Here is a 144,179-nt window from a genome sequence, read left to right on the forward strand (position 1 = left end):
AAGCACAGGTTGAGAATCAGACTGGCAGGAAAATAAAATACCTTAGAACAAATAATGGACTAGAGTATAGAGATAAAGAATTCATAAGATTTTGTGAATTAGAAGGCATTACTCGTCATTTCACAGTTAAAGGAACTCCACAGCAGAATGGGGTTGTAGAGAGAATGAACAAAACCTTAGCAGAAAGAGCCAGATGCATGAGATTGAATGCAGGGTTGCCTAAGGTGTTCTAGGCAGAGACAGTTAATACAGCAAGCTTCATTATTAATAGATCTCCATCTTCATCCATTGATTTCAAGATTCTAGAAGAGGTTTGGTCAGGTAAACCAGTTGATTATTCGAGTCTAAAAATCTTTGATTGTCCAGCTTATGTGCATGTGCAGAATGGAGAGCGTTCTAAATTGGATTCGAAGTCAAGAAAATGCGTATTTCTTGGTTTTAAAAAAGGTGTTAAAGGCTACAGGCTTTGAGATCCAATCTCAAAGAAAACGGTGACCAGCAGAGATGTCATATTTGATGATGCATTTATGTTGAAACAGAATGAAGCAGAGACATGTGATGATAGTCCACAGGAGAAATTAACTGTTGAGGTGGAGCTTGACGAGAATAGTTCACCTAATGATAAGGCTGATGTTGAGATTGATCCACAGCAGCAATAAGAAGAGTCTTATTCAATTGCTAAAGGTAGAGAGAAGCGGGTTCACAAAGCACCACAGAGATATGGCTTTGAAGACATGGTTATTTTTGCTCTCATAACCAGCAGTGGAGATCCATTCACTTTGAAGGAGGCTATAAATAGGAAAGACAATGATAAATGGCTTGTAGCAATATCAGAAGAGATGGAGTCACTACAGAAGAATAAGACTAGGGAATTAGTGAAATTGCCCAAGGGAAAGAAGGCTATTGGTTGCAAGTGGATATTCCGTAAGAAAGAAGCATTGTCAGAAAAGGAAGGTGAAAAATTCAAGGCACGGTTAGTGGCAAAGGGTTACTCACAAAGAGAAGGAATTGATTATAATGAGATTTTTTCACTAGTTGTGAAGCACACCTCAATTCGAGTAATTCTAGGATTTGTGACAATGCATGACATGGAGTTAGAGCAGCTAGATGTGAAGACTGCATTCCTCCATGGAGATTTAGAAGAAGAGATTTACATGCAACAGCCCGAAGGCTTTAAAGAACCTGGCAAGGAAGATTATGTTTGTCTATTGAAGAGATCATTATATGGCTTGAAGTAGTCTCCCAGGCAATGGTATAAACGGTTTGATTCATTCATGGTCACACATGGGTACATGAGTTGTGAGTATGATTGTTGTGTTTATTTTAGAGTACTTGTTGATGGCTCTTATATATTTCTTGCTCTATATGTTGATGACATGTTAGTAGCTGCAAAGAGTAAGCAAGAAATTGTAAAGTTGAAGTCTTGGTTGAGTAGTGAATTTGACATGAAGGATCTTGGAGCAACCAAGAAGATTCTTGGGATAGAAATTCACCGAGATAGAAGGGTTATCTCAGAAGGGATATCTTAAGAAGGTGTTAGAGAGGTTTAGTATGCTTGATGCAAAACCTGTTAGTACACCTCTTTCTGCCCATTTTAAACTGTCCTCACAGTTGTGTCCAAGTTTAGATGAGGAGTCAAAAGTATATGTCTAAAGTGCCATATGCAAATGCAGTTGGGTGTCTTATGTATTTGATGGTGTGCACAAAGCCTGATATTTCTCATGCAGTCAGTGTGGTTAGTAGGTATATGGCAGATCCAGGCAAAGAGCATTGGAATGCAGTAAAGTGGATCTTTCAGTATCCTATTTGATCAGAGAGCTAGTACAGAAGCTGTGGGTTATGTGGATTCCAACTATGCAGGGGACCTTGATTCTAGAAAGTCCACAACAGGCTATGTGTTTAGGTTTGCTGGAGGCCCAATTTGCTGAAAGTCGACACTACAAGATGTAGTTGCTTATCCACTACAGAAGCAGAATATATGGCGATGACAGAGGCAGGAAAAGAAGCCGTTTGGCTTAGTGGACTGGTTAATGAGCTTGGTTTCAAGCAGGATAGCATGGTGCTACATTGTGATAGTCAGAGTGCAATTCATTTGGCGAAGAATTAGGTATATCGTGCAAGAACAAAGTATATTGCTGTGCGGTATCACAAGATCAGAGAATGGGTTTCGTCTGGTGATATTTCTTTGTCAAAGATTCTCACTAGTGAGAATGCCTCTGATATGTTAACAAAGCCAGTTTCCACAAACAAGTTCAAGCACTGCTTGGACTTGATTGGTGTTTGCAGCTTGTGAGCCATAAGGGCTAAGGTGGAGGCGATGGAGGAGTTTGCTAGTGTAGCTTGATCAATTCAAGCCAAGGTGGAGATTTGTTGATGTGGGTGGCTTGAATTGCCATTGAAGCCCAAGCCCATTTGTTGGTAAGTCGGTCAAGGATGACCGAATACAACTAGGAATGTATCTCCTAGTAATAGCCGGCCTATAATATATATATATATATATATATATATATTAGGTTTGTGTTGTAGGAAAATAGAGAATATTCTAATTAACCTAGTGAGCAGCAGCTGCATGAGAGAAAATAGAGAAAAGAGAGGCAGCCAGCTTCTATTCTTATTGTTTCTGTGAGAGAGTGCTAGGGTGTATTGGGAACTGGGTTTCTTGAGAGTGTTCTTTTGCACTATTGTATCTCCCTATTTTTTATAGTGAAATTTCTCCGTCGTTTCCGTGGAGGTAGGCAGTTTGCCGAACCACGTAAATTCTTGTGTTATTTGTGTATGCTTGTTATTTAATTTCCGCTTATTTACTGTTATTGATTTGAGTCCTGGGGTGCTATCTACACTACAGTCTGCAAGAAGTTGTTTCTGAAGGGGACTCCGAGACGATCATTAACTCTTTAAATTCAAATTGTTCTTCCCTTGCCCATTTTGGTCATCTAGTTGAAGATTGTGGAGTCCAGGTGGGCAACCTTAGGTTCTCTACTTTCACTCATGTGCGTAGAATCTGTAATGTGGTGGCAAAAAAAATTAGCTAAGAAAGCAAGATATTTGCTTTCCCCTCAATTTTGGCTTGAGGACATCCCTGTTGATGTCTCTCCATTTGTAATTCAGGACAGAAATTTTATGTCAAACCATTAATAAAATTCCAGTTAGTTTACTCAAAAAAAAAAAAAAAAAAAAAAAAAAAAAAAAAAAAAAAAAAAAAAAAAACTATTACGCATTTGTAATGGTTTTTATTTGTAGATTTCGAAGAAAGGGGACAAATGGTAGGATGGGCTTTAGACCTCTCTTGTAAATTTTGACTGCCATCAATGGCATCATCCCTAAAGTTCTCTTGTAAAAGCTCAATTATTGTTTCTTCATATCTATTTTAGAGGGTTCAAGAATGGAACTGGAGCTACTGTTCTTGTAAAGTGGTTTTTCTAAGTGATGAGTATCTTTGAAGTTGCAATGGTGGATAGGAGTGTTGTCACGAGAGGGGGTAGTATCTGCAGAAATCACAAGCTAGTAAAAAGGCTTAGACACAAATATAAACTATAGTCTCCCTTTTTTTTTTTTAATAAAAAGAGTCTATGCCTTTATGAGATAGAAGTTAAAAAGTAAATACGTATAAGTAAGCGAAATTTTGAAACAAATTGAAAACAACTCTCACCACCACTGACACTGAAGAAATCATCAAAATCAGATTCTAAGTAGACTGTAGATCAATATATACTTTTTTTTTTTTTTACTCCCTCTTTAGAACCTGCATAACGAGCACCATTCTGTTAAAGTTGATATATAGTTCATGACGAAGTCAAGAGGAAATGGGCGTAATGGTTTGAAAATGTAAAACAGTTTACTAAAATGTGTAAGCTACGGAATTCAAAATCTCCCAACTTTTGCCTACAGTCAATGGCAGAGCTAGGGATTTATTTTTGGGGGCCGTATATATATAATTTTTTTTTTTTTTTTTTGTATGAAATCTAAAATAGTAATGTAAAATGCTTCATAACTTAATAATTGCTACTATAAACAACAACTAAATACATGTTAATATAATAGTATATACTGTATATTTTAATTAAACTAATCAAGTACATTTATAAATTATAATCCCATATGGTATATAATATATTGATTATTATAATAACAAATAATATATTATAAGGAAAATAAAAAAGAAAGCAAATGGAAAGTAAAGTGAAGAAATCAAAAGAAAGCAAATGAAAAGTAAAGTAACATAGGAGCATTGTATAGGGGTGAGGGGTTTATGGAAGCTTCAAGCTTGTCTTTCACTTTTTCTTGTCTAGTCTAGTGACACATAACTTTTACTTCTTACTAGCCTCTAAGCACGTGCTCACGCGCGTGCTCAGAGGCTCTTCTATTTTTTGGGTAAGGGTTAATTTAGAGCATTTATTATAATTTGGGATTACTTCATTTTCCAATCACAAAAAAATCTAGGGGTGTGATTGGAAAATTATTTCTCCACACATGACACTCATCACACCCCTAGGTTTTTTTTGTTATTGGAAAATATAGTAATCCCAAATTATAATAAATGCTCTAAATTAACCTTTACCCAAAAAATAGAAGAGCCTCTGAGCACATGCCTGAGCACGTGCTTAGAGGCTAGTTCTATGTAATTTTTGTTCCTCTCCAGTGGATATACTATTGGTTCGTGAAATGGCATTACTATCTTTTGGTAAGCTTTACAATATTGAGAATTTGTTATATTCCATAATTGCCTGAGATCATTTATTTATTGATTTATAAAGCTTAATTGGTTTTTTAGGCAGTGGGGTATTGAATTCTGATGGCAAATTTGTGTTTTTGGTTATGTTGGTACTAAACATAAGCTCATGTGTATCTCACGTTTTCCTCTTTTTTTTAAATCTCTTCCATATTTTCAAAAAAAAAAAAGACGCCTACAATAAAACTACTACTATAATTATTTTACTACACATAATACTCATCACACCCCTAGGTTTTTTTTTTTTTTTTTTTTTTTTTTTTTTTTTGTAATTAGAAAATGCATTAATCCCCAATTATAATAAATGCTCTAAATTAACCCTTACCCAAAAAATAGAAGAGCCTTTGAGTATGCGCATGAGCGCGTGCTCAGAGGCTAGTATAATGTAAATATCCTTAATCCAATACTAAAATATTTGTAATTTTTTTTATTACTTTAAAGCCTACAAAGCATTTACTATTCAAGAAAAAAATAAAAAAGCCTGAATACAATTTATGTTCCTTGTAATTAGAATATAGAATCTATCGATAACAAATCCAGAGAAAGGGGTTTCCGTATAGCCTAACCCATTATGTATGTTGCGGGTTCTTTAGACAGGGGCTTCAAATTTGGGAAGAAATAGACCATTCCATTCCTTATGTGGATAGAATTGATCACTTGACTTAGCATCCACTCCAAGTGTGTTGTATTTGGCAGCTTTAATCCCTTGTTTACGGGCATCAAGGAACTCAAAATTAAGTTTCTTTCTTGTTAAAACTTGAAAATAGTATAACAAAGTAGCACAAAGGAAAATGTGGGTGTGTAAAAGATTTGTTAAATTTCTTTTGAAAATTTGAAATTTACCAAAAAAAAAAAAAAAAAATTGTTCATGGACATCCTGGTTTTTTGGAGCCATAATTTGCTAATAAAATTGTATAAGAAATTCTAAAATCTAAAAAAAAAGAAAAAAAGAAAAAAAAGAAGAAGGAAATAGGAAAAAAAAACTCTAAGGTATAGATATAGACATGAATATCAATCCACCGAATTGTTGATCCTTACTTAGCCGAGTGCAAGACATTGATCCATTACCAGAAGACCTTATCTGTGCAAATCTTCTACAAAATACACAAAACCAACATACAAAATCAACATGCCATAATTTGCTGATAGAATTATATAAGAAAATGTAAAATTAAAAAAAAAATTAAAAAAAAAAGATTTGGCCGCAATAAGGCAGTAAACAAAAAACTAAAAATTTAAAAAGAACATATGAGAGAGAGAGAGAGAGAGAGAGAGAGAGAGAGAGAGAGAGATGCCTAGCATATAAATGAGATACACCAACAACTGTATCAAATTTTTGCCAATAAATTTCCACCTACACACCACCAAATTGAAACAAATAAATAAATCACAACCTATGATAATCACAACACATAAAAACTAAAATGTCAATAATAGAATACATAAGGAAAGATACAAATCTTTTATTTTTCTGGTTTGATACCAGACCTCTAGGGCTCTTAACGTATCAAAGACTTTTTTTTCTTTTCTTTTTTTTTTTTTTCTTTTTTTTGAATTTGAATTTGCTTAAAAGATGGGATGTGAGGATAAGAATGGATAAAGTCAAATAAAATTGTAATTGCTAGACTCCTAACTGTTTGATGATAATGGGGAGTTAATTTTTATTTTATTTATTTATTTTATATGAGGGGAGTTTAAACTTGTACGTGGGTGAAAGAGGGGGTGAATTTTCTTTTTTATTTATTTATTTTTTTTTTAGAAGAGAGTGGATGAATATTCAGTAGAGTGTTTTTTTATTGTTCAAAAGATAATTGTTTTGATAATTGTATGGATTGAGATAAGAATTGTGGTAACATTTACTTTTATTTTTTTGTATAAAAATAATTGAAGTATTTGAATTTTAATAGACAACAAATTAATACACATAAGAATCAATCATTTGAATATAAATGGGTGGTAAGAATAACAGTTTTTTTTTTTTTTTTTTTTCCTTTTATGCGTGAAGGGTTTTCTTTTTTCTTTTGTACTGATTTGATTTTGGAGCGCAACTAATACATTTTGAATGAGAAGTTATTTTATTTTATTTTTTTTAGGATATTGGGAAGTTGTTCCTTCTCAAAAAAGCGTGTAATACCCTCAAAAATAAAAAAAGTAGCGTAAATTCCTATTAAAAATAAATAAATAAAAAAGAGTTTGTGTTAGTTTTAAATTGAGAAACAAATTAAATAGTGTAACGTAAATTCCTAAAAATTAAACAAACACCAAACTCAAGCAACACAATCTTCATTCAAAAAAGAAACAACACAATCCATTAAAGCAATTCTCCACATTTTTAAGTCTAAACATAAACTTTTACGCAGTACATCAACTTTACCAAACACAAAAAGAAGTTTTGAAGAATCACAAACTTACCTATACACCTCTCTTGTGTGCTCCATGTCTTGGGGGAGTCAAGCTCTTCGTACATGGCATAATTAATCCTATAAAACAAAAGGCAAAAGGCAAACAATCAGCAACAAAGTTTAAGCATACGAAATCCAATTAAGCCAATTTCAATCCAAATTCTCAAACAGCAATACCTACAATAAGTAAATATATCACTGCCATTACGATTTCTCTCTCGTAAATCTCTCTAATTCTCTCCTTATCCCCTAAAAAAAGAAGAAGCATAAATTCCTACATCTAAAAGAGGAAGAAGCGTAAAGATAATAGTGGTTTGTTATCAAAGAGTTTGTGTTTAATTTAAATTGGAAAACCAAGTAGCGTAATCCCCTAAAAAAAGAAGAGTAAATTCCTACGCCTAAAAAAAAGCGTAAATTATTATTATTATTATTATTATTATTATTATTATTATTATTATTATTATTATAAAAAATTAAAAAAAAAAAAAACCAAATAGCGTAGTAAATTCCAAAAAAAAAAAAAAAAAAAAAAAAAAAACCAAAAGGGAGTTTGCAAAAAGAAAAAGAAAGAGCCCTAACCAATATCCTTTCTCAAGCCGCCAATTCAAGCACAAACCCTCTTGTTTGAAACATGGGTAATAAGCAACTGCCAAACACCTTTTGAATCCCTAATCACATTCACCCACAGCCCATGGGTAAGTACTTGGCAGCCATGGCAGGTAAGAACTCAAAAAAAGTCAATGATAAACAAAAAAAAAAAAAAAAAAAAAAAAAAAGGAACTTACAAAAGATAGAACTTGAAAAGCTGTTGGAGTCTCAAATCTAAAAGAAAAAGAAGAAAGAAAAGGATGTAAAGTTAAATTGAATGTCTACAACATGAAGGAACCATTTATTTCAAAATTACATTTAAAAAAAGAAGAAGAAGAAAAAAAAAAGAGTAGAACTTAAAGAAAGTCAATCATAAATAAAAGAAAAGAAAACAAAGAGGAACTTGCAAAAAATAGAACCTGAAAATTTGTTAAAGCCTTTGACAGTAAATGTCTTTAATCTGAAGAAAAAGAAAGGAAGATGTAAAGCTAAACTAAATGTTTTCAATCTGAAGAAGAATGAGAGAGAGAAAGTGAGATAGAAACTGCAAAGTGTACGTGAGTTTGTAGTTTTAAAGTGTAGGAGTTTTAATTTATATATCGATTCCCGGTAGTTGAAAACTTGTAAGTGGGTATGATGAGGGTATCTTAGGCATGAAAAATGTGGAATCCAAACAGGGGAAACCCCTTAAATAGTAGTATAGATATTGTAAACACAAAATTGCAGCAATAGTGGAAAAATGAAATAACTAAAAAAAAAGAAAGAAAAGACAAATGCCAACAAAGACAGAAAGAGTGAAAGAGATAGGAAAAAGTATTTTATATCAAATGATATCACGTCATCCGTGTTAACATCCAATAAACAAGAGACATTTGTGCAAAAATAACTATCCACTAACACGTGTTTATCATTTGTTAGTTGATTAGTTATTTTTTGCTGACATGTCTTACAATTATTGGATTTTGATACCATTAACATGGTATCATTTGATACCAAATATTTGAGAGAGAGAGAGAGAGAGAGAGAGAGAGAGAGAGAGAGAGAGAGAGAGAGAGAGAGAGAGAGAGAGAGAGAGAGAGTCACTTGTGAGAGCATTATGAGCAAAATTTTTTGCAATTGTGTGGGGGACTTGGTGGTGCGATAAATCAACAAAGCTGTTGATCTTTCAATTTTTCTACTATGGTGGTACAAGTATGCCCTAGATGTGTGTTGGGATGAAAATTAGAATTTTTTTCTCTTTTATTTGTTGAGGTAATTGTTAAAATACCTATGTTTTCATTTTAAAAATGCTAAATGTTTAATAATTGTAATTTTTTGACATGCATATTTATGGATTGTATCCTATTTAAATGAAAGTTATGTTTATTTTTAGACTTTCTTAAATATATATATATATATATATATGTATGTATATTATCGGGTATGGGGGGCCAAAATGATAAGGTTCTTTTAAAAATTTTCAAATTATTTATACAATTTGATTTTCAAATCATAATGCTCTGCCACTAACCCACTGTTGATTTATACATTCCTTGATAGGACATAAAGGTGTGATGAAAGGAAATATAAAAAAAAGAATCAACAAAAAAAGTAAAGAATATATAGGCATTTTCTCACCTGTTTTTCTAATATTTTGGGAAAATTAAAAATTTTGGGTTGGATAGAAAATTAATTTTCTCTCCTTTTTAACTTCTTTCCACTTTTCTAATCAATCCATCTTCCATTCTTTGTTTACCATTTTCTTTACTCTCACTTTTCCACCCAACCAAATGCACTTTTGAATGTCTAAAAGACACCCAACAGTCCCAACCCAACAACGTTGGTGTACAATGAAGGCCATAGAAATTGCTATTTATAATCATCTCCTTTGGCTTCTACCACACTACTGAAAAGTTACAAAATTTCACAGCCCAATAAACATACAATAAAATTTATTTTATCAGACATTATTACTATATTACAGCTTCCTTCCTCCTCCATCATTGCAATTTTATCTTCTTTCCGTTGGAATGTCAACATTTGCATGTAGACATTCACTCTTCAAAATCAAAAGATGATTTGCCTTCATTTAAAGAGGGTAATTCTATAGTCAATGTGCTAAAACATCAAACTGATTATTGTTTACCCTGCAAGTGCCAAGAGATCTAATGAATGCATAAAATAATACTAGACCACATTGTAGAAAAGGAAAACCAAAAAAAAAAATAATCCAAGAAGCATTTCAGTGGACAAGTGTACAAAACCACTATGATGAAGGACTAAGGAGCCACCAAAACTGTCACATAATTTTTGTAGATTCAAGCTAAAATAATACATCATCCTCATCAATAAATCAAGTTATTTGAACCAAATCAAAATCATTTTCAACAAAAAAATGACAAAATCTACAAAACTTCAAGTCATACTGTTATGGATCATATGATATCAAAGAAAACAAGAACCATCATTATTACAACAATGCGAACATATAAGATTAGAAAAAGACAAGTTGATAATTATGTAGAATATGGTGGGTTTGAAGATCAAAAAAGGCTAGTTTGAAGGACTTGAAGATCCTTCAAGAAGTCTTTCTTCCTGTGTTGGCAAAGATTGCTGCAAGTGGTGGGGAGTGGGCTTTAGCAATCAAATAGGTAACATTATAAAACTTGACCTCAAAAGGCCATATTTCTGTGATCTAATGTCTGATGATACTTCAACAGGTGTTTTATCTCCTTCTTTGCTTGATTTAAAATATCTAAATTACTTGGACCTGAGCAACAATAAATTAATTTCACAGAATTCCCGTCTCAAATTTTATTGGTTCTCTCAATAAGTCGAGTTACCTTAATATCTTTTATGCATCCTATGGGGGGTTTAGGCCTAGAAAATCAGTATCAGCCCACTTAACTAAGGCCCAAGATCGGCCTAAGTAGCCAAAGCTAGTCCATAAGATGGAAGTAGACCCAAATCCAGTTGAAGTGAGCCCAGCTCGACGACACGTATGTTGGGACTTAGAAATTATCGTTCGGGGGAATCCCATAGTGTTCGGCCCACTATCGACTAATGAGGTGGTGGGAAATTGATGAAGAAATGATTAAATTCAAGTCGGTTGCCGAGAGTTGTTAGTGCCTTTGGGGAGCTCACTACCGAATGCTATTTGGCATTTGGAACAAGTTTCAAGAGGATCCTTAGAAGGCATGATGGTTTATTGGGATTCTGGTGAAAGTGCAAATGCATGGAAACTGGTGAAACAATAATGATTGGAACCCCATTAAGGAGATACTATACAAGGAGATGGAAGACAAACAAGAAGGGGGTGGGAAAAACTGGAAAAAAGAGGGAAGGAGAGAAAATAGAGAGAGATGGAGTGCAAGTAAAGAAGGGAGAAGAACAATCAGAGGGGAAGTGGGTGTAGGTCTAAAAACTCACAGAGATAACAAAAATTGGACTATCCAATTTGTGTTTGAAGCCGTTTCCCATAGGATTGTTAGGAAACCCACTAATAGATAAATTGGGGGCCCAAATCCTTTGTCCAGGACATCAGCTCTCACAAGTTTAGGGACCATAATTGGCACCGTCTGTGAAATCCTACTCAACAAGAGGCTTCGAGCTAGCTTGATATCATCCAAATTTGGAGGGTCTGCATGTTGATGAAGGCTCAGTTGAAGGAAATCATTTGAGGGCTTCCTCAAAGGGTCGTAGAAGGGAATAGCAACATATGCAAGAAGGGTATCAGACCAGACTTGATTCTAACGAGGGGTCCTCGTAAGGGAAACGAACTGTGTCTTATATCCCTAAGTGATCTCATTGCAGTGACTGGGAATGAGAGTTGTAGAATTACGAAAGCAAGTTAAGGACCTGGAGATTTAGTTGAGAGGTCAGCGCTGTAGGAAGGACCATGAGGACTCGTCTAATGACCCCAACTACACAGAGGAGAGTCATTTCGTGGTGGCAGTTCCCATTGGTCGAAGGACAAATCTCACAAAACCATAGGGCATCATCATGAATCTCCCTATTGTGATAGGCACGGGCATCATAATGCCATGTTGGATGCAATGAGCCAGACATTGAGGAGAGCTGCCCGTTCACCCTTTTCCGATGAAATAGAACGTATAGAAATGCAAAGGCGTTTCACCCGCCCTCTGTTTACCATTTATGACAGAAAAACCGATCCAGTGGAGCATGTAAGTCACTATATTCAGATGATGTTTCTTTGTTCCCAAAACGATGGTTTAATGTGCAAGGTGTTATTTCCAGCCTCAGGCCAACGATAATGAGGTGCTTTAATGGTTTAAGAAAATGCTCTATTCGCAATTTCAGGGAGTTGATGCAGGCATTCAGAGCGCGATTCATAATGTGCAGTAAGGTCCCCCAAGTGATTGATGCACTGTTGTCCATGAGGATGAAGAGTGGGGAGACCCTCCGATCTTATGCAAATAGGTACTGGGAATTATATAATGAAATAGAAGGGGGAAATGAGCATGTGGCCGCCAGTACCTTCAGGCTTAGGCTCCCCTAGGAGTTGGAATTGAGGGACTCTCTAACTATGTGTCCTTTTGAGAACATGCACTAGCTTATGAGAAGGATTGAGGAGTATAAGAAATTGGAAGACGACAGGCTACAAGGCAAAGGCAAAGCCTCGACCTCTTCTCACAATACAACAAAGATTATCATCCCGGGAGATTTTAGCAGAGAACTAGGAGGGAGCCAAGGGTCCTGAGTATGGACTTGGCGTAGCAGACCAAGGGAGTTAATGTGAGGTTTAAGGAGCCTGTCTATAAGATTCTTGAGTGCATCAAGAATGAATCTTACTTTCGATGGCCGGGGAAGATGGGTGGGGACCCGACTTGAAGGAATCAGAGCTTGTATTATACTTACCATACAAAGAAAGGTTATACTACCGAGCAATGCCGTATGTTGAAGGGCCACTTATAGCAACTTGTAAAGGCAGGGCATTTGAAGGAATTTGTGGTAGCCAAAGAAGGGTAAATGTAGGCCAAGACTTGGGAAGCTGAAGTAGCAATGCACTTCCCTCACCCCTGGAATTGTTGAGGTCATTCATGCAACTTCCATTGGAGTAAGTGTAAGCCATCGAAGGGGCATACAGAGTGTAGTGACCCTACCTGAGGCAGAGGCCATAGACTGACCTGAGAAGAAACTCAAGATGACTTCGATCCCGATCACTTTTGGTGAAGCAAACTTGGAAGGAACGTCCCAGCCACATGATGATGCCTTGCTGGTGGCTTTGCAAATTAGTGGATTCTTAGTGAAGAGAGTCATGATAGATTAAGGGAGTGGAGCTGAGATCATGTACCCCGATCTATATAAGGGGCTAGGGTTGAAACCAGAGGATGTGAGTAAGTATGACACACCACTAGTAGGATTTGATGGGAAAGTAGTAATGCCTGAAGGGCAGATAAAAATCTCGGTAGTAACTGAGAGAAAAGAGGTCGAAGTAAATTTCATAGTGGTTAATGCCTTTTCACCATACACTGCGATTTTGGGATGGCCTGGGATTCATGCTATGGGGGTAGTACCTTCTATGTTGCACCAGAAGATTAAATTCCCTACTGAAGATGGGGTTGCTATGGCCTGAGTCGACCAAAAGGTAGCAAGACAGTGCTAGGTGGAGGCGATAAATCACAAGATTAAGCAGAAGGAGCAAGTTGAAACAGAGCAATTATAGCAATTACAGGGTGTAGAAAGCCTATCAGGGGTAGACAGTACGAAGGAATTAGTTCAAGTATGAATTTTGCCTTACATTGACAGGTACTTTAGGATAGTGAAAAGTTTACAAGTAGAAGATCGAGTAGAAGTTCTTCTGTCATTAATATAGAATTTGGATGTGTTTGCATGGAATCCGTACAAAGTGCCCAGGGTGGACTCGACTTTCATTACACATCAGTTGAATGTAGATCCTCTGGTCACGCCAAAAAAGTAGAAACCGAGGAGATCGGAAAAACCACGCGTGGAAGCAGTGAAGGAGGAAGTGAAGAAATTGAAGCAGACACTGGGCCATAAAGGAGGTGTTTTTCCCTGAGTGGTTATCTAATACGGTGGTAATGAAGAAGAAAAATGGGAAATGGAGAGTTTGTGTTGATTTTACCAATCTCAACCGAGCGTGCCCAAAGGATCCATTCCCTGTATCAAAGATAGATCAATTGGTAAACGCTATAGTTGGACACTAGAGAATGTGCTTTTTAGATGCCTTTCAAGGTTATCATTAGATCGCTTTAGCACCTGAGGATCAGGAGTAAACCTCTTTCATTACACCCGAGGGTAATTAACATTACATAGTGATGCCTTTTGGGTTAAAGAACGCAAAGGTTACATACCAACAAATGGTTACTCGGGTGTTCAAGGAGCAGATTGGGGAAACAATAGAAGTTTATATCGACAACATGGTGGTGAAGAATAGAAGAAACGAAGAGCGCATGCCTAACCTAGTAGAAGTTTTCGAAATATTGAGGCAACATAAGTTACGCTTCAATGCAAACAAATGTGTCTTCCGCATGGGGTCAGGTAAGTTCTTGGGTTACATGATAACTATGCGAGGAATAGAGGTCAACCCCGTTCAGATTACAGCAATTCAACAGCTAAACTGGTCCACTAACCCTAAAGAAGTGCAAAAACTTACTGGGATGATTGTCGCCCTGAATAGGTTCGTTTCAAGGTCAGCAAATAGGTGTAGACCATTCTTTTGATTGTTGAAGAAGTGGAAGGGTTTTCAGTGGATGGAGGAATGTGATACAACATTCGGAGACCTGAAGTCTTACTTGGCTAGCCTGCCTATTTTATCTCGACCCGAGCCTGAAGAAGATTTGTATATGTACTTGGTAGTTTTCGATCATGCAGTAAGCTCAATATTGCTAAGACATCAGAAGGGGATCCAAAGACCTGTATATTATCTTAACAAAACGTTGGTGGATGCAGAAACTCAGTATTTGCCGTTAGAAAAAATGGCATTAGCGTTGGTGCATGCTGCAAGGAAGCTGCCACATTATTTTCAAGCCCACATGGTGTAGGTGCTGACCAAGTACCCCCTACAGTCACTTTTGAGAAGGTTAGATTTCACTGGAAGGATAGCTAAATGGGGAACAAAACTTGGGATGTTTGACATACGGTACAAGCCAAGGAATTCTATTAAGGGTCAGGTGTTAGCAGACTTTGTAGCCTAATTCACCCCCACACCAAGAGTTCTTGTCAGGATATACCAGGTTATGGTTAAGAAATGGCGAGTGTATGTGGACAATGCGTCTAATACAAGAGGATTTGGGATCGGGGTTGTAACGATATCTCCCGAGGGGTTAACATTATAAAAATCATTAAGATTGAGTTTCAATGCTTCAAATAACGAAGCCGAGTGTGAAGCTCTCATTGTCAATCTCAGGGTGGTTCAGAAGCTTGGTGCCATGGAAGTTGAGGTATTCTCGAACTCGAAATTGGTGGTAAGTCAAATTGAAGGGAGCTTTAAGGCAAAGGATACCCATATGTCGCAATACTTGAAGTTGTTCAGGGCCCTACAAGCAACTTTTTAAAAAGTAAGCATCGTTAGAATATCGAGAAGTTAGAATAGTCATGCTAGTTCATTGGCCACTTTGGCTTCGTCTTCAGATGAATGTATTCCTCGAATGATCTCTGTAGAGTTATTGGAGCAGCCGAGTATAGAGCATCGTGCAATTATAGCATCAACTACAGTGTCTGAATCAAGCTGGATGGATCCTTATATTTCTTTCTTATCTGATGGATCTTTGCCAACTGATTCGAAAGAGTTAGAGAAAGTACGGAGAACATCGGCTCGTATTTGGCTATCTGAGGACAAAAGGTTATATCGATGTTCATTTGGAGGTCTTTATTTGTTATGTCTCCATCCGAGCAAAGTCACTGAACTTCTAGTTGAGCTACATGAAGCGATATGTGGTGGACATTTAAGAGGAAGGTTTCTGTCTCACCGAGCTATGACTCAGGGATTTTGGTGGCTGAGTATGCAGCGGGACATGGCCGACTACGTTAAAAAATGTGACCAATGCCAAAGGCATGCCCAATCATTCATCAACTGGGTGGAAACCTAAACCCGGTCACTAGCCCTTAGCCCTTCACACAATGGGGTCTGGATATAATTGGACCGTTCCCTCATATGACGGGAAACAAGAGGTTTGTGTTGGTGCTACTGATTATTTCAAAAAATTGGTCGACGTCGAAGCCGAAGCCTTGGCAAACATTAGGGATGTGGATGTAAAGAAATTTGTGTGGAGGAATATCGTTACAAGGTTCGAGGTACCCTAGGTGCTGATTTTGGATAATAGATTGCAGTTTGACAGTAAAGCCTTTCGAGAGTAGTGTAGTAATCTTGGAATAATTATTAGGTATTCATCACTAGCATATCCCCATAGCAATGGACAGGCAGAAGCAACGAATAAGACAATAGTTAATGGCTTGAAGAAAAGATTGGAAGGGGCAAATGTTTTGTGGGCCTACCGAACCACACCGAAGAAGTCAACGAGTGAGACTCCTTTCTCCATGATGTACGGAGCAGAGGCGGTAATACCAATCGAGATTAACTTGTCAAGCATGAGAGTTGCAAACTTCTCACGAAGCAATAATGACGCTCGAATTGTCAGGAATTTAGACTCCTTGGAGGAAAGACGAGACATGGTATCTATTTAGCTTACGGATTATGAATAGAAGTTGGCCCGAGGGTATAACAGGAATGTAAAGCCCAAGGAGTTTGTAGTAGGAGACCTTGTTTTGGGAAAAATGGTGGGGAATATGAAAGATTAGAGTAGGGGGAAGTTCACCCCGAATTGGGAAATGCCCTACTGAGTGACAGTTGTAGCTAGAACAGGGGCTTATTATTTGAAGGATATGGAAGAAAGACATTTACCCCAGCTATGGAACATTTGTAATTTGAAAAAGTATTACCCATAAGTGTGGAAGGAAAGTTGTAAGATATGCTTGAGGTTGTAAATGAGATTGAATAGAGAATGTGGAGAGAATTCAGTTATTAAATTTTGAGTTGTTAAACAGTTTAATAAAATCTCCTATGGATAGAAACCTAGCCTCGGCCTGACTCCGATCACTGACCAAGTGGAAACCTTAATAAATTCTCCTAATTATAGAAACCTGGCCTTAGCTTAACTCTAGTCGCTGACCATGTGGAAACCTTGATGAATTTTTCTAAAGACTGAAACCTGGCCTCAGCCTAACTCCAATCACCTACCAAGTGGAAACCTTAAAGAAATATTTTGATAATAAGAACACTATCCCAGCCTGAACCTATTCATCGACTACTAAAAAAAAAAACTTTAACAAACATTTCCTCAAAAACTGAGACTATCTTAATAAGAGGGCCTTCAATTATAATAGCTCATTGTTTAAACCTGTAGTCCATGTTAGGACATATGTGATTCATTTGTTAGGAATATATGTCACTATTTTATATAATTGACTTATCCTTTGACAAAATGCACTTTACTTGTATTTTGGTAGATTTAGGATGTGTTTAAATACTTCAAGAAACCATGTTTCAAGATCAAGTATTGAAGCCTTCAAGTCTGTCCAAGAAAAAAAGTTGAAAGTGCACAGTTACTAAAGCTCAACAGCTAGCATGTATCGAGGTTTAAGAAGCTGTTTCAGTCTCGTGGCTCGATAGCTAACTCGACAGATACTTGACAACTTCTATCTGTCGAGGTTTAAAGAAACAGAAATTCTATTCTGTTTTTCTTGGAATCCGTGAATGTGTCTTTGGGCCTTCTTTTCTCCTAACCCTAGACATATAAAAGGATTGTTTTAAGGGCCATCAAACAGTTCACAAGTTGCACAAGCATTGAGCAAACTCTGTTCAAGCAAATTGTAATCGAAGACAAAGTTCTTGCCCTAGCTCATCTCTTTCTCTTGAAGAAGTTGTTGTGTATGTGTGCCGTAGGGTTTTGTGACCAAGCATCTTCTTGATCTTCATTGTGTGGATGAACTGAAGAACTTTTCAGCCAACAACCTTCTTAGTTGGTGATTGAAGTCACGTACTAGGATCCGCGCAATTGGTTAGTCACGTACTTGGGAGCCGTGCATCGAAAGGAGGAACTTTCACTGCAGAACAAGTTCAATTAGGTATTGGGGTAAGGATTCAACTGTAGGTTGGTAAGGTACTTGAGATTCCTTTACTTGTAACCGCTTATTGTGATAATGGTGGAGTTTCGAGAGTAGTGGCCTGAAAATCACCCAGTTGGGTTTTTGCCGTTAGGTTTTCCCCATTCGTAAACAAATCACCGTGTTATTTATTTTCCGCTGCATAATTAGTTTATTGGTGATTTGTTTGTGCTACCACCCATTTGCATGTTAATTTGATTAATTAATAAACTTGGCTAATTAATCAATTAATTCATCACAAGGGGTCAATACGTTTTTGGCCTATCAGTCCAAAAGACTATAATAGATTAACCTCTCAGTGATGGAACAACAATATATTGCATATGTGTAACCGATCGTTTACACTTGGGATTTTTTGAAGTGTGATGGCATGACTCCCCTTAAAAATAATAAATCATGCGTATGAAGGGGGCTCGGCCATGCAATCATGCTCTAATTGGAGCGTTACAACAGTGTGAAAAATAGATTGAACATTATAAAGAAATAAAATGGAGCAATAAGCAAAGTATTTAACTAAAGAAAAAGAAACTCAAACATTCAGTATTAAAGTTTAATACACAAATAAAACATCACTTAGCTAGATACATTAAAGTCTGATTAGCCCTAAAGGAAATAAAAAATAAATAAAAAGTAGAAAATGGTTCAATAAGTCAGGTGGTCGATCCTCGGGGCATGGTAGAGGTTGTTGAGGGAACTTCACGGGCAATTGGAGGGGCTAGACCAAAGGTTGATTGGGAAGCGCCTCGCGTCTTGGTGGGAATGGCAGTTGTTGGGTTCTCCTCATCAATCACCACCACGTGAGAATCAATTTCTTGGGACAACTCCATCATGCCGAGGCTTCCCCCCCCCCCCCTCTTCATCAGCTTCCTTAGATTGATCTTTAGCTTGGACCTCTATGTGCGGGTCATCGGGTAAGGGAATTTGATTAGTATCTCTAAAAGGGGAGGTGCCTAGGAGACCGATCGCGTTCACCACTGCCATTCAACCCTCCGCAAACCTGAATTTTCTAGCTTGAAAGACTACTTCCCCTGCCGAGTTTTCAGCATCCTTAAATCCCATATTATAAAAGACTTGCTCACAATTCTTCATTGTCTCCTTTAAGTCGGCAAGTTCTTTGTTGCGGGCGGAGACAATGCTTGCAACTTCGGCAAGTTTGACTTTGGCCTCGCCTAGCTTCCCTTATAAGTCCTTAGCTTTTTGCTCGGCCAGCTCCTAAGCCCTTTCTACAGTGGTTGCCTACCACTCTACTGCGTTCAATTCTAAGGTTTACTCATTTAAGCTGGCCTCTGCAACTTGCTTCAGAGCCTTCTCCTTGTTGACTTCCTCCATCATGCCCTTTAACTGACCCTCCACAACATGGTTTAGTTGGGTAGCCTGAGACGGTAACAAAGATGATAGGGGAATTAGTGTAATCCGAGTATTAACACTTATAAAATTGGGGGATGTAAAGATATAATAATAAGAAGATAATGACAATAGGTATACTCATGGCTATAGTGTGCCACTTCAGCTTCAGGACAATGTCTTCATCCCAACAGTCTAAGTAATCGCTGAGGTCGGCAGGCAACAGTAGAGCCTTACCAAGGCTGTCGGAGACTTATCCCCTGAGGCCATTCCTCCAAGTCCGAACATAAGAGTCATTAGGCAGAACTTTATCACCCAGCTGAAAGTTGCATTCCCATCTGGAAGTGGAAGTGGAAGTTGAAGAAGTGGAGGCTACATGGGATCCGATCATAGCAAGTTCACTAGTGGGCCTAACCCTTTAGGGGGTTTCCTCGGGTTGTGGAGTCATTGTAGCACCCATAGCAGTAGTGGGGGGTTGGTTGGCAGGAAGGGTACCTGACTCAGTAGTGGGGTCTTTGGCTACCCTTTTCCTCTTCCTGCGTTGACGTGGCTCAGGAGGGATTAGCTTACAGAGGAGTCGGTTGTGGGGCAACATAGCCCCCGACCGGCTGTGCTCCTAGGACCAATGTTCGAGAGCCATATTATGTCGTTGAACCATCCCTACAGTCAGATTAATGGGAACTGGAATGTCTGTAGGTAGGACTTCGATTGGAATATGTACCGCCTGACCGTGAAAAACTGTGTCGCCTGAACCATCACGAACCAGGTCAAGTGAGCTTTCTCAGACTATTCTAGGCCCTTGGTGTCTAGCTTCACCACTGGTAAGCCCGTTCGGCAAAAATCCAGGCAACCGAACATTAAGATAGGACAAAAGGGGGCTTCCGATTATTAAAGCTCTCGAAGGGTCTTCATAGCTAGTGTACGAAGGCACGCAACATAGAATCAAGTGAGAGGCTCTCGGTTGCCCATCGCAATGCACAAAAATTTTTGAGCGCAAGACAAAGTTCAACTCGTATAACACTCAAATCAGGTTGGAACCTTTTGGAGTCTACAATGAGAAACAACGAACAAAGTTAACAAAAATGTATATGGCAATAGTAACAGATCAAATGTGCAAACAAAAAAATCAAAAAAAAAAAACAAAAAAACAAAAACAAAAAAAAAAAATGTTGAAAAGAAAACTTAAAGTAAAAATGTGCACTGCAGGGTCATTCTAAAGAATTAGAAAAGAGGGTACCGACCTATCTAGTGGGGAGAGGTTGGGCAGGTGAGTTCTTTATTAAGCCAATTCTCGCTCATTCTCACAAACTCCCCCGTGGAGTTCCTATTGGAGTCGAGGAGACAAGGTATCAACATAACCATGGTTTTTCGGATTTGAAGGTAATACCCATTCCTTAGGCTTCCTCAAATAGCGTATAGGAAGTTAATATCATGGTGTGTGTTAGGTTCTAAAAGTTTAGAAAAATTGGTAAATCATGAACACAAACTTGTCTAGATATAGATCCTAGAGTCTATAGGTATTATTAGACAATGCTCATGTTGATATAAGTCAAGATTCAGGAACATACAAGCGGCAAGAAGAAGATTTCGCAATTTGCCTTGTTCAACTGATCGAGAAACAAGCTTGACCAATCGAAATACGGGTCTGCAGAATTTTAAGTTCGGCCCAACAGCAGTTCAAGCCCAAAAAGGATTAGGGTTTCAGATCTCCTTCATCTAGTATACAAAGGAAACCCAAGGCATGTTTATTACGACTTTAGAGGTGCTCTTGTGAGATCTAAATGGTTCTGTGCCTTCCTCTATTAAAGTTACTACCGGATATCACTCTCATATCTTTAGAACCAATAGATCTAAAGTTGATGCATGAAGATCAACAATAGCTAAAGATCTAAACCTTCAAAGGTGGTTTGGAGTCACAAACAGGAGAGTTTGTGTTGATAGTCACAAGTGTGGGTGCTTGTGTTGCAAAGGCCAAGGAAAGAAGTAGTCCATGGACTTGGAGCTATTATGGGGTCGTGGTAGTAAGTTCTACGTGTAGTAGCAATAAGATGTTAGTGGTCTAAGTCTTATTGTAAACTTCAATTCCTTCTAGTAGATTTGGTTTTTACCTTGAGGATAGCTACGTTAAATTCTCCCTAGGTTTTTTACCAATTTGGTTTTCCTGGGTCATCATATCATTGTGTTCTTTATATTTTCCGCTGCTTTACATGATATGACTTTATTGTTTTAACCTAGATCTGAATAATAAACCTAAGTATTCACTTGGTTAATTAATTAGGTTAAACAATCTAGTTTACAGGGATCTAAAACCTAATAGTGTGTAAGGTTTAGGTTGTACAGTCAGTTAAGACGCCCCATAAAGTTTACTACCCTATAAAAGTTGGGTAGACATTAGTCGGGGCTAAGCTCGTAAAAACTAAGAGTTCTAAGTAAAAATGGATCTACTGGAAATCTAACTCCACCCTCTAGTATAGACATTAAAGGAAAAAGGACCACATGAGGCAATCTTTGGTCTTCTATATCTCCCTCATGACAGTATAATATATTCACATCACGAGGGATATTAAACCTAGTCTTGAAGGATTCTATGTCTGCATTTGTGTTTAAAAGGTCCGAAAAAACCCATATTTTCCTTTTGCGTCGCTGAACCATCCCTGCGATCGGATTAGGGGGAACTGGAGCATCTGTAGTGGGTACTTCGACTGGAATATGTACCGCCTGACCGTGAAAAACTGTGTCACCCGAACCATCACAAACTAGTTCAAGTGAGCTTTCTCAAACTATTCTAGGCCCTTGGTGTCTAGCTTCACCACTGGTAAGCCCGTGCAGCAAAAATCCAGGCAACCGAATGTCAAGATAGGACAAAACCAGGCTTCCGACTATTAAAGATCTCGAAGGGTCTTGGTAGATGGTGTACGAAGGCATGCAACTGAGAATCAAGTGAGAGGCTCTTAGTTGCCCATTGCAGTGCCCAAAAATTTCCAAGCGCAAGACAAAGTTCAGCTTGTACAACACTCAGGGCAGGTTGGAACCTTTTGGAGTCTACAATGGGAAACAACGAACAAAAAAGTTAACAAATATATATGGCAATAGTAACAGATCAAACGTACAAACACAAAAAAAAAAAATGGAGAAAAGAAAACATAAAGTAAAAATGCGCACTACAGGGTCATGCTAAAGAATCAGAAAAAAGGGTACTAACCTATTTGGCAGGGAGAGGTCGAGCAGGTGAGTTCTCTGTTGAGCCAATTCTCACTCACTCTCATAAACTCCCCCGCAAAGTTCCTATTGGGGTCGAGGAGACAAGATATCAACCTAACCATGGTATTTCGGGTTTGAAGGTAATACCCATTCCTTAGGCTTCCCTGAATAACGTATAGGAAGTTAATATCATGGTGTGTAAGGTTTAGGCCGTATAGTTGGTTAAGACGCCCCACACAGTTTACTACCCTATAAAAGTTGGGTAGACATTGGTCAGGGCTGAGCCCGTAAAAATTGAGAGTTCTAAGTAGGATCTATTGGAAATCTAACTTCACCCTCTAGTATAGACATTAAAGGAAAAAGGACTACATGAGGAAATCTTTGGTCTTCTATATAGTCCTTGTGACAATATAATATATTCACATCATGAGGGATATTAAATCTAGTCTTGAAGGACTCTATGTCTGCATTTGTGTTTAAAAGGTACGAAAAACCCATCTTTTCCTATTAAGATAACTATGGAAGAACGAGAATGAAAGAAATAAGAGAAAGAAGACTTACTAAGTAACTTCTTGATGGTAGGGGTGGTTTCAGGAGAGATTTAAGGGCTCAAGAATTAACAATAAGAGGGATTCTGAATTTGAAAGAAACTAAACAAAGTTATAAATGAGTAGGATGATAGTATTTAAAGGGAAAAAGGTCATTGTTGATACCCATTTTCGCGACACATTTCGTACAAGCCCGATTCAACTAAGCCCGACTTCTTTGTGGGCTCAATTCATGTATTATATGTTATTTTATTCTTTTAAGCATGGCCTAAGCCCATGTGACTTATGGGGGAAATTAAGGAAGTGTGGTTTGGAGGGTATGGGTCGGTTCCTTTTGGACCTTTTGCATGAGCCCAACCCATGCATGTTACCAAGTGGGCAAGGGACACTGGTAGCATCTCACGCTCATGAAGGAGGTCTTGTATCCAAAATTTCCACCCTAAAATAGCTTTTATGCTCTGGGTTACTGTGGCCTAAAGTTTTTACCCAAACCCTTTTTTTTTTTTCCATTAAACATAGTTGGCTCCCATTGGTCAACTCCATCTGCTAGCCTTCACTTAGTTGAGCCTCCCAATGGTCTGAAATTTCTGACCAAAAGCCACCAATTAAAGAAAACCCACTTTATTTCCAAAATCATGCTAAAAGCATACCAAACTCTTCCCTAAACAAAAGCAACCCAAGCCAAAACACCAAAATAGTATCATAGGGGATAAAAGCCTCTTCTACTACTCAAAAACCAGTCAAGAGCAACACCCCAAACTCTATATAAAACTCTCTCTTCAGCTCATAAAGAGGCAGCCATGTTTTACCAACAAACCTGAAACTTCAGAGCAAAACTCTATTCATCCAGTCAACAATCTCACAATTCCAGAGCTTGGGGGTGGAAATATAGGTACAGGGGAACCTTTCCTCTCTTTCTCACGACCTCCCTTAATTTCCTTTTCTGGGTGACTGTGGGTCAGACTTGTTAAACCACGTTTTCCCTATAGAACTGAAACTTGAGAGCAAAAACCCACTTAGCCAAGAGACATTCTCACAATTCTGAACCTTAGGGGTGGAAATATGGGTACAGGGGAACCTTCCATCTCTTCCTCATGACCTTCCACAATTTCTTCTTCTATGTGACTGTGGGTCGAAGTTTCAGACCTGTTATGTTTTTATGCTTTTTTCTGCACTTTCATTATTAGCATTTTGATTTTCTCTTGTCAAAATACCATTAACCTTTTGTTCATTATACATTTGGAATTTTGGGCTTGATTCTCCACAAATAAACACTTCTAAAGAACCCAATGGGAGATTCAGGCCATTCTTGCATTTTTAACCCTTGTCGCAAAAACGTCCCCGACAATCATTTAATGTAACTGCAAACAACTTAAAAGTTCAAAAACGTGTACAAAACACCTTTGAACGTTTAGACCCCCAAATTACAGCTTAACCAATACAAGCAATATGTTAAACAACTAGTGTGCGGAAACTTAACACATGCTATAATACGAAATTGGTTAAATACCATCTAAGCCATAACAAAATAAAACCACAGCAGATAATAAAAAGGCAAAGATAGAGAGGAAGGAAGATGCAAACACAAAGACAACACGCGATGTGTTATCGAAGAGGAAACCGAAGTCCTCGGCGAAAAACCTCTCCGCCGCCCTCCAAGCAATAATCAATCCACTAGAAAATACAGTTGGGATACAAGGACAGCAATAGACCCTCCAAGCCTAATCTACCCAGTGCACCTAAGCCCTCCAAGCTTCTTGCTCCAACGAGGTTGCGCCGAACCTTTTTCTTTTCTACCTTCCCGGATTCCGCTACTAGACCGTAGCATCAACCAATGAAGATTGGCTCCTTCCTAACTGCTTCCCAGAAATCCAAACAACTGTCTCACAGTGATGATGATGGTGAGAACCAGGTTTGGTATAATGCCTCTCAAGGATTTGACAATGGAGAGGAAGAGAGTAGGGGAATTTGAAGAGACTCTAAGGTATAGATTGTGGGTGAAACAATCTTGTTTTTCTTTAGGGTTTCTCTCTCAAAATTCTCTCTGGAAGCTCTCTTTCAATGGTGGGTAAAAGGGGTATTTATACTGGAGTGGGAGAGGAATGTGAAACGTCAGGTTTTACAAAACAGGGGTGGCTCGCGGCTTGACCTCGCGGCTTGACCAAGTCGCGAGATCCAGTCGCGAGTTAACCGTATGGCCAGTTGTCCTGTTTTGTCCTGTAATGCTCCAGCTAGCATGACTGTTCATTTTCCAGCATGCTTGGCACGTGTGCTGCTTCTGGCGGCTTGCAGCCGCGAGTCACCCGCGAGTCCCAGCCGCGAGTCTCTGTTTTCTTGCACACTCTTGAGCAATCTTCACTCTATCTCACTCACTACCCTTACAACAAACCCACCTAAATACAGGGTTACTAAATGCTGAATTACAAGCAAATTTGGCACGGAATAAAGCCAATTAGATGGTTGATTAAATTCAACCTTACAATCTCCCCCTTTGGCTATTCCGTGACAAAACCCTAAAACAGACTCTAGACTTAACATGTGAGTTGGGAACAGTTGAACAAAACTCACTCACACCTAACTCTAGAAGCTGTGAAGCACTTGAATCATATGAACATAATACTCCTGAAACACAACAATACACCATGATCATTGTAAGCAGAAAATTATAAATGCATATGAAACAGGCAATATGTGATCAAGCAAAGATGGAGTTAATAAACAAACCATGACTTGATCAACCAAGTGAACACCACAAGGTAGTGATCACAGTGCTCATTCACACTTGGAATGAACACAAGGACATACAAGTTAACAAGCACAAGGCAAGATACTTGTATGCTCAACACTTAACCAATGCATAACACACAAGGCATATGCATCTAGGAACAATCCTACAAGGGCACAAAAGTGACAGTACATAAACCAAAATGCAGAACATTTAGATTAAAGTACTGATTTCAACATAGCATAAAGGCTGCATTAAGCAAGGTACATACCATAAAGCCTACAAACTATGCATAAAACATTAACCCTAAAAGCTTACAAAAGCACATGGGTACAAACACAAAAACATCCTGAATAACAGTTTACAAAACACAATATATCAACTTAAAGAGAAGAAGAATGTAAAGACACTCCCCCTTAAGTAATATTCTCCCCCTCTGATCATGCCCATCACTCCCCCTTTTTGTCATGGAATAGGCTAGTCATCCTCTTCCAGCTTTCTCTGAATTTGATCCAATTGAGTTTGAAGAGAAGTAAACTTCATATCCTATCGAGTGCTGTGATGGTGTAGAGAAGCTGTGAGCCCAGACATCTTTGTATTCAACTCGTGGACAGAGGATACAATGCGATCAAGTTTCTCATCTAGGGAGAGAGTGCTAAACTTAGAGTCACTGTGAGATGCAGAAGTTTCGGGTTTGGCTCTCTTCCGACTATGTCCAATGCTTGCATTGAATGTACGCATGTTGATTGGACTTGGTTTAGAGAGAGGAGATTCATCAGCCGTTGGATAAATTCCCTTGAGCTTCAAGATCCGTGAAATGAGACTGCAGAAAGGAACGCATATCCGAGACTCATTTCAAAGAACCGTTTTGCGCAGAACATGAAATATATGAGCACAGATGTCTATTTCCACATCAGAGATTAGATCATGAAGAAACAAAGCACGTCCGAGGTTCATATACCCAGTGCTTGATAAAGGGTACAAATTGTGAAACATCACAATTGTAAGCACTCTCAGTTTTGGAGAAAGGGAGGAAACACTGATGGATTTGCCATTTGGTGAGAACTCCAAGTCTTGAACAAGACTTTCTTTGAGAAGCTCCTCATCAGGACAGAGATCATCATAAATCGATGAATGTCGGAAAATGGGTCTATTGATGTGAAGAATTTCTACCAGATATGTAGGAGAGACAAAAAAGCTCTTGTTCCGAACCCAGCACTTAAGTTCATCTCCTTCCACAATTGCGTTAGCATAAAATTCTTTTACCAACTCTTCATACACGTCATCCAGATCAGATAGAAGGTAATTCCAATCCTTGTGAGCAAACCATTTCGGAATGTCAGTGTCATGAAGTGATGGCTGATCCAAAGCTCTTTCTAGTAATGGTGTGGCATGTAGAAAGAAATTCTCATAAGATTGATAGGCTGCATATGATCTGAACTTGTTGGGATCGAATCTCCTTGATGAAGAGCGAGTCCCTTTTGGCTGAGGTGGGTAATCATCAACATCAATTACTAGTTCCTTCCCTTTGGAACTACCTCCTTTCACAGCAGCTTTCTTGAATGGTGACATGACCAGTCTGCATTATGAACAAGGGAAATGACAGAACACAATCCAACAGACTAAATTAGCAGTGGGTTAGTGAAATTTTAGGGACAATGAAGAAACCCTAATAGCTGGATGAGAATGGTCAGAAAAAAAAAAAGCAATGAGGGACACAAATGGCCCAAATTGAACTACACAGTATAGGGAGACCAAATAGAACCACATAATCAGCTGAAAAAGGACCCACATTCAACAACACATCAACATGATACCACACAGGATCATAGTGAAACACGACATCAACAGCAGATCAGACAAAAATAGCTAACCCTAGCTAAGCACATGATGAAGAACACAACCACCAAAATAAACTAGCTCAAAAACAGAAACACAAGCATCCAAGCGAAGCATGGACAAAGAATAATAGTTGAGCTAAAAACCCATCACAAAATCACAATCAAATGTGAATAAACCAGAGGGAAAACCATAACAACAAGTAAAATAGAGTGCAGGACAGAAAACCATACCTGTTAGTCGACGATTTTGAGCTGAAAAGAGGCAAGTAGTGGAGATCGAAAATGGAGGCACGGTGACAATGTGTAAGAGCAGAGATGAAAGACAATGAACAGTCACAAAAAGATCGAGGGAAAAATAAAAAGTTTAAAAACTGCCCCTGTATATCCAAAACACGCGATTTTCGCGACTGAAACGAGTCGCCAAAAAGTCGCCAGATCAAGCCGCCAAAACACTCAAGGACACAAATTTGAAAAAATTTTCTAAGTGTTTTTTCCGACTCGAAGGTCTACCCGCGAGTGAGTCGCGAGCTGAGCCGCGAAAATCTCTGAGTGAACCTCGCGACTGGACCTTCCACTCGCGAACAAGTCGCCAAAAATGACTAGCGAGGATGCGACTGTGGCTCGCGACTTGACATACCCGCGATTGAGCTGCCAAAACAGGGCAAAACTGGATTTTTGAAATATTCCGATTTTTAAAACAAAATACTTTCCAAAAAACACCTAAAACACTCAAAAATATTTTTGTGCTTGAATTAACAAAGATTGAGCATGTGAAAACACATTTCATTAAGTACAATCACACAAATGAATATGGCATTTATTGAACATAAACTTGTGTGTTGTGTGTGGATAACAACAATGAGATAGTCCTTCGTCTAATGTGAAGCTTCAATGATCAATTCAACCAAGGCACACACAATTAGCACTAGATCATGTGACCCATCTCAATTATAGAAATATGTATATATGACCTCCCACACAACTTGATAACATAACTTGAAGCTTATCATTTGACTCCACTTTCAATCATAACATTTGATCTTTTTGATCTTTTGAGGCGATCATCTCTCATTGTGAGAGTGATATATGACATTTCACTTTAAAGAACAGGCCTTTGGTCTTTTTGAATGAACATTCACTTTAATATAAGGTCGCTTACCCTTTTTCCTAGTCAAATACTAGAATGTGCGACAGGCTTTTGCAGCTCAATATCTCTTTTCATTTGGAGATTTACATTTGGTGAGCTCTTTTTAGCAAAACAAAAATAAAAAGTGGGAAGATATATAGACACAAGTCTATGCATGTCTCAAGATCAACATAACCATTCACTAATCATTCATGACAAGTTTGAAGATCTATTTACAACAATCACATAGATTTCAAGATTTTTCCCACAGTGATATAAGTGCATGAAAACAAGCAATGCTCGAAAATGCACAAAGCCATTAGCACAAAGGTATAAGGCAAAACAAGTTTTGAGACAATACTCAACAAAGTCAATCAAGCTTTTTGATTTTCTAATTTTTATGTGATTTTTGGATTTTTGACACAAGAAATAAAAATGATTGAACAAACATAAAAAGAAGCAACAGTATTCACAAATGGACAAACAAACAAGAAACATGTTGCACAAAAAGCCAATCAAAGAGGTGTGTGCCCCAACACAGACAGACTTATCATATTATAAATATGTGAAGCACACAACACACAAGAGAGTCAAGGAATTGTACCAACACCAATGGTCTTACGGAGTGATTCAAACCGTGGACCATCGAGAGGCTTGGTGAAGATATCCGCCTTTTGATTGTCGGTGTGTATGAACTCAAGACATACAACTCTTTCCTCTACCAAATCCCGAATGAAATGGTAACGTATCTCTATGTGTTTGGATTTTGAATGCTGGACAGGATTCTTGGAAAGATTGATGGCACTGGTGTTGTCACAGAAGACACACATCGTTTCTTGAGGAATTCCATAGTCATGAAGTAATTTCTTCATCCAAAGAAGCTGAGTGCAGCAACTTCTAGCAGCGATGTATTCTGCTTCTGCAGTAGATAGAGACACTGAATTCTGCTTCTTGCTCATCCACGAGACAAGATTGTTACCAAGATAAAAACAGCCGCCTGAAGTGCTTTTCCGATCGTCTACACTGCCAGCCCAGTCAGCATCTAAATACCCAGCAAGACAAGCATTTGAGTCTTTTGAATACCACAGACCATAGTTTGCAGTACCATTCACATATCGAATGATTCGCTTAGCAGCAGTCAGATGAGATTCCTTCGGATTAGCTTGATATCTGGCACAAACGCCTACACTGAAAGTAATGTTCGGTCTACTGGCTGTAAGGTAGAGCAAACTCCCTATGATGCTCCTATACAATGTAGGACTTACTTCAACTCCCGACAAATCCACATTCAGTTTAGTGGAAGAGCTCATGGGAGTGGAGGCATGTTTTTTGGAGTCTAATCCAAACTTCTTGACAATGTTTCTGGCATACTTCTCTTGAGATACAAATATACCCTCCTTTTGTTGTTTGACTTGAAGACCCAAGAAGAATGTGAGCTCCCCCACCATACTCATCTCAAACTCCTTCTTCATCTCCTCAGAAAATTCAGTAGCACGATCTTCGATAGTTGCCCCAAACACTATGTCATCAACATAGACTTGTGCCACAAGGAGATAATCTTCATCATTTTTGACAAACAGAGTTCGATCGGTGTACCCTCTCTTGAAACCTCTATCTAGAAGATAATGTGTAAGACGATTGTACCAGGCTCTAGGCGCTTGTTTTAAGCCATAAAGGGCTTTCTTCAATCTTAATACATGATCTGGAAAATGAGGATCCTCAAATCCTTTTGGTTGCTCAACAAATACCTCTTCATTTAGATATCCATTCAGAAATGCGCACTTAACATCCATTTGATAAAGTTTGAAATTCAAAGTGCACGCAATGGACATGAGGATTCGAATGGATTCGAGTCTTGCCACCGGAGCGAATGATTCATCAAAATCCACTCCTTCTACTTGAGTGTATCCTTGAGCTACTAACCGAGACTTGTTTCGAATTATCTCTCCATCTTCATCAGTTTTGTTTTTAAAAATCCACTTTGTGCCTATAACATGAATGTTCTCAGGCCGTGGAGCAAGTTCCCACACATCATTCCTCACAAACTGATTCAGCTCTTCATGCATTGACTCAACCCAATTCTCATCTTGAAGAGCCTCTTCAACCCTTTTTGGTTCAAACTGTGCAAGATAACAGTGATATGTTACATGATTGGCTAGCAGAATATTTCCTTTCCTGAGGCGAAGACCGTCATCAAGTGATCCTATGATATTACTTTCCGGATGATTCTTGATAACTCTTGAAGATGGCCTTTTTGAAGTGGAAACTTCATCACTACGAGAGATAGGAAGATGAACTTCTGGAGGAGTAAGAGGACTTGAAGTTCTAGACATCGATCTCGTTTCCATTCTTGGGTTGATGGGAGTCGATTCTACTTCTGGTATAGGTTCTTCACCTTCTATATCCAAAGCTTCTACCTCAACATCAGGCTCTTCGGTGCTCGGCCCTTCTACATCATCAATCATTTCCACCTTAGGTAAGGCATCATCAATCTTGACATTTATGGATTCCATCACCGCCTTTGTTCTCTTGTTAAACACTCTATACGCTCGACTTGTAATAGAGTAGCCAAGAAAAATACCCTCATCACTTCTTGCATCAAACTTCCCAAGATTCTCTTGATCATTTAAGATATAGCATTTACTTCCAAAAACCCGGAAATACTTCACTTTAGGCTTCTTCCCATTCCATATCTCATATGCAGTCTTCTTTGTACCAACTCGAAAAAAAATCCTATTGCCAATGTGACACGAGGTGTTGACAGCTTCTCCCCAAAATTTTTGAGGTATTTGCTTGTTAAGCAACATGACTCTTGCCATCTCCTGAATCACACGATTTTTTCTCTCTACCACTCCATTTTGTTGTGGAGTTTTGGGAGCTGAAAACTCTCTTTTAATTTCATTCTTCTCACAGAAGGACTCGAATCTTACATTCTCAAATTCCCTCCCATGATCACTTCTAACTTTGGCTATCGGAATCCCCTTTTCGTTTTGTAGTTTCTTGCACAGAATCTCCAACCTCTCACAAGCTTCTGATTTTTCTCTAAGGAATTCAACCCAAGTGTATCTTGAGTAGTCGTCCACAATGACCATAATGTATCTCTTCCCCCCTAGGCTTTCAATTCTGGTGGGCCCCATTAGATCAACATGAAGTAACTCCAAGCACCGAGAGGTGGCTATCACATTTACCTTGTGATGACTTGCCTTAGTTTGCTTCCCCATTTGACATGCACCACAAACGGTCTTCTTCACTTTTCCAAACTTAGGAAGTCCCTCGACTGCTTCAAGTTTGGAGACTTTTGCTACTTGTTTGAAGTTGGCATGCCCAAATCTGTGATGCCACAGCTCCAACATATCCACCCGAGCACTTCTACACGATATTGGTGCCGTGGGAACTATTCCATAACAGTTATCTGTAGTCCGATTTCCTTCCAAAACCTGAATCCCCTCTTCATTGATGATCAAACATCCTTTCTTAGAGAATTGTACCAGGAAATCATCATCGCAAATTTGAGTGATGCTCAGCAAATTTGCCTTCAGCCCTTTTATGAACAGCACATCTTTCAACAGAGGCAAACCAGGTATCTCAATGGTTCCTTTGCCTAGGACTTGAGCATGACTTCCATCACCAAAGGTCACATAGTCACCAACCTTTTCTTTGAGTGTCTTAAACAGTGACTTATCCCCTGTCATATGGCGAGAACACCCACTGTCAAGATACCACAAACACGCATTAAACACCTTCAATGAGGTATGCATAAATAGGTTCACATGTGACAGACATTCTTGACCTTCAAACACAAACTCATCATCAGTTTTCATGCTTCTTTCAGATTGATTTTTCATTTTCGGATTCCCAATCATCTCACACAACATTCTATTCTTTCTTTTATATTTCTTAATCAATGATTTAGATTCAAATATGCTACTGTGTAAGACAAGATTCTAATTTTCAAGATATTCCAGCATGTGAGCAATAACTCTAGCATGTTTCTTAGTTTTTAACAACTCTACAAGATCATCAGTAATACACCTTTCAGACATATGCATAGAGTCATTTTCACAAACACTTAAGCTACAATTCAGCATGGTATAATCCAAAACAACAACCACAACTCAGGGGTCTGGGATCATACTTAGGTAATAAAACCACAACAAGTGTACCCGCTCTGATACCAATTGAAAGTTCAAAAACGTGTACAAAACACCTTTGAACGTTTAGACCCCCAAATTACAGCTTAACCAATACAAGCAATATGTCAAACAACTAGTGTGCGGAAACTTAACACATGCTATAATACGAAATTGGTTAAATACTATCTAAGCCATAACAAAATAAAACCACAACAGATAATAAAAAGGCAAAGATAGAGAGGAAGGAAGATGCAAACACAAAGACAACACACGATGTGTTATCGAAGAGGAAACCGAAGTCCTCGGTGAAAAACCTCTCCGCCGCCCTCCAAGCGGTAATCAATCCACTAGAAAATACAGTTGGGATACAAGGACAGCAATAGACCCTCCAAGCCTAATCTACCCAGTGCACCTAAGCCCTTCAAGCTTCTTGCTCCAACGAGGTTGCGCCGAACCTTTTTCTTTTCTAGCTTCCCGGATTCCGCTACTAGACCGTAGCATCAACCAATGAAGATTGGCTCCTTCCTAACTGCTTCCCAGAAATCCAAACAACTGTCTCACAGTGATGATGATGGTGAGAACCAGGTTTGGTATAATGCCTCTCAAGGATTTGACAATAGAGAGGAAGAGAGTAGGGGAATTTGAAGAGACTCTAAGGTATAGATTGTGGGTGAAACAATCTTGTTTTTCTTTAAGGTTTCTCTCTCAAAATTCTCTCTGGAAGCTCTCTTTCAATCGTGGGTAAAAGGGGTATTTATACTGGAGTGGGAGAGGAATGTGAAACGTCAGGTTTTACAAAACAGGGGTGGCTCGCGGCTTGACCTCGCGGCTTAACCAAGTCGCGAGATCCAGTCGCAAGTTAACCGTATGGCCAGTTGTCCTGTTTTGTCCTATAGTGCTCTAGCTAGCATGACTGTTCATCTTCCAGCATGCTTGGCACGTGTGCTGCTTCTGGCGGCTTGCAGCCGCGAGTCACCCGCGAGTCCCAGCCGCGAGTCTTTGTTTTCTTGCACACTCTTAAGCAATCTTCACTCTATCTCACTCACTACCCTTACAACAAACCCACCTAAATACAGGGTTACTAAATGCTGAATTACAAGCAAATTTGGCACGGAATAAAGCCAATTAGATGGTTGAATAAATTCAAGCTTACACAACTAATCAATACTTACCGTTGTTTCTACTCACGTGTGTCTCGGTAATCGAAGCGTCAGATCATCTCGACCATTCAATGTAACAGATGCTATCACGTGCTTATAAAGATCAACATGTCATGTTTGCTATATTAATGGAGTGACATTTTTTCTTCCGGAGGTATAACCGTCGTTTTTGAAAAGCTTAGCCAAGCACTGAAGCAGGAATCCCCGATCCTATCCCCACTTCGTGAAAATGGGATCGTGGGGAGCTATTACATGGGGCTTGGGCCTAGAAAATCAATACTAACCCATTAACTAAGGCCCAAGATCGACATAAGTAGCCGAAGCCAGCCCATAAGACGGAAGTGGACCCCGATTGGAGTGAGCCCAGCCTGACGATACGTATGTTAGGACTTAGAAATTATCGTTCAAGGGAATCCCATAGTGTTCAGCCCACTACCAACTGATGAGGTGGTGGGAAATCAATGAAGAAATTATTAAATTCAAGTCAGTTGCCAAGAGTTGTTAGTGTCTTTGGGGAGCTTGTTGCCGAACGCTATTTGGTGTCTGGAACAAGTTTCAAGAGAATCCTTAGAAGGCATGATGGTTTCTAGGGATTCTGGTGAAAGTGGAAATGCATGGAAACTGGTGAAACAATAATGATTAGAATCCCATTAAAGAGTGACTATATAAGGAGATGGAAGGCAAACAAGAAGGGGGTGGGAAAAACTAGAAAAAGAGGGAAAGAGAGAAAACAAAGAGAGAAGGAGTGCGAGTAAAGAGGGGAGAAGAACAATCAGAGGGGAATGGGTGTAGGTCTAAAAAACTCACAAAGAGAATAGAAATTGGACTGCCCAGTTTGTGTTTGAAGCCATTTGCCGTAGGATTGTTAGGAAACCCACTAATAAATAAATTGGGGGCCTAAGTCCTTTGTCTAGGACATCAGCTCTCACAGGTTTGGAGACCACACATCCTTTGCTGGAATGGTCCCTTCTCATCTTGGGAATCTTTCCAACTTGTTTTATCTTGATCTCTCTACGTTTGCATATCCACTAACACCACCAATTTCAAATTTAAATTGGCTTTCTGGTCTCGCTTCTCTAAAATACCTCAGTTTGAATGGCTTGAACTTTTCCGAAGCAAAAACTGATTGGCTGCAAACTATTAATCTACTCCCTTCTCTGTTGGAGTTGCGCTTGTCCTTTTGTCTACTTCACTATCTCCCTCAAAGTTTTCCCTCCGTCAACTTTTCATCACTTTCAAAACTTGATATCTCTGGTAATGACTTCAACTCTTCAATTCCTCAATTAGTGTTCAATATCACTTCCCTCACAGATCTCAAACTTGGCAATCTTTATCTTAAAGGCTCCATCCCTAAGATTGCAAAGGGGAACCTATGCAATTTACAGACTTTAGATTTATCAGTCAATCATTTAAGTGGCAAAAAAACAGAATTTTTCCAGGCCTTTTTGGAATGTAGTAACAGTAGCCTAGAGCATTTAAATTTGAGCTTGAACCAACTCATTGGGAACATGCGTCATTCTTTGGGGTATATAAAACATTTGAGAAACCTTCAACTTTACAGCAACACATTCTCCAGTTCAATTCCATTATCTATACAAAACTTATCCCATTTGGAGATACTGGACCTCAATGTCAACATAATGAATAGAACCATCTCAGAATTAATTGGACAGCTTTCTGAGTTGAGACTTTAGAGTGCTGCATCTCTAAAGGAATTATTGGCTGGCAAGATATCATGACTGAAACTTATTTCCGAAATCTTACAAAAAATTTTAAGTTTTCTTTGTTATCACCTAGGAACCTTTTAGTTTCCAATGTGACACGTGACTAGATTCCTTCGTTTAGTCTACAATATGTAAGCTCAATTAATTGTTTTTTTCATACTGTCCATGTAAACTGGTTTTTCGTAGTGAGGAGTTTCTTTGAAGCTGCAATGGTGTGTTTCCACGAGATGTTGTGTTTCCACTAGCTGAAATCACAAGCTAGTAAAAAATCTAAGATTCATATACAAACTAGTCTCCCAATATTATTTTTATTTTTTAAAAAGAGTCTATACATTTCAAGGAATTACAGAAGTTAACTAGGAATGTATACATATAAGCGAAATTGTGAAACATATTGAAAACCTGGGATGCACGGACGCGGCTCCGGACCCAGCGCACCCGCGTCCGACGCGGCGGGACACGGCGACGCGGGAGGGACGCCGTAGACCGCGCGTCCGTGCCGCGTCGTGCCACGTGGATTTCCCGACTCGCGCCGACGCAGCTCAAATAGGCGCCGACTTGCGCCGATTCGGCTCCCACGCACGCCGATTCGCGTTGAACCGGACGGATTCGCGCCGATTCGGGCCGAATCGGATTGTATCGGCAGAATATCGGCGTGTTTCGGCCGGAAAAAGGAAATCGGCTGGTAAGGGGAAAAAAAAAAAAAAAAAAAAACCTTCTAGACTGGACTGGATATTGTTACGCTACTGTTGCCGGTGGACTGATTTGCTTCTTCATGTTCTTCTTTGCATCGTCTTTTGAGTTGTTCTTTGTTTTTTTTTTTTCTTTCTCTGGAAGTCTTCTGTAACGTAACTACTGTTTCTCTTTTTGACAAGTACAAAAACTTTTCTTTGTTTTTTGTCCCTCTCTGACCAAACGTGAGAGCCACATCTTCCTTCTTCTTTTCTTTTTCTTTTTTTTTTCTTTTTTTTTTTAATGGAAAGCTACACGTGAGAGCCTCCTACTTTTTTTGTTTTTTTTTTACTTATTATTATCTATTTATTTTATTCTTATTATTTCTATACAATTATTATTATTATTATTATTATTATTATTATTATTATTATTATTATTATAATATGAGTTTTCTATTATTATTATATATAAAAGCATGCTTAGTAATATATTAAAAATATTTTTAATAATTTTTTAATCGCCGAGCCCCGCCGCATCCGCACCCACCTTTTTCAAAAATTGCCGAGTCCCGCACCCGTACCCACACCCGCACCCGAGTCCCAAAACGCACCTGTGCTTCATAGTTGAAAACAACTCTCACCACCATTGACACAGAAGAAATCTTCACTATCAGATTCTAAACAGGACTGCATATCAAAAGATACTTCATCTTTAGAACCTACATGGAATGAGGGGCACCATTTTGTTAAAGATGATATATAGTTCACGAGCAAGTCAAGAGGAAATGGGCGTAGTGGTTGATTATGTAAACCAGTTACTAAAATGTGTAAGCTACAGAGTCACAGAAGTAGAATACTTGGACACAGCTAGTTATTACAAGGCGCGTTCTATGATATCCTTTAAGAGGAAAGAAAAGTGGGATGAATGAAATTATAAGAAGAATAAATAAATAGATAAACGTAAAGAGTATATGGACATTTTCTCACATATTTTTCTCAATACAAACATTCTGTGTGTTCTCCTTGAAACTTCTATAACCAATTCTATTCACTCCATAAACTTATGGTAATACCAATAAAAAAAAAACACTATATGACTAATCAATTAGAATTCAAAATCCTATAAAAAAAAAAATTAGATTCAAAAAGGTCCATGAATTTTTTAGCGAATTAAGAAGAATATCACAAAGAACGCAAAAACGTTGAACTAATTAATTTTGGGCCTTAAATACTATGTTTATAAGTTCTTGTTGAGAGCTTGGATAGAGTGGAAAGCTTGAGTTTGGGCCTGGCAGTGTGTGTCGTGGTCAGACGCATACCCCATAAACCAATTAACATGTTAGAATGCTGGGCCGAAGACTAGTTAAGTTGAAAATCATTGAGGCCTTTCAATAGACTTGACCGGCAGGAAACGAGCCTACATTAGCTCAATAGTTTTGGGCCTTAAATACTAGTTATGAGAAATGCTATGTCTACAATATTTCTACAACATTTTTACAACAAATTCTAAGTGGCAAGTTGTTACTGGTTGTTTTTGTTGGGGCAAAAAAGTAATCTTAGTGTTAGTTTTAAATTTGAACCAATAACAACTAACCACCCATGATTTGTTGTAAAAATGTTGTAAAAATATTGTAGACGTAGCATCTCTCTACTATTTATAAGTTGTTTTAGTTAAACTAGCCTATGAGCACGCACTTTTGCCACGCGCGTACTCAGAGGTTATTTTTTTATAGTAAAGGTTAATAATTTGTATTTATTATAATTTAGAAATATATTTTTTTTATTTTTCAAACAAATAAAAATGATAAACTTTAGAGGTAAGCAGTAACTATAATTTCTTTTTTGAATGTGAAGGAAAAAAAAATTTATAAATTTTAGGAGTTTTTTTTTTTTGAATTCAAAATGAAATTTTTTTTATTTGACATTTATGACACTATTTCTAAATGAAGTTATCCTTCATTAATAAGGACATTTTTCAACCACAAAAAAATTTCAATTGAAAGAGGGGAATCCTATACAAAACTCACCCTTTAAATTTGAGTAAAATACAATTCAGTCCTCTAAATTTACTTTCTTTTAATTGAGCTCTCTAAGTTTCAAAAACTTATTCAATCAAGTTCTTCCATCCACTTATGTTAACTACTTGTCGTAAAATATTTAATTTTGAATTGTCTAAAAAAATTTAATTAAAAATTCAAAAAAATAATTCAAAAAAAATTGAAAAGAAAAAGAAAAGGAAATATGGTTAATCGAAGTGTGCAGTGGGTGTGGCATCGATGGGTGATGAGTTCGATCATGCTGGTTGTCATGGCTGTTGGAGTGTTGGGTAAAATATGGTCTCATCGTTGCTAGGATAGGGTGCTTTTATAGTTTTAATTTTTAACAATGATGCGGCCGGCCAAAAGAGAGGTGGTTTGATCCTTTGCTATGTTCCCACTTGGAATGCATTGTGAGTCAATGACTTTAGTAATTTGCATAGAAGCATCGGTGTCCTTCATTGGAGACGATCAAATCTAATTTCCTACAGTGATGTTGGACTTCAGTTTTGCTACCTGTGAATTTACCTTCTCACAGTCATGGCCTAAATCTCTATTCAAATTACTAAAGTCAGGTACTCTCAACAAGAAGAAGGTATTTGGTATCAAATAATACCATGTTAACAATATCAAAATTTAATAAGTGTGAGATATGTTAGTAAAAAATAACTTTTTTCAAAAAAAAAAAAAACTAACCCACCAATAATTGAAAAACATGTGTTAATCGTTAGTTATTTTTACACATATGTCTCTCATTTATTAAATTTTGATTTGAATGACGTAATAAAATTTGAAATAAAATACTTTTTCCTAGAGGAGCGGGTGAGACCAAAAGTGATTGTGTTGCTATTTGGGTTGTGTTGCCGATAGTGTTGCTTCATTCACGCTGATCTAGGCAACCTGGTCTGTTCTTTTTTCATTTTTTTAATCTTAAAATATCATTTCTTTAATTAAAAAAAAAAGTACTCAAAAAAAAAAAAAATCAAATTTGGACAACTAATAGCTATAACTAGTTAACAGAAGTGGATGGAAAGGTGAGTTCCAGTTAACTCAACTTATAAAGTTTTTGATGGTTGAATAAGAGATCTGGAGTTCAATCTCCGTCTACACCAAAAACTAAATGATGTCTTGGTCTAATGACAAAGAGCTATCATCAGGAGCAAGCGCCATAAGTTAAAATTCTCTATAAAAAAAATTTTAAAAAAAAAAAAGAGTGGATGGAAAGTATTAACTGAACAAATTTGAAATTTAGAAGACTTAATTGAACGAAAGTAAACTTAGAGGATTGAAATGAATTTTGCTCAAGCCTAGAGCGTAAGTTTTATATTTTTGCATTAAATTAAATAAACAAATTACACAAAAATTGAAAATTGTAGTTTCCCTAACTATGATGTAGTTGTCACCCAAAACAAAAAAATTTTGCTATTTCCCTCCTTAACTATGGGTAATAAACAATTTGCACACTAAGATTTCCATCAAATTTAATGGAAAATTTAATTTTCAATTAGAAATGCTTGTCAAGAAAAGTGCATGTTCCTAAACTGTTGATACCAAAATTGACCATTATTACAACTTTGGTATTTGCATTTTCTCCTCTAAAGACTTGAGTCAAGTTCATTGGATATATGGTTGTCACCAGCTCCTTAAATCGTGATCCTCAAAAACTACCACGATGCCATTTGGGGTTGATGTTGTTTTCTTCTTGCCTGATAGCGAAGATAACTTTACGTTCTACAATGAAATCCTTCACCACTTAGAGCACTCACATTAGGCTCAACATAGTGAAACTTGATTAAAACACTTTTTCGTGAAGTTCAATAGCCTTTAGACAAAAAGTAATTTATGAACAATAGCACAATACACGAATTGAGATATTTTAGCTCAATATTTCATTTTTTTTTTTAATCTCTCTCTCTCGGTGCTCGCGCGTGTAGATTAAGAAGTTTGTGCTAGAATTCACACTCCAATATGATCTTTTAAGTACATAAATGTCAATTCAACCTCAACATGATTGCATGAATCAGGTTGAAGTCAAGCTTTGTGAGAGAAGACATAGGTGGCGATTAGACTGTTGAAGAAGAAGAGCTTGCGAGGGAATTTTAAAACAGAGAGAAGATGAAGAAGGCAATGAATGTTTCTTTCTTTAAAGACAAGCATAACATCCTCCTTTATTGGGACTTTGGATGAGTGTATTCATAGAAAAAGAAATATAAAGTTCATTTTATTTTTCCAATATAAGACTTTCAATAAGTCAAATTATGTATCTTGTAACTTGACAGATTCTAATATTTTCAATAAAGACATCCAAGATTCAAATTTTCATTATCCTAATAATCAAATTATCTGAAGTCTTTCTTACAATAAAACTAGTCCCATATTGGGAAAAAAAAATGATGTTAACAATATTTTTACTTAAAAATGAGCAGGTCTTTTTGTCTTATTTTTTTATTTTTAAGATGAAAACAGATTAATTTTTTACATGACAATTTCCAAAGGCTAAATCTTTAATAGCCTTTCTCATAAGTTAAAAAATGAAGACGTACGCAGCAAATAAGAAAAAAAAATTCCAAAAATTTATAAGCATGAATCAGTAAGTTTTTTCTCTTAATTGAGAGTTTATCAATCTTTAACTTATACAATTAGAGCATTTACAATGGTGGTTGTAAAACTACTAAAAAGCTATTTTTAGCACTGCAAACACCAAAATACATGCTATATCAAAGGTGCTAAAGGTAAAAAAAATTAGCAACATGCTACCGTGATCAACTACTAATAGTCGACCATTGTAGCATGTTGCACTACTATTATTTAATTCATTTATTTTCATGGGTTGGAGAGGAAGAGAGAGAAGTGAGAGACAGAAAGGTTATAGAGAAATTAATAATTTAATATGTTGGATTGTTTATATTATTTTAATGGATTGTATGTAAAAATAGAAGACTTGATGTAAAGTGTATTGTAAAGTAGAGAGATAAAATAGATAAAATAGCTTCTGAGATGTTAAAAGCTAAATTTTTAGCACATTTGATGTGCATGCTTTAAGAGTTCTTAAATGTACCCTTATTATTGTGATTATTATTTGCTGCAATTTCTCTCTTAAATTTTTTTTTTTAATGGATTGACTTTTATTAAACAAAAGTGCAGAATTGAGCATTGGGAGCTGACAAACTACCAGACTATCTCTCTTAATATAACTAGTGTGTAACGCCGTGCATATGCACGAGTACAATTATTATACAGTTCAAATTATATATGGTATTAGCTTATATTTTTTTAAACCATACATCACATGTGATTGTTTATATATATATATATATATATATATATTAAATTCAAATTTTATTTTATATTTAAATTTTCTATTAAAATCTTGGTTTATCATATTTTTTAATTGAATTTTAAATTATATTCCATAAATAAATTTCCCATTATATATGATTATTTTTTTTATGGTTTATTTATATTGAATTTCTTGTTTTCTACATTAAATTAATTCATTTGGCACAAAAATTTAAAAAAAAAAAATTAGATTAGATGGAACACGTGGCGCAAAATTAAACTCTAATTAAATTCAATTTTTACACTGAATTAACTCACTTGGAACAAAAATTTTAAAACTTAGATTAGATGAGACATGTCGCGCAAAATTAGACTCTAATTGAATTTTGATTTGAAATTTAACTGAATTTTCTCTCAATTTTAACTATTAATATATATTTCATTTTGCCACTTGCAATGCCCATGGGGCACTTCTTAGTTACTTTAATGTGAACCCCTATTATTGTTATTATTATTTGCTGCAATCTCTTTCTTATTTTTTTTTATTTTTTATTTTTTATGGATTGACTTTTATTAAACAAAAGTGCATAATTGAGCATTGAGAGTAGACAGACTACCAGGCTATCTCTCTTAATATAATTTCATTTTCCCGCTTGCAACGCCCATGGGGCACTTCTTTGTTACTTTAAAATGAACTTCTTAATCTATATTAATTTTTAAGTAACAACTCTAACTAATTATAAGTGAAATAAATTAAGAGCTATTTGCCCTACTCTTCCAACTGCTAAGAGTCATAGGTCCCTGTAGGATGTTGGTTTTGAGCACGCTTCCTATTGGACAAGAGATCTCAAGTCTAACTGACCCAATTCAATGAATTTTTAGAGAGTGGGCCTAAGAACTAGGTGTTGGTCTAAACCACAATCACAATATATGGTTGGGTGTGGACGGACCAATGAGGAAATGGGTTCAAGCCTGAGATGTTGTCCCCGAGTGTTTTGTCCGAGGAGCTTGATGTTCTTCTTCTTCTACTTTCTGTACCAGGTTCCTGTGGTTTTTCAAGACCATGCAGGTTGCTGCCGTTTTTTTCCTTTTTCTCTCTTCCCCTCCCTTTCTCGCTGTCCCCCACTCTTGGGGGGGTCTTTCCCATTATATACTTCTTTCCAGTCAATACTAACCCTCCATCTGTTGATTGTGTAGGCCATTACTCGAGTGCTCGTCCCATCAGCCACCTTCCCAAACCCTCTGTGAGTTGCGGCAACCAAGGCTATACTGTTTAGGGGTCCTTTCATCATTAATGTAGCCAGGACATTAGTCGGGCGCATTAAATGCGGAGGTGACAGTTTTTCCTTAAACTGCTCCCACTTCATACCCCAGTGTGCGTCCTGCTGTACCTGTCCTTTCTTCGGGGAATGCTTTGGGAGGCTGCCTTTAATGGTATGTCGTTCTTTCCCGCTAAAGTCTAGAACGCCGAGGACAGAATTGTCCTCGGCAACATCTCTAGACCATTTGGATTTTCAGCGCATGTCCTCAGACATTTCTATCCTCAACGTGGGCCTTGGGCTCAGCATAGAGTGGGCCAGGGTCGCCAAGTTCTCTAGCCCCACAATAGCCGCTCAAAATCCTGCTGTCCGGATCCTCGGACGGAGAGGAGGGTTTTGGTAATATCAGGCTTTTGTCGTGGCTTGTCACGTCCTGTCCTTCATTAATGCTAGAGTCTTTTTATATGCCCGAGATGCATTTCTAGCGCCTTGGTATGTGAAGCGTGTCTTCAATGAATGCCAGCAGCTCTGTGCTCCCCACATTCAATGGTACGATGGTGATTTCGACAGTTGAGATTTCCTCACCTTTATGGGCGAGAAAACCCGCACAATTATTTTTAATGGGAGGTATAAATTCCCATTTGAACGGGCTTGCTCTTTACTTTTGCACTTAAGAATTCTTGCGCATATATCCCGAGTTCAGTCAAACTTCCAGCCAAACTCAAGTTTCTTTCCAGTATAAAGAGCCTGTTCGAGGAGCTTTTCCTCATTTCTGTAAATTTTCTTCGCTCTTCAACTTGTGCTTTTCTTCTTCTAAGTCTATCTTTCTCTTGCTCCTCTCTTCTTTCGTCGTCCCCTAGGTCTCCTAGGCAGTTTCTAGAGATGGGTAAATTAAAAAAGTTGATTGAAACCGAAGAGGCGATGGAAAAATTCATCGCCGATTATAGGATATCCCCCAATGTGGGTCTGAGGTACTATGATGAAGGGGAGTGGCACTTTAGGAGAAAAACGGGTGAGGTGGTGATCCCCAATCTTGCCTTTATAGAGGGGGGCATGAGAATCCCCATGCGATTAGTGATGAGGGATTACCTTAGGCACTTCCAATTAGCCTCCACCCAGTGTGCTGCTAACGTGTTTAGGATTCTGGGTTGTGTGGATGCTTTAAACAAGGAAATGGGGCTAAGGTTAACCCACCACGACGTGAACTGGTGCTACAACCTCTAACTCCTGAAAGGCAAGTCCTACTATTTGAAGACGAGGGACGATAAGGTTCAGCCTATTCAGTGCCTCCCCGAGTCCAGCAAAGGGTTAAACAAGGACTTCCTTATCGTGTCTAGGGAGTGGCACGATGGCCTTCCTTGCCCCACGGTGGAGGGGGAGCCAGGTGGGGTATCTAGAGTGGGAGAGGGACAACCCCCCTTTTTTTGCCATCACGTTTTGCACGGTTTGGTTACTGATATGAACATGCCTTCTTTTTGCAAATCCACACGCCTTTCAGTGGCACTTCCATCTGATCAACAAGGAAGATTTGGAAACTATTCTCAGGGTGGCGGCTTTTGTAAACGAGGCGGACAACCAAGTCTGGGCCGCTCACAAGATCTTGGGGTACGATCCTATCCAAAGATCATTTGCTGACCCAAAATACGTGATCAGGGTAAATGATCCCGGGCTTAAGAGATTCACTGTAGTTGAGCACGGATTTCTGATTCTCGAAGGGTCTCCTGTCTAGGAGGGCATCCCATTGGCCAGCTCTTCCTCATCCCACCAAGCGACGGAAGTCGAGAATGATTCGGGTTTGCCCAAAGAAGGATTCAGTGCGTTTAACCAGGCTAGATCACCTGCAAATCCCGTTGGTGACTTGGGTGACCTCGACCTTTCCGAGGCGGATTTCTTGTTAGCGGGGACATCCTCTCAGGTGGAGATGGGTCTTAAAAGGAAACCCCCGGCAAGCCTGTTCGACCTAATTGAGGGCCAGCCAAGGAAGGAGGCACCTAGAAAGTTGCAGTCCAAACCTTCGCCTCCTCCGCTACAGCCTCAACCTGTTCAAACCAGGTCTTCCCCTGCTCATTCGCGAACACCGTCTCCCCGGCCTAAACACCCTGCTTCCCCCCAATCGACTTTACCTCCTTGGCCTGAGCCCACCGACTCAAAGAGGAAGAAGAGTTCTAAGGACAAAAAGCCGATGGATGAGAGGGAGTCGCACACACCCCAAAAGGAGGGCAAAGCCCCACGAGCTCAAAAGCAGCTAAAGATTGGGCCTCAAGGTCAAGGCAAGGAGATCAATGCTCAGTCTACGCCCGTGGCTTGGCTATCAGCCCCAATGCTCCACGGGGAACCGTTGATGGAAGATGCCTCTCTAAGGGACTTTTGAGGCGGCGAAGGCGCTTATGTGGCCGACGCTTTGGAAAGGTCCCTGCTCCTCCCCACCGACGTGAAGGAGTTAAAGAAGATGCGGAGGCAGGAGGTCTTCCTCAGCATAAAGAGGAACCTAGCCATGGTAAGGCTTCTGATACTTGTGACTCCGTCAATTTTTTGCTCCTTAATTTCCCATTCATGGTGTGCTTGCTCCAATTGGCAGGCCGTCCAAGCCACTTATAGGTTGAAGGATGACTTTAAGGAGCAGAGCAAGTCCTTGGAGACCTAGCATAATAAGCGCCTGGATGCTGCTCATACCCTTAAGAACTCTGAGGCTAACCTCACTAAGGCCAGGGAGGACCTAAAGGAGATGACTAAGCAGAGGGACAACGCTAAAGTAGGCCTATCTGGTGCCCAAAAGCAGGCCGAGGCCTAGACGAAGCACTTACTTGAAGCTGAAGAACAGTTGAGGATTGCAAAGGAGCAGATTGACGATTTAAAGAAGAAGTCATCTAAGGCAGAGATGGCTAGGGGCGTCACCGAATGGGCCAGGGATGAAGCTCTAAGGGCTAAAATGGAGCCTGAATTTGCTAAGATGGAAGCTGAGACCTCCAAGGACAAAGTTGACGAGGAGGCCTATGACGCAGGGGTGGCCGATACCCAGGCCGTCCTTAAGGCTCAAATCCCTGGGGTATGTTGGCTTTTCTACTTCCAGGTCTGGAATAAAGCTCTTAAACAAGTTGGGGTGGAGGCTTCGTCTGATCTATGAAAGACAGAGATGGTGTACTATCCTTCAGCCATTTGTGAGACCAACTCTGAGACGGTGAGTGCTCCGAAGGAGACTGAGGTTGCTCAACCTAAGGCTGCCCTGAACGTGTCCCTTGCTAACGAGCCAACCAAGGGGGGCGAGCTTCCTAAGGTGACAGAAATAGGTGGGAGTTCTAACCCTGAGGCGCCACAGGTGGCTGTCGGTTCCATAGTCAGCGTTCAGGACCCTCACGCCGAGAAGCCACCTTTCTTGATTCAACCCCTTCAGTCTATTTCTCTGGCTAATGTTACTCAGGGCCCCAAGGCCAATCCTGCTCAGCTTCCCAAGGAAGGGGCCAAAATAAAGTTGAAGAAGTAAAGACTCTGTCCACCTTTTGTGTTGGATTTCTTTTTAGTTTAGTTTTTCTTTTCTTTTTTTAGTTAATTTGCTTCTGTTTTAGGAGTCTTGGAATTCGTTTGTAACTGAATTTTTCGACTATATATATAAAATTCCTTTTTTCTTTTCCCTTTTGAATCATGTGTTTATTGCCTTTACCGATATTACTATTACTGCAAATCTTTTGGCTTGTGAATTAATTAACCTAACGGGTGTGAATGGTCGTGTACATAATATGTTTGAAGTTAAATCCCTCAATACTGTCTTACCGGTATCAAGGGGACGCTTAGTTTGCGTCCACCCATATTTTCAGGGGGCTAAGTGTATAATCCGAGGTGTCGAGCGTACACTTAGTTCGTATCCACAGCTTTTACAAAATTTGAAGTAGCTAGTTTCCCCATAGGCTTAAGTCCGAGGACCACGCAAGGCCTTGATTCTGTCTAATACTTAGATTTTCCTAGAGTGACTAGTTTCCCCATAAGCTTGAGTCCAAGGTCCATGCAACGCCTTGGTTCTGTCTAGTACTTGGATTTTCTTAGAGTGACTAGTTTCCCCATAGGCTTGAGTCTGAGGACCATGCAAGGCCTTAGTTCTGTCTAGCACTTAGATTTTCCTGTAGTGACTAGTTTCCCCATAGGCTTGAGTCCGAGGACCATGCAACGCCTTGGTTCTGTCTAGCACTTAGATTTTCCTGGAGTGACTAGTTTCCCCATAGGCTTGAGTCTGAGGACCATGCAAGGCTTTGGTTTTGTCTAGCACTTAGATTTTTGCCAGAATGCGAGACGTGTAATCAAGATGGACTCAAAATCTGAACTAGAAAAACACTTTTATTAATAGTAATACCTTCTTAGGTTATTTATATTCCATGGACGGGCTACAGCTTTTTCATCTAAGTCTTCTAAATAGTACGCTCCTATCCCCGCGACTAAAGTAATCCGGTATGGCCCTTCCCAGTTGGGTCCTAGCTTTCCCTATGATGGGTTTTTGGCAGCACCCATAACTTTCCTCAGCACTAAGTCCACTGGTGCTAGTGGTCTAAGTTTCACGTTGGCATCATACCCCTGTTTGAGCTTCTGATGGTAATAGGCCAATTGGACCATTACCTTTTCTCTTCGTTCATTGATCAGATCTAGGTTCTTCCTCAGTAGTTCGTCGTTACTATCCGAGGTGAATGAACTCGTCCTCAGAGTTGGGAAGTTTGTCTCTATGGGGATAACAGCCACAGCCCCATAGGTCATGGCAAAAGGTGTTTCCCCCGTCGACCGCCGTGGTGTAGTCCGATAGGTCCATAGGACATGCGACAGCTCTTCCACCCATCTTCCTTAGGCGTCATCCAGTCTTTTCTTAAGTTTGTTGACTATGACCTTGTTGACAACCTCGGCTTGCCTGTTTCCCTGAGGATAGGCTGGGGTTAAGTACCTGTTAGTGATCCCCAACTCACAGCAGTATCTTTTGAAGGCCTTGCTGTCAAATTGTAATCCATTGTTTGAGATGAGGGTGCGAGGGACCCCAAATCATGTGACAATGTTTCTCCAAATGAATTTCTTAGCATCCAAGTCTCTGATATTGACCAGAGGCTCAGCATCGACCCACTTGGTGAAGTAATCGGTACCGACCATTAGGTACCTCTTATTTCCTACTGCCTTTGGGAAGGTCCTACAATATCCAGGCCCCATTGGACGAAGGGCCACGGACTGGACAGAGGATTGAGGATCCCGCCAGGTTGATGAATATTCGGGCTAACCTTTGGCACTGGTCGCACTTTTTAATATACTCCAGGGCTTCCTTCTGCATAATCCTTGGGTAATGGCTCGGTGTGACAAAGATCTTCCTCATGTGTGACTCCCATAGATCCCTTCGTGCAGTTCTTCAAGCAGCAGTTCTGATACCTCAGGGTGGACGCACAGTAAATATGGTCTGGAATATGAGCATTTGTACAATTTATGGTCCTCTGACAACCAGAACTGAGGAGCTTTTCTTCGTATTTTCTCCGTCTCTGACTTCTCCTCGGGTAAGATGTCATTTTTAAGGAACTTCACAATAGGATCTATCCAGCTAGGGCCCACTCTGACCTCATGAACATGGACAATGCCTTTGTCTACTTCATTTGCTCTGTCCAGGTGCTCGACGAGAATAATTCGAGGCAAATCCCCTGCCGAGGAGGTGGCAAGCATTGCCAGTGAATCTGCATGAGTGTTTCCACTTCTGGGGACATGCGACAAGTTGAAAAAGTCGAAACCCGGCTGTAAGCATTTGACCCGGCTTAAGTACTCTTACATCCTTACATCTCTGGCCTCTAATTCCCCCTTTACCTGGCCTACTACTAGTCTCGAGTCCAAAAATATCTCCACTGCCTTTCCTCCCATTTTCTGTACCATGGCGATTCCTTGTAGCAGGGCCTCATACTCGGCTTTGTTGTTCATGGCTGGGAACCTAAGTCTCAGGGACTTCTCTATAATGGCTTCCTCGGGAGATATCAGGACTAGCCCTACTCTAGATCCTCTCTAATTCGCTGCGCCATCAACGTACACCTTTCAGCATGGGGGTCCTGGTGTAGAGATCACTCCAACCGATTTTCTATCCATGTTCTGCTCCTCTGCCACTGTTTCTACTGGGGGTTCAGCGAATTCGGCCACTAAGTCTGCCAAGACCTGGCCCTTTATAAAGGTCTGAGGCATGTATTTGATGTCAAAAGCTCTCAGGATTGTGCTCCATATGGCAATCCTTCTGGTGTAGTTAGCGGTTCTCAATACAGACTTCAAGGGTAGTTGGGTTAGAACAACCATTGTGTGGGCCTGGAAATAATGGGGAAGCTTTCGCATGGTATGGACCACAGCCAGTATGGCTTTCTTCAGGGGTAGGTATCTGACCTCGACTTCATGCAGCATCTTACTCACGTAATAGATCAGCTTTTGGATGCCATTGTTGTCCCATATTAGCACCAAGCTCATAGCATGAGGGGCTACAGCAATGTATGCGTATAGAACTTCATCGGCCTCGGAACTAGACATGATAAGTGGCCGGGATAGGTAATCTTTGAGTTGCTGGAAGGCCACCACACAGTTCTTGGACCACTCAAACCCCTTCCACTTGTTGATCAAGAGATAGAACGGCCTACATCTATCCGCCGATCTTGAAATGAATCGATTGAAGGCTGCAATCATCCCAGTAAGCTTTTGGACCTCCTTTGCATTTTATGGTGGTTTCAGGTCGTTTATGGCCTTGATCTGGTCAGGATTAACCTTGATTCCCCTATAGGTAACCATGTAGCCCAAAAACTTTTCTGACCCCACGCCAAATGAGCACTTGGAAGCATTCAGGCGCAGCTTATATTTCCTCAAGACGCCAAAGGTGCTGCCGAGGTCCCTTAAATGCTCGGACACCACTTTACTCTTCACCACCATGTCATTGACATAGATTTCGATGTTCCTGCCCAGCTGTGGTTCGAACATTTTTGTCATCATCCTTTGATAAGTTGATCCCGCATTCTTTAGGCCAAATGACATTACCTTGTGGTGGTAATTTCCGATTGGTGTTATGAAGGCCATTTTTTCCTGATCCCCCATCGCCAATGGTATTTGGTGGTAGCCTTGAAAGGCATCTAAGAAGCTCATCCGAGGATGGCCCGCTGTTGCGTCCACTAGCTGGTCTATCCGAGGCATTGGGAACGGGTCCTTAGGGCACATCTTATTTAGGTCTGTGAAGTCCACGCAGACCCGCCATTTCCCATTTTTCTTCTTGACCACCACTGTGTTAGCCAGCCATTCAGGGTAAAAAACCTCTTTGATAGCCCCAACGTTTTTAAGCTTCGCCACCTCGTCTCGAATCGCATTGGCAAGCTCTTTTTGACGAGCAATAGGGTGGTTGCTTTTTGGGAATGATGGTCGAGTTGACATTGAGATGATGGCAAATGAAGGCTGGGTCGATCCCGGCGGCATCGTAGGCATCCCGTGCAAATACGTCAATATTTCTTTTAGGGAACTCAAACAGCTTCTCTTTCTCCTAGGGGGCAGTCGAGCCCCTACTCGGAAGAACTTCTCCGGGTCGTCGTTAATGACCACCTCTTCTAGGTCTTCGCATTTCGCCTCCTCGGCAGTTGTGTTAGGGGGCGAAACCGGAATCTTTAGTTACTATAAATTCTCTTCAGCGGAGGCTGAGGACTCTGTGTTAAGTCGATGTGAGACGGCCGCTACCATGCATTGCCTCACTGTGGGTTGGCAACCACGGATTTCTAGGACTTGGTCTCCTGACGGGAATTTCACCTTTTGGTGCAAAAAGGAAGCAACAGCCCCTAGGGTATAGAGCCAAGGCCTACCGACAATGGCTGTATAAGGAGAGTAGTTGTCCACCACGATAAAGTTCACCTCCACTATTTCCAGGTCGGTCTGGATGGGCAACCTGATCCTGCCCTTCGGAATGACAAACTTCTCGTTGAAGCTCATTAGAGGGGAGTTGTAGGGCATCAAGTCCTCCAGCTTTAACCCCAGCCCCTTGTATAGGTCGGGGTACATAACCTCAACCGCGCTACCGCCATCCACCATTACTCTTTTCACATCGTAGTTCCCGATTCGGAGGTTGATTAGTAGTGCATCGTCGTGGGGCTAAATGGTCCCGATCTTATATTCCTTTGCAAAGCTTATGACAGGACAAAAGCTCATCCTGGCCCTCTTCGGCCCCGGTTGGGACTCCTTGGCAGGCAGTTGAGCCATCGATAACACTTGTGCAGGGTGCATGTCTGTTCTCCCTAGCGCGGCCATGATTACGCTAATCGTTCTTGCGGGTGGCCTCAAGGTGGCATCCCTCCTGCCCTCTTAATGGCCTTAATGACCACTAGAATGATGCAGCAGGTGCTTTAGCCTTCCTTCCTAGACTAGCTGGTCTAGGTGGTTCCAGAGGTTCTTGCAGTTCTCCGTAGTGTGGCCATAGTCTTAGTGGTATTGGCAATAAAGGTTCTGATCACGCTTCGAGGGTTCTCCCGCCATCTTATTCAGCCACCTAAAGTATAGCTCGTTCTTGATTTTCTCTAAAACCCGATGCACTGGTTCTCAGAATACAGCATTGACAGTTCATGCATTGGTTGTACCGAGTTGCCTTACAAAGTCCTTCCTCAGGCGGTTGCTACCATACTAGTCTGACCTGAAATCCCTCCTCTCTTGAGGGATAACCTTCTCTTTTCCTCTTTCCTATAATTGGTCTTCCTTTACTCGCTTGTACTTATCGATCCGATCCATCAGTTGATGCATACTGGTGGCGGGCTTGCCAGTCAGAGACTTCCGCAAGCCGTGATCAGCTGGGAGATTGTTTTTGAAAGTGATAATGGCGACGTCGTCAAATTTGTCTTCCATTTCATTGTACGTCTCCCAATATCTGTCCGAGTAGGCCTTTAACGTTTCTCCATCATGCATGGATAACGACAACAACGCGCTCAAAGGCCGAGGGGCTCTGCGATTTGTAACGAAGCGGGAGCCAAAAGCTTGGGTCAGCTGCCTATACAAGTCGATGGAGTTCGTCTTCAAACCATTAAACCACCTCATCGACACTGGTCCCAAGCTGGACGGGAAGACCTTGCACATCAGCGCCTCGTTCTTAGAATAGACAGCCATCCTTTGGTTGAACTGGCTCACATGCTCTACCGGGTCTGTTCTACCTTTGTAAATGGCGAAGGTTGGCTGCTGGAACCGTCGAGGGAGTATGGGCCCTTCTATGTGGTGCGTGAAAGGCGACTTGGAGAGTTGATCCAGTGTCTTGCTCATGGCGTCGTTTCCCAAGCCCCTAGGAGATGGGCTTCTACGCCTACGCCTTTGGTAACGTTCTTCTTCGTGGCAGAAGGTCTCGCTTGAGGGAGTCCTCGATCTTCGTCTATAGTCGTCATCATTTTCATCATCGGAGGGCGCGTCAAGTCTGGAACAAGATTGCCTTTGCTGTGCATGGTACAGCTTTCTTTTCAGATCGTCTATCTCTTGCTGCATGGATTGCCTATCATTCTGTTTCTAAGACATATAGCTCCTGACTTCCTCCTGTTGTGGGGTCCGGTTGTTATTTTGTCTCTGAAGCACGTGGCTGCCCGTGCGAGAGTGGCTCCTGCTGGTTTGGGTGGTGTTTACGCTTCCCTCTCGAAACCTTCCATTCTCTTCGTTTTGGTTGCGCTCGGAGTTGGGGAAGTTACCTTGTCGTTGGGATTTGGCTAGTTCGAGCTAATGGGAGCCTTTTTAATGAGGGTCTGACCCTACCATGCCGGATCGTTGTCCTTACTAACACACAAGTTCTTCCCACAAACGATGCCAATTGTAGGGTGTTGGTTTTCAGCACCCTTTCTATTGGACGAGAGGTCTCAAGCCCAACTAGCCCAATATAATGAATTTTTAGAAAGTGGGCCTAAGAACTAGGTGTTGATCTAAACCACAATCAAAATACATGGTTGGGTGTGGACGGACCAATGAGGAAATGGGTTCAAGCCTAAGATGTTGTCCCCGAGTGTTTCGTCCGAGGAGCTTGATGTTCTTCTTTTTCTACTTTCTGTACTAGGTTCCCGTGGTTTTTCAAGACCATGCAGATTGCTGCCGTTTTCTCCTTTTTCTCTCTTCCTCTCCCTTTCTTGCAATCCCCCACTCTTGGGGGGTCTTTCCTATTATATACTTCTTTCCAGTCAATCCTGACCCTCCATCTGTTGATTGTCCAGGCCATTACTCGAGTGCTCGTCCCATCAACCACCTTCCCAAACCCTCTATGAGTTGCGGCAACCAAGATTATACTGTTCAGGGGACCTTTCATCATTAATACGGCCAGGACGTTAGTTGGGCGCATTAAATGCGGAGGTGACAGCTTTTCCTTAAACTGCTCCCACTCCATACCCCCGTGTGCGTCCTGCTGTACCCGTCCTTTCTTCGGGGAATGCTTTGGGAGGCTACCTTTGATGGTGTGCCATTCTTTCCCACTGGAGTCTGGAACGCCAAGGACAGAATTGTCCTCGGCAACATCTCTAGACCATTTGGATTTTTAGCGCATGTCCTCGGACATTTCTATCCTCGGCGCGGGCCTTGGGCTCAGCATAGAGCGGGCTAGGGTCGCCAAGTTCTCTGGCCCCACAGTCCCCTTAGGGCGTATTAATTTTAAATCTAAATAATTATAAACTCTTGATATTTTAAATTCATGAGAATTAAAATTCCTGATAGTTTTTATTTATGTTGTTTAGATACGCTTAGAATTTTAATTTTAATTGTATTACAAAAATAAAATCTTTTAATGATATAATTCTTAATTAAATATATATATATATATATATATTCTTATATCATTTAGTAACTAAAGAATAACAGAATCAGTAATTCGACAATTATTTATAATTTTTTAAAAATGATAAAATCATCCTTTAAATATTTTTTGTAGGTGTGAAAAAATTAAACATTTTTTTTTTGAAATTAGTTCTATACAATTATTTATAAGAAAAAAATGAATTTAAGTAATTCTTACTCACATGATATATGTAAGAATTGATATTTCATAGCTTGCGTTAGAGTTTTTCATTTAATGGAAATTGGTATTTTCATGAAAATTATAATTCTCAATATTTTGTTTTTACGAAATCTCAACAATTAACTATTCTTATTCTAAATTTCTATGTAAAAAACAAGCACTTAATAAAAAGTTTTGGAGTGTGCATTCCGTGATTAATTTGCTCTTAGCAGAAAGGACAAAATTATACTCCAAAATCTGTTTAGAACTATCTTTTTTAACCAATTAGGTGACAAATTATAAGATTATTTATGTATATTATTTAAACAAATCACATTACTCATTAAAAAAATTCATGTGATTAAAACTATACATAAATGATCTTTTCAATTACAATATAGTAGTAACTAGTAAATTGAAGCAAAATAACTTTAAACTTCTTTAGAGCAAAACTTTTTCATACAAGAAAATTTAATTGGTACCTAGCTAGGACCTGGAAGAGATAGATATATGGATTTTATATGCAAAGGGAATTCATTCCAAATACTCTCCTTATAAAACATCCTCTTTGTTAAATAAGAAAAATAGATCCAAGTTATTATGATGTTGCTCTTTAACTAATAAGGGTAATTCTGAAAATTTGATAAACTTGTTCACATGAGGCAAAAGCTAACGTTCTTGATGAACTTGACGACCTTACTTGTGCATTCGTAAACGACGGCACCATAAAGCTGACGGTTCCACTTCAAGGCCGACGGATGTGCCTCAAGATCGACGACACTTGCATAAGACGACTAGAATGCATCGACGAGATAAGAAGCTGACAAAAGGAAGCTGAAGGGAATAAATAAACCTTTGATGGATCTGACATGGCCTTGCTTGGCCTCCACGCATGAGTATATAAGGAAACATCGTGCGCTCGACGACTAACCTTAATCGAGGGAATCCCAATAAGGAAAGGATCCTGCAGGATACACGCATTAATGAAGATCTTCCCTACAAAGAAAAGCCCTCTATGCCAAGAAACGAATGTCAACCCTACCTACTATGCATAACTTACCCCAGCTCTGGCATTCTAGAGTTGTGAAAGTTCTCTAACTTGACCTTCAGAGAATATTTGGCTGGTACCACACTGGTACTCTCTACAAGGTCTTCTTTGTTTTTGTTTTGCAGGTGTTGTCTCGAGCACATGAGGACCGTGTAGCTTACTGATGATTTTTTGACATCATCAATTGGCACCATCTGTAGGGAACGTGAGAAGGATTTGTAAGCCATACTATCTCTTCCCGGACAAAGAGTCGCATGGTACTTACTCGCTCGATGGCAACCACCAACAGTGCTCAAGGAGATGAACCACATACCACTACCCTCGAGAGGCAAGTTCAAACTCTCGCTGCTGTCGTAGAACGCCTCACCAAGCAAAACCATGATCTAGAGGAGCAACTACGACAAAAGAACACAAGACTTAACACTCAAGAGGAGGACCAAGAAGGCACTAACTCTGAGAGAAAGGACCAAGAAGGGTCAAAAGGTAGCAATGCCCCAAGCAAACTAGAGCGACAGGACACAAGTCATCCATCTGCCGCAGAGACAGCTCTACCTTACATTGTCGCGGAGATGCAGATGATGAAGGAACGTATGGACTTCATGATGAACACCCTCAGAGGACGAGTGTCTAGCGACCTCGACAAGTTAGTTCATCGGACAGATTCACCCTTCACGGCATTCGTCACTTCATTCCCCCTTCTGCCGAAGTTTCGTATACCGTAGGTAAAGGCCTACGATGGATCTAAGGATCCCCTAGATCATCTAGAGTCTTTCAAAACCCTAATGCACTTGCAAGGCGTGACAGACAAGATCATGTGACGAGCCTTCCCAACCACACTGAAGGGTCTGACAAGGGTGTGGTTCAGCAGGCTGACTCCAAACTCCATTAGCACCTTCAAAGAGTTGAGTGCACAGTTCGCTTCACACTTTATCAAGGGGCACAGTTATAAGAAGTCCACTACATGCCTGATGAACATCAAACAACGAGAGGATGAAATGCTGAGATCTTACATCACCCACTTTAACAAGGAGGCCCTCTCAATTGATGAAGCAGATGACAAGATACTCGTGGCTGCACTTACCAATCGATTACGGAAGGGTAAGTTCCTGTTCTCCTTATACAAAAATGACCCAAAAACTATGTCAAATGTATTTTATAGGGCTATTAAGTACATGAATGTGGAGGATGCGCTACTGGCCTAAGAAGAGGGAAAGACAAGAAGATGCACGATAAGATAAGGGATGGAAGATGGCTAGGACGGGAGACCAACAAGAGGACAAACGTTCCAAGCCCCCCACGGGAAGGTTTGCAAGCTTCACCCCACTTAATGCCCCTATCGACTAGGTTTTAATGCAAATCAAGGATGAAGGAGCGTTGACATTTCCCGGCAAGCTAAAGGGAGACCCCTGTAAGAGGTCCAGAGAGAAGTACTGCCGCTTTCACTGTGATCACAGCCATGACACATCTAACTGCTACAACTTGAAGCAAAACTTAGAAGCTCTTATCAGACAAGGAAACTTGTAGAGGTTCGCCAGCAAGGAAAGAACATACCCACCACAAGAGTGGGTTGCCCGATGGGAGAACGAGTATCCCAGGCCACCTGTAGGAGACATAAGAATGATTGTGGGAGGCACAGTGGCCTCTGGCTCGTCAAAAAAGGCCTATAAGACTTACCTCAAGATGGTTCAAAATGTCCAGCTGACGAGCTTTGTACCAAAGATGGCATGGATCGATAACCCCATCATTGAATTCTCAGAGGAAGATGCTAGACGTCTCCACCATCTGTATGACAATGTACTCGTCGTTAGCATACGGGTAGGAGACTACAACACACACCAGGTCCTGGTTGACAACGAAAACTCTGCTAACATCCTTTACTACCCGGTGTTCCAGCAAATTAGGATTGATAGAGAACGGCTGATTTCGATCAATGCCCCGCTTGTTGGTTTCCCAGGGACTAAAGTTAAAGTATATCCCCTCAGGGCAGTCACGTTACCCGTAACGGTTGGTGATTACTCTCAGCAGATCACTAAGGATGTCACATTTCTTGTTATCGATTGCTCATTTGCCTACAATGCCATCCTCAGATGAACTACCCTCAACTCGTGGAAGGCCATAACTCCAAACTACCACCTGATGATCAAATTCCCCACCAAGTACGAAGTAGGAGAAGTATGTGGAGACCAAGTGGCTGCACGTGAATACTACATAGCAATGTTGGAAATGGACAATCATCTACAAACAATGAACATAGAAGAGCAGCGGACGGTAGCAGAGCCCGTTGAAAGATTGGAGGAGATACCCCTCGATAACTCTAGGCCCGAGCGAATGACCAGGATCAGCATTCTCACCAATCCGTCAGTCCGTCAAGAACTCACGTCATTCCTAAGAGAGAACCAGGACGTCTTTGCTTGGAGTCATGAAGACAAGCCTAGGATCAACCTTTCAGTCATGGTGCACAGGTTGAATGTGTTGCCTACTTTTCCCCCTTTCCGTCAAAAGAAGCGAGTATTCGCCCAAGAATGAGACCAAGCCATAGTGGAGGAAGTCCGCAAGTTGTAAGATGTAGATTTCATTAGAGAAGTTTACTATCCCGATTGGCTGGCCAACATAGTAATGGTCAGGAAGTGAAGGATATGAGTCTTTATGGACCTAAACAAGGCGTGCCCCAACGATAGCTATCCTCTCCCACAGGTTGACGTCTTAGTAAACTCTATAGCCCGACACTAGTTGCTGAGTTTTATGGATGCTTTTTTGGCTACAACCGGATAAAACTGGACGAAGCTGATCAGGAGAAGACTTCGTTTGTCACCAACCAAGGCCTTTTTTGCTACAAAGTAATGCTGTTCGGCCTTAAGAATGTGGGTGCAATGTATCAGAGGCTCATGAATAAGATGTTTGCCCATCAGATCAAAAGAAATATCCAAGTCTACGTTGATGACATTCTTGTGAAAAGCGGAAGAGAGGATGACCATTTGGACGATCTCAAGGAAACCTTCAACACCCTACGCTCTTATAACATGAAATTCAATCTGAGCAAGTGCGCGTTTGGGGTGGCGGCTGGAAAGTTCCTAAGATTTATGGTGTCTCAGAGAGGTATCGAAGTCAACCCAGACAAGATCTGGGCCATAGTGGAGATGGCACCACCAAGGAGCGTGAAAGAAGTCCAAAGCCTTAACAGCAAGGTAGTTGCGCTGAATAGATTCATGTTAAGGGCAATGGACAAGTGCCTATCTTTCTTCTACATGCTGAAGAAGTCTTTCGAGTGGACACTTGAGTGTCAACGAGCATTCAAGTATTTGAAAGCCTACCTTTCTTCCCCACCGTTGCTAAGTCCCTCCAAACCAGGGGAAGACCTGTTCCTCTACTTGGCTATATCCCCAGCTGCTGTTAGTGCGGCCATTGTCCAAGAAGAAGACAAGGTGCAGTAGCCCGTGTACTACACCAGCCAGGCACTTCATGGTGCAGAGGAGAGGTACCTACCGATGGAGAAGCTCATGATAGGCCAAGAATGTATTGACCCCTTGTGATGAATTTAACCAATTAATTAGCCAAGTTAACTAATTAATTCAATTACATGCAATAAGCGTAGTAGCATAAACAAATCACCAACTAAGTTAATATGCAACGGAAAATAAATTTGACGCGGGTGATTTGTTTACGAATAGGAAAAACCACCGAGGCAAAACCCCACCGGGTGAATTTAAGGTCACCACTCCCGAGAATCCACTATTATCACAACAAGCAGTTACAAGTAAAGAAATCCCAGTACCTTATACCAACCTAATACCCAATTGGACTTGTTTTGTAGTGACAATCTCTCATTTTATTGCAAGGCTCCCAGTACGTGACTAACCAATTGCACGGATCCCAGTACGCAACTTAATCACCAACTTGAAAAAGATGTTAGCTGCAAAGTTCTTCAGCTCATCACAAGATAAAGATCAAGAAGCTCCTTGGTCACAAAACCCTACGATATACAAACACAACAGCTTCTTCAAGAGAAAGATGAACTAGGAAAAATTTTGTCTCCTGTCACAATTTGCACGAACAAAACTTTGTTTTACACTTACGCAACCTTTGACGGCCCTTAAAATAATCCTTATATATGTTTATGGTTGTGAGAAAAGAAAGCCCAAACACATATTCACGGATTGGATGAAAATCAGAGCTAAAAGTCTGTTTTTCATAAACCTCAATAGATAGCTTATCTGTCGAGCTGGCTGTCGAGCATCGGGCTTCAGCAACTTTGGAATCTCGATAAATACTAGCTGTCGAGCTAGTTGTTTAGTTTTAAAATCCAGCACTTGGTCACTTGTTTTTTGCAGAAACTTGCATGGTTTTAATGTTTATTCTTGAAACCTTGTTCCTTGAAGTATTAAACACATTCTAAATCTACCCAATTACAAGTAAAGTGCAAAACAAACAAATGAACATATGAGAGAAGTCATAAATCACTCAACTCATATTCACTTGTTGAATACAATAAAATCTATCCTAACACAAACTCTTGAAAAACTTTACAAGAAGAGAGTTTATGGCAAGAAAACTTTAACAACCTGTATTTCTAAAACACTTTAAACAAAACTCATCACAGCATCTTAGTGTGAAATAGAAATAAAAGATTGCATACAAGATATAAGATGTGCATAAAGAGAGAAAAGAAACAACACATGAAAAGATAGGTGAATAGTATACATCAATAGATATAAACCAAATATAAATACAATGTATGTTACATGGTCAGAAGACCAATATACATGAGGTAAATGTAAAAGAAAAGAAAAAGAAAAAAGGTAAGATCCCCACTACATCCCTCAAAAAAAATATGGACCCTCCCTCTAACAAAAATCTCCTATGCTAACTCTCCCCCTATGTATATGACCACTCTCAAATCAAAACTACTCTCCCTTTATGTCACGAGTGACAAAGGGTAAGTACATCAAGTAGACATCTCCTCATCACTGGGTGAGCTAGAATCATCACTGTGTGTGTCAAGGCGAGCATCCATGTGCACAAGCTGTGCCATGATGGCCTCAAGTGTCACTCCACCCACTGAAGAAGAAGGAGCGAAGGTGGATGGAGCTGCAGGGTTGGAAGAGCTGCCGTCTCAGTCTGCATCAGCCTTAGGTGAAGCTGAGCATCACTTTGTCTAATAGTAGCTGTGTCAATGGCATCCACAACGAAGAAGTGATCGGACGGAGGAAAGGAGACAAAAAAATGGCGAAGAATCCTCATGATAGCCAAAGGAAAATTGAGCTTATCATAGGTCATCGTATCTCTATAGACATCTATAAGGAATAGGATGAAGTGAGAAGGGAAGTTGATAGAAAGATCCTCAATGAGGGATAACAAAAATCGAGCACGTGGCTCTGTGATAGTGTCATAATGAGACAAAGGATGGAGAACAACTGTCATCACTATGTTAAGGTATCTCGGATTGGGTGTTTTGATGATCACCCTATGAAGATGGTCTCTCACAGAATAGAGACATGAGTTCGTCTTTGGACATAGTCCTCAAACGATCGCAACTAGGGTAGTCAAGATGTGCTACCCTAGGAACGTGTAGTACCTTGGATACAATCTCCAGAGTAACTACAATGCGCGTACCCCGAACGCGAGAGAAGAAATGAGATATAAAAGTATCAAATCATTGCATATTGGAGTAAAACTTTTGTATGATCACGGAGGGACAAGTGACCGGGACCTCACACAATGACTCCTAACCCCTAATGTAGATGACAGTGGGTAGGTCAGTATCAGAAAAATCCGATAAGATGACTTGGCATTTTGAATGAATGCCTCATCGAGAAAAGTTCTCCAAAAAGTCCTTTCGAGCTTTATTATCACGGAACCGTATGTGAGAAGGAGTGGGGTCAAAAGAAGAAGATGCCCCGGAATGAAGAGGGTTCTGGGACAGGGTGGATTTTCATTTAGGTGCCATAATGCAACTAACTAAAAGAAAGAGAGAGAGGGAGAAAGAGACACACACAAAAAAACACCAAACAAATCAATATATAGGAATATAAAGAAATGAAGGTACATATACATGAAAATGCATGAACACGTGACATGTAAACTTAAAAACATCATGGGCTCAGGCCAATCCAAACCTAACAGCACACAACAAATCAATAAATATAGCACACATCTATAATGCATCAAAATATAGTTATAATGCAAGTGTGATGCAATGCATGATATTATTGGATTATATAAACATAACCCAACCCAAAAATTTCACCAAAACTTTATCAATTTCGAAAAACCCCAAAAGTTTTCAAAAAATCCCAAAATCTAGGTCAGAATGCATGAAATGTATGATTAAAGGCTAGAAAAGAGATCATACCTATGAGAAATGCAATGAAAAGACCAAAGAATAAGTAGGGAAGATGAAGAGGTTGAGTGAGAAGAGTTTGGGAGAGAGAAAAGTGATTTTCTGTCGAGAGAGATTGGGGAGAACTGAGAGAAAATCGTGCGGATCCAATATATAAAAAAACATAATTCTCGATAGATTAAGAGGTGTCGAGAGGTATCGAGGATTAAAAACATGTGTATTATCTGTCGAAGAGCTATCCAGAATCTGTCAAGAAGTGTCCACAACTAAAGGATCTCGATGGATCAAGGTAGCTATCGAGAAGCTATTGAGCATCCAGAAAGTTTTTTGATGGATCATGCAGCTATCGAGAATGCGATAAAAAGCAGCTGAAGGGTCTCGACAGATAGCCTAGCTATCGAGAGGTATCGAGAAGCTATCGAGATTACTTAAAAACAGTTTTTCAAAAAAGAGAAAAACACAGACATGAATGCAATCAAACATGCTACTCAACCAAGAATCCAATCAACATATTAAACTCTCAAAATCATCTCTCAACAAGAAAAATGTCAAGCACATAGATCATAAACACACACACACACACAATAGGTCTAACCAATTTTATATTTCAAAAACAAGTTAAGACAGTTTAGTGAGAATACATTAACACATGTATTATTTGTGATGGTCAAATCACATCGTACTTGCACATGTATCGAAGAGTAGCAAAGAATATTGCGTGTTGTATGTGAAAAACATCGCAAGGTTGCATAGATGTCTACATGTTATGACAATTTGAGATATAAGAAAATCATTTTAACTCACACACAATCATAACTGTTTGATAGGGACTATCACATTCGAGGTACATCCTATAACTCCCACATCTCCTAGAATACACGCTTGCAATCATATATAAAGCATATTTATTCTTTTTGCTTTTATTTTTCTTTGCATATTTTTCTTTTAAGCAAACCATGCATGGGCATATAAGAGATAAAAAAGAAATATCCAATTATGTTAAGCTTTTGACATTGCACTTTTGCTATGCCGAAGTATACAGATGTCATTTCATGATTGGCAGGTAACAATGATGAGATGGTTATTTATGTCTTTCTCTTAGAATTTTCTAGTCCTTCTCGTCAAAAAAAGTGATACGAATGTTAAGTACAAGAGATTACTTAATCTTACTCATCACAAACACGAGCCATAAAGCTCACTTGCTTAGTTGTGCATAGAGATACTCATCTAAGCTACAAAAGATACAAAGTTTAGAAAACTTTGTTTCAATGGCTATCCAAGGTACACAAGTACCAATATACACAAACACATAGTGTTTTTGTATTTCTTTTTATTTTTCAATTTTTTATGAAAAAAATAAAGCAAAAACTGAAAACAAACAAACAAAAACATGTTAAAAAAAAAAAAAAACAAAGTATAAAACAAGATGCATATGCATGAAAGCATGATTCCAAAAAGATAAGAAAACAAGCAAGAGAGTCCTACTTTAGATAGAAAGAATTAAAGCAGAGGACAAACAAAAAGACAATTAAGTCTTAGGATCCTTTATCACCCACACAACAGTCTTTGGCCGTGAAGATAAAAAGAAACGTGTCCTAATATGACTACTAAAGGACATAGAGGAATTAGAATTCCCCTGAAATTGAGTTAAAAAGCTCAAAGCTTTTAATAACTCACCAAGAATAGGTACAAAGCCTTTAGACAAAGGATGAGACCTATTGGACACTCGCTTATGAGGAAACAACTTGAAACAATTAGGACAAGTGTGACCAGAAACACCACAATGGTGACAAAGATGAGTAGTTTTTGAACTACTATGCTTCCTAGAAGGAGGTCTAACCTTAGAGGTTGACAAAGATCTCAATTTAGGACAATTTGGCCTAATATGACCAACAATATGACAATGATGACAGTGGGGACAAATTCAGAATTTTTATTCTTCCTAGGAGGAGTTTTAGACATAGGTTTAGAAACTTCAGCGTTAACATCAGAATTTTTACCTTTATCTATCCTAGCAATATTAGCCTTCAACTCTTCATTATTCCTTTTAAATGGAGGAATATAAAAATCTTTTTTTTTTTTTTTTAGTTAGGCTCAACAAGAAGTTTGGCACTAGTTAATTTTTCAATTTCAGTTTTAAATTCAACTAATTGCTCTTCCAAACTCTTAATTTTGTCCATTTGAGATGAAATTTGAATTTTAAAATTCTCATTCAAATTATTGGTTTCATCCAATTTTATAATCAAATCATCTTTTTCAAGCTTGACCCTTTTCAATTTAGCTTTTAATTTTGTAGAACTTTTAAAAGATCTCATACAAAAATTATAAAGCTTACAATAGGCATCTTGAATATCATCATCATCATCATTTAACATAAGATCATGCAAATCAAAACAATCAAGAGTTTCCATGACAACAGGGGTCAATGGATTTTACACAATAGAGATTAACCCTAATCAGAGTGTGTCTACTCTGATACCACTTGATAGGCCAAGAATGTATTAACCCCTTATGACGAATTAATCAATTAATTAGTCAAGTTAATTAATTAATTCAATTACATGCAATAAGCATGGTAGCACAAAAAAATCACCAACTAAGTTAATATGCAGCGGAAAATAAATTTGACACAAGTGATTTGTTTACGAATGGGGAAAAACATGAAGTTCACGTTCTGGGAAAGAAGAAATGTTCTTATGAAAAAAAAAACTAAAAAATTTAATTTAATTTAATTATTTTAATGTTTATTTTTAAAATATTTTGAATTTTTCGATTTGGCTATTTGTTTTAATTTTTTATTAATTTAAATCTGGTGTGGCATTTAAAAAATACCAAATAATTTTTTTAATAATATTTTAATGGTTACGTCAGTGCCATATTAACTAGCAGGGCATTCTGTCTGCCATGTAAAAAATTTCTATTAGTAGGTTGACAGCAAGGATTAAAATAAAATCAATTTTATTTTTTTAAAAACTATATTAGTAGCAAAATCAATTTATGGACCAAAATAAAATTGGTCTAAAATATAGAGACTAAAAGTACATTTTCGGACCAAGTTTTAAGTTAGCTTTAGAATTCTGCCGTTTATCCTAAAAAAAAAAAAAAAGTTAGCTTTAGAATTATTGTCGTCCACTGGTTGGATTTTCTATTACAATTTCGGCTTGACCAAGTCTCCCTTACGTGTTTCTAAATAATAATAAAAAACTTATTTATATTACCAATAATTATATTTGTGTCTATAGCATTTTATAGATACTATTATTTTATAAAAAAAAACCTCCCTTTACTAACTACTGTCAACGTAATTTAGAAGTTGTGATTTTTCGTGTCTCCAGTGCCGACAGATTAAATAAAGGCTCCAAGCTCAAATTAAAGTATAGTCTTCTTGGTGAAATTTTTTTTCAAATATAATCTTGGTGAAAGTGTTACATTGTTTATATATAAATATATATATATATATATATATATATATCCACTACCTTTTTTTTTCTGAAAATATCTTTATCGTTGAGATCAAATTAATTTTCTCAAAAAACACAAATCAGAGAAGAAAAAAAAAAGGAATTTTAAGTTTTTAACAAATATTTGTGAATATATTGTGAAAATGTTATGAATATAGCCTTTCTCCACAAGACAATCCTCATAAAAGGTAGGTCATAAATTCAAATTAAAAAATAAACCATTTTTATTTATGAAGTAAAAAAATTAAGACAAAAATGCAAAACTAACCGTCTAACTTTTTCCTTTTTTTCATTTCAGTTCTCTAACTTTCAGTTTTGTCAATTTAGTCCTCTAACTTTCAATTTTTATCAATGCAGGACTCCATTACAAATCAGTTAGTGGCTGTCGTTAGAACTCCTAAAACGACGCCATTTTGCATTTTTTTTTTAATTCGGAATTAAAAGGAAAAAAAAAATCTGGAGAAAAAAAAAAAACATTAAGGGGAACGACCCTTCCCCAGTCGTTCCCCTTCCCCTAAAATCAAAACAGATCAAAGAAAAATCTAGCACAAAACCCAGAAAGAAATCAAAACCAAAATGCAAAAAACATTAAAATCAAGAAACTAAGGCAAACCCATATGAATTTATGGTCATAACATAACTCGGTCACTTATCTTTGAAGATGAATGTACGAAGCATACTATTCATTTGAATCTTGCTCCAAAGCTCTCTTGCACAGATAAGCCCTTCTCTCTTGCATGGAGGACAATGGTGGGTGATGGTTTGGGTTTTTGACATTGCTCTCTCTGTCTTGCAAAGATCGGTGGATATGACCACCATTGCATGATATCGTTCATCTGGGTTTGCCAACATTTGACCGAGCTCCTTCTCCTCCCACCATAAATTCATATGGCTTTGCCTTAGTTTCTTGATTTTAATGTTTTTTGCATTTTGGTTTTGATTTCTTTTTGGGTTTTGTGCTAGATTTTTCTCTGATTTTTTTTGATATTGTCGTTCCCCTTAATTTTTTTTTTTTTTTTCAGATTTTTCTTATTTTCTTTTAATTTCGAATTAAAAAAAATTGCAAAACTGCAGCGTTTCAGGAGTTTTAACGGCAGCCACTAACTGAGTTGTAACGGAGTCTTGCGTTGATAAAAATTAAAAGTTAAAGAACTGAATTGACAAAACTAAAAATTAGAAGACCGAAATAAAAAAATGTGAAAGTTAAAAGGTCAGTTGCATTTTTGCCAAAAATTAAAATTATAACCACCATACCAACTTTCCAATTTACCTTTTTACTTTTTCGTCAAAACAAAAGTTAGCTTTAGAATTATTGTTGTCCACTGGTTGGATTTTCTATTACAATTTCGGCTTAACCTAGTCTCCCTTACGTGTTTCTAAATAATAATAAAACACTTATTTATATTACCAATAATTATATTTGTGTCTATAGCATTTTATATATACTATTATTTTATTAAAAAAAAAAAAAAAAAAAAACTCCCTTTACTAACTACTGTCAACGTAATTTAGAAGTTGTGATTTTTCGTGTCTCCATTGCCGACAGATTAAATAAGGGCTCCAAGCTCAAATTAAAGTATAGTCTTCTTGATGAATTTTTTTCTTTTCAAATATAATCTTGGTGAAATTGTAACATTGTGTATATATATATATATATATATATATATACACACAGAGTTGCAAATTGCAATAGGATACTTACTATCCACTTTTTATTTTACGTTTTTTTTTTTCTGAAAATATCTTTATCGTTGAGATCAAATTATTTTCTTAAAAAACACAAATCAAAGACCAAAAAAAAAAAAAAAGAGGGAATTTTAAATTTTTAGCAAATATTTATGAAAATATTGTGAAAATGTTATGAATATAGTATTTCTTCCCAAACAACTTTCATAAAAGGTAAGTCATAAATTCAAATTAAAAAATAAACCATTTTTATTTATGAAGTAAAAAATTAAAATTATAACCACCATACCAACTTTAAATTACTAATGTGAAAAACCCCCATTTCCAAGCAACTGCAGAAAGGAAAAATTAAAAAAATGCTTCTAAACATAAGCATGGGGGAAAACATTCTGAAATGAACTATGATCATTATAAATAGCATTTAAACCTTCGACATTGAAAATAGTCAAGCAACGATGGCTAGCATGAAAACCACCTTTCTACTTGCTCTTATTTACCTTCTTTTGCAAACTGAGTTGATTTCACTTGAAGCTATATGGTCCAATTCTAGTGCTGGCAACTCCACTGTGGGTTGCATAGACATGGAAAGGGAAGCCCCTCTGAAATTTAAAGGACTTTATGATCCTTCAAGAAGACTTTCTTCCTGGGTTGGAGAAGATTGCTGCAACTGGTTAGGAGTAGGCTGTAGCAACCGAATAGGTAACATCATAAAACTCGGTCTCAATAGGACATTTTTCTGTGACCCATATTCTGGTATTACATCAACAGAATGTAGGAAGCACTGGCCTTTGGGTGGTGCTTTATCTCCTTCTTCGCTTGAATTAAAATTTCTAAATTACTTGGATCTAAGCTACAACGATTTCCAACAACTTCCCATCGCAAATTTCATTGGTTCTCTCAATAAGTTGAGTTACCTTGATCTATCCTCTGCAAACTTTGCTGGAACGATCCCTCCTCAAATTGGGAATCTTTCTAACTTGCTTTATCTTGATCTCTCTGGGAATCCCCAAACAGCTTCAAATATAAATTGGCTCTCCGGTCTCTCTTCCCTAAAATACCTCAATTTGAATGTCGTGAACCTTTCCGAAGCAACTACTGATTGGCTTCAAACTGTTAATTTGCTCCCTTCTCTGCTGGAGTTGCACTTGTCCGATTGTGAACTTCATTATCTCCCTCAAAATTTTCCCTCTGTCAACTTTACGTCACTTTCAGTACTTGATCTCTCTCATAATGACTTCAACTCCTCTACAATTCCTCAATGGGTGTTCAATTTCACTTCCCTCACAAATCTCCAACTTATCTATTGTAATCTCACAGGCTCCATCCCTAAGATTGCAAAGGGTAACCTATGCAAATTGCAGACTTTGGATTTATCAGAAAATAATTTCAGTGGCGAAATAACAGAATTTTTCCAGGCCTTATCGGAATGCAGTAACAGTAGCCTAGAGGAGTTAAATTTGAGCGGGAACCAACTCATTGGGAATATCCCACATTCTTTGGGGAATTTAAAACGTTTGAGAAAACTGAAACTTCACAGCAACACAATCTCCGGTTCAATTCCATCATCTATACAAAATTTTGTCCCGTTTGGAGATACTGTACCTCGAAGACAACAAGATGAATGGAACCATCCCAGAATCAATTGGACAACTTTCTGAGTTGAGAGAGTTGCGTCTCTCCGGGAATTACTGGCAAGGTATCATGACTGAAACTCATTTCCTAAATCTCACAAAATTGTATGTTTTTTCCTTGTCATCATCATCTAGTAACCTTTTAGTTTTCAATGTGACACATGACTGGATTCCTCCTTTTAGTCTACAATATGTCTATATTTTGGACTGTCAATTGTACCCTACATTCCCTGCATGGCTTAGAACACAGAAGGAACTCACAGAGATCCATTTAGTAAATACTGCAATTTCAGATACAATACCGAATTGGTTGTGGAACTTGTCTTCACAACTTACGGTGTTGGATCTTTCTCATAACAAATTAATGGGAAACCTCCCCAAGTCATTAAACATCTCTTCCGTACCGTCGGTACTTCTAGATTTTAATCATTTAGAGGGTCCACTACCACTATGGCCTAATGTGACAAGGCTTTCTTTGAGAAGCAATTTACTTTCTGGACCAATACCGATAAGAATCAGCCAAGAAATGTCGCACTTGAGTACTTTAGATCTCTCTGGCAACTTTCTAAATGGTAGCATCCCATCATCCATAAATGGACTAGGACAATTGAAGTATCTTGTTCTATCAAACAATTGTTTATCCGGAAATATCCACAACCACTGGAAGAGTATGCAAAGTCTGGTCTTCATAGATCTGTCCAAGAATAATCTATCTGGTGGCATTCCAAGCTCAATGTGCTCACTACCTTCTCTTATGTGGTTGCAATTGAGTAACAACAATTTTTCTGGGAACCTCTCTTTATGCCTGAAATTTGTTCCAGGCATATCACTATTAACACTTGATCTTGGTGAGAATAGATTGTCAGGGACCATACCAAAATGGATTGGAGAAAGACTTCCGTTCATAACAATATTAAGCTTAAGAGGAAATATGCTCTTTGGAAAAATTCCTAAACAATTGTGTGGTGCCACTTATATCCATGTCTTGGACCTTGCCCAAAATAATTTCTCAGGATCTATTCCATCGTGTTTTGGTAGTTTGGCTGGTCACAAGTATTTCTATGACAACACATATGCAGAAATCACAAAGCATATGGATTTGGTTGTTAAAGGAAGACAATATGAATACTACAATCAAATCTCAAATGTTAGTCTCATGGATTTTTCGAAAAATAGTCTTTCAGGAGAGATCCGAACAGAACTAACAAATTTGATCTTATTGAATTCATTGAATTTGTCATGGAACCATTTGACGGGAATGATACCAGAGAATATTGGAGCTTTGCGCCAATTAGAATCTCTTGACCTCTCTTGTAACCATCTTTCAGGTCACATTCCTTCAAGCATGTCTTCTATGACTTTTTTGAGCCATTTGAACTTGTCATATAACAACTTATCTGGACAAATTCCATCATCCAACCAATTTCAAACCTTCAATGATCCATCCATTTATGTCGGTAACCCTGAACTTTATGGGCCTCCTCCATTGCCAACAAGTGTCTCAACGCCAAGTGACAGGAATGCAAAACATAAAGATCAAGAAGATGTACATGTACATATTGATGGTGAAGATCAATTTGAAAAGTTATGGTTTTACCTAAGTATTACACTGGGTTTCATTGTGGGATTCTGGACTGTTTGTGGCAGCTTGTTGATAAAGAAGTCTTGGAGACATGCTTACTTCTGTTTTGCTGATAAAGTGAAAGAAAAGCTTTTAGTGGTCATTGTAATGAAAATGGTTTGTCTGCAGAGGAAGATTCAAGCAGGAAGTCACTGAGATTAGGCTAATGTGATCAAGCAGTGTAATATATATGTATTGTACTAGTTCTTTGGTTGTCATGTATTGTACTTAATATTTTTGCTTAAGCTTTTTGGTTAAGTAATGTCTCAATATGTGCCAAGTGGAGTCTCCTGTTATCTCCCCAACAAGAGCTTTAATAAATTTGAAGCTGCACGTGACAAGACAAATTACAGTTTGTGCTTCTCGTGTATCTTGTGAAATATAGTGAAGATACTTGTTACCTCCATTATGCATGAATCACATGTCAATTTTTTGTTTGTTTTGCCATTCCAGATTGAGAATTGCATGGACTAATAATGGAGACATAGCAAAAGCACCTATAATCACAACCATTGAATAGACTACTATATCCTCAACGCAAGTTAACATGTAAAAAATTACTCTTTACATTTTACAAATGCAGTAATAACAGATAAGATCCCCAAGCACTTGCACAAGATATTACATGAGTGTCAATTCATATTTCACTTTAAAGAATGCCTCAACCACAAATAAAAATAAAAATAATAATTGAAATTTGCTTGAGGAAAGCTAGGTAATATGAAAAGTGAGCTTTAAGATCAAATTTTTGTCTTCTATGCTAGTTAGGAGTACCAATTCTTTAAAATATAGACATAGTAAAAAGCTAGGCATAGCTTCCAGCACTATGGTCCGGCAAGGCCCAGACTCTTCCTCCTCCCACTAAAGCTCAGGCTGCGCATCAAATTTGGAAGACAACATCTTGCAGACTTGGCAAATTTTCCCTTCCCATGGTTGTAACTTCTGTTGTGTATTGCCTCACTATTGCATGCAGAGTTTGCTACACATCCATAATGGTTTTTATTTGTAGATTTTGAAGAAAGGGGACAAAAGATAGGATTGATTTTTGAACTCTCTTGTATATTTTGACTGCCATCGATAGCATCATCCCTAAAGCTCTCTTGAAAAAGCTCAATTAGTTGTTTCTTCATATCTGTTGAAGAGGGTTCAAGAATGGGACTGGAGCTACTATCCATGTAAACTGGATTTTTGACGTGAGGAGTTTCTTTGAAGCCGCAATGATGGATAGGAGTGTTCCCACGAGATGGGGTGTTATCTGTAGAAATTACAAGCTAGTAAAAAATATAAGATGCAAATATAAACTAGTCTTTCAATTTCTTTTCTTTTTAAAAAAAAAAAGAGATTCTATGCTTAGAATTATAGAAGTTAATAATAAACACATATATGCCAGCCAAATTCTGAAACAAATTGAAAACAACTCTTACCACCACTGACACTAAAGAAATCTTCACAATCAGATTCTAAGCAGGACTGCAGATCAAAATATACTTCCTCTTTAGAACCTGCATAACGGGCACCATTCTGTTAAAGATGCTATATTGTTCAAGAGCAAGTCAAGAGGAAATGGCCGTAATGGTTGAGTATGTAAAACATTTACTAGAATGTGTAAGCTACAGAGTCACAGAAGTGGAAGACCTGGACCACTACATTTCCCAACAAGTCTGTGTAAACAAGTTTGCACACTGAAGTCAAAATCTCCCAACTTCAACCCACAGTTGATTTATACATTCCTTGAGAGGATAGTAAGGTGGGATGAAAGAAAATATAAGAATCAAAAAGAGTAAAGAATATATAGACATTTTCTCACCTATTTTTCTCATATTTTGGGAAGATTAATAATGGTGGGCTAGATAGAAAAGTAATAATCTCTCCTTTTTAACTTCTTTCCACTTTTCTAATCAATCCATCTTCCGTTCTCTCTTTACCATTTTCTTTACTCTCACTTTTCCACCTTACCAAACGCACTTTTGAATGTTTAAAAGACACCCAACAGTCCCAACCCAACAATCTTGGCGTATAATGGAGGCCATAGAAATAGCTGTTTATAATTATCTCCTTTGGCTGCTACCACACTACTGGAAAGTTCCAAAATTTCAGTCCAATAGAATTTATGCTGTAAGAAATTACTATATTACAGCTTCCTTCCCCCTCCTGCACTACAATTTTTTCTTCATATGTCACCATTTGCATGTAGCCATTCACTCTTCAAAGTCAAAAGGTGATTTGCCTTCATTTAAAGAAGGTAATTGCTAATTCTACAGTTAATGTGCTAAAACATCAAACTGATTCTTGTGTACCCTGCAAGTGCCAAGAGATCTAAAGAATGTGTAGAATAATACTAGATCCCTCCTAGAAAAGGAAAAACCAAAAAAGAGAGAAATCCAAGAAGCATTTCAAAGGACAAGTGTACTGAACCACTATGATTGAGGACTATGGAACCACCAAAACTGTCACATAATTTTTGTAGGTTCAAGCTAAAATAATACATCGACAAATCAAGTTATTTGAACCAAATCAAAATCATTTTCAACAATAAATGACAGAATCCACAAAACTTCAAGTCATACTGTCATGGATCATATGTTCTTAAAGAAAACAAGAACCACATGCGTTACAAAAATGAGAACTTATTACATCAGAAAAGACAAGTTGATAATTATGCAGAACATGGATAAGCAAAGTGAGGATGAAACAAAGAACAATATAGTTGAAAAAATCCAAACCATCATCAAACATGAAAAAAAAAAAAAAAAAAAAAAAAAAAAGATAACATAGTCATAGTCCATAGAAGGAAACAAATGTAAAAGTACACGGTAATGAAATTGAATCTAACCCAAGCCAAACTTATATCCAAGTTTAGAAACATACTTAATTCTCGAGAACTGCCTACAGGGGACATTGCTGACGACTGAGGCTTCAAACTAAGCTCAGACCTTGAGTTTTGGCAATCTACTTTTTTTTCCTTGATGGGTGGTTCAATGAAGACACTGTCCTGTGTTGATTCTGTTGAACCAATTGAGCATTGAAGTGTCAAAGCTGAGTCTAAGGTATTAGAAACAGGAACACAACTTCCCACGTTTGAACAAATGCTACTACACTCATCCATTATAGAAATCCAAACACCTTGTGAAATACAAGAGAGACAGAAGAGAACAGAGAAATTAGTTGGGCTTATAATGCTTACAGAAAGAGAAAAGTTGCTACTTTATCTCCCAACCAAATTGTTGGGGAAGGAGTTGATTGGTCTTGAAAGCGAAGTAATTGCATTTGCAGGCGTGGGTCCCTTTTAGAATTGCTTCATGTGGAGGGGTGGGGTGTTGGTGACTTTGTGTGTAGGCCTGTAGTTTTGCAGTGATCGCTCACTAGCACGAAGGATTGTTTTTATTTTTTTTATTTTTTTTTTTTTTCATGTTCATGGCGTACATGCTGGAACATGGTGTAGATTTTAGATTTTAGATTTTAGATTTTAGAATATTAGGTGCATCAGAGGCCAAGAAAATTAAAATAAACCAATAGTGATTATGACATATTTTGTTTGAAAAGTCAACTATATAGACATAATGATTAATGCAAGGATTGATTGAATCGGCATATCTGAAAGGTCGAAGATTGATTGAATCTGTAAGCCCATTATCAAATCCTTTTCCCCCTAAACATAGTTTAAATTTGATAACTTTAAAAAAAAAAAAAAAAAAACCTCAAATAAGTGTTCGTGTGAAGTACAACTGCAAGACCAAGTTTGGGTTTTCCTTTTCTTATTATTATTTTTTCAATATATTCTTGGTAGACTACCTCTAAATGAACCCAATCGTGCGAAGCACATATTTGAAGTAAGTTTACATCATACCTACCTGCGGTTTGAGCAATGATTCAACTCTAATTTTCACGTAAACGACATCAAACATAATAATAATAATAATAAATAAAGAAATAAATAAAAATTACGTAGGAAGGACATATGGATAATTTGAGAAACTGTAAATTTCAAAAAATGAAAACTCTCTGTATATGTCTATAAATATTTTTAAAAAGAATTTTTTTTTTTTTTTTGAAAAGTTAAAAAGAAAATTTTAACTTGCCCCTTAGTGGCTCCATTAATATTAAGGTCCTCAAGGATCCTGATTGCTACTGCAAAGAACAACAATATCTCCACTAAGGACATCGTAGAGATCGCCAAGCATGCGGTCAAAATCAATTTTGTGCATTTGATTAGATGTGTATTTGGGCGTGGATGAAAAATTAAAATTATTTTACTATTTAATTTATTTTTGCTATTATTTATGGATCCATTGCACTTTTTGGCATTATTTATGGGTTTCGTTGTACTATTTCAACTAATTTTTACTTTTATTTTTATTTATAGTACTTTTAACAATAATTTTTCAGTTTCAGCAAAATAAGCGGTATCCAAATATATCCTAGGTTTTGATGGTGACTTGTGACTCTCCCCGTCTTTTTTTTTTTTTTTTTTTTTTTTTTGGTTCTTTTCACTTTTGTGTGATTAGAAGGGTTGATGGAGTTTTGATTGAGCATCCCCTTCTTGATTATCAGTTTGTTTTTTCATAAATTTGAATCGATTTCTAGTTTATCGCTCTTGACCATTGGTGTTGGGCAAAAAATAATAAAAATAAGATCTTGTGGACTTTAAGTGCTTCTCTTGATGTTGTAGAGAGTCCATATAAAATGAAGAGAGAAAGGAGCAAAAGAGAGACTATTGGAGATGTTCAAATAGCGTAAGTTAATTTATTATTCAATCAAGAAATTCTAATCCAAAGTTGATGATATTTCAACGTCCAATTTTCTTTGATTCTATCATTAATTTAATATTTGTATAATGCTTGCCATTGTTTTCAACGTGTCTTGGCAGTAATAAAGAATTTTCTACATCCTTAAAGATTAACATCAATATGTGTAAAGTCTTGCAAAATAGAAAAAGTTGTTCATTTTACATATTTTGAGCAAAAAATCACCCACATTAGTGGATGTAAAATTGTGTATTTATGCACAATTGCTCAATTGTGCATATATACACGATTACTATAGCACTTCTATCTATTATTTTATATTTTTTCCTCTCTCCCCTCTCTTGCCTTGTCAGACTCTCTCTCACCCACTCTTCAATGCCAAGAAGAAGAAGAAGAAGAAGAAGCCAACCATCACAACAACCCAGCACCGCTAACCACCACCACTGCAACCCAGTACCACCAACCACCACCACAACAACACGAACACACCACAAAATCATCAAAATCGTTCTAAATCTAGATCCAAATTCATCAAACCCATATACAAATTCATATAAATAACCAAACCGAAATTGAAAAAAGAAGGATAAGAAGAAGAAAGAACGAGGAAGATGCTGAAGAGAAGCAAAACAAAAGTTCACCTCCAGCTGTGGGAGCCATTTATGAGATGGGAAAGAACAAAAGTTTTCATTCAGACACCCCAAAAAAAACAAAAACAAAAAAAAAAAAAACAAAAAACAAAAACAAAAAACAAAAAACAAAAAAAGAAAACAAAAGTTCTCATTGGGCTTTGGATTTTAAAATGACAACGTGTAGATGAAGCGATGATTACCGATTGTGAGGCTATCATTTTCAGCTCCTCCACAGTACATAAATGCGCTATACATATATTTATCTAAGATAACATATTGTTAGAACATTTAAAATTAGAGAATAAAAGTATATATAATTATATATATGATTCTCAAACAATGACAAAGTGTATACACTTGGGATATATGATAAAGAGAAATTATTGGTCTACTGGGCAGACTCCCCTCTAAGCCCAGCCAACTTTATGATTCCCCTATGATAAAGCCAAACACAAGGGTTTCAACTTTTAATAACAAACCAATATAGAACTTTTAGTCCAAGAAATAAATTTCATATCAATACAGAATTAATAATTATTATTTCCTGTTTGCTAGTATCATCCTATTGTGTGCCAAATTTACTAGCCCCTCACCCTGTTCGTCTCTCTCTTGTATAAAATCACTTCTGCATTCATTAGTTATTACTCATTGGTGTCTTCTCAGACATTGCAAGATGGATTACGAAGCTATAAAGGGTAATAGGATGAGAACAAGAAGCTTTCGCGATGAAAACTACAACAACAGAAGGCGTTTTTGCGGAGTTATCCCCTTCACTGGGGAGAAGATGAATACAGCAAAGAAGATACAGCGAGGGTTGCGGACAACAGCAATCAAAAGAAAGACGAATACAAAAAAGAAGAGACAACCACAGTTACGGTCGAAGACCAGAGCAATCAAAAGAAACCCAAGAAGAAGATTTTCCTATCTATGTTTTATTGGGGTGGAAAGAAGATTTTATTATTCAGGAGACTCAAGCATCAGCTCGAAATTTATTTCATTGCATGCATCCCTAATGGCTATAAGACACCTACTGTCCTAATTTCAACTTGATTGCCTACTTCCTCATCTTCTTCCAAATTTCATTATTTGCATAAAGTACAGGCCAATGCCATTAACATATTGGCATACAATGTAACTTCACTAGTCCACAAAAGAACTTTCATACATGCCACACATAGCATGCTTCGATCTAGAAGTTTATATTTTTGTAGTTAAAGTTGCTCGCACTCAACCATATGAAATGGCATTGCAAATGAAACTTTATGTTACATTCAAGTAGGTTTCCAACTTAACATACCTACCATAATATACAACAAATGGCTGAGTTGCAACTGATTACATTTTCAGTCATAATCATTCCTATGAAGAGTTTTTACAAACTAATGATCAAGCAAAGAATGGTTGCACCATCAATAAACAAATTTCCTGAGAAAAATGATCTACCTTCAATATGGAGTTGGCCAACTAGGTCTTGAAACAGTGGTTACCAGTATTCACACCCACAAAACCATATGATAATATTAAATTTCAAGGAGTGAACTTCTTTCTACATGATCCAAAGAAAAAGAAAAAAAAAGGTTGCATCTGAATACAGATAAGACGAGGACTCAGAAAAAGATTATTGACACACCCATTGAGAAGCATCCAAAAGCCACCCACGGGCTCAAGCGCTCACCTGTTACAGAAAAAACAAGCAAGGAAATGTCTGCCATTATTGCAATGTATGATAGAGTAGGTAATATGCTCATAGAATCCTTAATAAATAGTTAAATACACACCGATCAAAATATGCTTGTACTTTATTTTCTCATCTACAGTTTGCAAGTTTACAAGTTTGAATGTCATAATCTGTACATCCATCAATGAGCAATCTCCAATTCAGTGGACCCTTAGGTAATAACTCGACTAGTTGTCCTAAAAACTTCTAAATTAATCATATTCCTTCACATAATAAAGCATAATTGTTAGGATTGATATAACCAAATCAGCATCTCTATTTTTGTGCTTTAAAATTCTTGAAATAATTTATTATAAAAATAAAAAATAAATAATAAATAATAAATAAAAAATAAAAAAGATGAATCTTAGGTCATGGGACATAATTTGGGATTTGTTGGGCACTGCTTTTTTTTTTTTTTCCTTTCCTTTTCTTTTGTGTGAATAACATCTAAGGGCATCAACTACGACATCAACCAAGCCATAATCCCACATTTTTAGGATTGGGATTTGCTATGAATCCTCGACAAACTAGTTGGGGTCTCCCACATGTATCCTTTGCACACAATCAAACCATCTCATGTAGAGCCCTCATCTTTTCATCAATAGAGCCCTCCCTATCTTTAAGCGAATTTTCTTATTTCAATTTTCTCTTTCCTTTATTTCCACTTATTCCTTTTAACATTCTCATTTCAACTCCTCTCCTCGATATGATTGAATATTGTACTAAACTTACATTACATGCACTATGTATTAATCCTACTTGGCCAAAAGTCTTTAGATTCTTGTTGTGGGTCCAGCCCACTTTAGTGGCAAGAAAGCCACATAAATTGCAAGACTCCTATTAGAAATAGGAGACCAAGTTGCTATGGAAAAATAAAGTGGCGGCTAGGTTATTTACCTAACATATAAATAGAGTTTTATATGTGATAGGGTGGGCAGTAGAAAAGAAAAGAAGAGTGCTGCCTGGAGTGAAAAAGAAAAAGGAAAGGAAGAGCTGCCAAGTGTGATTGCAGTGAGTGCAGTGAAGAAAGAAAAAATTGTGTGTGAGAGCAAAGAAGACAGGGAGATTTTCTTTAGCCATGAGACATATACGAGAAGATTAATTTGGAGTTTTTCTCTAGGGATAAATTTTGAATACTACAACCACGGGTAGTTGTTGTATTCAGAGTGTGACTGAAGATTTCAAGTGAGTTTATATTATTCCTAGAGAGATATTATTGTATTTGGTGAGGATCTCAAGTTAGGCATAAACTTGAGAGGATATTGTATTTGATTTGACAATAGTAAAATCATTGCAGCTCTGTGGATGTAGGCAAATTGTGAAACCACGTAAATATTGTCTTGTGTGATTATTTTCTTTGGCGCATATTTTTTCTCAATTTTGCATCTCACAGATTTGGGAATTTCGTGTATATTCCCTACAATTCTAAACTCTAAAGCATCTCTCCAAATTCTAACTTGACATTGACTCCTACATCAAGTTTCATTCACTAAAAGTATATCTTCTGCAAAAAGTATACACCAAGTGACTTCATCTTGAATCAATTTAGTAAGCTCATCCATCACTAGTGCAAAGAGATATGGACTTGGTGATGATCCTTAATACAAACCTATAGTGATAGGAAATTTGCTTGTGAAGCATCCACTTTTTCTAATACTAGTTTCAGCTCTGTCATAAATATCCTTAGCATACTTGGGAGGAACTCCTTTCTTTCCTAAAATCCAACACATAATTTCTCTATAGACCCTATCATATGCTTTCTCTAGGTCAATAAAAACCATATGGAGATATTTATGGGCTTCTCTATATACCAGAAAGTTAAAAAGAAAAAGAAGGCTCCTTTTCTATTTTTCTTGTTATCTTTACCTTGATGCCAACCCAAGGAGAGTTTCCTAGGTCTCCATCATCAACATTCATACTTCATAAATACACCCAAAATATATATATATATATATATATATATATTTTCCCAAAAAGAAAGGAAGAAGAAGAAAGAGGAAATTGTCCCGAGAAGATAACAGATAAAAATCAAAATAAAAATGAAGTGAAAAGAGGGAAACAAGGAGTAGTTGTGGACTAGTCCAACAAAGATGGTGGTAAAACATCTAAATAAAGGCCTACCTATTCTGGCTGCCTTCCAAAAGAAACCACGAAACCTGTCAAATAAGCATATTACAGTCATTAGTCCACATTGTAAGTTTGTAACCACTTCATACAAATCAACCATCAGGCCAAGACTGATTGCCTGTAATAACACCGAACCATGCTTAACATGGATAGATCAATAAAAAAAGGGACTAACTATACATAAATTTGAATAAAAGAAATAACAAAAAATTGACATTAAAAAGACAACAGGTGATTGAATTTCAGTCAGGTTGAAGTAATTAGGCTTAATCAGAGCTAGAATGGGGAGAAGGGGATGGAGGAGGCAGAAACCCTCATAAGATATTTCTGCAGCTTGTCTATTGTCTAATAATTAATAACCAGAACTTGTCATTTGACAACATGCAAAGAAATATCACTATAGTAGGCAATTATTTTGTCAGAAAATTGTTTAAAAAACCAGTTTTAGATCAATTTTTTTGAAACCATAAAAGATAGTATTGATAGTCTCATTGCTTCTACAATCATGGTTTAAATTTTCTCCACAAGAGCAAGAAGAAGCACAGTAACCAAGGTAATATATGAGGCACTAAAAGAATCCAACTCAATGTGGCCTGCCACTAAGAAAATTTTGATGGTGTTGGGAGTAGAAAAGGCAGCAGCTATATGGAATTGGTATCTCAAGTAGGGAGCAGGTATCATGTTATGTACGCATCATCCCTCATTCTTAAATGTGAAGTGATTAGTGAGGTACAACTTTGCCATTCAATGCGCACTTGCTGTCTTTGAATGTCAGCTTGGTTGGCACTACCTACTAACTGTTATGAAATGAGAAACCCAACTAGGATTTGTGATGTGTGAATGACAGGAAAAAGTAGAAACAGAAAAAGATTAAAACACAGGAACACAGGAACACCAAATTCACATGGTTCACCCAAAACTATAGGGTTACACCCACAGAGTTAATGTAGTTTAATTATAACGGTTACAAAAGGAGTTACAGGGATCATTAGCATATTCATATCGCCTTATTCAACTATTACTAGGGGTACATGCATGTGTGAAGTCACTATAATGGGCTTAGACTTCTAATGTATTCTCAATACCCCAGTAATTGTACGGACACCAATCTGACAGGGGGCCAAACCCCCGGCATAGTCAACACAATAGATCTAACTCCACACACATCCCATTACTAACTATAACAAGCTAAATGCAAGAACAGAAAATGTGTTTACTGCAAAAAGTTCAGAGATTCAATTAAATCACTCTCCAACAAATTGCTATAACTTAACAAAACAAATTGCAGGAGAAGAAAATGATTGCAGTATTTTCAAAATAATCATATCAAAATGAGACAACCACGAGACCTATCTATCAATCAAACACGAAAATCACACTCTAAAAAGAATAACAGAGACAAAATACCCCGTTCGCTGTTCAAGGATTGCTGGAAATTGCATCTTCAAGTAAGTGCAGGCGCAAATTCCCAACAGCACAACCGTTAAAAATGAATGGAAGTTGAAGAGTGCCGACTGGATCCCAGATATAACAATGTCAAAATTTCATTAATTTCAAACTTAAATCAACAAGAATAACTCAAGATTCAAATACTAAATAATCTTCGTTACCATGTCCGGTTGTCCTTGTACAATTTATTTCCTTCCACGAAATCTACAAAAATGAAGAAATAAAACATCATGAGCAACATAATGCATAACACAAGCAAACACTAGCACAAGAACAACGAGCAAACCTAAATTACGCCTCAATAAACCAAATACACAACAGTAATAAAAATGAGAAATACCAGTCATTTACATTCACATCAATCAGAGTTGGTGTATCTCACTTTACAAATAGAAAATAGAAATAAAACTTTACCGTACAAATGGAGTTCCTAACGTCGACAATACGAAAAACCAAGTAATTCTTGAACATATATATTTTCTTTTTTCTTATTATCTTTTGTTAACACTTATACATAGGAATTGACGAATCATATAATTCACATTTTTTATCCTGTGATTGAATAAAAAATACGAACCAAGCAAGGAATATTCGAATCCAAAGCTTTGGCAGCCTTAGCGTTCTCAAAACCCTAAATCTTAATACGTACTCCGTTGCCGGAAATCTCAATTTTCACGAATAATACTAATAACAACAAGCGAGTGATTCCCACTAATTCCACTACGAATTAACGAGTTTAAAAAGGGGGAGAGAGAGAGAGAGAGAGAGAGTCTTACTTTAGTCGAAATGACGAAAAAGGACACGGGGGTCGAGCAGGAGAACAAGGAATCCAGGAGTTTTCGGAGCTCAGCTATGAGAGAGCCTTTGTTCGGAAGTTATACAGAAGAGGAGGGAGAAATAGAAAAGAAAAGAAAAGGGCATGCCGGGAAATAGATCTACTTCGGTGCATCACTCAGCAAATGACGGAGCGCCACGTCACGGAATTATACTAATACATTTATAAAGTGTTATTAGTGACACTAACACGGAGTTAATATGAGAGTAATACACTCAATTTGAGCTTTTTGCATTATTTAGTATTAACTTGTAATCTCATGTATATGCATAAATATACTTAAATATATATAATAAAATTATTGTATAATTCATACCTATATAATTTAAATAATTTTTATAGTCATTATTATATTTTGTTAATTCTTAGAAAAAGCATTGTAAAAATATTATTTGGTAGAAAATGTAAATTGTTCATATTTATTTTTTTTTAATTTTTTTATTACTTCTTAATTTTTATTATTCTAATTTTTTTTTATACCGTCACTAATTTTAGACTTGTTGGTTTTTATAATTTATTGTTACTATTCTCATGTTAAGCCACATCAATAGCCACATCTCTCTCCCTCTCTCTCTCTCATTTTTAACTTTTTTCCTTCTTGTTAATCCCCAAACTATTGTTACACATTTCCTAACATTTTTAATCAATTTTACCTTTTCATCTTCCTACTGCTATCTACCTTAAATATCACTCTTCTTCTATTCCTTTATCTTCCTCTATTTTTGCTTATTCTTATTCTCATCTTTTTACTATAAATTTGTAATTCTCTCACTTTCTATGCATAGCTTTCCCAATTCCCACACAAAAAAATAAAAAATAAAAAATTCTCTCTATCTCTCTTCTTTTTTTTTTTTTCTTTTTTTCTTTTTTTTTTTTTTTCCATTTCTTGGTTATTTATTTATTTATTTATCTTGCACCTCTATGTTATGTTTATTAACTTTTGTATTCTTTAGAACTCTACTTTGAGTTGATAATACATGTTATCCTATCGTATTATAAAAATAGTATATACGAATATAGTATTATTCTATTACATAGCATTAATTGGGTGTTTGTTAGTTATTATAAATCTTTTAACCCCTTTTCTCCTCATATAATTTTCTATAATTTTTTTATTATTTCTCACATTCTTTTCTTTTTTTTAATGATTATTCTCTCTCTCTCTCTCTCTCTCTCTCTCTCTCTCTCTCTCTCTCTCTCTCTCAACTTTTTATTATTTCCTTGCCACTCTACTTTAGGTTGATGAAACATTGTATTTTTTTTTATAACTCTATTTTAGGTTAATATATTTTGGTGTTATATTTTTGAGTTCCCTAATACAAGTTATCATGCCCCAAACCCCAAATGGTCCAAAGCATGAGAAAGACGTCTCAAAGTACCTGTAGATTTTTCCTTTTTGACAATCCAACCCACATAAATCATATCAAGTACCAACATCAAGAATTATCATAATAATTCCATTGAATATACTCTTTAAATAAGTCAGAGCTCTAAGCAATAATTACAAGAACCACTAGCCACAAAATAATAGAGGTCTGAATAAATAATTACATATCATCAGCTTGTCCCATCAGTGGGAATAACGTCATAACCACTATAATATACAAAAAAATAAGTCAAGCCTATTTTAAGATGTACATCATCTAATATCTCCATTACAAAAGTTCATCCTCCATCAGTAGTTAGTCTAACTACTGTTATCCACCAAAAAGCTGTCTCAAAAGATTGTTGCTTACTCTGAAAAGTTTATAAAATAATGGGATGAGACAGAGCCCATTAAGTAACATATTTAATAGGGGTGGGGGAAATGCAAGTTCCATTTTCAATGATAGTATTATGATATGACAAGAATAATTGAATAATGAAATACAAAATTTCTCAAAGTAAATACCTTGAAACTATATACTAGAATCTATGAGCACCAATAATATAATTTCCAAAGGCATAATATTTAACATAAGATAAATTATCACAAATATACCACACTACCACATAGACCGGTCAGGGGATCCAATTCACAACTGGCATGATATTGTCCTCTCTGATATACAGACTCTTGGCCCCATGGACAACAGCCTCACCCATACCCTCAAGATTTTTCTCTCCCCCCATGGGCAGCAAAGAGAGCGTGTCAAATAGGACCTCTCTTGCATGTGGTCTCTTGGCCCCATAGGCAGCAGCCTCACCTACTCACAATTAAGGAACCTCTTCCCCCCATGGGTAGTAGGGAAGAACGTGTCGTCCAAAGTGAAAGGGCACTGACTTGGATTTGATTTCGTTATCACAAAGACTACGAAAACCAAATCGGGTGATCACCGGGAAATCACACATGGCATGGTGTTAAAACCACATAAGCTCACAGGTTATATTACTTTGAAACACATAGTTCATATCCAAGTAGTTTCAAAAAAACCTCAAATAATTTAACTTCTACAAAGTTTGTAAGGTTTTCAACTTCATTCTTGTCAAGAGATTTTCTATCAGTTCCATGGGTAGTTTCCAAAAGTGTGTCTAGCCCAAAAACATCATTTATGCAATATGTTTATTTTTCAAAAATTTCATTAAAAAGCTACTTACCTCGCAACCGCAAAAGCCTAATTCTCCAAGCTCCAAGGAGATTAGCTAGAACCTAAACAATATCAAGTAAACTATCACAATAAGAATAGAGCTTGAAATTGTATCTAAATACAATTTAGGAATTGCCAAATGAGCACTTAATTAGGCAAGCCTAGTATTTAACCTCATCAATAATAATATATCCCACTTCCAAAGTTTCTCATCAAATTGATTCACAAGGCATAAACTCCAATTTATAAAGTTGATCTCATTTAATATCATCTCCAACATTATGACTAGCTTCCCTAAAATTTACACTACATCATCAAAAGACCTATGAAAGAAAAATCAAAATATCCTCCAAGACAAGAAATTTTGGACATCAACTAACTCCAAATAAACCCAATGGCAATGGAAAAAAATTAGATTTACCAACCATCACATGTTATAACTCAAAACCCCTAAATTTTCCACCATAAATAAACCTTAGGTAGTCATCATTAGCACAAAACATATACCCACTCATCAATACAAAACCCATACATACAAACACATAAATATCACTGTTAATGCTCATAAATCACATGGGTATCATTATTAAAGTTTAGATAAAAATAACCTCAAGCAAAAGTGTAAAACCCACCAAAAAGATTAGAAAATTTTACCTCAAAAAAAGGATGTAAAGGTGTTTATGGGTTCACAAGAATTTTCCGGTGATCTTGCTAGAAAATGATGGTGGAAATGGTGGTGGTATTACCAATGAGAGGATATAAGAGTAGTGAGGAGTGTATGTGAGAAAACAAAAAAATGAAAAGAAAGGAAGAGTGAGCCGGCCAAAGAGTAAAGGGATGAGTGAAAATGAGTGGTGGGTAGTGGGGTTAGGTGGGGCACGTGTGGTCCACTAAAAATTTGACCTTACACTTTTTTTTTCTTTTTCTTTTCTTTTTCTTTTTTTTTACTGTCTGGGACGTTAAACAAGTAGTCTCTTCCCTCTTAAAACTTTGGTTTGATTTTTGTTTGAGTTAAAACTTAGCTATTTTGGAAGTGAAAATTTGAGTTTATATCAAAACATAATATTGGTTATGCATTTGAATGCATCTATCAATTATTTGATAAATATTAAAAAGTAATTTTGTTATGAGTTTCGATTATCATGGTAATCTCCTTTAAAAGAATGAGTAATTTGAGTAATTTATTTGAAACTTAAAAAATTTAGTTGTACAGAAAAAAAAAATGGAAAAACATAGCACACTATAACATAATTCCAAAGAATATGGACCAGCTCATAAATGAATAATATTAATCAAACACTACACCAAACAAATAGAATGATATATTGGTAGGGATAGAAAGATGAAAAATAATTTTAGAAATTGTTTAATTTTTATAGAAAACAAATTATCTTTAACAAATTTTAAAAGAAAAAAAAAATTATACATTATACTACAATTACTAAATAATTATCTATTCTCACGCATTGCATGGGTCTACAGCTGGTTAAGATTAATTTGAGAACTAATTTGATGTAGATTGAAGCTATAGTGTTAATGTCAAACTATTCCACAGAAGCTTGTCACTCGTGTTGGAATAACTTGAGTTTCTCACGAGGCTGCACTACTTTTGGTTTTTTTAGAAAGGAGTAATTAGATGAAAAATAGACTATTTTCTCCCATGTATTTGGATCAATGTCCCTAAATCCTACAAGAACCAAATTCTACATTTAGCATTACCAAAATTAGGAAGAAAAAGAAAACCCCCAATCATGTTTTGAGATTTTCTATTTCTTTGTGACACACAAACCCATCAAATTTTTGAGGCAGATCTATTATTATCTATTGCACTGCAAGATCTAATTGTTAACACATAATAAGAAACAATGTGCTAAACATAGTATTTATGACTATCAAAGCCAAACAAAAATTGAGAAAGGTCCCACATAAAAAAAAAAAAAAAAAAAAAAAAAAAAAAAAAAAAAAAAACTATTGAATTTAAATATATATATATATATATATATATATTGTAAGGTCGCAATTTGGGTCCCTAGCCCAAGCCCAAGTGATGGATAAACTTAGGCTCAAAAAGCCCAATACAATAAATTTGTAGAGAGTGGGTTGGAAAACTGAGCTTTAATAAGTTGGACAACAAGTAAAATGGATTCAGATGACAAAAAAAGGAAGATAGATTGATTTAAACTAAAGAAAATCATCATCAGCAAAGTCCAAGGAGATTAGTTCTTATATATTTCTCTCAAGTTGGATTACAGACTCAGTTCTTGACTGCTACAGTGTTTTTCTCTTAATTTCTCTATCCCCTTCTCTCAGGGTATCTCTTCCATTTTATATTATCTTCACCTTTCATCTCCACCTTTCACGTGCAGATTAGATTGTTGGTGTTGATTCTTGTCCCATCAGCATCTTCCTAAAGTCTTTGGGTAGTAGTTGTAAGGTTGAAAGTTACTTTTCAGGTATCACTTCATCATTAATGCGGCCAGAGAGTTAGCTGCAGAGCATTTAATGCGGTGGTAACAGCTTTCTCTTTAGATGTTTCATGACTTTCCCCTGTCCTATTCCTTCCTGATACTTATCCTCATCCATGGAATGATCCAGAACGTTTTCTCTTGATGGCAAACCATACCCTCCGACCTCGGCTTTTCTCATCTAAGGAGGGATTCTTCTTCAAACCACCTTTCTGGATGGTTTTAATCGGATTTCACTTCTTCAATTACTAACACGAATCCTCATGAAAGTATTTATCTGTCCTCGAATTGTTTAATGTCCTCGAATTGGGCCCCTAGCCTAATATATACATAAATATAGGCTCCTAGGCCTATCACCCCTACAATAGCCCCTCGAGATTCTTCTTTCTGGCTCCTCTAGAAGAAATGAGGATTTCGATGTAATGATAATTCCTTCGCGCCCATTTAACATCACCTCTGATGGTACAGATGCCTTTTTTAACTGCCCAAGGCCCACTCCTGACGCTTCGGCATATGAGACTTGCCCTCATTAAATTTTTACGACTCCATGTTCCCCACGTTCTACAGTGTGATGCGATCCAACGACTGAGGATTTTACTAGAACCTGGGTGAGAATTTTCTCGCTTATAACTTTCTTTTTGATATAAATACTGCCTGAATCAACCACTCATCTCATTTTAGCATTCATTTCACTTTAACGCTTATACATTGAACCTGCGAACTTATCCAACTTACTCGTGCCCTCTCAAATACCAAGAGCCTGTTCGAGAAGAATTTTCTTCTTTCTGTAAGTCTTCATAAACCTTTTCACTTTATTTTTTCACATACTTTTCTTTCCTTTACGTCATTTCCTCCTCAACTCCTCTTATTTCTCTCAATCTTCTTAGTTCCTCCAAACCTTCTTAGGAATGGATAGATTCGCCAATTTGGTAGACTCCAAGGAGGGAATAGAGAGTTTTAGAGCTCTGTACAGGATCCCGCCAGGAATGTTTATTAGGTATTGTAAGGAGGGAGAGTGGCATGAAAAAAGGCAAGAGGGAGAAGTGGTAATCCCAATGATTGCCTTTATAGACGGTGGGATGAGGATTCCCATGGGCACTGTCACCAAGGACTATCTTAGGGCTTATAGGTTAGCTCCCACCCAATGTGCCCCAAACATGTTCAGAATCTTAGGGAGTGTAGACGCCCTTAATGAAAAAATAAGTTTAGGGCTAACCCACCACGATGTCAACTGGATTTACAATCTCCACCATCTAAAGGGGCAGGGGTACTACCTAAAATCTAGGTACCCTAAGGTTAGGCTCATCTAGTGCCTCTCCGACTCCAACAAGGGCCTAAACAAGGACTTCTTGATCGTGTCAGGGGAATGGCACGATGGCATCCCCTACCCAACGAGAGAGGGGAAACTAGGTGGGGTCTTAGGTCTAAGTTAAATATTTGTATTTGAGTTTTCTTTTGGCTCGTTCTGCTTTTTGCTAACTATGTCTTTCTGTTTTTCCCCATGGTTTTGCAGAGAAGAACGCTGTTGTGCCTAACTTTAACCTTGTCAATCAAACAAGCCTAGATAAAATACTTAAGGCCGAGGTGTTTGTCCATAGTGACGGCTAGCTCAGAGCAGCATATCTCATTCTCAACTACACCCCTATATCCAAAAGCTACCAGGCGCCGAAGTGCGTCATCAAAGCTAAGGACCCTCGTCTACATTGGATAAGCGTAGCTGCCCCAAGTTTTCTTATCACTAGTCCGATCCTAGAAGGCACGCTCACCACCGATCCCATACCTGAAGGCATACCAAAGGTAGCCTTACCACCACAGTGTACAACCGGAGTGGTGACTTTTTCTCACCCTGCCATCATAGAAGAAGAAGAAAAAGAAGAAGAAGTAGTTGAAGTATCTAACTCCAAGGACGAGTTTGAAGTCTTCAATCAACCTTTGTCCCTAGAAGCTTCAACTGGTGACCTCGGCCATCCTTCCCCAGTCCAATCCAACTACAACCAAGAAGCTGCCAGCATTTTGGACGATATGGGAATACAACACAAACAGAGGTCCACTCTCCAAGAACTGCTAGAGTCCCAACCAAGGAGGGACGTGCTTGGGAAGGCAACCCAGACTAAGCTTCTCACTCCTCCACCTACCCAGCCCCTCTGACATGAACCTGTCGACCTCAAAAGGAAAAAGGAGCAGAAGGGTAAGGAGGTGGTGAAAGGAGGACAAACCCACCCTTCCTAAGAGGATGAGGCCCAAAGAGGGGCCAAATAAGCTAGGGTAGGGCAAAAGGGCGCCGACCAGAAGAGTGATTCTCAAGTCGCACCTCCATCCTAGACCCCCACCCCAATGTTGGATGGGGCTCCTCTACCCGCTAATGCCTCCATCAGGGATTTCTGAGGAAGGAAGGTTGGTTATGTGATCGATGCGGTGGAGCAGGCACTGCTACTCCCTAAAGATATGACCAATCTAAGGTCCCTAAGGAGGCACGAGGTTTTCCTTAGTCTAAAAAGGGACCTCGCAATGGTAAGTCTCTCCATTTTGTTTTTTTTTTTCTTTTTTTTTTACAAGTTTCCTCCCCTTTCTTCCTTTTACTATTTCTCTTTATTTACCTTTACCAGGTTTCTTTCCTCGGCAGGCCGTTCAAGCCACAATCCGGGCAAAGGAGATAACCAATTTTTGCCACTGCCAAATGAAGGAAGAAGAAAGGAGGCGCAATGCCGCTGTGGAGGCCTTCAATCTGGCTAAAAAAAGAATAAGTGAGATGAAGAATAAACTATTTGAGGTGGAGAGGGACAAAAAGAGCGCAGAGGCCGCCTTGGACAATGCTGAGAGGCAAGTTGAAGGCCAATGGGTGCTCCTTCGCAATGCCGAGGATCAGCTGGCCGCCTCCAAAGGACAGATCGCCGCTTTAAAGAAGAAATTGGAAAAGGCAGAGAAGGCAAGGGACCAAGTCGAGCAAGAAGGCTATGATGTGGGGGTAGCAGAGACCGAGGAGGCCCTCAGGGCCGAAGTCTCGGGGGTATGTAGAAACTACTGCCTTCAAGTGTGGAATGAGGCCCTCAACCAGGCTGGGGTTGAGGCCTCTTCTGCCCTTAGGAGAGCAGAGAGTGTATACTACCCTTCTGCTATCCGCGCACCTGGCCCAGCCAATTCCAAGGCTGACACCTCCTCCGAGGTGGCAGAACTTGGGAAGGGCAGCCCGGCCAAGACCCTTCCTTCTTCTAGCAGGCTGTCCGAAGAGGCTCAATAGTAGGGGGTTGTTGAAAAATAAGCTGATGCTAACAAGGAAGTGACCCCTGATGCCACCAAACCCCCAGTTGTTCCTCAAGATTCATCTAAAGAGAAAGGGGTGCCTTCTACAATGGAGATAATTCTAGCAACTCTCCCATTGCCTGCCTAGAGTGACCTTAAGAGCAAAGATTTAGGATCTTCAGAGGCAGCGCTCTCCCAAACTACCAAGGGTCCACCAAAAGAGAAAATTGTAATTAAGAAGAAGTAGTTTAGAATGTAGTTCTCTTTTTTTTCTTTTTTTTTTTCTTTTTTTTTAAACTAATGTCTTTATTTGCAAAGTTTGTAACGAAGTTAACCTTTTGTAACTAATTTTCCTTTTTCTAAGGCTTGATCTTAATGAAAATTGTAAGTCTTTCTTTCATACTTGTGACATTCATATTGATCCAAACATGACTTCTGTTTCAGTTAACACTTAACAAATGTGGTGATGAAGTATAACTCTGCTTATTAATTTGCATAAGTGGCAACATAGTTGTCACACATCATATGACCAGTATCAAGACATGCTAGATTTACTAAGTCCACCACCTCGGCAAAGTATGGCTTCAATTTTAAGAAAATACACATTGATGTAGTATACATACATGTTTAACTCTACTCAATCCTCCATTCATTAGTAGATTTAATGGACTAGAAGAGCAAGTAATTCTCAAACAGACATAGATATTCCTGCAAATGCTTCAAGTGATGCTTATAAGCATGTTACTAAAGTGAGGATCTCTGCCATTTAGAATGGCAGATTCTATTTGACATTCAAATAATCAACAGAAAGCACTAATTTACCTCAAGCATGTGGTCCGAGGATCCATGAAGGACAAAGGCTCTGTTTGATACTTAGCAGAATGATTAAAAGATATCAATTTACCCAAAGTATGTGGTCTGAAGAGTCAAGCATGACCAAGGTTTTGGTTGATACTTAGGAAAATGTTACGAAGTGTTATTTTACCCAAAGTAGATGGTCCGAGAAACTAGACATAACTAAGGTTTTTTTTAACACTTAGAAAAAGAGCTTAAAATATCAATTTACCCAAGGTTTGTGGTTCGAGGAGCCAAGCATGACTGATGTTCTGTTTGATACTTAGAAAAATAATAGAAAGTATCAATTTACCTAAATCTTGTGGTTTAAGGAGTCAGGCATAGCTAAGGTTCTGTTTAACACTTAGGTAGATATCAAGAAGTATTAATTTACCCAAAGCATGTGATCCGAGGAGCCAAGCATAGCTAAGGTTCTGTTTAATACTTAGATAGATGTCAGGAAGTATTAATTTACCCAAAGCATGTGGTCTGAGGAGCCAGGCATAGCTAATGTTCTGTTTAATACTCAGATAGATGTTGTGAAGTATTAATTTACCCAAAACTTGTGGTTCGAGGAGCCAGGTATAATTAAGGTTCTGTTTAATACTTAAATAGATGTTATGAAGTATTAATTTACCCAAAACATGTGGTTCGAGGATCCAGACATACCTAAGGTTCTGCTTAATACTTAGCAAAATAAATAAAAATATCAATTTACCCAAGGTATGTGATCAGATGAACTAGGCATGACTAAGGTTCTGTTTGATATTCAAACCAATAGTAGAACACATGACGCATAATATAATGAACCAAAATATGGTAAAGAAAGCTTTCATTAATAATAATACCTTCTCAAGTTGTTTACATTCTAGGGGCGGGGTACAACTTTTTCATCTAGATCTTTAAGATAATATGCACATATTCCAGTCACTGATGTGATACGATATGACCCTTCCCAGTTGGATCCCAATTTTCCCCATACTAGGTTCTTTACAGTTCCCAAAACCTTTCTAAAGACCAAGTCCCCAGGTGCTAGCGGCCTTAACTTTACATCTGAATCATACCCTTACTTGAGCTTGTGTTGGTAGTATGCCAGCTGAACTATAACATTTTCTCTTCGCTCTTCAATCAAATCTAAACTCTTCTCCAATAGCCCATCATTATTGCTCGGAGTAAAAGAGCTTGTTCTCAGCATTGGAAATCTTATTTTTAGAGGAATTACAGTCTCAGCCCCATAAGTCATCGAAAAAAGGGTCTCCCCAGTGGACCTTTGAGGTGTAGTCCGATATGTCCAAAGGACGTGTGGCAACTCTTCCATCCACTTTCCATTTGCGTCATCCAACCTCTTTTTCAGCCCACTCACTATGACCTTATTAACAACCTTGGCCTGTCCATTCTCCTGTGGATATGCGGGGGTGGAATATTTATTTGTTATGCCCAGGTCACAACAATATCTCCTGAAGGTTTTGCTATCAAATTGAAGACCATTGTCCGAGATGAGTGTACGAGGGATTCCAAACCGAGTGACAATATTTTTCCAAATAAATCTCTTGGCATCCATATCTCTGATATTTGCTAGTGGTTCAGCTTCGACCCATTTGATGAAATAATCTGTGCCGACCAGCAACCATCTCTTATTCCCTACTGCCTTAGGAAAAGGCCTTACAATATCCAAACCCCATTGAGCAAAAGGCCAAGAACTGGACAGGGGATTAAGGACTCCTCCAGGTTGATGAATGTTTGGAGTAAATTTTTGGAATTGATCGCACTTCTTCACATACTCTTGTACTTCCCTCTACATATTTAGCCACCAATATCCTTGAGAAGGGCCCTATGAGACAAAGATCTGCCCCCTGTATGATTTCCACAAATCCCTTCATGTAATTCTTCTAGGAGTAGCTCAACTGCTTCAGGGTGTATGCACAGCAGATATGGTCTAGAAAAATAGCGTTTATATAACTTTCGGTTCTTAGACAGCCAAAATCGAGGAGCCTTCCTCCGTACCTTGTCAGCCTCAGACTTACTCTCGAGCAAGACATTTTCCTTAAGGAATAGCATAATAGAGTCCATCCAGCTAGGACCTACCCTTATTTGATGAATATGAACCCCATCTCCCCCTACCTTAGTAGGTTTACACAAGTCTTCCACAAGGATTACCTGAGGTAAACTTTGTGCCGATGAGGTTGCCTACGTGACAAGAGAGTCAGCATGTGTATTTCTACTTCTAGGGATTTACGATAAATTAAAAGACCCAAATCTAGACTGTAAGTGTCTAACTTGGTTCAAATATTCCTGCATTTTAAGATCTCTGGCTTCCAACTCTCCCTGAACTTGGCCCACAACCAGCCTTGAATCAGAGAATATCTCCACTGCTTTTCCACCCATTTTCTGAACCATGTTCATCCCTACCAATAGAACTTCATACTCAGCCTCATTATTTGTGGCCGAGAATCCCAATCTCAAGAATTTCTCAATTATGATCCTCTTGGGAGATATCAGAACTAACCTCACTCCAGATCCCTTGTGGTATGCTACACCATCAACTTATACCTTCCAAGACAAAGGTTCTTGTAAGGAGATTGGGCCAACTGATTTTTCATCTATGTTCTGCTTCTTTAGTCCCTCTTCTAATAGAGTTTCAGCAAACTCGGCTACTAGATCAACGAGGACCTGACCCTTGACAGAGGTGCAAGGCATGTACTTGATATTAAAAGCCCCTAGGATCGTACCCTACTTTGCAATCCTCCCTATATAATCAGCACTCCGAAGTAGAAATCTAAGCATGAGTTGGGTTAGGACAACAACTATGTGTGACTGAGAGTAATGGGGGAGCTTACGCGTAGCATGCACCACTGCCAAAATAGTCTTCTCCATTGGTAGGTAGCGGACCTCAGTCTCATGTAGTGACTTGCTTACATAATAAACTGGCCTCTGTACACCACTATCAACCCGTACAAGCACCAGGCTTACTGCATGGGAAGCCACAACAATGTAAGCAAACAAAACCTTATCCACCTCGAGCCTGGACATAATGGGTGGCCGAGATAAGTATTCCTTTAACTGTTGGAAAGCCAAGGCACACTCATCGGTCCATTCAAATCCTGTCAACTTGTTCAACAATTAGAAGAAAGGTCTACACTTGTCTGCTGATCGAAAGATGAATCGATTTAGAGCAGCAGTCATCTCTATTAATTTCTGGACCTTTTTGGGATTCCGAGGTGGCTGTAAATTGTTGATTGCTTTAATCTGGTCAGGGTTGACTTCAATTCCGCAGTGTATAACCATGTACCCCAAGAACTTCCCTGATTCGACACCAAAAGAATACTTAGAAGCATTAAGTCGCAGCTTGTGTTTCCTCACGATCTCAAAGATATTCCCGAGGTCATTAACGTGCTCATATTCCAACTTACTCTTGACCACCATGTCGTCTATATAAATCTCAATGTTTTTCCCTAACTGTGGCTTAAACATCTTGGCCATCATCCTCTAATAAGTAGACCTTGCATTCTTCAGACCAAAGGGCATCACCTTGTAGTGGTAATTTCCAGTAGGAGTGACAAAAGCTGTTTTCTCTTGATCATCCAAGGCTAAAGGTATCTGATGGTACCCTTGAAAGGCATCCAAAAAGCTCATTCGAGGATGGCCTACAGTTGCGTCTACTAGCTGATCAATTCGAGGCATGGGGAAGGGGTCCTTTGGACAAGCTTTATTCAAATTTGTGAAGTCTACACATACCCGCCACTTCCCATTCTTCTTCTTTACTACCACTATATTAGCCAACCATTCAGGGTAGAATACTTCTTTAATAGCCTCAACCTGCTTAAGCTTGTTCACCTCCTCCTTGACAGCATTAGAATGCTCTTTAGATGAGCGCTTAGGTGGTTGTTTCCTAGGGAGGATAGTCAGGTTGACATTCAGATGATGGAAAATGAAGTTTGGATCCACCCCAGGAGCTTCATAGGCATGCCATGCGAACACATCAATATTCCTTCTTAGAAACACTAATAATTCTTCCTTCTCTCGAAGAGGCAACTGAGCTCCAATTTGAAAAAACTTCTCCAGATCACCGTCTATAGCAATTTCCTCCAACCTCTCACACTTTGCCTCTTCTGATGCTGCATCCGTAGATAGGACCGGGATCCTTGATTGTTATGAGCCCCCTTCAGCAGAGGCCGAGGACTCAGTTGCAGGCTAATGCATAATTGCAGCCACAAGGCACTGCCTAGCCATGGATTGACTCCCCACAAGCTTTTCAATCCGGTCCCCCAAGGGATACTTCACCTTCAAGTGTAGAATTGAAGAAATGGCTCTTAGGGCATGAAGTCATGGTCTGGCCACAATGGCTGTATATGGAGAATATGCATCCACCACAATGAAGTCCACTTCAACCACTTCTGAACCTGCCTACATGGGCAATCTAATTTGACCCCTTGGGACGACAACTTTCCCATCAAAACTCACCAAAAGTGAATCATAAGCTGTCAGATCCTCAGGCTTTAAGTTCGACCCTCTGTACAAGTCAAGGTACATAATCTCTACACCACTGCCCTGGCCTACCATTACCCTCTTCACACCATACCCTCCTATTCTGAGGGTGACCACCAAAGCATCATCATGTGGCTAGATGATTCCAATCTTGTCTTCATCCGAAAAACTCAGCGCCAGTCGGATCTCCACTCTAGCCCTCTTCACCTCAAAATTAGAGTCCTTGGCGGGTAGCCGAGCTACAGACATCACCCTGGAAGGATGAGAACCAGTTCTCCCAGGTATAGTAAAGATGACATTAATTGTGCCCAAAGGTGGCCTTGAAAGAGCGCTCCCCTGAGCCCCTGACCTTGCTTGGTCTCCTTGCTTGTTGGGCTGATACAAAAACTACTATAACCTTCCCTCTCTGACCAATTGCTTTAGATGGTTTCACAGAGTTTTGTAGTCCTCGGTGGTATGCCCTCACTTCTGGTGATATTGGCAATGAAGACTTTAGTTGTGCCTCATAGAGTCTCCTCCCATTTTATTTGGCCATTTGAAGTATGGCTTATTTTTAATCTTCTCCAGGACTTGATGTACTAGCTCTCGGAATACCGTGTTTACCACTTGAGGAGCCGTAGACCTAGATTTCCTAGCAAAATCCTTTCAGGGCTTGCTATTGTTGTATCTGTCCGACCTGAAATACCTTATCTCCTAAGGGATAACCTTACCCTTCCCCTTACCTTGCTGTTGGTCTTCCTCGACCCGCTTATACTCATTAATGCGATCCATAAGCCAACGCACACTCCTTACCGACTTCTTAGCCAAGGATTTTCTCAAATCATGCTTAGTAGGCAGGTCGACCTTGAAGATCCTTATAGCCACATCATCAAAATCCCTATCAATCTCATTAAACATCTCCTAGTATCTGTCCAAGTACGTTTTCAAGGTCTCACATTCTCACATGGACATGGATAATAGAGAATCTAAGGGCTGAGGAACCTTATTGCACGTAATAAAACGAGACCCAAACGCTTAGGTGAGCTCCTTAAAGGAGTTAATAGAACCTGCACCTAAACCTTCAAACCACTTCATTGCTACAAGTCTCAAGCTGGATAGGAATACCTTGCACATCAAGGTCTCATTCTTAGAGTGTACAGTCATTCTCTGGTTGAGGTGACTTACGTGCTCCACAAGGTCTGTATGACCATTGTACATGGTAAACGTGGGCTGAGTGAATCGCTGAGGAAGTTTCCCTCCCTCAATCTTGCATGTGAAAGATGATTTGAAAATTTGGTTGAGCGCTCTGCTCATCGCATCATTCCCCAAGCCTTTGGAAGATGAGCTCATGTTTCTACGTTCATGGTGTAGTCCTCATCATACAAGAAAGACTCACTGGGGAGAGTCCTCGATCTGGGCCTGTAACTGCCATCTTCTTCCTCACTGGAAGAAAAAACAGACCTTGAGGGAGATTTTCTTCGTCGTTCACGGCGTAACTTCCTCCGCAAATGATCAATCTCTAGCTGTATGTTTCTAGCATTCTCCTCATGAGAGATGTGGCTGTCACCTCGAGACTGGCTCCTAGTATGGGTAGTGTGCACACTTCCCTCCCGGTCCCTTCTTTGTTCAAGATCACGGAAGTGATCCTGACGTTGAGACCCCGTAGATTCTACCTGGTATAGACCTAAACCTACCATCGTTGAACGTTAGACTCAGTATAACACCAGAAATCCCCACAGACAGTGCCAATTGTAAGGTCGCAATTTGGGTCCCTAGCCCAAGTGATGGATGAACTTAGGCCCAAAAAGTCCAATATAATGAATTTGTAGAGATTGGGTTGGAAAACTAGACTTTAATGAGTTGGACAACAAATAAAATGGATTCAGATGACAAGAAAAGGAAGATAGATTGATTTAAACTAAAGAAAATCGTCCTCGGCAAAGTCCGAGAAGATCAGTTCTTATATATTTCTCTCAAGTTGGATTACAGACTCAGTTCTTGACTGCTACAGTGTTTTTTTTCTTAATTTCTCGATCCCCTTTTCTTAGGGTATCTCTTCCATTTCATACTATCTTCACCTTCCATCTCCACCCTCCATGTGCAGATCAGATTGTTGATGTTGATTCTTGTCCCATCAGCACCTTCCTGAAATCTTTGAGAAGTAGTTTTAAGGCTGAAAGTTACTGTTCAGGTATCACTTCATAATTAATGCAGCCAGAGAATTAGTTGCAGAGCATTTAATGTGGTGGTAACAGCTTTCCCTTTAGATGTTTCATGACTTTCCCCTATCCTAGTCCTTCCTGATACTTATCCTCATCCATGGAATGATACAGAACGTTACTCTTAATGGCAAATCATACCCTCTAACCTCGGCTTTGCTCAACCAAGGAAGGATTCTTCCTCGGACCACCATTCTAGATGACTTTAATCGGATTTCACTTCTTCAATTACTAACACGGATCCTCATGAAAGTATTTATCCATCCTCGAATTGGGCCCCTGGCCCAATATATACATAAATACGAGCTCCTGGGCCTATCACCCCTACATATATATATATATATATATATATATGAAAGTAGTAGTTGGAATAAAACTATAGCGTATACTCTATTATTGTTTCAAAACTATCGAAGGTAAATACATCAAACTTTGGTTTACTTTTCTTCTTTTGTACCCATAGAGTTAAACAAATGTTAAATGTAAGAAAACTAAAATGTCAGAGATAAACAAATTGAATGGGTAAAATAAAAATATAAAATAAAAATTTTACAACACGAATATGAAGTAAGGAGTTGTTGTAGAGATTTCTAATCCTTGAAAACTCTTCTCATAATCATAAAATCAAATACTAGCCACCCATTGCTCTAAAGTGATCACATTGTCGGCAAGCCACATAAAAGCATATCAGCCATAAACTTTAGAAATCCAATGGAAAATTTGAAGTTGGGGAAAATTAAAGAAAAAATAAGAAGGGAAAGGACTTTCCAAATCTTATGCCACTTTGGCAACTTTTGTAGAGGTAGAGAAAGAGCAATTGGAAATTTAGTGTTTAAAATAACTTAGTTAATTGTAAGAGTGGCAATTGAAGGGTTTGAATTTCAAAAAAGCCAATCAGTTTTGACGGGGAAAAGGAAGAGTTGAGAATTGGAAGAGGGCTGAAGTAATGGTGGGTTGAACTTAATGAGTTAGAGAATGTGTAAAGTTGCACTATTTATTTATATATTAATATTGTTTAAAAAATAAAGTAAAAATGTGACATGGCCAATTATGTAGCTCAACTAGAGTGTAGCAACAATAAAAGCAAATGAGCCAACAAGTACTAATCCAATGGGCACCCTTTATCCTTGCAAGTGTGTGTTAGAGCCTTAGAAGGTAAGGTCGATTATTTAAGATCCATTTGATGCATGTGTAACTTGCCCATCTATATAATATTTAAAAGTTGAAGCATAACATTAATATTATTACGTTCCTATTAAGCCATTTCTCAAAAAAAAAAAAAAAAAAAAAACGTTCCTTTTAAGCCACATTATTGGTTACGTTACCCTTTTTTTATTTATTGATTTGTTCCTCTAATTTTTTTATAATATTAAATATATTAACCATCCAAGATATTTTCAGAAAAAAAAAAATGTCCAAGATGAATGAGTAAAATCAATTTGTTAATATATTTAAGATTATAAAAAAATTAGAGGAACAAATCAACTTAAAAAAATGGTGATGTGCCCGATGATTCGGTCTGTTTAATCTAGTTTCATTCAATTTGGTCCATTATATTATATTTGAAGTAATATCCATTCATTGACACTCCATTTGGACAGTTAAAATAGTAATTCCCTACAAATTAAAACAATAAGGGTGAAATTGTCAAGATGATCGAATCGACTAATGGTACAATTGAGTTGATCCTGTGGGAATCCATAAGGAAGTTTGATAATACTTAATTTCATATCTTAGATAAAATCTGTCCACACCCAATATAGGTCTACTCACTAATCACTCTCGGCTTCTTATAAATCATGACAAATATAATTATAATTTTTTATTATATTATATGGTGATGTGGCCGATCATTCGATCCAGTTTGATCTAGTTAGGTGCAATTCCATCAAATTTGGTTCATTATATTATTTGAAGTCATATTCATTTATTGGCAACCCATTTTGGACATTGAAAATAGTAATTCCCAAAAACACTTCGTATATAATAAAATAATATTATCCAAGTCATACTATGTAATAATAAAATAATATTATATTCTTATATATTCTTTTTAATTATTTATAATGCAATAGAATAATATTTAACAATTAAAGAGGAAAAAAAAAACGTAAAAAATTTATCAAGCTAAAGCAAAGATGCAATAAAAAAAATCCACCAAAAAATTGAGAGAGAGAGAGAGAGAAATAACCTTTTTTGTGAGGTAAAATTATGCATAGGATAGGAGAGAAAATGATAAATTTATATTAAGAGGATGAGAATAAGAAGAAACAAATTAAAGGAAGATCGAGAGAAAGAAAAAGAGTGATATTAAAGTAGAGAGTAGTGGGAAGATAAAAAGGGTAAAGGGAATGAGAAATGTTGGAAAAAGTAAAAATGTTAAAAAATAATTGAGTACAATTTTTTGAGGTCAAATTTTATTTATTTAAATTTAAGTAAAATATCATATGTTTTGTAGGGACACGATTCTCAAACGGCCCAACAATGACGTTGGGCTCGCACGTGGAGGATCCCTCACAATAAGATTTGTAGAGAGTGGGCTTGAAAGGCTAGTATTTGGTCACAGGGCGTTGGTCCAAACCGGACTTTAGGAAACTCAGATAAGAAAAGGCTTCAGATAAGAAAAGGCTTCAGCCTGGATATCCAAGCCTTACTGCTTTGTAACTTGAGGGATTGGACTCCTCGGATCATGTCCGAGGAGCACTAATGTCTTTCTCCGGTTACCCGACGGTGGGTTTTTCGTGGTGGTTTGCGTATATTATCCGGGCATTCTCATTCCTGGAGTTTTTCCCAGGAAGTCAGATGGGGACCTCTACTTCGTTACCTTATGTTTCCTTTTATATTATCCCACGTTTGCTGTCCTTCGTCCACGTGTAGGGTTAATTTTTCCAGGACTGATATTTGTCCCGTCAGTCTAATCCCGCAATTGTTGGGGATGGTTGATAAAGCTGAAGAATACTGCTATGTTAGGTGCGGAGCCTTATCTAGGAAGGGTAATATGGGTAAATCTCCCAAGATATTTTAGATCTCCCCATGGATTTTTCTTATAGCTCTTTTTTACCCCTCTTCCTAAGGTAGCTTTGGGTCTGCCGAGGACTAAACTGTCCTCAGCTGCATCTCTGGGCCACCTTCAGCCTTATATTTTCAAGCTTGGGCCATAATACTTGGGCCATAATCTTTTTCGGCTTGGGCCTGTGGACTTCCCATGAGCAAGCGGGTCTGGCCCATAAATTACCGGGCCCCACATGTTTAATTTTTAAAAATAAAAAAGGAGAGAAAATATAAATAATTAAATGGTTTGAGTTGGGTATGAATTTGGGTAAGATTAACAGGTCTAAGTCTAAATTTATTAGGACTATATTTGAGTATAAAATTTTGTGGACTATAGCAGTTGATACTGCTAATCCATAACTGAAAGAAAAATCAAACAAGAAATGAGTGTCCTATAACTAAAAGAAAATTTTAAAGATTTTTTTTTTTTTTTTTTTTTTTTTTAGAGTTTTAATCTATAACTCCTGATGATAGCTCTTTTATTATCAAACCAAGATACCAGTCGGTTTTTGGTGTAAGTAGGGATTGAACCCCAAATTTCTTATTCTAAAGAAATTATAATAAAACGACACACATATAAGTCAGCTTGAGTTATATTTAGGGTGTGTTTGAATATCGCTTATTTTGCTGAAACTGAAAAATTATTATTGAAAGTACTGTAAATAAATATAAAAGTTAGTTGAAATAATACAGTGAGACTCATGAATAGTGCAAAAAAGTGTAGTGAAGCCCATGAATAGTAGCAAAAATAAGCTGAATAGTGAAATAATTTTAATTTTTAATCCTAACTCAAACGCACACTTAGGGTCTGTTTGGGATCCGATTATTTTGCTGAAACTGAAAACTTTTTACTGAAAGTATTGTAGATAAAGATAAAAGTTTGGTGAAATGGTATAGTGATACTTATAAATAGTACCAAAAAGTGTAGTGGGACCCATAAATAGTAGCAAAAATAAGCTAAATAGTAAAATAAGTTGGCAAATTTCATCCATACCAAATGCACAATTAGTGTAGTTTTTTTTTTTTTTTTTTTTTTTTTTTTTTTGTAATTATTAGGGGTGACAAAATCAACCAAAACCTACTAATTCACCCAAATTCTCCAGAAATTATAAGATCCTCATGGTGGACAAGTGATGTGGTTCATCATTTTATTAAAAGACTCCTACTTATTTAAAATTGCTGAGTCAATTTTTTTTAAAAAAACAGAAACTGATTAGTGACTTGGCAATTTTAAACAAGTGTGAAAGTTTTAGTGAAATGGTGGACAAATGACGTAGTCTACCATGAGGACGATATAATTTCTCCAAATTCTCCTACTCTAATAAACCCAAACCTACCTAATTATTAATTGAGTTTAATGAACATTAAGCCAATTAGAGCATTCGCATCAAAAAATACTACTCTATTCTATTTTACCATTCTAAAAAGTCACTTTATCAATTATACAATACCATTTTTCAATACACCTAACATTTACTCATTAAAATAATATATTTTCACAATAAAATATAATTTTTGTTTTTTTGTTTTTTCCCAATTTTCTCCTCCACACGCGTGTACCTTCCATAATCCTCCACCATCATCCATATCAACTCAACTTCTCCACACAACAACTCCATCATCCATATCAACCTAGATCGGCGAAACAAAAAAGAAAAAAAAAAAAAAAAAAAAACCATCATGCTGATCACAACGCCACAGCCACCACAACGCTGATCACATATACCAACTAACCCAAAAAAAAAAAAAAAAAAACCTTTAACACCCACATCAATCACAATGCCACAGCCACCATAGCTCCACCGATCTTCAGCACGCCAATCTCCACCACGCCGATCTCCACTGTTGTCAACACTCACGCCGATCTCCACCGTCGTCAAAACCCACACCCACATCAGTCACAATCCCACCACCACTAGAGAGAGAGATAGAGAAACCCACAATCACCAGAGAGAGAGAGAGAGAGAGAGAGAGAGAGAGAGATTTCGGGGTTAAAAAAAGAGGAGAGAGAGTATTAAATATTATTATTTAAGTTTAGAATTGTGTTATAGTATAATTCTAAAGGTAGAATTGTACTGTAGCACAATTCCAAAAATTTTTATAATAATTTTCTTTTACAATCTAGATGTTGAGATCTTTTGGGTTTAAAATGCCAAACTCACCTTACATTTGGCATTTGCAATGCCCAGGGCGGATGCTCATAAGACCAAGTGAACTTAAATAAAAATTGGGCTTCAACTGAAAACACAATTGGACCCAGGTAACCCAAAAAAAACCCAATTTTCAGCCCAGCCCTCTCACCCATTCTCATTTCTCAGCCCTCGACTCTCTCTCCCTCAGCCCCTTTTCGTTTCTCTCTCTTCAAGAATTTAGGGATTAGGGTTTTCGAATCTGATGCCTGTGATTTTCCTTCGCTTTCTTTCATTTTCTCACCTGCCAAACACATGTTAATTACTATTATTAAGAGGGTCTGTGAAGGAGTTTTCATTAATTCCCACTCTGAGTCTAACCTAAAGTGATTTTCTTTTACTTTCTCAGCTGCCAAACAAATCTAATTTTCTCTCTCACTCACTTTTTCAGACCGTGTTGTCTCTTGCCTTTGTTTCAAGTAAGTGTCTTTCAAAAATTGGCTCTTTCTCAATATGTAATTCTTCATTGTGTAGCTCTAGTGTTTGATGATTTACTTCTGTGATTTTTTCCTCTTTTACCTTTTTGTGTTCTGTAGAAATTGCCTTTTGGGTTCTGTTATTCTTTCCTATTTTTTTTTTGTGTGAATTTGATTTGTATATATTTATAATGGTTAGAATTAGCTTGGTGTGTGGGAAATATCTTTTACAAGCTAATTTTCAATTGGATATTGCTGGGAATTAAAGTAGTTATTTGAACACACATAAGGGTAGAAAGCTGGTTGATTGTTCATTTTGTACAATTTGAATATGTTTGCATCTCAGAGTTCCCTTATTTTTTCTGCAATATCTCAAATGCTAGTTCTAGTGTGTTCTACCTTTTCCTTTATCCTGTGATTCTCATATTTCTAAGCATTTTTAAAATTTTTAGGGTCCAGAAAATTTAATACCTGCCATATGAAGTTGAGAACAACTTATGAAAAGGTATAGAGTCTTCTAAGCTAAGATTATGTAGGCATTGAAATGAGTGTTGAGTATCAACATGGATATAATGTCTAACAAGGAAATTTGGAACAATTAAGATGTTATGGTGCATTCATATAAGTAGGAGGTCTTTAACTATAATGAGCAAGAAATTTTCTTGTAGATGTTCAACAATGCTAACAAGAAAACTGCTAGTGTTATAGGCCTTCATATCTGTCCTAAAAGATTACATCCATAATCTGGGAAGTGCAGGATGTGACAAATATAGAGGCAAATGTATCAGCAATAATCGCAGCAAACTAGGGGGTTAAAAAAAGAAGCACACAGCAGTGGATTATCAGATTTGCAGTTCTTTTTTCATGTTAAAAATCAGAAAGTCTTCGGATATGAAGATCATTGCTTCTTTATAAATGCAAGGCCTTTCATTTTAGTATATTATTGACTCTCCAAAAATCCTTTATAAATGAATTAATTTATGATATATATATATATATATATATTTTTTTTTTTCTGTAACGCAACAATTTAAGTTGATTGAAGCTAATTGCTATCATAGCAAGGGAAAGCTTGATTTTGTGTGAAGTTAATTGATATCCTCAAGGCATTTTGACAAGAAAATGCAGCATGTGAAACATAAGAGTTTGAAATTCCTTTTTGTTCCCAGGGTGGTCTATAAATATTTATTTAAAATTATCAAAAAAGAAAAGCAAAGATGACCTGTTTCAAATTCTGTATAATATTTGTTAATTGGTCACCCAGCCTTTTGTATCCCATAACAATTAACAATATAATATTGTTCCTCCTTTAACTAAACATGCATTGTTATATGGAAATGATAATGATCCTATCCATGTCTGTGTATTGATATGATGGACATGAGTTCATTTGTATGATCTTTGACATGCTAGTTTTAACCTCAGCTCAAGTCTAATCATTTGAATGGTTCAACATGCTGAATTTTTGTTGTTGTAACACTTCATTGGTCATGTCAGTTAGTATATTGTCCATGTCATTATTGGTGTTGCAGTAACTAAGAGGTGGAATTTTGAACAATGGCAATGGTATAAATACATGTGATTTCTAGTTAGATGTGCTGCTGTTAAACAGGTGATAGACGAATCTGCAAAGTTTGACATTCTTCTAAAGGTCAAGAGGGGAAGCAAATAAGAGAAGTTTAAAGTGGAAGTTAATGAAGGTAGCTTCCACTTGAATCAGATGGAACTTCACAGAGTCCTAATTTCATTGTTCAGTGGGTATACCGATGGTGTTATCAGAGCGTGGGGCATTGGTTGCTACCAGTAAAGCTTCAGAAATTTGATATGCATTTCTGTTTTGAGCTATGTTGCATGGACACTAACACGGGTATGGATACGATACGGGTACGGGTACGGGGGTACAGTAATTTTTGAAAAACAAGGGTACAACACGTCTAGGATACGGCAATTAATTAATTAATAAATATATTTAGGTATATTTTTAGACAAAATATGTTTATTTTAGGATTTAAATTAAGTAATAACAGCAAATAAGTACAATAACACTACAAAAATGTTGTCTAAAATACAATTTTTGTTCCATTACTAAATTACTAAACCCATAAGATAGATAAAACCAAATAATAAATAAATAAATAAACAAACCTATAAAATAAGTAACTATTATATTAAAAAAAAAAAAAAAAAAAAAAAAAAAAAACCCAAAGAAAGAGAGTCGAAAGACCAAAAGGTAGAGAACCCAAAATTTGCAGGGAGAGAAATGACGGAGGGAGAGAGAAGGAGGTTTGAGGTCGTCAGAGGCTGGAGGGGATTGGTTATTGACGATCTACTCCAAGAAGGCACAATGCATAGTTTAGATTAGAGAGAGAAACAGTAGAGGGAGAGAAAAGGAGCTTTGGGGTCGCTAGAGGGGGTTTGGTTGTCATCGAGAAGGCACACCACACGGATCAGATTAGAGAGCTGAGGGAAAGAGAGAGATCAGATCAGAGAACTGAGGAAAAGAGAAAGGCATTGGTCCAAATCCTGTTCTCTCTCTCTCTCTCTCTCTCTCTCTCTCTCCTCTTTTATTTTTTAATTTTTCAATTTATTTTTTAATTTTTTAATTTTTAATTTTTATTTTTTTTATTATTATTTTTTTTTTAGTTTTGCCGTGTCTAGGACATTTTGGCATGTTGCAATTGTGTCAGCAATGTACCCAGATTTTTTTCAAAAAAAAAAAAAAAAAAAAAAGGAAGAAGAAGAAGAAGAAGAAGAAGAAGAGAGGATATGCCTTGGGTATGGACTTTAGATGTCATACTAGTACTCGTGTCGAACATGGGTACTTGGCCAAAATCGTTGTGTCTTTGCAACATAGGTTTTGAGAGCAAACAAGTTACTCTTGATAATTTGGCTGTTTGAAAGATTTAGGATTTTCTTGGTCTAGTTTTTTATTTTTATGTTGTACAAGGTTTTGAGGTCAATGATGTTTTGGTTTAATTTTTTATATTAGATACTAGTCTCTAACTCGTGCACTGCATCGGAAAGCCTATTGAGCATAAAATTTTTTCTTAAAACAATTCTTTGTTTCTTTTCTTTGATTGCAAATTAGAATTTCAATCTAAGCATTCCTACCCTAAATCTGTAACATTAAATTAAAAGTTACTATGGCTTTTAAGTGGAGTTTGTAGTGTGTTTTTGTGTTAGAACTCGTTTCTTTCTCCCTTGTGAGTGTTTGTTTCTAAAAAAAAAAAATCTAATACATGCAATTACTAAATGGAAATATTAATTAAACAAAAACTTTAATAAATAAACATGTTAAAATAATTGAGTGATTTTTGATTTGAGAGTTCTATCTAGAAGGTGCGTACGCATCACATACCCAGTGTAAACACCTTTTGTAAACCTCAAGCAAATTAGGTTAGAAATGGCTTTTAGGGTTAGTTCTTAGGTCACATTTGGGTTTGAGCTTGGTTATGTTAGGCCACCTTAAGGTTTATTGGCTCATTGAGTTCCATATACGATGTTAATCATTTTGAAATTGAGTTAATTTCTCGTCATTGGGATCGAGAACCTCAGATATAAGCAGTGACAGAGTCAGGTTTTTAATTTAGAGGGGGCAAGATTAAAAAATAATAAAAAAGGGCCTAAAATTATTAATCGATATTAATAATAAAATTATAAACAACAATAATTGTCATACAAAATCTATTAAAATTTAAATAATTGTAAAATAAATAAACAATTGTAAAACATTCATGACGATCAATCATCAAAGTAAGAGATTAATTTATATACATCAAGTTTAGACATTTAATTTGATTCCTCAAAATAAATTTTAACTTTTCTTTCTCTATTCTTCTAATTATTTAAAATTTGGATTTATGATAAAAATCAAATTTTGAAACTATGAAAATGCAAGAAATGAAAGAGAAATAAATAATGAATCCTTTACAGCTTTAGTGCCATACAAGAAGATATTATTGTTATTATTATTATTATGTGTAAAGTTTGAGTTCCACATGGTTAAACTGAAATGAAAGGAAAGAAATTTGGATAAATAAGAAGAAAATTATTGAAATTGGTCAAAAGTCTAAACAGATTTGGTGGTAGTGGCATTTATTTTGTGTTAGGCTCATTGTTTAAAGTGGGAGAAGTTGTTTGAGTAATACCACAAAATCTTACAATATTTTTACAATAAATTAAAATATTAGCATATCATTAGTCAAAATAAAAAATATATATATCTATTTTGAGATGCATCTTAACTAAAAATAAGAGTGTTGTGAAAATATTGTGAAAATTTGTTGCATTTTAAAACTTTCTCAAATAAAAATTTGTATTTTATTATATATTTATTTTATGTTAGGGGTATGGTTTACTTTATGGAAAAATATTGACTTTTTTGGGAGGAGTCAAAATGAAATGAGGTGTCTATACACGTGATATGCAAAAAAGTGTGTGTGTGTATATATATACATACATATACACGGCCAATAAATCAAAATGTAAGTTAAGGGATATATTCATTCCTTAATAATAGTTTATAATATCTTGTGCATTATTAGAAAAGTAGGTTAGAAATTGAAAATTATTCTTTTAAGTTTTAAACAAATTTTCTTAAACCCTTTCTTTTTTCTCTCTACAATCCAAAACACCAAAAATTTATCTAAAATAATAATAAAACTCAACAACTACGATTCCAAACCAAAGTGTAAAGAAATTTACTTAAACACCTTTTATGTGATATTAAGAATCTGTTTGGATAGAATTTATTTTGCTGAAACTTAAAATTAAAAACTGAAAACACTGTAGTAAAATAAATTTTAAATGTGTGAATAGTGTCGTAGGACCTATTTTTAATAAAAAAGTTACTGAAAAGTGAAGTTTGTGGGTCTCACGAACAGTGCACGGGACCCACTAATGTGCTAAAAAGTCAAAAAATTTGGTTACTGTTCATGCACAATGCATGAACAGTAGCCGTTTCAACTAAATTTTGTCTTTGAAACGCGTGGGAAAAAAAAATGGAGCAAAACGCAAATGCCATATTAATCTCTATCCAAACCACACCTAAGACCAACTTTACCAATAAAAATTAAAAAAAAAAAAAAAATGATAGCTGGAATAAGAGACAATAAGAAAGAATTGGGAAAAAAAATCATTTCTATTATCGCCTATTTATGTGGATTCATGAGAGAGAGAGAGAGAGAGAGAGAGAGAAGATCGTGATTTAAGCTCTATTTTGAAAGTTTATTTTTTGTCAATTTATTTTACTATTCAGTTTATTTTTGTTACTATTTATGGGTCTTACTACATTTTTTTGTACTATTTATGAGTTTTATTATACTATTTCAGTTAATTTTTACCCTTATATATAGTATTTTCAGCAAAAAAATTTTAATTTCAGTAAAATCAACGGATTCTAAATAGACCCTTAGACCGTAAAAAAGTGAGATCCAAAAATGAAATGATTCCCTCCTAATTCTTCCATTTTCAGGTTGTTAGACAGAGAATAAAAAAAAAAAAAAAATTTTATTAACATTGTTAATGATAGTGCTCTAAATTTATTGAATATTCAAGTTATAGTATGACTTATGAGGTAGTTAGTCAAATTTTTTACCAAAATTACTAGTTTAACTAGCTTAAAAGGAAGTTTTCAAAAAAATAAAACTAGCTTAAAAAGAATGCTATTACCGACATGATTAAAAGTTCGTGGATTGAAAGAGGTTTAGTGGAAAAGAATGCTCTTGCCGACATGAATAAGTTAGTGGATTGAAAGAGGCGTGCCCACAAAAGGATAATGATCACATATGAATGGTGGTTGGACCCCACATGCAACATTAAGGTATCTTCTCCTCCATGCAAAATAAAGATATTTTCTCCGCTGATACAGCTCATGACTCACAGTCACGGTTGACGTTTCTCCATAAAGTTTCTTTTTCTTGCTGTTTGACTGATTGATGTGCATTTAATCTTTGAATAAAACACAATACTGTTTGACCTTAAACGCATATCGAATCCAATCCCTCTCAATTCTCTGATATCTGTAGTATATATACTACTGCATCTGTAATCTGTTGACGAATAGTGAGAAGAGAAATGGCCGAGGCAGTTGTCTCCAGCGCTGTAGAAGCCCTCATTTCAAACTTGAGTGCTGTCCAGCAGTTTAGAGGGTATTTGAATGTGGAAGACGAACTTGGGAGGCTCCAGCAGGCTGTTTCCAGAATCCAACCTGTACTTTTGGATGCAGAGGAGAGGTACAATCAGAGCTATGAGGTCAAAATTTGGCTTAGAAAGCTTAAAGATGCATTTGATGATGCTGATGAATTAGTGGATGATTTCTTTACTGAGTCTCTGCGGCGAGAACTTCTGAACCTGGGTAGACGCACAAAACAGGTACGTATCTTCATCTCCAAGCTTGCATATGGTTCAGCAAGGTTGCCTAAGTTTAAGACAGTTATTGCGAGAATAGAGAAAATTGCATCCGAAGCTGACAGATTCCAGTTTAATAACCGGTGTCCTGAGAAGAAGGAGAGAAGAGAGTCTCAATCTTCTTCTTTGTCACGTGAGGTCGAGATTATTGGGAGAGAGGAGGAAAAGAGTGCAATTGTACATGATCTAGTGAAAATGGATAATAACAATGACAAAGCGAATGTCTCAGTGATTTCAATAGTTGGGGGCGCAGGTGTAGGAAAGACTGCACTTACTCAATTTGCATACAATCATGAGACTGTAAGAAAACATTTCCAGCTACGATTATGGGTGCGTGTATCTGAATCCTTTGTCTTGAAAACGATTGTTGAAGAGATTGTGGAATCAGCAAGCGGGGAGAGACCGGAGAATCTCGGGTTGAATTCATTGTTGGTACGCCTTCGGGTAATGATTGATGGGAAGCGGTTTTTACTTGTACTGGATGGTGTATGGAATGAAGATAGTGAAAAATGGTTCAGCTTGAAAAAACTGTTAATTTGTGGCGCGAGGGGAAGTAAAATTGTGACTACTACACGTAGTAAATTGGTTGCAGACATTATGCACACAGTTCCAATATTTTTTTTAGAACCTCTGTCATTCGACGATTCACTTGCTTTATTTAAGAAGATGGCATTCGGGGAAGAAGAAGAGCGAACAAATCAAGCTCTTGAATCCATCGGGGAGGAGATTGTACAGAAGTATGCTGGCGTTCCTCTTGCCATAAGGACCATAGGGAGTCTGTTATACTTCAAAAATTTAGAAGGTGATTGGTTGGAGTTCCTGCAGGATGAGCTTCCAAAAATTTTACAACAAGAAATTGATATTTCTGCAGTACTTAAGTTGAGTTATGATCATCTCCCATCACATTTGAAACAATGTTTTGCTTACTGTAGATTATTTCCTAATGATTATGAAATTGATGTACAGAAACTGATTAAACTTTGGATGGGGCAAGGGTTTCTCATTTCATCAAACAAAGATCAATGTCTAGAAGATGTTGGTTATGAGTACTTTATGGATCTATTCCAGAGGTCCTTTTTCCAAGAGGTAGAAACAGATGAATGGGGCATTATAAGAAGTTGCAAAATGCCAAAAATCTTGCATGATCATGCAATTTTAGTGGCAGGGGTTGTGAGCTGTGCGTCAAATTTAAATGGGGACAATATAAATGATAGAGTCCGTCATGTGTCATTCGATTTTAATTTGGTATCATCACAGCAATTTGTGAGACCCTTGCTTAAAGCCAAGAGAATACAGACATTTCTATTGCCTAGTCAGTCATGGCTTCCAAACGATGAAAAGTTCAGCAAGTCCACTTGTAGAAAAGTTCGATCATGGCTTAAAGCAATTTTTTCACGATTCAAGTGTTTACGTGTGTTGGATTTACATGATTTAGGGATCAAGGTGGTTCCAAGTAGCCTCTGTAAGTTGAAGCGTTTAAGATATCTCGATCTCTCTAAGAATGGAATCAAAAAGCTTCCAAGTTCCATAACCAGCCTGCTGAATTTGCAAACATTGAAACTTTCGAATTGTAATGTGCTTGAAGAATTGCCAAAGGACATTATAAATTTAGTCAGGCTTCGGCATCTTGAGATTGATGGCTGTGATAAATTGGCTCAAATGCCATGTGGACTGGGAAAATTGACTTCTCTTCAGACATTATCCTTATTTGTATTAAGGAATCAGTCTTTCTGCAGGCAGAGTGGCAAGCTAAATGAACTGAAGAGGCTAAACAACTTGAGCAGAGGGCTTGAGATTTTACATCTAGAACATTTGTCAGATGCTTCAACAGAAACTAAGAATGCAAATCTGAAGGAGAAACAACGTCTTCGAGCCTTGACTCTAAGATGGTTTCGACAAGATGATGCTGATGTTGATGTGGAGAGTGACGAGAAGTCATTGGAAGGCCTCCAGCCACACCGAAATCTGAAAACGTTGTGGGTGATAGGCTACGGGGGTATGAAGTTTCCAAGTTGGCTTTCTTCTCTCATATATCTTGTTAAATTTACTCTCTGCAATTGTCTCAAGTTCCAACATCTACCGCCATTAGATCAACTCCTTTTTCTCAAGAGTCTTAAACTTCAAAGGTTGCATGCTCTGGAGTACATAACAGACAGCGGCGGAAAAGACAAGTTCTCTTCTTCAGCAATATCAATAACATTCTTCCCATCCTTGAAGGAACTTGTACTCTGGGATTGTCCCAATCTGAAGGGATGGTGGAGGGATGTTCCAGTTGGTGATGATAAGAGTGCCGTTGGAACAACACAAGCATCAATGACAGATCAGCAACAACAGTCTCCGTTGCTGCCTTCATTTCCCTGTCTTTCAAAATTAGAAATTCAGTATTGCCCAATGCTGAATTCCATTCCCTTCTATCCACATCTTGATGAACAGCTGGTCCTGAATAATGCCAAGCTGACACTTTTGCAACAGACAATGTGGTATATGGCAGCATCGCAAGGCCCAACAACTGCAGCTATGTCAGTTCGTTCTTCTACTCTGCCCTCTTCCTCCTTGGGTCCTCTTTCCAAATTAAATTCTTTGACTTTAACTGGCATTAAGGAGCTAGAGTGTTTGGAAGATGAATGGCTGCAAAACTTCACTTCTCTTGAGAGTCTCATTATTTCAGGGTGCCCAAGACTAATGTTCTTATCAAATGGTATTCAGCATCTCACCTCCCTTAAGTGTATGGACATTAGGGACTGCGAGGAGCTTGATCTTTCCAGCAATGAAGGTGATGGCGAGCAATGGAAAGGACTGAGGAACCTCTGTTCCCTCACTATTTGGGGAATCCCAAAGTTGAAGTCTCTCCCGAATGGGATGCAATATGTTTTGCCTCTTGAAAAGCTCCGGATCCTAAATTGTCCAAATTTAATATCTCTTGAAGACTGGATCAGCAGTTTCACATCTCTTAATAGGCTTGTTATTTCTAAATGCCGCAAATTGGCTTTGCTGCCTCATGGAATGAGTAACCTTAAGTCTTTACGTAGACTGGTGATTGATGATTGTCCCATGTTATTGCGAAGATGCCAAGGGGAAACTGGTGAGGATTTGCACAAGATTAAACACATCCCAGAAATTTCCGAAAGGCTGACTTCTCGGGACTTTGATTAATCTCTTGTTTCATACTTCATTCAGCATGTTTAGGTATGTAAAATTCCTTCCTAATCTCAGAGGCACTCATCAATTGAAAATGTTGTTTTTATCACTTGTTAACACCCTGCTCCCCTTTTCATTTTCATTTTTTTCTTTCCTTGGAGGCTTTTGATATTTAAGCAAATTTCTCAGTTATTTTTAGTTCATATGCAGAACCAAATGCTGCAGATAGAGAGTTGGGATTCATGAGACCTCTTTGGGACTACAGATGGAATAAGAATAGCTGTAAGGACCACTTGTTTCTTTATTTTAAAAAAATCTTGTAGTATCCCTAACTGAAATGACTAGATGATGTATTTGCTTGCTTTTTTTTTTTTTTTTTAATCCTTAAAACAGTGTACAAAATGGAACATGGTGGAGGATGAGGGTGAAGATAGATTGAAGGTATAAGCCCCTTTATCTGTAGTGGGTATTTATTTCTTAGTCCTTAATCAATCAATCATCAAGCATCATATCATATACTATATAATAAAAGTTGGGTTTCGACGCCGTAATTGCACCAAATGGCTTTACCAAATTGTAGAATTTTTTTTAGATTTTTAGATTTTCAATAAATTCATTCACTTAAGTTTTTAGATAAAAACAAAAAGTTTTTGATCTTTATCAATTTTTTTGGATAAAGTAACAGTAAGTGTTCTAATGATCTTCTTCTTCTTTTTTTGGATAAACATTTATCCTACATCATCTATTTCCTAATAACAAATTAACAAATTTAAAAGTATTATTTTTTCTTCTCAAAATTTTTTTCTTTTGGAATAAATAACAAAAAAATAGCTAATATGTATTAACTTTAACGTAAATTAAAAAAAAAAAAAATCTAATAACAATCTAATAACATTAACTATTTTTTTGGGATAAAGTAAAAAAAAAAAAACTAATATGTAATTAACATAAAATTTTTAATTACGTAAACTCTTTTTTCTTTTTGTTCATATCAAGTTATCAACTTCTTCACAACTTAAAATTATCTAATATAAAAGTGAGGGTATATATACGGTTTGGTATATTTTTCCCTTTTCCTACCATATGGTTTCTTGATGGTGGAGGGATGTTCCAGTTGGTGATAGATATAATATCTTCTATTGTTACTAATTTCCCATCGTAGGTGATATTTGCAACACCATGCCTTAGTTCCATGATACATATTTGGAAGTATAAGAGCTATAAATCTACAACCTGATTGTAAACAAATTTATGTTGTTAAAGATCCATGGAGTTAATATTTTAGCCACCGTAACACATAGGACTGAATAATAAAAAAAATCATGCCAAAATCCATGATTGGGTTGTGATTTATCGTTTCTTTCTCCTTCTATATAATATATATTTCAATATTTTGCAATAGTTAAAACATGTTAAGTATAAACAGAAGCCCATTCTCTCTCTCTCTCTCTCTCAAGAAAACCCTGACACTAAATTTTTTTTTTAATTATTTAAATCTTTCATATTCTGGGTAGGTTGTACATTTAGGCAATTGTGCTGAGGTGTTAAAATCCCCATATTGAAGTTGATGAGAACATAGATATAAATGTGTAAGCAGACGAAGATGGCATCAAGATATCACATCTAGAGAACATTATTTACAAGAATTTTTTAAGTTGATGAGGACACAGAGATAACTAATAAAATTCGTCAATGTTTTTTTTTTTTTTCCTTTTTATTAATATTGTTCAAATTCTCGTGCGTATGCACAAGTTACATGCTAGTTTTATGTAATGTACTTCTAAAAAATGTAGGAGCTAGTGTGGGCAAGAAAAGCTAAGACTCAACTTGGTAAGGTCTTTCCCCCTTTCGTTAATTGTATAGACACTCTTTAGCTTGGACTCAAGCTCAATGTCTAACAAGCAGTACACATGCCAATTCATGTTCCCTATCTTAAAGATGACCAATATGAAAATCCATTTGCAATCTGTTAACCCATGTTATCTATACCATTAGGTGAAAGCTATTTTATTCTTGGTCTCAGGTTTTTAAATAGTTCTTTGAATTGTCTATATAAAATATTTTTGTAAAATATATTGCTCTCTAATTTTACAAAGAACATTCTAAGTTGCTTGATTAGAGTAGGGATATATGTAGTCTGATTCAAATCTAACAAGCATATGTTAGAGGTTTGTGATGTTGCCTTCTTAGTGTCCATATGTTATTTTCTTTGGAAAGTAGAGGAGATACCTAGGCTACATGGCTTAGTCTTCTGCGACAAGGAACAATTATAATTTATAAGGCATCTAAATGAATTTATGTGCTTCAAGTTGAAGACACCACAAAGTTGAAGACCAAAATGAATTTGGTGAAGGTTGTGAAACAGATGATGCCTTATAAGTTGTAACTTAACAAATTTTATCCCAATGTGATGATGATGATGATGCCTTCATTGCTCTCTGTGTTTAATTTGATATCCTTACTGGGCACATTACTTGAGGCATAAGCACAAGTCTAATGAGAGTTTAATATGCATGTATTTGAATGCATTTCTACTTCTAAGTTTTTGCTTTGTATTTGCCTTTGAGAGGCACTGAGTAGGGTGCAATATTGCAATTGCTTTGAAATTTAGTGATGGTATTAACTTGACATGTGATTACTTCTGTCTAACATTTAGTTGATCTATTCTAATATTATTTATTCACCTTTGTCTTTGGATATCAGAGCACGTTGAGGATGCTACTCTTTACCATGATGCTGCATCTATATAAAGTTTCCAATTTATTGGGGCATTTCATGTGTTGCTGGACTTGGGAGTTCATGTTGTTTGTAGTTTGGAGAGCATGTGTTTTGTTGACACAGTAAGCTAATAGTCTCATGTGTATCTTGAAATATCTTATATTGCTCCTTTCAATTGTCTATGGATTAGATTAAATGACTTCACATGTGAACATTTCATTAATAGATATGTTTGTGTCAAAATGTGTTTGGTGTACATGCTTGCATGTGTCCCAGCTTTGGTAGCTAACTTATTCAAGCTATGTCAAGCAGGTTGTAGTTTACTAATTTGTATTTGCTTTGAATCGTAGGTGGTAGCTTGGAACTAAAAATTTGATGCTGGAAGGAAAATAGTGGTCATCAACTGGGCATATGTTTATTAAGCAAGATTTGTAGCTAACTACTACCTGATATCTCATCCCTCTACCACTTGACCAAGGGCCCAATTGCTACATCTTTCCTACTGTTTTTATTATTATTGTTATTTTTAGTGTTGTTACTTTTTTTTTTCCCCTTTGGATAACTTAGTCAATTGTAAGTATTACATTACTATATTTCAATATATAAGAGAATATATTGTTGTCATCGTTGAACACATTACTAAGACTTTACTCTAGATGTAACTTTGTATTCATACTTAATCAATATATATATATAACCGAAACCTTTGAAATTTCCACAATTTTCCATATTAGCACAGTATTAAAAATTTAAAAAAATAAAAAAATAAACCTAAAAAATAAACATAAACCGGACCCCGATATACTCTCTGCCTTCTCCTTCTCCAAAATGCAGACCTTAAGCTCCTTTTACTAGCTCCCCCAACCCAACGCTCCTCCTCTACCAGCTCCCCCAACGTTTAGACCCAAGGTAGATCTCCTTCCTCAGACCCATGGCAAAGACACCATACCCACAGATTCCTCAATCAAAACCCACCATACACACAAACCAACAGAGATCTCCTAGAATCAAAACCTATCATACCCACACAAAAAACTATTTCTAACCCAAAAATTTTAGTTAAAAAAAAAAAAAGAAGAAGAAAGAAGCTAAAACCCGAAATTTTTTCCTCAATTTTGAATATCCTCTCTTCTCTACCCTTCTCTTCCTTCAAACGAAATTCTCTACATCAGCTTCCTCTAATTTGTTTTAAAAAGAAAGTCCAACTCCTTTGCTCCACAAACTCTATCATCTCCTTCTTCCTCAACTCTACCTTGATGCCGTAGTGGCAGTAATGGGACACTCCATGTTTTCAAATCAATGTTCTTAATTTCATTCCGTATTTATTTTTCCTCACATCAATGATCAAACATAAAACTTCAGGTTTGCTATTAAATGATTTGTGAGGGAAAAAAAATAAAAAAATAAAAGTAGAAGAAAGAATTCAGCCATGGGTTGGGATGGACGAAGAAGCATTCCTCTTGGTTCTTGTAGGCTTGCATTTGTACTTTGTAATAAGTCTGTAGAGTTTTCAAACTGGTATATTGAGATGACTAAATGAGACTTGGAAATATAAAAAGGCAAAAGCATTGGAATGTGGTATCACGTGGGTAGGTTGCTGGACTTGGGAGTAGAGAAGTTTCATGATTTATAAAATTATAAACATACTAATATATTTGTTTATTTACAAGAAAACCCAAAATATGAATTATTTTTTCCTCAATAACCATTCTGATCACTTTATTATGATTTTCTTTTTTGAAATATTGTAATAAATAAAATTCATTAAACTATATCATTTGGCTTAATAATAGTCATATATAAGTAATATATATGACTATTGGATATATGACTATTGGATATATGACTTTTATGTTGTGTATCCAAAAGTTAAGTCATTTTGAATATACATCACTGTAAGTTGCTTTAAGACATTTTCCTCTCTTCCCGTGTGTGTGTTAAAATATTAATTTTTAATTAATTTTTTTTTTTTGATTGATATTTTCCAAGAAAATGTTAATGCTAAAACAAAAAGAAAGTTAGTAATTTAATGTTTCATATCGAATTTTTAAGATTGGAATCTTAATATGTGACCAAAGAGGTTACAAAAGTTATATTTGTAAAACATTCATATAAAATAATAAGTCATACTCAATAGCTTTTCCGTGCATTGTACGGGTTAACGACTAGTTTTTTATATATGGTGCAAAATTGAGGAACTATTACATGTGTTTTACATGCAAGCCTCCTAGAACTCATTATTGTTGGGTCTACATAAGGTGTGTTTTGATGATAGTAGGTAGGTTATATTAACTTTAAGATCTGATTTGTGAATATAACTAGGAACGTGATTATATTTATGATTTTAAGTTCTTAGTTTTGTTGCTAAAAATTATGTCCAAATCATCACAAGTTGTGGATAAATAAGTCTTGGCTACAATCTTTTTCAGGAGTGCTAATAAGTGTTTTTGGCTTTGGTTTATTTGATGGACAAAGTTTAGTTACAAAATTAGTTGTAACTTAAGGCTGTACCTTACTTGATATATTTTTTTTTTAGGTGAATTTTGAGAATTCCACCATTGGAAAATCTTCTTCGTATATTTTCCATATTTGTAAAATTTCTAGAAAATTAAAGATAAATAGATATGCCACCAATAACTTGTTTTAATTGCTAGTTTTTGTAATTTAAAATAATGCATAAAATAGCTTATAGATTATATAGTATATAATATCCGATTAACACAAAATTTGACATGTATATTAAGAGTGTAAAGAACATACAATTCAACAATTATATTTTCAAAATATGTAGTAATGTTTATTTTATTGAGTAAGATTATAATTTTAGGCTACAACCAATTTTGTAGCTAAACTTTGTCCTTATTCGATTTTGTTTTTCTTTTATCATTTCTTAGCTTGCAAATATTTTTCTAAATATTGGTTAAATTTTAATTTTGCATGTGAAATGAATTATTTTGTCCTCATTTTAATTGTTGAAAATCATATAAAAATAAGACTACACAAAACTTAGCTATAATGATATGATAATTGAAGCAAAGTTGGACAAAACTCTCAAAATTGAGTGTTCTATATATGATGAAGATTTGAAAGCTTTATGGGGACGCACAACTATAATGTTTTTGGAATTACTTTTTAACCATTGTGGTTTGTGGTTATCAAATGACTACATATTGCAAAAGTTCATATTCATATTAGTTTGGAATATTTAGAAAAAATAACAAATAGTGTTGCTAGATTTGCATTTGACAGATTTCACACTAACCACGCTCACTAGAAACATTTCTTAATTTTGTGCTTTAATAGGATTTGATTAAACATTGGTGAGGAAAACGTGACTAACAATAATAGTATTGATGACCAGTGTAGTGTAGGTCATAATTAAGATAATTTTTTACAAAATATTTCAAAATACATCGTGCATCGCACGGGATATTAGTTAGTTATATATAAGTTTCAGCATGCCATTACGTCTACGAGAAAATATAAATTCACAATAAGGTTTTTAGTAATGTCAAAATTAATTATCAAAGCCTTTCTTTAATAGTATATAAGATGATTTAACAAAGTAGTTTCTATATTATCTTTTTTATTATTTATTTTTAGTTATATAAGATGATGTAACAAATTAGTTTTTATATTATCTATAATACTATACTCCATCTGCTTAGTGAAATATAAAATCTAAAATAATAGGACATTTGGAATCAGATAAAATAGAAGCCCCGCAAATCCTAACATAGAAAGTGGAGTTATTATTATTACTAACCCGTGGAATAGTTAGCAAATCTTGAATAAATAAATAAATAAATATTCACTTTGTTGAATATTCCAATTATTTAAAACCGAATGATAATTAAATCAATACTTGATAAAAGGAGGTAAAGTGATAATTAAAAATAAAAACTAAAGGTCCGTTTGGATACAATTTATTTTGCTGAAAATTGAAAACACTGTAGTAAAATAATTTTTAAATGTGTGAAAAATTACTGTTCACTTTTTTTTTTACTGTTCATATGCCTTGGTGCACTGTTCATGGTGGTCTTTAAAAAAAAAAAAAAAACGCAAACTTGGGGCTTGAAACGCGGATCCAAACCCACACTAAATCAATGATTCAAAAATAAATTATAAATAATAGCAAAAAAAAAAACACAATTAAAATTATAGAATTAAAATAATACAAAAACCAATTGGGAAAGAGAATTGAGACTGAAATTTCAACTAAAAAATTTGTCAAATTTGAATTAGATAAACAACCCAATTTCAAGGGCAAAGCTTGGTCCTAAAATCGACTGAGTACATACAATTCAAAAGAAATTAATACCTATATTAATTGACCTAAAATTAGGGTACCATTAAATAACGTCAACGATTATTATTTATTTATAATTCTCAAAAATTTGTTTATTTATTTTTTAGTAAGATACAAACCTAAATTATAAAATTGGAGATAGAAATTAAAACACAACAAAAGTTTCAGTATAGTCTTTTTTCTTTTCTTATAAAGATGCAAATATGCAATACAGTTATACAGTAGGATGCATTTAGAGTGGGGAAGAGAAAGAAATAGAGACACCAAAATTACTCGAGCAAACTTTCACCCGGAAGGAGACTTCTCTAAATAAAATTTAAAAAGGGAAAAAAAAAACTTACTGTAAGACACCTACAATAAACCGAAGACTCATTTATGAACAACAACAAAGGAATGCCAAAGTTGTTGTCTGTGTGTGGTTTTATAATGTTTAGGAGAAGTTTTACTATTTAAAATTTTGAATTTAATCAAATAAAAAGATGGACGTAAAAGCAGAGAAGCAGGTAGCCTTAGTAATCACCATAGGACTGGGTCAATCATGGGTTTCTAGCCGTTTCATAAATTTGGCAGTGAGAAATCAGATTTGCAGGGGAAATAAGGTTGTGTAAGGTTTAGTGTTGCAGTCAGTTTCCAACTCTATATATATATATTTTTTAATCCAAATTCTAACTTAGTCTCTCTAATATTGCTCTAATTACAAAAATTAAAAAATAAAATAAATTATAAAGAGGTATAAATTTGTGAGGCTTGCAAAACTGATGATGTATCAAAATTTTAAAAGATCAACAAAAAGTCAAAGACTTTGGTTATATATATATACTAAGTCGCTAACCTGTGCAATGCACGGGAATAACTACTAGATGAGTTTCAAAAAAAAAAAAAAACATTATTTTTGAGTTGGATTAGTAAGCAAAAAGATATAGAAAGAAATAGCACAAAGTTTTATTAGTTAGGCAAAAGAAAGCAATGTTGTTTTATTTATTAGTTTTTGGTGGGAATGAATAAGAGACAAAATGTTGCATCTCTAATTTAGTTTGTATTGTATATATAGGTTTATACAAGATAGCTTGTAATATACCAAAATGTGCTTATTGAAACGTCATAACCCTTCACATTGGATATATATTAAAGGTACCCATTGAACAAAAATGACCATATTGACCAAAAATATGCCTCTTAAATGAAAATGTGCATTTTGACAGCAAATGTGTCTTTTGTCTAAAAATGCGCATCTTCAATGAAAATGTGTCTATTGACCGAAAAGATACCTATTGAATGAAAACGTGTGTATTGATCGAAAATGTGCATATTGAATGAAAAAGTGTCTATAGGGTCATAATTCTTTTGGGTATAAATAGTGGTTCATATTCATTTGGTAACTTCTTCTCTTTCATCTTTCTTAGAAACACAAGAAACCTTTGGGTCTTCTCCAAAATTGCTATTTGTAGAACCCAATAAACATGGTTGTATCTTGGGGACAAATTTGTAGTAACCCTTTAGCAACTCTTGGGTGGGGGCAAATATTGTCTAAGGACATTCAATTATGCCTCCAAGTTTATCAAATTTTATGTTTGTCTACTGGATCATTTTGTTATTTCATTATGTTACTCATCTAAATTCCCAATAGTTTGGGCAGTTGATTTTTTTGTAAGTCATTTTTTTGGGTTAATTGTGAAAAGGTCTAGGAATCAAGCCACACCAACGGTAGCAACAATAATACTGAACGATTTCTTTAAATGTCTTACAGATGCTTTTCTTCTCAAATTTCTCATTCTCTTCCCTACGCCTTACTGATGTTTTTCTTTTCAATAACAATTTTTTATTTTAATATATACATCTTATGTAAAACGGTGAGTAGATAATAAAACTTAACGGACAAAATGAAAAGACACAATTGTTTGGTGTTTTTAAATGTATAGGTGGCATAAATTTATGAAGCCAGGTAGCGAGAAAAGGAGTGGTTAACAAAAAGTCAAATGTTTTGCTTTTATATTATTACTAGTCGCTAACCTGTGCTATGTATAGAAAAGTTCAACAATTTTATTTTAATATATTATACGTAATTGTTTCTTTATTAAGTACTAATAAATAAAATTTCAATTAATTTCATATTAAATTTTGATATAATATTATATATGTTATTTCTAGAGTATGTTTTGAACAAATAAATCAAGGTTTATAGTAACCTGAGGGTTATAACTAGGACTGAGATCGGGTCGGGTTGGTTTCACTGCCACCCGCAACCCGACCCAATATTAATCGGGTTTATCAAGGAGAAACTCAACCCAACCCGAAAATTACGAGTCTATGGTTGGGTATTGGGTTGGGTCCCTTTTTTTTTTATTTTTTTTTCAAATTGTGTGAAGGTGAATCTATGAAAGGCCTAAAGAAACATTGAAATAGTCACCACTTTCATGAGCTATTAATGGGGAAAAAATTACTTACTCTATTAGTCTGACATGCCATTTAAAAGTTTTCGTGGTTTTATAATTATTTTTAAACTTCCATGTTGGAAGGATCTCCACTTTTTATGATAATAAATATTAATGTCTTTTTATTTATCAAGTTAATGCATGTCTATGTTTAGGCAATATTTTTTTTTTTTGAAATTATTTTACTAATTTAGTGATTGACATTAATGTAAAAAATTAAATTCAATAATTTATTTATTGTCGTATAAGCTTAATGGCCATGATTTCTTGATTAGGCAACAAACTTTTACAATTTTTTTCCTTGTGTACATCATGACCCAATCCTCATTGAATGAGAAATAAATTTTACCATTTTTGTTTACATCAGCACTAGGGCGTAGTTTGAAAATATACTTTCCAATAATAAATAAGATCCTTGGTATAATTAGGACCAAAATAAAAACTTTTTTAAACAACAATTTGACTTTCACTATGACAAATATTATTGTTAGAGTTATTCCTTTTTTGTAAAGTCCAATTATTGTATCATCATTCTAACCTTCATTTGGATGGAAAATATTTTCACTATTAGTATCATTTAAGAAATTATGCTACAATAAATCAAATTATGCTAAAAATTATATTTGGAAATATTGCAAGAAAAGACCATTACAATTTAAATAAAAGCAATATATAAAAACAACATTTGGCATTGAAAGTTACGGAAAAGATCTTTTTTATTATTATATATTTTAAATTTAAGATCGGTCAGGTTAGGTTGGACCTGAGATTGACCTGAACCTAACCCAAGCATTCATCCAACCCACCCAAGACCATTCGGGTCAGGTCAGGTTGGCCAGGTCTATGCTTAGCCCTAGTTATACCGTAGGTTCATATAACAATTTTCACATTAAAATTGCAATAATATAATAGCAAAAACTCACATAAAAATAAATACAAAAAAAAAAAAAAATTGTCTATGCTTGTATGCTTCCATTTCTCATGGTTGGAAATCTTCATTACTGTATATAGTTGTATCTATGTATGATGAAATCTTATTTTTCACCTCAAGACAAAGTTAAATCATGGTACCAAAGAGCAACGAAAAGTTGTTTTCAAGCCCCTAGTAGTGTTCTTTCTTTTCCGTGGTACCCTAGATCTCCCAAAAGTTCAACTTATATGCCTTGAAAATGAAAATAACTAATTAACTTCCTTGAAAATAACAAAGACCTCCACATGAAATGTCCACTTAATAGAATAAAAATCATATTCTTTAGTTTCACTAATCCACAGTTGAATTTAGTAAGTCACATTAAAGTAACATTAAAAACTTTAAAATTACATACGGTCCATCAATCCCATCTTGAAAATCAAAAGATAAAATCATGTGGCTTGAAAATCATCATCTAAAGCATTGCCATGTCAAATAAGAAAAAGAATATAACAGACATTGAGCACACGCTTAACGCCAAATGTAAAAACCTAGAATTGAATATGTTTCCCAATATGAAGCTCTTGTTCCCTTTTTTTAACTTGCTAAGTGTAGCTCTTGGTCTAACTTCAAAGTTAAAATCTGCAAAATAGGAATTTAATACTTTAAAAAAGTTTTGTATCCCTGAACTTATTTTTTAATGGGCAAAGAGAAAGCGAAGAGTTTAAGAAAAATGCTTTCATATCTATCTTAGACATAAATCCTTTTTACAATCCACACAAAGTCAATCACTAAGCTATTATGCATGAAAATGTTTATGGAGTGGTCTCACACCATTGGCATAAATGATATGCATTTCAAAGTGTTTCGTTATTCAACTTTCCATCAAACCCCAAATGTGCTATAGATCATCATGCACAATTCAAATTCTCATTCTCACTACTTTAAAGTAGCAACACATCGACAATAACAATAGTAAGCAGTCAAGTGATATTATTATGAATCTTTAGTACTCTTCCCAGATACTACCAATATGCATGAGTATTCATTCATCTGATAATTAATTTAATATGCATATGAGTTATCAAGTTAGTATGTGCAAACTTAATATGAAATTTTAATTTGGTACGTGCAAACTTGTAAATATGACATTTCAAGTTTAATTTGCATTCAACAACATGTGATTGCAGAATACTTAAAAGTGATATGCACAACTTTTCTTTTTCTAGCTAAATGTGCACTGCCATTCTAGAATTTGCAAAGTATATTAGAAGATACTGTAAAACTGGAGGGAAAAAACCAAAAAGAAATTGGAAGAAGTTGGAAACACACCTAAAAAGAACCATCAATTCGATAAAACACTCATTATATATTTATAAATTCATGATCAACTATCTATTAATTGTACATATCAAGAAGCCAACTCTACCTCAAATTGAGAAGTCTGTCTTTGTAAGTTTCTATGGGGTTCAGATTAGAGATAGATTTTTTATTCTTAGATAACATATCTACTTCTTATAATTAGTACATAGCTAAAAATTAAATCCATTTTAAAAATTGCACAAAATAATATAAATGGATCAATAAAAAAAATGTGATTGTGCTGTTGGGTCTATTAATTATTAATTACCAAAATATTAGTCACCTTAAGAACGCCATTGTTTTTTGTCCATCCCTTCAAAAGAATCAATTAAAAAATGTGATTGTGCTACTGGGTTTATTAATTGTCAAACTCACAGTAATCTTCATCCATGGCTTCTTTGGGATGATGTTGATCTAATTTCATCATCTTTTAATTTTCTAACTTGTACATGCGAATTAGATTTTAGATTGTTGTCATGATACCCATTAACAAAGCACCAAACAGGGCCAAGAAAAACCCTTTCACAAACCCTTTCTTTTAAAGTCATAGATAATAGGTCATACATAATGGATTTGTGGCAACTATAATAGAATAAGCTTCAAGGCCCCAAGATTTATAAGCTACTTAGGTCAAAAAATAAATTCCTAAAGCATAATCTATTAATTCTAAAGACAACCACACACAAATACATCTAAATGCTAACAGTTCTATATAAACAAAATTATAACTTTAAAAAATCAATAAAGACCTATAAAGAATATATAATACAACTTATATAGCTTTGAGACTTATCAATTACCAAAATATTAGTCATCTTAATCACAATATCACATAGAAACGATTATATGAATAGATTAATAGGCTTCAACTTATAGCATTAGAACATATTTCTAGTAAATTTTATTTATAATATGATTCTTTTAACCAGCCCAAACAATATCCACTTAAAGCTTTTTTCTACTTCTGGTAGCAAATCTAAGTCATGGATGTTTACAGGGACAGAACAATATACTACCACTTTAAAAAGGCTTAGACACAGAAACTTACCCCAAGTGAATGAACTTCTGATGGAATCATTAATTTGAGAACTTCTACTTTTAAGAACCCCTTCAACAAAAAGAAGAGTTTTGACATTTTGTCTTTGGAGGATAAATTGACCCAAAGCTGTAATCCCTTTGGGGTTCTCTTCTTGCAAGCATTTAAGGGTGAATAATTCCTCTTCTTGCTATCATCAACTGCACAAAAAAAAATATATATATATATATATATATATTTATATGAAACAAAGAGGAATAAGTTTCATATAATAAAGCACTGACATAAATTTTCTAATTCATATTAATCAACAGCAAGTCAACAACAACAACTGATATGTCTTACCTGCACATCACCGGGTCCAATTGTACCCTTATGGCCTGCACAATCTCGATGAGTAATGCCTCCCTAAAATCCAAAAAACCCAACTTCAATTTCTCTGCAATTAAACCTGATAATAATCAAGTAATTGAATAGCTTTGAGACAAAGTATACCTGTAACATATATTTGATAGTCTTAAAACTTGTAAAATAGAATTCATATTAGTATATACCGAATTAATCACACACAATGAATCAATATTAATGAATGCAAATAACATAAAAAATAACAATGAGTGCGGAAACTCTATGTAGATGATCTAGAAATCCACCGAAAGGAGTCACTGCAATCCATATCAATCAAAGAAAATTGAAACTTGAAAAAGATCAAATTGGAATTTTTCATTCATGAAAAATTGTCTAACATCAGAAAAGGATCCAAATTCTTCAAGTCAATCCTGAAAATTTAATACCCATGAATCGAGATTGACACCAACCAAACTTTAAAGAGTGAGAGGACTACAGTTAGAAATGGAGTTAAGGGCGACCTTGGAGGTAGAGTGCTCGACATGTTCGGTGTCAAAAATTTCAAAGTGAATGAGAGCAAAAGAAATAGAGCTAGAAAAGATTTGGGTTTTTTTTTTCTTTTTTTTTCCCTTCAAAGATTTCGTGTAGCATGGTATTTAGTTAATTCTAACGTCAAATTCTACAAAAGACAAAATTAGACTCAACCAAGATTTTTCTCTACAGTTGTTTGGTTGCCTCAAACCCTTATCATGTGAAGAATTGGAACAGAGAAAAAACAAATGTAATGTGTGGTTTGATGGAGTTGTTTCAAAGCTATGCACAGGAAATGACTGTCAGAGAGAGGAAGAGAGAGTAAACAGAGAGAAGTGGTGTTTTATGTCTTAGTTTTGCATTTTTGCATTTCAGTTTTTTGTGGGATCCTATATGTAATGTATTTGTAACTGCTATCCAAGAGATAGAACAATGTCTCTTGTTTACACTCTAACGGCCAACTTTGAGCATCCCACCTCGTCCTTGGATACATCCCTTCCTACGAGGCTTTCAATTCGCTTGGGACCCTATAAAGGCCAAGCATTCTCTCCTTTCTTACATCGACGTCAAAATGAAGGAGTTTCTGCAGAACACACAAATGTACGAAGCCAGACAGGCCATACCTCATTGACGAAGAAGTGATTCTCCTCCCCTTTCTTGGACAGCATAGCCGATTTGAACCCAGAGGATGAAAAATTTAAGGGTGAAGGAGGATCCGAGATTGACGAGATGGTTCAGCATTGAACCCTTATAGTTGATGATTTCGTGGCAGCCCCTCATGGTGAATCAAGGCAATTGCCATCCCCCACCACTCCAACAACCGTAGTGGTCACACCCACTATCACTCAACGCAACAAGAGTTAGCAGATTGAGTTAGGCTAGGGAAGCCGACCACCCCTAACTACCATTGTTTGGACCCCATCAGAGGGATCTTGGGCTGTGACTCCTAAGCAAGAAGGGCAAGGTGATTTAGCTCTCCCTCATCCCCCTTTTCTGTACACCCATAAGTTTAGGGTGCACAGCAGGCATTTATGCGGCCGCCCACTCCCTTCCATCGAAGGCACATGCTAATGGAGGAAAGGTGACAAGGGTTGGATTGCAGATAGCCTTGGCAAAGCTCTACTCATCCCGTCCAACGTGGTTGCGTTGGAGCAGCATGATGACGAGGATGTCATGCTGGCCTTGAAGAGGCATTCTGTGGTGGTGTAAACACCACATTTTGTATCCCTTACGACTCGGGCCCCTGTTCCCTAATGATGCCCAAACTCTAAGGCTTAATGCTAGTTTAGAGCCCAATCGGATATCAAATTGACTTGACGAGTGTTAAAATGGAAAATATAACCTTTTAAATGAGCACAAATCTATTTTTGGAAATAAAATGACCAAAGTGGCCCTCGGCCCACGTATGTGGATAGTAGCCTGTGTACGTGGGCCAAAACATGAGTACGCAGGCACACTCTTGCGTACGCAGGCACACTCCTGTGTATGCAACTATGGTTTTAGAGACATAAAAAATGCAAATTTTCTGCAATAATGGCTAAGGTTTGGAATGAATATCACACCGTCTGGGAGCCGTTCCAAACCCCATTTTTTTCCATTATAATAAGTCTTACATGGTATATTTTCAAAGGACATAGAAATCCCATGGGAAAAATACAAGATTCACTATAAAATAGTGAATCAAAATGGAGTTTTTTATAAAACACCCTTAAGTCAATTTTGTTTTATTGGGATCTTTTTTGGACCCAATCATTTTAGTTTAACGTTGCTAATTACATTTTTATTGAATTGTGATAGATTTGACTGAGAGGAACGGTTAAAATGAGCTTATAAAGCTTCTCATTTGAGGCATTGAGTCTAAATCTTTCTTTTCAGTTTTAATTTTGGTTTGTTTGTCTTATTTATGCTTATATATGTTTGTTTAGGTTAGTTTTATGGTTTTTATATCCTGAGCATGTTTGGTTGTTAAAATTAGGGTTTTTATTTGTGCTTTGTTTTTCTACTTTGCTATTTTTGGGTTAGGGTTTCGAGCAGATCTACGCACGCATGCCTTATGCATGTGTACATGGGCCTCCTTCTGCGTATGCAGGTGCTTGGCCTGTGTACACAGCCTTCGGTATGAGTATGCAGGCCGCTACCCAAAAACCCTAGTTTAGTCTTCTGCTTCTGTCTCATTTTATTTTCTTATCTCACATGTTCCTGTTTAAGTTTCTTTTTATGTGTATGTGTATTTGATGCCTCTGTTTTATATGTTTTATTGTTATTTACCTTTGATATGCTAGATTAGGGTTTCATCTCTTGTTTCTTAGTTAGATACAATGAACATGCATTCACATGCCCATGCATAATGCCATAGGTGTTGAGTTGCTACAAGGTGAGTAAAAGTAAGTCATGCATTCACATGAACATACATATGTGTTGTTATGTTTTGTTTGATGAAGATGTACGTGTGTTGTTGTGTTGCATTTTGTGTTTTGTGTTTAATTGTTAAATGATGTACTTGCTGCTATGATTCAGTTGCTGCCTTATATATGACATGATAGGGTTTCCACATGTTAGATGAATGCTAGGGTTGTATATGTGTGGTTTGGTTTCTTAGGCTTTATGGATGGATATGTATGGGTTTTAGGATAATGATGCCATGTTGTATACTTAGATGTATGCTAGTGTGTGTGTGTGAGTTTAGGACATAAGTGTTGAACATGATTTTAACGAGTTTAAGACGTAAGACACAATGATGGGAGGCCAACCTTATGGTTGGGCGGTCTTGGATGCCTAACACCCTCCCAAGAATGTACTTAAACTCCGAACCCATATATCTGGTAGTAAGATCAATGGTCCTTCCTCGAAAGGACGCTATATTCATAGTTCCTAGGCCATTGCAAAACTAAGTGGTGACTCCTTCGTTGTGTCCACATGTGGTAAGGAGTTTCACATTTTGTATTTATATATTTTTGTCACATCTCTTTTCGCTTTTAATATTGATGTTTCCTTTGATTCTCCTGCAGACTAGCCAGTGAATTCAAGTATTGGAGGCTCGTTTGAAAAAGGTAGCCAAGGACCTAGAGAAGGGGATTGCCTTGAGGCAGCACTTCAAAAGCGAACTCCAAAGTCTGGCAGACTTGATCCACCGTCTTAAAATAGCTCAAGCTATGGTAGAGAAGAAGGTGGAGACCCTTGTGAAAAGGGTTGAGGAGGTCAACCTCAAGGTTACCGAGGCCTTAAGTGTGGTCACGTCCAAGACTGCCGAGATGGAGGCGATGAAATAGCAATGTACCGAAGATGAACAGAACAGAAAATTTGGGAAAATTACACTTTGCTCACCTGTGGTTTGCCCGAAAAACATTTTGCCTGTCTATGGTTTAAAAACTGGCACTTTACCCACCTAAGGTTAGTTCCGTTTGTCTCCCGTTACCGACCTCTGTTAAAAATAGGGGTAAATTTGTATTTTTGTTACCTTATTATGTCTCTCTTCTCTCAAAACATAAAAAACTAAAAAATCAAGAGAAAGGAAGATCTAACAGTTATAATCTCTCTCTCACACATACATCAATTGATTCTCTTTTTAATGTTTCAATTCTGCATAATGTCACTTTATTATGCTTATTGTTTGATCTTTAACTGAGGGTTCAAATGAACGCTTATGATCATTTGTCACAAGAAAATTCTGCTTTTTACCACTTAAGACAAGCACACAACCATTGTCGTCTTGTTGACAAATTGTAGAATTTGATCATTTATACTAAATAATCGAAACAAAAGAGAGGGTTGTAGACACTGTATTTTGTACCCTTACGACTCGGGTCTCTGTTCCCCAATGATGCCGAAATTATAAGACCCAAGGTCGGATTAGAGCCCAATCAGATCACAAATTGACTTGAGAGATGTTAAAATGGAAAATATAACTTTTTAATGAGCAAAAAATTTATTTTTGGAAAATAAAGGCCAAAGGAAACCTTTGGCCTGCGTACGCGGGAATGAACCTACGTATGCAGCCTTAAAGCCTGCGTACATAGGCGCAAGCCTATGTACGTGGGTAGGGTTTCAGAAACCTATGAAAGACAGTTTTTTGCATTAAAGACTGAGGTTTGGAATGAATCCCACATTGTTTGGGAGCCGTTCCAAACCCCCATTTTCACAATATAAATAGCCATACATGATACCTTTTCAAAACACACAGAAATCTCACAGGAAAACACTAAGGTTCACTAGAAATAGTGAATCAAAGAGGGAATTTTTCACACAACATTCTCAAGTTAATTTTATTTGATTAGGACATTTTCTGGCCTTGATCTTTGAATTTTAATATTACTAATCGCATTTTTATTGATTTGTGAATAGATTTGACTGAAGGGAACGGTCAAAAATCAAGCCTAAGAGCTTTTGCTTTGAGGTATTCTTTTTAAGCTTTCTCTTTTATTTCTGCTTTTAATTATGTTTTTGATCTTCTTCTTTTTGCTTTGTTTATGCTAAAACATGTTTGTTTAGATTAAGGTTATGTATTTCCTTTGTTTTGAGCATGATAGGATGTTAGATTTAAGCTTTTAAGTCATTTTCTATTTCTAGGTTAAGGTTTAGGGCGTGTCTACGTGTGCGTGCTTCTTGCATGCGTATGCAAGCTCGAAGTATGCATATGCATACAACTAGATGACATGATACTAGATGTATGCTAGGGTTTATGTTATACCATGTTAGATGAATGCTAGGTTTGGTTAACATGTATGCTAGATGTATGATGTGAGATAGGAGCATGATTAAGGTTTATAGTGTGATGAGATGCCATGATGATATGACATGTATGCTAGATGAATGTTAGGAGATGCCATGATAGATGTATGGTTAGGGATGATTGATGTCATGTTGATTGTTAAATGTATGCTAGTGTGTGTGTGAGAATAGATACAATATTGGGTGTGCCTTTAATAGAATTAAGACATAAGACACAATGAAGGGAAGCCAACCTTAGGGTTGGCTAGTTTTGGGTGCCTAAGACTTTCATAAGACCATACCTTAACTCCAAACCCATATCTCTAGTAGTAAAATCAAAAGGTCCTTTATTGAGAGGACGCTATATATATGGTTCCTAGACCATTGCCAAAACTAGGTGGCGACTCCCTATTGTGTTCACAAGAGCAAAGACTAGAAAGGCAAATAGAAGAGGAAGTGGAAAAATGAAAATATGTTAAGAATAGTAACTGGCAGGTAGAGCATATTGTCACTCGCACTGGAAACACCAAGTTGTCGAGTGCATTAGAAGCTTTTGATGAGCGTAGTTGAGAGAAAACCCACTATACATTTGAAACTTGTGACAAATTCCTCATAGGTATTCATTTGAACCCTCAGTTAAAGATCAAACAAAAAGCATAATAAAGTGACATTATGTATAATTGAAACGTTAAAAAGAGAATCAAATGATGTATGTGTGAAAGAGAGATTATAGTATTTAGATCTTCTTTTCCCTTGATTTTTTTAGTTTTTTTTATGTTTTGAGAAAAGAGAGGCATAAAAGGGTAATAAAAATACAAATTTACCCCTATTTTTAACAGAGGTGGGGTAACGGGAGACAAACGAAACTAACTTCAGGTGGGCAAAGTGTTAATTTTTAAACCACAGGTAGGCAAAAGTGTTTTTTAGGTAAACTACAAGTGAGCCAAGTGTAATTTCCCCAAAAAGTTTTCTTCAATTTTTTCTTCTCAACCAAACAAAAAGTTTTCCATCCCTCCACTTTTACACCATTCCAACCAAATACAAATGACAGAAACTAAGGGTATGTTTGGTAACTGTTTTTTATTCTTATTTTTTGTTTTGAAAATTTTTTTTTCTATTTTTGAGACTAAAAAACTTGTTTGGCAACCCAAAATGGACAAAAAACAAAAATTGTTTTCAAAGCTCAATTTGTGAAAGAAACTGAAAACATGCAAAGCCTGTTTTCAGTTTCTAATTTTCAAAAGTCAATGAAAACACGCATTTAATTTGATAAATCTGTCTCATTTAATGAGTTAGCATTAGAGTTCAAATCCAAATAACAATATATTTTAGTATTTTTGATTTTTTCTTTAAAAAACTATTTTTTTAATTTCAACTTACAAAACATGTTTTTGATTTCAAAAATACAAGAAAATTGTTTTTTCTTTATATTCCCAAAAACAAGTTTTTGAAAATAGAAAACAAAAGCTGTTACCAAACATAACCTAAATTTTTTTTTATCCTCCAATTTTCTCATCTTCTACCCATTTTCTATCTCCCACTTTTCCATCTCCCCAACCAAACGAACCCTTAGTTTCAGCTAGTGAAGATGCATATTGGCTTAGAGATTTGTCTTATGAGATTCCACTTTGGGAAAAGCTAATTCCACCCATATTAATACAATGTGATAGCCCACAATCGATGGAATTAAAACCGTTATTACAACGGTAAATCCAGACCTATAAGAAAAAAAACATAGCATTGTGCATTCTTATTTAAGTAGTGGCATCATAATTATGGATTATATTAAATCTTGTGATATTCTTACAAATCCATTTACCAAGAAGCCCTTAGGGTCAAGAATACATTGACAGGGATGGGACTAAAGTCCATAGATCCATGAGCTATGTATGAGGATACCCAACCCAAGGACCAAAGATCCTAAGAACTGGGTTCAATGAGAAAAACAAACCATGTGATGGTCGTAAGAAATGTACTATTTATATATTTTAATTATTTATTTGTAATTAATTTTATGATTTTTCATCCTTATGGTGTAAGCGCATAATGTAGGAGAGGTCGATTAAACTCTTAATAAAATTTGTAGCTCATATGAGTTAAGTGTCAGAATTACATGAGCATCGTTGAAAAATTTCACCTATGTGAGTGTGGGGGGTGGGGCCACTCCCTATGAGATTTGGACTTAATCTCAAATACACTCATGAAAACTGGGATCAACACAATGTGCTAATTATTAAAGCTCATGTCAACACTTGGGTTTTTTTTTGTGCAAGCAGTGACACTAAATTTCCCAAAAGCAGTCATAGTTCAAGTTAGAAACCACTACAACTCTAGAGTTGAGTTTGTTGTTTTACTAATGCTCTATTTTTTTCAACATTAATGTTTTATGGAAAATTGGTCATTTTCTAAAAAATATTTTCTAGAAAACTGTCTCATTTTCCAGTATTTGGTATAATGACCTTGAAAATGAGCTTGGAACGTTTTTTGGTGTTTGGTATGCACAATTTTTTTTTTTAATTCAAAACATGTATAAACATATATATTGTGTAAACCCAACTAATATAATCAATATATACAAAGAACACCGTTTATCTAATAGAATTTGGAAGAGAGGAATGAAAAAATTCACTATTGATAGCAATATAATGAAAGAATTCACATTTGATGGAACCTTTAGAAACTATTTGAAACAGCCAAATCTATGTTAGGACATATGTGATTCACTTATTAGGAACATATGTTCTATTTTATGTAATTGGCTAATCCTTTGACAAAACGTACTTTAATTGTAATTGGGTAGATCTAGGTGTTTTTAATACTTCAAGAAACTGTGTTTCAAGATCAAGTGTTGAAGTCATCAAGTTTGTCCAATAAACAAGTTGAGAAGTGCAAGTTCATTAAAACTCAACAGCTAGCATGTGTCGAGGTTTAAGAAGTTGTTCAACCCGTGTGCTCGACACCTGCTCGACAACTACTCGACACCTTCTATCTATTGAGGTTTATGAAAGAATCAGAAATTCTGATTTGTTTTCTTGGAATCCGTGAATGTGTCTTTAGAACTTCTTTTCTCCTAACCCTAGACATATAAAAGGATTATTTTAAGGGCTGTCAAAGAGTTCACGAGTTGCACAAGCTTTGAGAAAAGTCTGTTCAAGCAAATTGTGACCGGAGACAAAGTTTTGCCCTAGTTCATCTCTTCTGAAGAAGTTGCTGTGTTTTGTGCACCGTAGGGTTTTGTGACCAAGCATCTTCTTGATCTTCATCGTGTAGATGAACTGAAAAACTTTGCAGCCAACAACCTTCTCTAGTTGGTGATTGAAGTCGCGTACTGGGATCCGTGCAACTGGTTAGTCACGTACTTGGGAACCATGCATCAAAAGGAGAAATTGTCACTATAGAACAAGTCCAATTGGGTATTGGGGTAAGGGTTCAAATGTAGGTTGATATAAAGTATTGAGATTCTTTTATTTATAACCGCTTGTTATGATAATAATGAAATTTCGGGAGTGGTGACTTGAAAATCACCCGGTGGGATTTTTGCCGTGTAGGTTTTCCCCATTTTTAAACATATCACTGTGTCAATTTATTTTCCGCTGCATACTTAGTTTAATTGGTGATTTGTTTATGCTACCGCGCGCTTTGCATGTTAATTTGATTAATTAATAAACTTGGCTAATTAATCAATTAATTTAATCACAAAAGGTCAATACTTTTTTGGCCTATCAATCTATAAGCTTTAAAATGAAAGAACTATAACAGTGTGATGCAAAATTGTAATAAACTTTGTAATACTCCCAATTTACGCACAACCCGAGCAAGCAAGAGAAAATCCTAAACAAAAATGACCCATGGCACAATGAATGGGTATCTTAAGATAATGGTGAAGACGCCAGTTTCTTCATGAAAATAACAAAAATAATCATACATAATATAAGAAAAAGGGATAAATAGCCAAGAATAAAACATCTGACATACGAACTATACAGTAAGCCCCAGGAGACCCCAAATAGAGGAAAACAGAAGATTCACAAACCCCTAGGGTGATCACCCATGCTAGACTTTCACAAATTATCTTTCATCTAAAGTATAATTGTGTCCCCTACAATGCAATCAACAAAATTATCTTCCATCTTAAAACCATTTTCTCAAAAACTACAATTTTTACTTATCATTGCCGATATGTTTGTCTTTGCAAGGAGCTACTTTTTGAATTAGTACTAGAAGCTCTGTTACAGATTATTGAACGATACATGTGATGGGAGACGCAAAATCTACAAGGCTTCGGTCACATGAAGTAAGAAGTACAATTTTTTACACCCGTCACAAAATCTACAAGTATTTACACCCAGTTTTTTGTCATTCTACTATTCTATTACTAATGTCAAATTTTAATTAGAAAGTGCAATTTTTTTAGATGAAATCGCCAATCACATTGCCAACTAAAAAAGATAAAATAACCCAACATTCACATTGTAAAAAAAAGCTTTTAATATATATATATATATATATATATTGTGCACTTCCACCCCTCCCCCCTTATGGTATCAGAGCCATCTGTTTCTAGCAGGTGATAGTTGTGTTGTGTTCTTTCTACTCTATCTTTTCCTGTCTGAATCTTTAATTTTTTACTCCTGTGTCTTCTTGTCTCCGTTGGTGCCACCCTCGTCGTAAAGTGAATTCCCATAATTGAACTGTTAGGCCCGTGATGCTAGGAAAGCGTTAAGGCATGAGAGGTATAGGGTTGTTGCAAGGCCCAAAAATACATTAAATGGTATTATTTTGACAAAGGACATAAAAATATCACACCACACTATTCAACACTAAAAAGAGGTTTGTTACTCAACTACATACTTCTTAAATTTCCCAAAAAAAAATCTACGCGGCACATGACTCAATGTATCATCATGTCCTTGAACTCTTCAAAATTAAGCACCCCATTGCCATCAAGATCAAACTGGTTAATCATAACAACACATTCTTCAAGGGCTCTTGACTCGCCAAGTCGGCTAAGCATACTCTTCAGACTCTTTGGTGTGATGCATTCGGCTCCATCTGTGTCATACATCTCAAAGGCTTCTCTCAAGTCCTTTATTTTCTCTTCTTCACTCCCACTTTCCATTAAACCAACAAAATCCTCCGACCCCAGCAACCCACCTCCATCTGAGTCCAAGGATTCAATCACTGTCTCAGCCTCTTCCATCAGCAACCCGCCACCTATTGATTCAATGCAACGACACAGTTCCAGGGCTGAGATTTTACCATCTTTGTCTTCATCAAAATGTTGGAATACACGGTTGTATGCACTGCATTTGTTCATGGTTAATTCGACGACAACTGAAATAAGATTATATAAACAAAGAGTTCAAGGGGAGATTTGAGAAAGTATTCAATGTAGTTCCACGAAAATAAGCAGCTTAATATTCGTGGCTAGCTATGAAGACCAAGGCTATAAACTGGCAAAAGTATATTTACTAGACGACTGTGAATAAGAGTTGACTGTAAGGCTGAGTTATGAGACCTCGATTTATACTTTTGGCAGACACGTAGTTCGTTGAGCCTAATCTGAAAGTTCTCGGAAAATGAAAACTCGTACGTGCTTTCTTCTTTTTTTTTCCTCCTTTTTAAGGAGTTATTACCTTGGGGGATAGTCTTCGGAAGAAATAGGCAAGAAAGTGCGAGCCTTTTAGTTTTCGACTTTTCTCAACAATCTTGAAAATGTATTAATTAATGGCAAACGTTTAACAAGCACTGTATGGTTTTTGTTAAGGTTTGTTAATGTGGGTCTCACATTAACAAAAAATTGAGTAAAAAGAGAAAAAACACCACACAGCTGGCAATAAAAATTTGGACAAAATTGTCCTTTTAATACATTTTCCATCCTTTCATTTTTTTATTTTCCATCAAATCTTATTTTATCAATATTTTACTATTCACTTTCTTTTACTTTACCAATATCAAACTCAATCTTCCCCTTTGCCAATATCAAAGAAAAGAAGGGATGAAGAAATGTCAATGAAGAATTGAGAAATAATTAAACAAAGTACCACTATTGTATTTTATTTGATTCATAGTTGTTTTATAAAAATAGGTTAAAATTAATATTATGTTAATTTCTATTTTTGATACATGTATATTGTAACACTAATGGATAAGGATGTAGTTGCAAGTGAGACTCAATACTTTGCTCCAAAAGATTGCTTTGACTTAAATGAACCACTTCAAGAAGGTATTGTAATCTATATATATATATAACTGAAACTTTTGAAACTCTCACAATTTTCCTCATCAGCACAATTTAAAAAAAACAAAAAACAAAAAACGTAATAAAACTTTTCTAAAACCCGATGCAACCTGATGCTCTGCCTTTCCCTTTCATGATGCTCTGCCTTCTCTTCCTCCAAAACGCAGATCCACAGCCAAACCCAATATAGCTTTCTCCTTCCTATAAAACGCAGATTCACATCCAAACCCAATATAGCTCTCTGTCATTCCCCCACCACTCATCTGTCCTGATCGACCTTTCTGCTCCCTTTCATTCCCATCTCCCTTTATACCACAAGCCCAATACAAACCAAAACCACCCACATCTTCTAAGAGAGAAAAAAAAAAATCTGAAATTTCGGCATTTTGGCTGAAATACACTTTCCAGGCCAAAATAAAAAGCTAGCCTTATTTGCTGATTTGCTCGATTCCGTGTACTTGATCTCAGTTGATCATGGGGAATGAGTAGGTCTGATTGTTATAAGGTACTCAACACTATTGTGATTTGGCGAGAAGGTTAGAGTTCTGGCTAAAGACTCTAAATTAAAGGAAAGTGAAAAAAGATGAGGAGAGAGTTTGAAAAGGTTTTGTGATAATGAAAAAGTAAAAATAAGAAAGGAAGAAGGGTAGTGGCTGAGGATATATGAGGCAATGAGTCACGTGCTTAGGAATGATGAATTTTTGAAAAGTTTCCAGGATAGAATTTTATATATAATCGTTTTTTAAACTTTTTTTTTTTTTTGAAGAAATCAATTTAAAAACTTTAGCTTAATAATAATAAATAATAATAATTTTATTTTATATATATATATATATATATTTAAATATATATATGGTGCGTTATCCTGAAATGGTGCATCGACACACACTGATACCAAAATATTCCGTTCCAGTAGCTAATTCGGAACAACCTTTAAAACGGAATTTAAAACTTTGGTGGAAATAGTGTGACTGTACAATATAATCGAAGCCTTTGACTATTTGTTGATTTCTCTAGAATTTTCACCTTAACCCCAAAAACTTCATAGATTGGTGAATTGAAAAAGAAAATAAAAAAATAAAAAATAAAATAAAACCTTTTGTGACAACTTAATCATAGTTGTGTGTTTACTGTGGTGTCTAAGGGTGAAAATAGAGTGACTATACAATTAACCAAGTTATGCAAAAAATTCAATCCAAAGATTGATGAAAATCTTAAAATTTTAGATAAACACTTGAATTGAAACTCAGTTGAAATAGATCCAGTATGTAATAGCCATCAATTGAGGCTACTACACAAGGGTTTTTCTTTTTTCTTTTTACTCATAGTAGCTCACAAGTTTGAGTTGTTTCGTTATTGTTCCTATATACTCTCAATATGTGTCATTGAATGTAAATAGCATTGTTATTTGTTCACTTTCTTCTAAGATTGCTTTCATGAATTTAATAGTTTTTCTATTTTCTTAACTTGATTTAAAAAAATATATTCCTATTTTGTAGAATTTATTTTGAAGTTAGATCAAGAGTTCTATATTAAACATATTAAAGTTCGGGTGTAGTGTTATCAATACTATATTAATTTATAATTATATTTTTATGATCTATAAGTTTATTTTTAAGGCTGTTTGGCACTGTTAACAACATTGCATAAATGATAATTTAAATTCTTCTTTCATTGTTGGATTTTTTTTTTCATAGTCAATAGGTTTCCCGTGCATCACACGGGTTAGCGACTAGTTTTATTTTATTAGTGATTTATATTTCATTTATCATAGAATATTTTTAAACTCTTATTTTAATATAGCACCAAAATTAATATGATGTTAATTCTTATTTCTAATTCATGTGTTATAGCACTAATAGATGGGAATGTAGTTGTAAGTGAAACTCATTACTTTACTCCAAAAAATTGTTTTGACTTAATAAATGAACCCCTTCAAGAATGTTTTATAATTTTATTTTATTTGTAAATTTACATTTCATTTATCATAGAATATGATGTTTATATTTTAAACTCTTGTTTTAATATAGCACCAATGGATGACAATGCAGATGCAAGTGAAACTCTTCAATTTGTTTTGACTTAAATGAATTGTCTCAAGAATGTATTATTATTTTCATTTTATTTGTAATATATAATTCATATATCATATAATATGATGTTGATTGTTTTTTTAATTTTTGTTTTAATATAGCACAAGTTGATGATGATTTGATTGCAAGTAAGGTTCAAGGAAGTGTTTCAAAGAATTGTGTTGAATTAACTGAGCTTCCAAATGATGGAAAAAATAATAATACTTATGGAGATGAAATAATTTATTGTAATGAATGTCCAATAGATGAAATGGGAGTTATTGAAGAACATGAAGATATAAATTCAATAGGCCTTTTGTTGGTCAATGTTTTCCTAGTGAAGAAGAAGCTTTCATTTTCTATAAAAATTATGCAAATTGATATGGTTTTACAATGCGAAAAGGTAGTACTGAGAAAAAAAAAAGTAAGATGTGATTTCTTTTGTCATCAACAAGGTAAACAACCACTAAAAATAATGGATCCATCTAAGGAGCAACGAAATAGGAAGTCTTTAAAATGTGGATGTAAAGCTCATCTAAGTATCATTTTGCGAAAGTCATTTGATATTTTTCCTCGAGAATGGCATGTCACTAAATTTGTTGTTGTGATACCCCAATTTGATTGATTATGTGATGTGTGTGTGGGTGTGTGATAAGTCCCTCATTGGGTAATTACTGGGTAGATCTGGGCTTTATTGACACCTATAAGGAGCCTCAATTGTGACTAGTCCTTTTGAGGTATGGCGCAGATGTGGCTAGAGCTTTTCCTTGGGTCGTTACAGTTGCAGACCACAATTATGATTTGTTCTCCCCTTTAGAAGTGCGATTTCTTCCAGCCAATCAAGTTATCACTATAGATGATGAAAAATGCATTTTCTTCTTGAAAGAAGCTGGACTTTCAATTAGAAAGGTAATGTGTGTCATGGAACTTAAGAAGCATTTGAAACATGGACAACTTCCATTTTTTCAAAGGGATATTCATAATCTTTATATGAAAATGAGGAGGAAGAATGCAAAGAATGATGTCATGGATCTCCTACAATTTTACAAAGTTACTAAAGAAGAGAACTTTAGATTCCAATATGCATTTACAACCGATGAAGAAAATAGATTGGAGCATATTTTTTGATCACCTACTCATTGTTTTGATTGGTACCAAAAATATGGAGACGTGGTTGTTTTTTATACTACTTATAAGAGGAATGCTTATGATATGTCTTTTGGTATTTTTGTTAGTGTCAATAATCATGGAAAGACAATTCTCTTTGGTTGTGCACTTCTTCAAAATGAAACAACAAGTGCCTTTCGATGGTAAATGAAGGTACATTCTTTGTTTTATATATTTGTACAATTATTTTTTAAATTTTATTTGATTAATTAGTAGAATAATAACGTATATCCTTTGAAATATTTTCATCTTTAGTAAATTTGTATTTGATTAGCAAACTTTTGCATGCTTAATGAAGAAGTAACCCAAGGAAATTTTGACGAACCAAGATCTATGGATTACAGACGCAATATCAAAAGAATTACCGGCTACAAAGGATGCCTTTTGTATATGGCATATTACTGCTAAATTTAGAGGTTGGTTTACGTCAATTCTTCGTACTCAATATTCAAATCGGTGCATGGACTTCTATAAGTTATATAAGTTAGGGTTAAGTGAAGAGTTTGACGATCAATGGCTTCAAGTTATGACAAAATATGACATGCTCTCTAACAAACATGTAATTGGTTTATATCAAATCAAGCACTTTTGGATACCATGTTACCTTGGTGGGCATTGTTTTGGTGGAATGACAACAACCAGAAGATTGGAAAGTATAAATGCATTTATTAAACGATTTGTTAGTTTTTACACAAATTTGATCCAACTCATCAAACAAGTAAGTCATTATTTACCATTGATTTCTTTTGTTATATAATTTTCTTTATTTGTTAATATTTGTAGTCTTCATGTGTCATACAAATTTTTTTAATTTATTTTACTATTTGGAATTTTTGGTTGATCTTGCCATTGAAGATATTGAGCAAACACAATCACATGATACGATGTTGGAAACATATAGAGGTTCTTCTTTAAGATCAATGTCACCATTAGAAGACCAAGCACATAGTGTTTTGACACCCTAAGGCCCGTTTTGTAGTAGTGTTTAAGTATTGTTATTCAATTTTCAGTATTGTGAAAATACGTGTTTGAGTGTTATAGAAATACGTGTCAAAAGTGTTATTATTGTTTAAACATTAAAAACTATTCTTTAAACAAAAATGCCAAACAACCCCCTATGCTTTCAAGATTTTTCAAGAGGAGTTTGGGAGAGCAACATAATATTTGGTGCTTTAAGAAAATGGTATTGAATTTATTCTACAATATTATAAAGATGAAACTAGTCAAAGGCACGAAGTATCATGGGATGGTAAGATGACATATTGTAGTTGCAAGAATTTTGAATTTTGGGGTATACTTTGTCGTCACATACTTAGTATATTCCTTCATAAAGATTGTTACCAAATTCCATCCTTGTATTTACCACCACGTTGGTGTCATGAAGCATCATTAAGTGAAAAAGAATTGCTATTGGTGGATGATGAAAATTTAGTGGACAAGGAAAATATGGTCGATGCTAAATGATATGATTGATGGAGATTGCTTCATTAATTGTCCTCTACCCTCAAAGACAAAAGGTTGCTCGAAGCAAAAACGAATGAAAGGTAGAAAAGAATTAGGAAATAAAAAGAAGTCATGTGGCCTTTGCAAGCGTGTTGGCCATAACATCTCAACATGTCCAGAGAAAGATAATTGTACTTCCTCAAATGGTGTGAAAAAAAAGAAAAAAAAAGTACTTCAAGTGAAATGGGATTGAATCCAATATTTTCTTTGAAATGTTAGACATAAACTCTTAAGAGTAAAAGGAAAAAAATATGGCAATATTGTGTTTGTTAATTTTGACAATATTATGTCATTGGACTTAAAATGCTTCTCCATGACAATATAATGCCTTTGTTAATTTTGACGCTTCTCTTGTCTTTCTTTTTTTGGGTTTTACATTTCCATTTTGACAATATTATGCTAGTGAATATTCACATTATCATTTTCAATATTATGTCATTGTGCTAAAACACTTCTTCCTACTTTTTTTTTTTTTTTTATAATGAATTTACCTAAATTTTTATAAGGGATTCAATAAATACTAATTTAAATTAAATATTCTTGAAGAAATTTAAATCATGCTTAAATTGCCCATTTATGAGGGATTCAGACCTAAACTTTGATTCATGCTGATATTACATTGTTAGTCCCTAATATTTATCAACCAGTGCTTTAGTCCCTAAAGTATCAAGTGAATGTTATTGGCCTTTAAAGTATCAACTTTGACAACTTATTAGTATTTGTTATTGTTTTAGCTTTTTTCTTTTTGGTGTATCCATAGCATAAACAATTCAATCAAAATTAAAATTTTACTTCAATCCCTACTATCTCATGTCTTACTACCATTGCCTCGTATAGGGGTGTCAATGGGTTGGACTAAGGAGTATTTTCAATTCGACCCACCATAGTTAGGTCGAAAAAAGATCTAACCCAACCTAGCCCACCTAAATCGGGTTGGAATTAAAAAAAAAAAAAATTAATTGAGCTTTCAAACAACACCAATACAAATAAGAGCAAATTTATAACCTAATAAACCTGAGCATACCACCAAACTAACACAAAATATTTTATTAGTGCTTCAAAGTTAGTAGGATATCATATAGCTCTATCCTAACTCGGTTGATAAACAAAAGAATAAATAATAAAATTATATAATATATTTTTTAAATATATATTAAATATAGGTGGGTTGGGCTAGGTAAATTTTTTGACCCACCAACCTCTAAAAACTGACCCAACCCGATGGGTTAGGTTGAATTGGATTGGTTTTGGCGGATCGGCTAGTTGGTTGCTCACCCCTAACCTCGTATAGTAGAATAAATAAAGGGTAAAGAGTTGAAGAAGAAAATTTAAGACTTGAACTCCCTCTAATGCACTTGTGAATTTATGTTCACTTATTCTTCCTTATTTGTTTGGTTACAAATCTTCATCTTCTTTTTTCATCTTTTAATTTCTTATTGGATCTTCCTATCTTTTTTTCATTAGTTTTCATTAGTTTTTCTTTTCTGCTAATGGTAGATAAAAAAAATATTAACGTCACTAGTAGATCCAAATGAGAACCAATAACAACTTATTGCGTAAACTTTATTATGAAATTGTTATAAAAATATTGTGTAAATAGCACTATTTTTTTTCTAAAGAAAAATAGTACTAATTTAAAAAGTTTGGAGATACAATAAAATGTGACAATATTTTCACAACTTTTTTTGTTTTAGTTGTGGTCAATCTTAGTCTAATATTTTATTAATTTATTTGATTTTATTTTGACATATGAAAGATTTGATACCTTAACTGTTGTGATAATTTGTTATGTTGTAACACAATTTGTAATTTTTATTTTGTAAAACTCCTTGCATGGACACATATCCCACTCAAACCATCTTTTACTTTTTTTTTTTTTTTTTTACTTCTCTTTTTTTTTCCTCAACCACACGTTTCTTCCACCCTTAACCTTATCTTCTTTCACCTTTATCTTCTCCCATCCACCTTTCTACTTCTCCTTTCTGCCTATTTCTCCTTTCTCATCTTTTAAAATATTTATGTTCTCCCATATGAAACTCTTGGCTCAACTTCTTTGTCTTTTATTTTTTTCATAGCTTTCTTTTCTAACTCAATTCGTCTCCTCCTTGATTTCCCCACCATCAACCCAGTTTGTCTCCCTTAATTCTAGTATTTAAAACCTTGATTTGAAGCCCCTCCCTTCAACATTGCACTGCCACTGATTTTGGCGGCATCTCAGGCATCTCTCATATGTTCTTATGGTTTTTTTTTTTTTTTTGATGTACTGATGTTGGTTGTTTTCCTGTGAGATGTTTTTTTTTTTTAGATGTACTGATGTTAATTGTTTCTTATGAGATGGGTTTTTTTTGGGATGTACTAATGTTGGTTGTTTCTTGTCTGAGGATTGTGGTTTTAGTTTCTTTTTTTTTTTTTTTTTTTTTTTTTGGCTGTAAGATGTTTGGTGTTTTTTTCCTGTGAGAGACGCTTGAGTTTTCAAAAAATTTTCTTTCCTTTTTTTTGTAAGGATAAACCTAGAAATATGACTAAAGGCTTGAGTTGGTGAGAGATGTGAAAAAGAAGGGTATTTTGGTCTCTTTATTAATTTTTCTTTCTTCCTATATAGCTGAACCAATATCTAGTAAAAAGACAGCATAAAGTACTTTAAGACTATCATAAAAGCTGGGTATTAACGAGCACCGTGAGGTGCCTGTTATCACAGCCCTTAATTAATATAAG

At 36.5% G+C, this 144,179-nt stretch overlaps 6 protein-coding genes and 2 long non-coding RNA genes across 14 annotated transcripts; 3 read left to right on the forward strand and 5 right to left on the reverse strand.

Moving 5' to 3' along the window:
* Positions 1–67,317: 67,317 nt before the first annotated feature.
* LOC126718203 (receptor-like protein EIX2) lies at positions 67,318–69,887 on the forward strand. Its single transcript, XM_050420295.1, has 2 exons — positions 67,318–69,573; positions 69,656–69,887. Exons 1-2 carry the CDS (start codon positions 67,995–67,997, stop codon positions 69,661–69,663), a joined length of 1,587 nt encoding a protein of 528 aa, XP_050276252.1. The 5' UTR covers positions 67,318–67,994; the 3' UTR covers positions 69,664–69,887.
* Positions 69,888–70,129: 242 nt separating this feature from the next.
* Positions 70,130–72,955, reverse strand: LOC126718206 (uncharacterized protein At3g27210-like). The gene is made up of 3 exons (XM_050420297.1): positions 72,498–72,955; positions 71,054–71,131; positions 70,130–70,884 (listed from the first exon to the last, which is right to left on the reverse strand). Exons 1-3 carry the CDS (start codon positions 72,733–72,735, stop codon positions 70,454–70,456), a joined length of 747 nt encoding a protein of 248 aa, XP_050276254.1. The 5' UTR covers positions 72,736–72,955; the 3' UTR covers positions 70,130–70,453.
* Positions 72,956–76,327: 3,372 nt separating this feature from the next.
* LOC126718209 (uncharacterized) lies at positions 76,328–81,240 on the reverse strand. Its single transcript, XM_050420298.1, has 5 exons — positions 81,079–81,240; positions 80,464–80,506; positions 80,261–80,367; positions 78,848–78,882; positions 76,328–76,681 (listed from the first exon to the last, which is right to left on the reverse strand). Exons 2-5 carry the CDS (start codon positions 80,464–80,466, stop codon positions 76,614–76,616), a joined length of 213 nt encoding a protein of 70 aa, XP_050276255.1. The 5' UTR covers positions 80,467–80,506; positions 81,079–81,240; the 3' UTR covers positions 76,328–76,613.
* A 1,333-nt stretch (positions 81,241–82,573) lies between these two features.
* Positions 82,574–84,496, reverse strand: LOC126718210 (uncharacterized). Its single transcript, XR_007652859.1, has 3 exons — positions 84,359–84,496; positions 83,715–83,766; positions 82,574–82,874 (listed from the first exon to the last, which is right to left on the reverse strand). It is a non-coding gene; the product is annotated as an uncharacterized LOC126718210 (long non-coding RNA).
* A 6,813-nt stretch (positions 84,497–91,309) lies between these two features.
* LOC126719717 (uncharacterized) lies at positions 91,310–93,273 on the reverse strand. Its single transcript, XM_050422244.1, has 4 exons — positions 93,081–93,273; positions 92,521–92,774; positions 92,248–92,430; positions 91,310–92,038 (listed from the first exon to the last, which is right to left on the reverse strand). Exons 1-4 carry the CDS (start codon positions 93,271–93,273, stop codon positions 91,310–91,312), a joined length of 1,359 nt encoding a protein of 452 aa, XP_050278201.1.
* Positions 93,274–102,170: 8,897 nt separating this feature from the next.
* LOC126718211 (uncharacterized) lies at positions 102,171–105,467 on the forward strand. Of its 2 annotated transcripts, none has more exons than XR_007652861.1 (2): positions 102,171–102,585; positions 103,251–105,467. It is a non-coding gene; the product is annotated as an uncharacterized LOC126718211 (long non-coding RNA). The 2 variants fall into 2 exon arrangements; XR_007652860.1 differs by having other exon boundaries at positions 103,340–105,467.
* A 2,968-nt stretch (positions 105,468–108,435) lies between these two features.
* LOC126718212 (disease resistance protein RGA2-like) lies at positions 108,436–115,470 on the forward strand. 6 transcript variants are annotated; one of them, XM_050420300.1, is made up of 6 exons: positions 108,437–112,176; positions 112,339–112,410; positions 112,522–112,569; positions 113,643–113,717; positions 114,832–114,968; positions 115,197–115,470. In XM_050420300.1, exon 1 carries the CDS (start codon positions 108,658–108,660, stop codon positions 112,141–112,143), a length of 3,486 nt encoding a protein of 1,161 aa, XP_050276257.1. In that variant the 5' UTR covers positions 108,437–108,657; the 3' UTR covers positions 112,144–112,176; positions 112,339–112,410; positions 112,522–112,569; positions 113,643–113,717; positions 114,832–114,968; positions 115,197–115,470. The 6 variants fall into 6 exon arrangements, with proteins under 6 accessions (XP_050276261.1, XP_050276257.1, XP_050276258.1 ...); XM_050420301.1 differs by lacking the exon at positions 113,643–113,717 and adding an exon at positions 113,922–113,958; XM_050420304.1 differs by lacking the exon at positions 113,643–113,717 and having other exon boundaries at positions 108,436–112,176; positions 112,328–112,410.
* A 19,679-nt stretch (positions 115,471–135,149) lies between these two features.
* On the reverse strand, positions 135,150–135,798 carry LOC126718217 (putative calcium-binding protein CML19). The gene has a single exon (XM_050420311.1). The coding sequence runs from the start codon at positions 135,796–135,798 to the stop codon at positions 135,373–135,375; it is 426 nt and encodes a 141-aa protein (XP_050276268.1). The 3' UTR covers positions 135,150–135,372.
* Positions 135,799–144,179: the final 8,381 nt, after the last annotated feature.

The sequence above is a fragment of the Quercus robur genome, chromosome 3 (genome assembly GCF_932294415.1).
Source record: "Quercus robur chromosome 3, dhQueRobu3.1, whole genome shotgun sequence".
Classification (NCBI taxonomy): Eukaryota; Viridiplantae; Streptophyta; class Magnoliopsida; order Fagales; family Fagaceae; genus Quercus; species Quercus robur.

Bases quoted from the DNA above. Each gene is read 5' to 3' on its own strand.
- LOC126718203 (XM_050420295.1), top strand. From the start codon at position 67,995: ATGAATGGAACCATCCCAGAATCAATTGGACAACTTTCTGAGTTGAGA.
- LOC126718206 (XM_050420297.1), bottom strand. From the start codon at position 72,735: ATGGATGAGTGTAGTAGCATTTGTTCAAACGTGGGAAGTTGTGTTCCT. The intron at 71,132-72,497 runs GTATGTTTCTAA...CCCGTTATGCAG, and splicing joins AGGCAGTTCTCGAGAATTAA to GTTCTAAAGAGGAAGTATAT. The intron at 70,885-71,053 runs GTAAGAGTTGTT...TAATTTCTACAG, and splicing joins TTTCTTTAGTGTCAGTGGTG to ATAACACCCCATCTCGTGGG.
- LOC126718209 (XM_050420298.1), bottom strand. The intron at 78,883-80,260 runs GTATTTTGTCTC...CTTATTTGACAG, and splicing joins ATCCTTGAACAGCGAACGGG to GTTTCGTGGTTTCTTTTGGA. The intron at 76,682-78,847 runs GTAGGCCTTTAT...TTTCTGTAACAG, and splicing joins TTGGAAGGCAGCCAGAATAG to GTGAGCGCTTGAGCCCGTGG.
- LOC126719717 (XM_050422244.1), bottom strand. From the start codon at position 93,273: ATGTCCAGGCTCGAGGTGGATAAGGTTTTGTTTGCTTACATTGTTGTG. The intron at 92,775-93,080 runs GTAAGCTCCCCC...TTGATGGTGTAG, and splicing joins GGCAGTGGTGCATGCTACGC to CATACCACAAGGGATCTGGA. The intron at 92,039-92,247 runs GTACGGAGGAAG...CTAAATATGTAG, and splicing joins GTAAGTCTGAGGCTGACAAG to AGGGAAGTACAAGAGTATGT.
- LOC126718212 (XM_050420304.1), top strand. From the start codon at position 108,658: ATGGCCGAGGCAGTTGTCTCCAGCGCTGTAGAAGCCCTCATTTCAAAC.
- LOC126718217 (XM_050420311.1), bottom strand. From the start codon at position 135,798: ATGAACAAATGCAGTGCATACAACCGTGTATTCCAACATTTTGATGAA.